Here is a 124,608-nt window from a genome sequence, read left to right as displayed (position 1 = left end):
GACTGTAGGTAGTAAGGACTACTCGGAATGTGCTCAAAGTCCCATGTAGGTGTAACCCCAGTCGCAAGTCAATTTCAGGGATGTAAAAAAAAATTGGATCATTCAAGGAGGTTGGGTTTTTTCCTCAGGCCCAGTATGTAGACATTGGGCCCTATTTTAAAGATCTGAAACGCAAGTATCTTTTGTGGGCGGATCCCGAGCGCTGTTGCTATTATATCGGGGGGATAAATTACTAAAATGGGTTGGTTTGAAGTAGCTTCATTATTCATAGGTGTGGTTTGGGCATAACGTGAAATAAACCAATCAGAGCGTCATCTCACATTCCCTTTAAGAGCAGGCACACTTGTTCCATGGCGGATTGCTATTATAACGGCGGATTTGCCAGGCGCACACCAGGAGCCGTTCACAGCCGAGGAGACCGGCGTTCTCGTCAGGGCTGTAAAAGACAGAGAAGTGATAATGTAAGGGGATGGGAGAAACCCACCCAAATTAGCTTTGGTTCAGGCGTATAATAATTTGGGTAATTGTGTAAGCTAGATTTATGTGTGAAGAGTGTGAAGCGGCTGGGATGAGAATCAGCGCCTCCAAATTCGAGGCCATGGTCCTCAGTCGGAAAAGGGTGGCTTGCCCACTTCAGGTTGGTGGATAGTTCCTGCCTCAAGTGGAGGAGTTTAAGTATCTTGGGGTCTTGTTCACAAGTGAGGGAAGGATGGAACGGGAGATTGACAGATGGATCGGTACAGCTTCTGCAGTAATACGGTCGTTGTACCGGTCTGTCGTGGTGAAGAAAGAGCTGACCCGCAAGACGAAGCTCTCGATTTACCGGTCAATCTACGTTCCTACTCTCACCTATGGTCATGAGCTTTGGGTCATGACCGAAAGGACAAGATCCCGGATACAGGTGGCCGAAATGAGCTTTCTCCGCAGGGTGGCTGGGCGACCCCTTAGAGATAGGGTGAGAAGCTCGGTCACTCGGGAGGAGCTCAGAGTAGAGCAGCTGCTCCTCCACATCGAGAGGGGTCAGCTGAGGTGGCTCGGGCATCTGTTCCGGATGCCTCCTGGACGCCTTCCCGGGAAGGTGTTCCGGGCGCGTCCCACCGGGAGGAGACCCCGGGGTAGACCTAGGACACGCTGGAGGGACTATGGCCCTGTCCCAAATGGCACACTCCGGACTTGTGGACTTCCTCAGAGTCCACACTTTGGTCACGTCATGTAGTGCAGACCTATAGGGCCCTTGGCACGAGTCCACGAGGGCGCATTGAGAGGTATTTTTGGGACAGACTCGATCGCCACGCCGGAAATAGGAAGACGGTCCGGTTGTTGTTTAAATATTATATTTCTACATTTACATATGACTCAGTAAAGCCCTGACATTCGGTTATATTTATTTAATAAATCATAATGCGATCGTAGCCTATTATTCAGTGCGCTATTTATGTTTATATTTATGTTTGAGACATCAACCACTGGTTGATGATCATAATGTTTGTATAAACTGTAGGTAATAACAAGTAAAATGTACACATAGGTCATAAAAACCATAATGATATTTACACTTAAATATTTTCTTCTCATCCATGTTAACGTGAGCGAAAGCTCCTCCCATTCGTTGTCTGATTGGCCTTTCGCAAATTGGCAAGGATTCCTGGGTAGTTAAAGGCCATGTCCACACGGACACGGGTATTTTTATAACCGGAGTTTTTCCTCTTGCGTTTTTGAAAAAAACTCCGTCTACATGAAAACGCAAAAACACGCTATCAAGCGCCGTCAAGAGCATTCCACACCAGGAGGCGGCGATATAACCCTAACCGTAAAGCCACGTTGGCCAATCAGAAGCCGTCAGCGGCGCACAATCTGATGTCAAACACAGCGGATAACGGCGCACACTTTGACGTCCAAGGCAAAAACTCCGGTTTTACTGTCTACACGACAACACTGCAACCGGCGTTTCTGAAAATCCTCACCCTGTCAGGGGTTTTCAAAAATGTTCGGTTTCAGTGACTTGATACTGCGTTTCCGTGTGGACGAACGGGCGAACCGCGTACAAAAAGTCACGGTTATAAAAATACCCGTGTTCGTGTGGACAAGGCCAAAGTGTGTGAAGCCTGCATCTATGCGGGCTTCGCGGAAGACCGCTTGAAGGGTACAAAGGGGGCGCTGCTGAGCACACTTCAGAGCGTTAAAATGATGAATGGGACGGTCTACGGACTCGTAGACTCAGCGAGCACGCGCAATTTAAGTCCACGAGACCGAAAGTCCACATCAAGTGTGCCATTTGGGACAGGGCCTATGTCTCCCGGCTGGCCTGGGAACGCCTCGGTGTCCCCCTGGAAGAGCTGTAGGAAGTGTCTAGGGAGAGGGAAGTCTGGGCATCTCTGCTTATACTGCTGCCCCCGCGACCCGGCCCCGGATAAGCGGAAGAAGATGGATGGATGGATGGATGGATGGAGATTTCTTTCACATCTTCATGGACACAACAATGATTTCCATTGTGTGTTAATACGTTTCTTTGTAATAATGTATGATTTGCAAAAATGAAAACTGCTGCGTCTGTTTAGATTAGAGAATCAACGTGTATGCGCGTTGTTCACACGCTACATTATGGCCAAGCATGCACCCTTAAAATAGCATATGACTAACGCGCAACGCGCCACTGTCTTTAGACTACGTTTTTCCTGGTCAGTGGCGGAATTGTTTTCTAAAACTGGAAAATAGCACCAGGGAAGTTTGTGCCGGAACACGCCTCCTCTTTTCGCTGAACCGTTTTAAAGAAATAAAAGTCATTATCAAAGTGATTATTTTGTGTCTGTGTATTAAAAATTTAAATAATTATATTAAATTTAACAAATTAATAAATAAAATCCACAATCTTTTTTATACCCCACACCCCAGTCCTGGCTTCAAAATCTTTTCCAAAATTAAATTAATATTAGCCTTCATATTTTAATTTGCTCCTTTTGCTTTCCTTTGGTCCAGTTTCAGTACCTGTGTTTATGCCATGTTCGTCCCAGTTGAAATGTCCCACTTCCGACCTCAGTGAGTCCCCTTCAATCACATGTCATGTTTACATGTTGACCACATGATGTTGCCATGACTCAACGAAAGCATTTTGTGTTAATTAAATGGCGTATAAAACAGAAGAAGAAAAAAACAGAAAATGCTGTTTTTTGCTTTGAATCAAGGTATCATTAAATAATCATTAAATAAATGTAATGTCTAATGTTAAAGTTCTTAACGTTTTTACGTTTGACATTGAAGTGATGTCAAATGATATGTCTCACTGAGGTGTGGGTTGACTGATCTGCCCCGAGTTCACAGGTCAGGGCTGGAATTTCCGAAACCTTTTTAACGCTATGTCTTTCTTAAGTTATACCTTAAGCTTTACCTTATCGTTAATACGTGTTTCCCGAAATGTTCTTAGTTAAGTATTCACCTTATTTTCCACGACAACAAGAGTGACGATTACGTTCGTTTTTTGTCATCTTACTTCCGGCTGAGAGGGACTTCCACTTCCGGCTGAGAGGGACCTAAGCTAGTTGCTAGCCGTAATCCTATAGCTGTAACGGTAGATGATAACAGAAAGAAAATATGTCAAGTATTATATGCTCAGTTAGGGGCTGCCATAACAATTGGATTAAGAGGAGAGAGAGCAATTGATCCAACGATGTTACAAACACAATGTGAAGCGGTTGGTGTGTTGTGGTGCACTTTACAATTTACACCCACCACCTAAAGACGAGAAGCACCCGAGGCAATGGCGGAAGGCGCTAAACTTGAAGTGCCCACCCAAACGCCCTTATGTGTGTTCGTACCATTTCATGGACGGGAAGCTAACTGACGAACACCCTTACCCCGAGAAATGGCTCGCTTACGATGTTCCTGTTAAGAACACCGGGTGCTGAACAGGTTGTCAGATTCAGGTAAGCTAATTTACCTAACTATGTGCTTGTTAGCCTAATGTTAGATTTGTGAAGTGCATTCTATGAATACATTTAAGATCAGTAATGAGCAGTTAACAAGATACAACGAATATTGCATGATTACTATTGCCAACCTATATATTTAATATTTATTATATGAAGTTTCATGTAACAAAGTTTGGGAGGAGTACGTTCAGGTAATCAACCAATCAGCACAAGAGGAAGCTGGTATAAATAAAGCCTTTCCTCACCTTCTGTCTCACGACAAGTCTCTCAGCATCCCTCCACCACCCCATCATCTCACACTCGGCTGGGTCTACCCCAGTATAAGGGGGAGTACTCTGGGTTCGGGCCAAATTCCGAGCTCGGAGCCCTCCCCTGGACAGCAAGCCAAATACGCATACATACTACATCAGATTCCATGTACGTGTGAACTCGTGAACTTTCTTTTACTTTGTGATATGAACCTAAGGGTCTGAAATAAAGAATGAATGAATTAATATTCATGATAGTACAAGATATTATGGTAGATTACAGTTTTACAATAGCTCACATTATTCCTGTAAATTACAGAGATTGCCGATGCTAGTAGGCCAGGTAGCTACATCTGTCATTCAGATATTGATATTGACATACATGGAGTTATTGATTGTGTGTATACTGTCTCATTTTTAATCTCTCTCTCACACACTGTTCTGTTTAAGTATATGGGATGATGTATTTTAAGTACTAAATGTTTATGAATATATTTTTTCCATGGATGCATCGATGAGCGTCAGTAATGCAGTGGACAACTGTGAGGATGATCACATCCACATGCCCCAGACCTGTGATACAGAAACACAATGGGAGGATCCACCTCTCTCTGACCACAACAACGCTTCAAAATCTCAACTCAACCTGAAGCCACCTACATCTGCCATTGTACATAACTCTGCTGAGAACGTGACATTGTCAGGGTTTGGGGTTGATGAGATGAAGCGAGGACTCAATTGCAGGAGAATGGGTTTTATTAATAATAAGAATAAACAAAACACAAACAAAAACTACCCCGAGGGGGAAAACAAGACAGACTTGACTCAACTTGACTTGACTTCGACAGCAGGGAAACACACGGTGTACATATGACAACGAAACAGCACAGGACTGAAAACACAAGGTTAAATAGCACAGGACTGAAAACACAAGATTAAATAGGAAGAACAAACAAAGGAGGTAACGAGAGAGGACAGGTGGAGCAAATAAATCAGGCAACGAGGGAGGACAGGTGGAGCAAATAAATCAATAATCAGGTAACAAGAGGGAAGGGGCTAGACAATTAACTGGAGAGCACATGGCACAAAAGAAACATACATGACAAGCCATGTGCTCACACCAAACACAACTAGAACACAAGCACATGGCCTGTAAAACAAATCACAAGCCATGTGCTCACACAAAACGTGACAACATGAAAGCACACAGCTAGTGTAAAACACAAGCTGCGTGCTACACAGTACAAGACATGAAAGCACATGAAACAAGGCATACAGACAAGACAACATAGGAGTGTCAGGGCTCTGTCACAAAACCAAGAAATAGACCAGACAGAAGTGACAGAACCCTGACAGTACCCCTCCTCTAAAGGGACGCCACCTGGCGTCCCTAACAAGGAACACCACAAAACAAGACAGGAACATGACAACTCAACAACAGATAACACAAGACGTGAAGGTCAACAGAGACAAAGTGGGGAAGTGGGGAGGGAGGGGAGCCAAGACAGAGCCTGCAAGACAGTCCAGGAAGTCTCTAGAAGGGACCAGGGAGGGTTGAGCCAGGGAGGCTCAGGCAGGGCTAGAGTCCTGGCAGAAGACCATGGCGGTGCCGGAGGGATGGACCAGACAGGCTCCGGCAGATCTGGAATCCTGGCTGGGGGCCAGGGCGGATCCGGCGCTTCAGGGGGCCAGGGCGGATCCGGCGCTTCAGGGGGCCAGGGCGGATCCGGCGCTTCAGGGGGCCAGGGCGGATCCGGCGCTTCAGGGGGCCAGGGCGGATCCGGCGCTTCAGGGGGCCAGGGCGGATCCGGCGCTTCAGGGGGCCAGGGCGGATCCGGCGCTTCAGGGGGCCTGGGCGGATCCGGCACTTTCGAAGACACAGGATCGGCTGAGCTGGTGTGAACAGTCTCCGGCTCGGCAGGCACGACATGAAGAGACTTAGTCTTGACAGACAACCCAAGCGGAGCCGGCAGGGCGAGGCGCTTGGGCGGCGCAGGCAGGGCGAGGCGCTTGGGCGGCGCAGGCAGGGCGAGGCGCTTGGGCGGCGCAGGCAGGGCGAGGCGCTTGGGCGGCGCAGGCAGGGCGAGGCGCTTGGGCGGCGCAGGCAGGGCGAGGCGCTTGGGCGGCGCAGGCAGGGCGAGGCGCTTGGGCGGCGCAGGCAGGGCGAGGCGCTTGGGCGGCGCAGGCAGGGCGAGGCGCTTGGGCGGCGCAGGCAGGGCGAGGCGCTTGGGCGGCGCAGGCAGGGCGAGGCGCTTGGGCGACGCAGGCAGGGCGAGGCGCTTGGGCGGCGCAGGCAGGGCGAGGCGCTTGGGCGGTGCAGGCTTTGGAAAAGACTCCGGGCTTTGTGGGACGCAGGAAGCCCTTCTCCGCCTCCTCCTCCGTCTCCGAAAGGGAAGCGGCGCAGCAGCCTCTTCGGCCACCACTGGGGGCGTGACAGGGAGAGCGGACGGCTCTGGGACCACAGGGCTTATGGCCACCGAAGTCGGGTCCTCCTGGACCACCAGACTTGGGACCACCGAAGTAGGGTCCTGCTGGAACACCGGACTAGGGACCACTGAAGTCGGGTCCTCCTGGACCAGTGGACCTGTGACCACTGAAGTCGGGTCCTCCTGGACCACTGGACCTGTGACCACTGAAGTCGGGTCCTCCTGGACCACCGGACTTGAGTAAGCAACAGGAGCCCTCCTCCTGCGCTTACGGGGGCGAGGTGATGTGGAGACAACCACCTCTGGGGAAACTGCAGCATCTTTAAACACACCTGGGTGGGTTGCAGCAATCACGGGCGTCTCAGGATAGGTGGTAGATGAGGTAGACCCGCTCTTCCTCCTCCCTCTCCCCGAAGGGGTCATCGGAGGACTGGGGACGTGGCAGTATGTGAGGTGAATGGGAGGTAGGCCAAGAGGTGGAAGGCCACCCTCCTCTCCACGGTTGTATACAAACCCCACAAACTGCCAGAAAGACAGTATCCCCAGCATTTCCATCTCCCAGGCGCGGACAGGCTCGTTCAGGCCGCTGTTAAAAATGTCTTTAAGCGCCGTGTTGTTAAAGTCGAGCCCCTCCGCAGTGATGACAAACTGGTGGGCAAACTCCTTCACTGTAGACTCCCCTTGACGAAGAGAAAAGAGCTTGCCATAGCGCTCCATCGTCTGACGAGTGGAGGGGCAAGGGCTGGGAGATGGAAACAAGAAGATGCCCATTCTCTGCTGAGTCCTCTGATGGCTGTTTCGTTCTGTCAGGGTTTGGGGTTGATGAGATGAAGCGAGGACTCAATTGCAGGAGAATGGGTTTTATTAATAATAAGAATAAACAAAACACAAACAAAAACTACCCCGAGGGGGAAAACAAGACAGACTTGACTCAACTTGACTTGACTTCGACAGCAGGGAAACACACGGTGTACATATGACAACGAAACAGCACAGGACTGAAAACACAAGGAGATTAAATAGGAAGAACAAACAAAGGAGGTAACGAGAGAGGACAGGTGGAGCAAATAAATCAGGCAACGAGGGAGGACAGGTGGAGCAAATAAATCAATAATCAGGTAACAAGAGGGAAGGGGCTAGACAATTAACTGGAGAGCACATGGCACAAAAGAAACATACATGACAAGCCATGTGCTCACACCAAACACAACTAGAACACAAGCACATGGCCTGTAAAACAAATCACAAGCCATGTGCTCACACAAAACGTGACAACATGAAAGCACACAGCTAGTGTAAAACACAAGCTGCGTGCTACACAGTACAAGACATGAAAGCACATGAAACAAGGCATACAGACAAGACAACATAGGAGTGTCAGGGCTCTGTCACAAAACCAAGAAATAGACCAGACAGAAGTGACAGAACCCTGACAGACATTGGATGTATTACATTCAGTTGCCGAGCACAATTATTTGGCTTATTAGTCTTGATTGTATTTGAATTTTCATTTTTGGGTGAACTAACCCTTTAAGAAAGTTCAGTGTTGATTCATTTTAATTGTAAGAATCATTAGTTCATAATTTAATTAATATATCTAAACAGCAGCTCTGGAGAAAACAGTAATGTCATCGTCCAGCTCAGCAGTTTTCATTTAATGGTGTTAATGCAGGCAGATTAATAATATTGTTGAAAAAGTGTCCCCAACTAAGTAAGCCAGAGGCAACAGTGGCAATGAACCCAAACTCCATCAGGTGACAGAATGGAGAAAAAGCCTTGGGATAAAACCAGGCTCAGTCAGGGCCAGTTCTCCTCTGGCCAACGAACGAACTGTGCATGATTATGATTCAGGCAGCATTACAGGTCAGAAGTCAGACCGGATCAGAACATCCAGAATATTGTCAGCAGAGAAACTCGAGATCCAAGTGCAAGTGAAGAAGAGTTTATTTACAGTGAGGAATATAAGCAAGGCAAATAGTCAAAGGTAGCAAGGCAATAGATGCAAATCCTTGAAGCACGATGATCACCGTAGACTTGCAGTAATCCACAACGAATTGAGGAATCCAAACTCACGGCCGGAACAGTAACATTGCTAGAGACACACTGGTGTGACTTGTAACTGGACAGGTACAAGACAACGATCTGACAACAAACTCAGCAAATGCTAGGCAGATATAGGAGTGGTAATAGTCTGCAGGTGAGCCAACCTGATTACCTAATCATCATCAAGGTTGCTAGGAAACCCAAACAAGCAATCAGACAGTTGACAACACTAGACAGACACACAGGCCCCGTTTACACGATGGGAAAACGCAGATATTTCTCTGCGTTTTGGCCTGTCATTTACACGAAAACGCCGTTTTTATCCCAGAAAACGATTATTTCTAAAAACTCCGGCCAAAGTGGAGATTTCTGAAAAGGCCGGTTATGTGTTGTCGTGTCAACTGGGAGAAACGGGGTTTTAGGTTCTCTCTTGTCGATTCTGAGGATTCTGATTGGCTTGCATGGCTTTATCCTTCTCCCTACACTGCCGCCCATAGGTTTGGTATAGTTATAAAGGTGCTCGACGGCGTATTTATGCGGGTTGTGTGCACGATGTTATTATTGAAAACGGAGGGGGGGAAATATTCGTTTCTCTAAATACCCGGCTATGTGTAAATGTGGCCACAGAGAAGAAAACACAGACCCATGAACCGTGACAAATATTTATCCAGTTCCATCTGCCGGTATGCAGATGGGTTTTTTGAGGATTAGTGCCGATGGCTGTTGAGTCGATGAGGCCTTCACAGGAGAGAGTCTGTATATATAGTGAGACTAGCATAGATGGCATTCTTCTTATGATGTAACAAGTACATCGGGTGTTATAGGAAGTTTTTTCCGGTTCTGGCTGACCTAGTTTGTGCATCAGAGAAGATCCTTTGAAAAAAATTTTTTTTTACATACAATGGTAACCAAAACCTGTTGGTACCCATCATTATTCAAAATATCTTCTTGTGTGTTTTCCTAAAGAAATTCAAAGAGATTCGGCAAACAGGTGGATTGAAATTTGTATAATTTTTTTTTTTTTTTAGCAGAAATAGCAGACTTGTTTAGCCTGACTTCGTCATACTCATATTCTAGGCAGAATGTGAGTCTGATACTGCTCCATAGGGCTTTGAGTATTAGGCGTGTATTAACCGAACCAGGGAAAAAAAATCTCTGCACTCAATTGGATAGACCTACAACCAATCAGAGCAACGCATAGTTGTCCACAGAGCTCAACTGCACGCACGCTGGAAGTAGTAGTAAATTAATGAGTGTAAACGATCTTTGCCGTTGTTGTAAAAATTATTTAAGAATTGCGGAGTACTTACAAGCACGAATAGCATTTTTGAGAGAAATACAAAAGGTGTATGTATACAAACAAGTTCTCCATTTAGGATTAGATCTCGACAATAAAGCAAATAAATCTTCTCGCATTTGTCGGCCCTGTCTCAACTTTATAACACGGTTGCAACCCGACTTGACTGATTTTAAAAAATGTAAAGACGACGAAAGAGACCAGGCTGAAGAAGCGTGTTCATCTGAGGCTTCAGAGAAAAGAGATCGTGAACCGATCCCTTCCATTGGTTTTGCGTCCCATCTTCTTAGCGACCATCGGAGCCAGCTGACAAATTAAACTTTTGCCAAATCCCGTAGGAAGGACGGCAAACACATCTTTCCGATCGACAAAAGCCTTGATTGCGGTTCTCTGTTCGTCTTTTAAAACGAATGCGCTGTCGATTTCTTTTATAACAGACGCGATAGCGGAATCTAAACATCTCAATTCTCCAGCTGCAGTCATCTTTGTTGAAAACCAATTCAACCCAACCGCTCTTTGATGACGTGGTGATTACGTAACCGCAGATCATCTGTCCATCATCGATTAAAGCCCGCCCTGGAAATTTGATTGGCTCTGCCTTCTGGGAGCCGAGCATAATTTCTCCTCAACGGATCGAGTCCAGACCGAACTTCCCGACCAAAAAATGTTGTGGGTGGGGTTCGGGCTGACACCCAGGCTAAGACTTGTTAGTTCCTCTTCAGTTTTACTGGTGTGGGTGGAAACAAATCATAAGTGAAACTAGCTCTGTTCCCCTTTTTAAATGTCATAAACTAATGTCTTAAACTTTATTAGATTTTGTAGAAAGTAGATATTAGACAGATATTATTTTAGTATTATTTTTTTAATAATTTTCACATTACTCTTGTTAATCATACAAACTAAGACCATTGGAACGCCTGTTGTTGTAAGCCCCTTTTCCTCTCTTTACAGAGTTTATACACTTTGTGAAACTGTTGTGAAATCATTGTAAGATCCTTTGTTAATGTATACAGAGGAAATGTCAAGCACAGATGTGTGGTGTAATTGTTTCTTTTATTCGTGTGATGCATTCGGCTGACTGCCGAAGTGACTGCTTCCCATTTTGGATTCTGTTTTAAATTTTATTTTGTGATTATAAACGGTGTTACAGTGATACACTTTTTTGCCTTTATATTTGGATAGCAGGCATTTATCATGAACAAGACCCTTGGACTCCGTCCATGGACAGCGATGGTAACCAATGGTCCCCTTCAACGGTATCATCATACTTTATCCAGGTGAGGATATTACATATAAACATTTAAGATTATTAGTTACTGTCGAAAGTGGAGTTCTGTTTTCCTTACAGTTTCTTTTCCTGCTCAAATGATAGTAAGAATGGGAAATTGGACGATGAGCCATATACTGATGTGCCATACGACTATGATGACTTCTATGCTGGGAATGTTGATTCATCTGCGTTTTCCTGTGTTTATGGAACACATGGAGCCAGCATTCTTCCAGTGTTATACTCCCTTTTGTTTGTGCTGGGCTTTCTGGGTAACACACTGGTGGTCTGGGTGGTCTTGATGGGAGTCAAACTGAGAAGCATGACTGACATCTGTCTCCTGAACCTGGCATTATCTAACCTGCTGCTGGTCTCCTCTCTTCCCTTCCTGGCACATTATGCCAGAGACCAGTGGATCTTTGGAGATGTTATGTGCGTTATGGTCCTCAGTGTCTACCACATTGGATTCTACAGTGGAATATTCTTCATTGTACTGATGAGTGTTGATCGATACTTAGCTGTAGTTCATGCTGTGTTTGCCTTGAGAGTCAGAACAAGGACATATGGGATCTTAGCCAGTTTGGCCATATGGATTGTTGCTGTTTCTGCATCCTTTCCTGAGTTGATGCACCTGAAAACCACAGGTTATAATGAACAAATTCATTGCACATCTTATCCAACAAATGATCCAAATTCTAACCTTTTTTTTAGGACTTTTGGTATCTTGAAAATGAATGTCATGGGTTTAATTCTCCCACTTATTGTGATTGGATTTTGTTACTCGATGATTCTGAAGAGACTCCTGACAGTTCACACTTCCAGGAGGCAGGCCATGCATCTAGTCATTGTGGTGATGGTGGTCTTCTTCTGCTGTTGGGCTCCATACAATGTCACAGCTTTTATAAAAGTCTTAGAGCTGAATGAACTCATAACTCAGTCTTGTGCCAACAGTAAGGCAATTAGACTAAGTCTTCAGATCACAGAAGTTTTGGCTTACTCGCACAGCTCCCTGAATCCCATTATCTATGCGTTTGTGAGAAAGAAATTTAGGAGGCACCTTTTCAGACTCCTGTACAGGACACCCTTCAGTAGACTGCAATTCATGAACCTTACACAGGCCACAGTTTATTCCCACAACACCAATGATGAGAAAAATAGTACAACAGTATAAATTGGATAAATACTGTCAAAAGGAAAGTTTATATATTGTAATTTTATATATAGGCCTATATACAGCATTGTAATTATATGTCATAGGTGAAGCCACACTATAGGACTGTGCATCAAATCTTCTGACACTGCCAGAATTTGATCGCAACGGTCATAAATCAGCTGTCAACGAACATGTCAAACAAGACTTCATCTTTTGGGTTAGAGAGTCAGAGGAAAATTTAAGGATTCTCAACATTTGTCTCCGACGGCCAAATTGTGGCCAAAATTGTACAGTGTGTAGATGAAGTAGATGTAGTGTTCATCTACCCAGCTGTAGATGAAGATCGGACCACATTACAGTATATGAGTAATCAATGCAGAAATGTATATACATATACTGTATATATATATATAATCTTAAGTTAACCCGACATGACAGTTCTATCACCATTTTACGCTCTCTCATGTTATTCCAAAATGTATGACTTTCTTTTTTGAGACACACACACACACACACACACACACACACACACACACACACACACACACACACACACACACACACACACACACACACACACACACGCACACACACGCAGACACACGCAAACACACAGACACTCACTGGAAGTCAATGGTAACTAAATCCTTTTACTAAAACCTTTTAGTTACCAAAGTATCTTCTGAAAAACCTTTTGGTTACCATAATTATTCAAAATATCATCTTTTGTGTTTTGCGGAAGAAAGGCAAACAGACTCGTAATGAATGGCATCATGGAATTTTTCTTTTACAAAAATAGCAGACTTTTTAGTTCCTCTTCAGTTTTTCTGGTATACTGTATATGAGCTGGTGGAAGCAAATAATATTGTTTTCTAAGTGAAAATTTAGCTCTGGTTTACTTCCTTTAAGTGTCATAAACTAATGTCTTAAACTTTATTTGATTTTGTAAAAAATATTTCTACATATACTTTTTACAAAATCTCTCTCCACACACACACACACACACACACACACACATACACACACACACACACACACACACACACACACACACACGCAAACGCACACACTGTAAAAGCTAGGAAGCTCTACACCAGACGAATCATCCTTTTACACCATGAGCAATAGACTTGACAATAGAAATATGCATCAGGCTGAAGGAAACTGAAATTCACAACTGTACTGTTTTTGTTTTTGTCTATTTAACTTAAATGAAATGCATGTGGTAACATCTACACTTTGTTGAAGTGAAAGCAATTGTGTAAGATTATTGAATATGTAACTAGATTCAACCAAACTGAAACATTTTACTGATTCAATATATATATATTGCTGCAAATTCAAATCACTTAGTAAGTTTGATATAATCTGTTTTTGTTTATATGATGAAACACTGTTTCCATCTTGATGTAAATATATTGTTATCTCAAATACAATTTTCACTTTGATGTAACTTCTTACCTGTCAGTTACTTTTTTATGCAACCTTTCATGTAACTTGTATGAGAATCCCTGTTGTATATACATATTATTTACATTAAATGTAAGCTGTAACAAGGAAGCAATTGCTCCATACATGTAAATCAAATAAAAAGAACAAGTGGAACAAAGGAATACAAGATTTTGTGAGTTTCTGAGATAACTTATTAAAACTGCATCGGCGTTGGCACATTGGGCAAATGAGAACAGCCGCCATTTATATCCAGATGATGCACTCTCAGTGCCACTACTGACCACTGCTTGCACATCCAATCTAAAACAGACAGTAACCTTAATGAATATAATATGGAAACATTACTGTCAGGATTCCTGAGTAAGTCCGAGACCCTTACATGTATGTATATTGTTTTGAGTTGTTTAATTCTGGTTTGACTTTGTTTTCTGCCTTGGTCTTTTTCTTTTGATTTCTTCTGTTATTTGTGTCTAGTATCTATCACCAGTTATTGGCTCACATTATTTCGAGTTTGATTACTGACTCGACTCACCAACATCACTCATTATGCCCACTCCAGAGGGAGAGTGGATTTGTTTTCCTCATGGTGGAGTTGTCTTCCTCTCATTGCTCTCCAGTGGTTTCCGTGGTTCATCACTGCTGGAAATCTTCATCTCGATGTACACTCACTCTTTGGTGTGGATGTTTTCTACCTGCTCCTTAATAGCAATTATTTTGATTATTTAATTGACTTATAAACATTTTTGGAATATTGTGCGTTTGGGTCCTTCTCTTTCTCATTGCATGACAATTATTATCCAACATTATGACATATGTAGGCTACAAAATCCTATCACCCCAATTAAATGAATACTTGTGAATTAGCTGATGTCTCAGAAGAATATCATCAGAAAAAACAAAAGTTGGTAACACTTTAATAACGTTCAGTTGTAAGTCATTTTTAAGTGGTTAGCTAACAATGAACTAATAATTTACAAAACATTCATAAATGATTAGCAAGTCATATACTGACATTTTATGTATGTTTTGTAAATTCTATTACAAGTCATTTACAGTACAAGAGATTAGTAATTGATTAACTAATTGTTTACAAAACATGACTATGCGTTTCATAAATGTTTAATAAATTATGTTATTTTTTTGTATATATGTAGCAATTAGAGGGTGCAGAAAGTGTACAAGCCTTGAATAGCCTACATGTACAGATCATTTGTAACAGGTAAGTAACAGTGTTCAACACAATGATGTGTAAACACAGGAAAACACATAAATAATTTACAAAACTTTCTGCATCCCCTAATCTAAAGTGTAAACTATCACTTGTAAATGTGTTACACATCATTCGTAGATATTATGCCTTATTGATTCTTGAAGTGGTAATCTACAAATGATGTGTAACACATTTACAAGTGATGAATAGTTCACACTTTAGAATAGGGGATGCAGAAAGTGTTGTAAATGATTTATTCATGCGTTTACACATCATCTATAACAGGTGTTGAACACTGTCAAGTCAAGTCAAGTCATCTTTATTTATATAGCGCTTTTTACAATACAGATTGTATCAAAGCAGCTTCACAGTGATAACATGAAAATAATACAAAAAATAATTTCATCATCATCCACCTTTAAGGCAGATCTATAATATTGTTGAATATTGAATGTCCCCAACTAAGCAAGCCAGAAGGTAAGGCAACAGCGGCAAGGAACCAAAACTCCATCAGGTGACAGAAGGGAGAAAAAAACCTTGGGAGAACCCAGGCTCAGTCGGGGGCCAGTTCTCCTCTGGCCAATGAGTGAACAGTGTATGAAGTTCAGAATGAATCAGAGTATTTGTCCAGTTCCGGTTGGTTGAAGTCAGAGTGGAGAGGAGGAGAGACTGGTTGACACTTCAGGTCAGCGGCGTCGTCGTCGTGTCCTGGCGCTGGTCCTTCATCAGATCTGGATACGGCCTGGTTCCAGTGGACAGCGGTAAACCTCGGGATAGACAGAGAGACTAATATTAGCGTAGACGCCGTCCTTCTTATGATGTACCAAGTACATCAGGATTACGGGAAGTGTTCCCGGTCCCGGCTGTTCTAAACTATGCAGCCTAATTATATAAGTCTATAATGTGTTATGTGTATGCTAGGCTGAAGAGATGTGTTTTTAGTCTAGATTTGAACTGACAGAGTGTGTCTGCTTCCCGGACAATGGTAGGAAGACTGTTCCAAAGTTTTGGTGCTAAATAGGAAAAGGATCTACCGCCAGCAGTCGATTTTGATATTCTAGGTATTATTAACTGACCGGAATTTTGAGATCGCAGTAGACGTGAAGGACTATAATGCGTTAAGAGCTCGCTCAAGTACTGCGGAGATAAACCATTTAGTGCTTTGTAAGTGATCAGCAATATTTTAAAATTTATCCGATGTTTAATAGGCAGCCAATGCAGTGTTGACAGAACAGGGCTAATATGGTCATACTTCCTGGTTCTAGTAAGAACTCGAGCTGCTGCGTTTTGAACTAGCTGTAGTTTGTTTATTAAGCGTGCAGGGCAACCACCCAGTAGAGCATTACAATAATCTAGCCTTGAGGTCATAAACGCATGAACTAATTGTTCTGCATTATTCATTGAGAGCATATGACGTAATTTAGATATATTTTTAAGATGGAAGAAAGCGGTTTTACAGATACTAGACACATGACTTTCAAATGAAAGATTGGTATCAAAGAGCACACCCAGGTTCCTAACCGACGACGAAGACTTAACAGAGCAGCCATCAAGTGTTAGACAGTACTCTAGGTTATTACGTGTGGAAGTTTTTTGTCCAATAATTAGAATCTCTGTTTTTTCTAAATTTAGTAGTAGGAAATTACTAGTCATCCAATTTTTTATATCGGCTATGCATTCCGTTAATTTTGTGAATTCGTAGGTTTCGTTAGGTTTTGAAGAAATATAGAGCTGAGTATCGTCGGCATAACAGTGAAAGCTAATTCCATGTTTCCTAATGATATCTCCTAATGGTAACATATACAGAGTGAACAGCAGCGGTCCTAGTACTGAGCCTTGTGGTACGCCATACTGAACTTGTGATTGATAAGACATCTCTTCATTTATTGCTACAAACTGATAACGGTCAGATAAGTATGATTTAAACCATGCTAGTGCAATTCCACTAATGCCAACATAATGTTCGAGTCTATTTAAAAGGATGTTGTGGTCAATGGTGTCAAATGCAGCACTAAGATCCAGTAATACTAATAGAGAGATACAACCACGATCGGATGATAAGAGCAAATCATTTGTGACTCTAACGAGAGCTGTCTCGGTACTATGGTACGGTCTAAATCCGGACTGGAAATCCTCGCAGATATCATTTCTTTCAAGAAAGGAACACAGTTGTGAGGATACTGCTTTTTCTAATATTTTTGACAGAAATGGCAGATTAGAGATCGGCCTGTAATTGACTAGCTTTGTAGGATCAAGTTGCTGTTTTTTAACAAGCGGTTTAATCATAGCTAGCTTAAAGGTTTTTGGTACGTATCCTAGAGACAAAGATGAATTAATGATATTAAGAAGAGGATCTATGACATCTGGAAGCATCTCTTTCAGCAGCTTAGTCGGTATAGGGTCTAACATGCACGTTGTCGATTTAGATGATTTGACGAGTTTGCAAAATTCTTCCTCTCCTATAGCAATGAATGAATCAAATTTTCCCTCAGGGAGACTACAATGCACTTCCTGATGCGATACTGTATTAGACGGTTGCATAGTTATAATTTTGTCCCTGATATTATCGATCTTATAAGTGAAGAAGTTCATAAAGTCATTACTGCTGTGTTGCATGGAAACTTCTGGGCTTGAAGCTTTCTTTTTCGTTAGTTTAGCCACTGTTTCAAATAAATACCTAGGATTATGTTTATTATCTTCTAATAGGGTTGAAAAATAAGCAGATCTAGCAGCTTTTAAAGCCTCTCTGTAAGCAATCGAGCTCTCCTTCCATGAAATCCTAAACACCTCTAGTTTTGTTTTCTTCCAGTTGCGCTCCATTTTTCTGGCTGCTCTCTTAAGGGCCTGAGTGTGCTCGTTGTGCCACGGCGTTGGACTATGTTCTTTAATCTTCTTTAAGCGCAGCGGAGCAACTGTGTCTAAAGTGCTGGAAAAGAGAGAGTTAAAAGTTTCTGTTGCAATATCAAGTTCTTCTAAGCTATCCGGGATGCTGAGATGATGAAACTGATTAGGAAGATTATTGATAAAGCAATCTTTAGTGGCAGAAGTGATCGGTCTAACATATTTATAACACGGAGTCGGCTTTGCAGCCTTGGCTAAATGTAATTTACACGAGACTAGATAGTGATCTGAGATGTCATCGCTCTGTTGCAGTATTTCAACGGCATCAATATCTATTCCATGTGATAGTATTAGATCTAAAGTATGATTACGACAATGAGTCGGTCCTGACACGTGTTGTCTAACTCCAATTGAGTTTATAATGTCTTTAAATGCCAATCCCAATGCATCTTTTTCATTATCTATGTGTATATTAAAGTCACCAACAATTAGTACTTTATCTGCAGCCAATACTAATTCTGATAGAAAGTCCGCAAATTCTTTGATAAAGTCTGTATGGTGCCCTGGTGGCCTGTATACAGTAGCCAGCAGAATTTTCAAACGTGATTTATCGTTTACACTAGATATTTTTACATTAAGCACCAACACTTCAAAAGAATTATATTTACAACTAGATTTCTTAGTGGTTTTGAAAATATTACTATAAATTACAGCAACACCTCCTCCTTTGCGTTTCAGACGAGGTTCATGTTTATAACCGTAATCTTGTGGGGTTGACTCATTTAAAGCAATGTAATCGTTTGGTTTTAGCCAGGTTTCTGTCAAACACAGCACATCTAGGTTATAATCTGTAATCATATCATTAACTATTAGCGCTTTTGAAGTAAGAGATCGAATATTCAGCAACCCAAGCTTTATCATTTGCTCATTTGTATTATATCTGTTTTTTATTTGTTGAACATCAATTAAATTTTTAACCTTAGATGGGTTTGAACGTATTTTGGATTTCCAAGTTCGGGGAACAGACACAGTCTCTATATGATGATATCTCGGTGAAAGAGGCTCTATGTGATGGGATTTATCTGACCTTGGTGACGTGAGGCCGCTAGCAGACGGTCGGTTAAGCCAGTCTGTCTGCTTCCTGACCTGAGGCCCAGATTGTCATGTTTTAGCTCTAAGACTATGAGCCAAATTACTAGAGAGAAGAGCAGCACCATCCCAGGAGGGATGAATACCATCTCTTTTCAACAGGTCAGGTTTGCCCCAAAAACTTTTCCAATTGTCTATGAACCCTATATTATTCTGCGGACACCACCCAGACAGCCAGCCATTGAGTGAACACAATCTACTAACTATCTCATCACTCCGGCGAACAGGAAGGGGGCCAGAGCAAATTACAGTGCTTGACATCGTACTTGCGAGTTCACACACCTCTTTAATATTAATTTTGGTGATCTCCGACTGGTGATCTCATACTGTAGTGTGTACTGCAATGTAAGTGCTGACTGGTGAGGGTATAGACAGCTGTCTTCTCTGAAATATATGGAGTCTTTAACCACTGTGCACCTGATGTGAGCAAAACATACAAACAAATGTAACATCATTTATTAGACATTTATGAAACGCATAGTCATGTTTTGTAAATGATTAGTTACAAAAATAATTAATATAATCTTATTAATCATTTATGAAAGCATAGTCATGTTTTGTAATCACTTGTAAATGACTTGTAACGGAATTTACAAAACATACATGGAGGTACCGGTCTGCTCATCTCAAACGATTGGAAATTTAATAATTTACCACCTCTGCGTAACAACAACTCATTTGAATCCCATTCTATTACCATCAATGGTCCTATTAAAAATGCATTGTGCAGTTATATATCGTCCCCCAGGTCAGCTTGGCAGTTTCTTAGAGGAGCTTGATGTGCTACTCTCATCCTTCCCAGAGGATGGCACTCCTCTCATAGTTCTTGGAGACTTCAACATCCACCTTGAAAAACCTCAAGCTGCTGATTTCCACACTCTGCTTGCCTCATTCGATCTCAAACGAGTATCGACTGCGGCTACTCATAAATCGGGTAACAAACTGGACCTTATTTACACACGCTACTGCTCCACTGACCATACTCTTGTCACTCCACTGCACACCTCAGATCACTTCCTCCTCACTCTCAACCTCAACCTGCCTCAGAACACAACACACACTCCTCCACAGGTCACCTTTCGGCATAACCTACGCTCACTCTCACCCTCTCGTCTATCTTCTTTGGTCTCGTCCACACTTCCTCCACCAGACCAGCTCTCAGCACTAGATACTAACAGTGCAACTGATACTATTTTCTCCACTCTAACATCCTGCTTGGACAACTTCTGCCCCCTTTCCTCCAGGCCAGCCCGCGCCACTCCCTCTGCCCCCTGGTTATCTATGGAGTCAAAATAGGGCCATATATATCTGCAAAATAAAACAATGTTTCGCAAAAAAAAAAAAATGTTTTGCAAAAAAAAAAAATGTTTTGCAAAAAAATAAAAAATGTTTTGCAAAAAAAAATTATGTTTTGCAAAAAAAAAAAATGTTTTGCAAATAAAAATAGAGTATTGAGAAAAAAAATGCTTTTTTGCAAGTAAAATAAAATAATTGCAAAAGAAAAGTTAACCACTGAGAGAAAAAATAAAGTTTAGCAAAGTAAAACTTCAGCAGCATTGACTGCAACACATATTTCCCTTTGCGCCGCTCCTTTAAATCCGCGTTTCTGTCATCCGTGCCTCTGCGGTGCACGCTTTCCTTTGCGCTTCCTTTTTCTTTGCGCCTCGCTTTGTGTCCCTGATTTGACGTGGGGGGTGGGGTCAAGAGGTTGGGGTGTGTACAAGGGACGAAGGCGCGTCCTTCTCGCCTACGTCATCAGCGCGAGCCCCAGACCGAGTGGATCGATCGAAATGGCGGAGCAGTAGTGATGGGATTTATGGCTCTTTGAGGGGATCCGTTCCTTTCAAAGAGCCGTTCAAAAGAACGGCTCTTTTTAAATATTTAGTCAGTTTTAAGAAGCCAGCTTGGGAGCATCTTAGTTTATCCTCACTGGGAGGAATGATGAGGTGAGATTTGTAGTCAAATAATTAAAACTCAGATATCACACAATAGTTGAATTATTCTGAAATATTGATTATTACCTCATTTGTCATGTGTGGACTATATTCCATTGCACAACATCCATCTGCTTAGGAAGTGACATCACTATTTTGGATTTACCTTTAGTACAAAGTGTGTGTATGTGTAAAGCTATGTTGACTTATGTTATTCATACAATACCTAACGTTACTCACAAATAAACATCAAAAACAAAGCCGGCTGCAATGAATTTCTGTGCAAAACAGCTTTTACTACAAACACTTCCACACAAGAACATTTTGATAAAAAACAAAAAATATTTAAAGTTTTAAATATATACTGTAGATGAAATTAGAATAAATAAAATGGAAATGTCTACATACAATCCACTATTACTACTGTAAACTTTCCAAATAGGACATCACCCGATGATCGATGATGTAACTTATATGGTTATGTATGATCAACTCTGGAAATATTCCTTCATTCAAAAAACGTAATTTGATTTAAGGATGGAGATTGCACAGGAAAGTAAAGTGAGTGAGTGAAAGCAATTGGGACATTGCTTAATTTGTATTATCTTATTGGTGTCGTGCTACAGACATAATTTAAATATTATGCAGGAAACAGAAATCCGATCAGTTATCCAGATACATTTGTTAATATGAACAAATGTAAACGCACGGTGTCCTGATTGGCTAATGATCCGATCTGCTTGATCAGATCATGGTGATCGCATGTTAATGCCAAGTGTAAACACAGCCTTTGTGTGCATCTGTGTGAAACACGCATAGGAAAAAAAGAACGACAAAGAACGGCTCCCCTCCAGCCGCGACTCGGCTCCCATCGTTCATGTTTATGAGCCGTTCAAAAGAATCGGTTCGTTCGCGAACGTCACAACTCTACGGAGCAGAGACATGCGGGTGATGGATCACAGGTATGTATTATTGATAGCTTTCTTATTATTATTATTAGACTCCTATATTATTAATAACAGATACTTCAGACCGGCTAGAGGGTGGTATTTAGCAGTATCTGTTATTAATAATATAGGAGTCTAATAATAATAAGAAGAAAGCTATCAATAATACATACCTGTGATCCATCACCCATCCGCCATTTCGATCGATCCACTCGGTCTGGGGCTCGCGCTGATGACGTAGGCGAGAAGGACGCGCCTTCGTCCCTTGTACACACCCCAACCTCTTGACCCCACCCCCCACGTCAAATCAGGGACACAAAGCGAGGCGCAAAGAAAAAAGGAAGCGCAAAGGAAAGCGTGCACCGCAGAGGCACGGATGACAGAAACGCGGATTTAAAGGAGCGGCGCAAAGGGAAATATGTGTTGCAGTCAATGCTGCTGAAGTTTTACTTTGCTAAACTTTATTTTTTCTCTCAGTGGTTAACTTTTCTTTTGCAATTATTTTATTTTACTTGCAAAAAAAACATTTTTTTTCCTCAATACTCTATTTTTTTTTGCAAAACATTTTTTTTTTTTGCAAAACATTTTTTTTTTTTTGCAAAACATTTTTTTTTTTTGCAAAACATTTTTTTTTTTTGCGAAACATTGTTTTATTTTGCAGATATATATGGCCCTATTTTGACTCCATAGTTATCTGATGTTCTTCGTGAACATCGTGCTAAACTCAGGGGTGCAGAGAGGAAGTGGCGCAAACCCAAAGATCACACTGACCTTGGTCTTTATCAATCCCTCCTCTCTTCCTTCTCTGCTAACATATCTACTGCTAAAATGACTTACTATCACAACAAAATTAACAATTCTTCTGACTCTCGCATGCTTTTCAAAACCTTCTCCTCCCTTCTTAACCCTCCTCCTCCTTCATCAACCCAAACAGCTGATGATTTTGCCACATTCTTCATAAACAAAACTACCGCCATCAGCGGCCAATTTACTAATCCACAAATTAACACACACAGTTTACCAGCTAACACACACATTCTACCCTCTTTCTCCTTGCTTTCAGAGACCGAAGTCTCTAAACTCCTCCTTTCCAATCGCCCTACTACCTGTCCGCTTGATCATATTCCCACTAACCTACTTCAAGCTATTTCTTCCTCTGTTATTCCCACACTCACACACATCATAAACACATCTCTTCACACTGGTACATTTCCCACAGCATTCAAGCAGGCTCGGGTAACCCCACTGCTTAAGAAACCCACTCTAAATCCAGCACATCTAGAGAATTACAGACCGGTATCCCTTCTTCCATTTTTTCGCAAAAACACTTGAATGAGTTGTTTTCAACCAGATCTCCTCCTTTCTTACGCAGAACAACCTCTTGGACAACAATCAGTCTGGCTTCAAAAGCGGACACTCAACTGAGACTGCTCTGCTCTCAGTAATTGAAGCTCTGAGATTGGCAAGGGCAGCTTCCAAGTCCTCAGTTCTCATCCTGCTGGATCTGTCAGCTGCCTTTGACACAGTTAACCACCAGATCCTCCTGTCAATCCTAAAGATGAAGGGCATCTCGGGAACTGCACTCCAGTGGTTCAAGTCTTATCTCTCGGGTAGGTCCTTTAGGGTGTCGTGGAGGGGTGAGGTGTCTAAGACCCAACATCTAGCCACTGATGTGCCTCAGGGCTCAGTGCTCGGACCACTTCTCTTCTCAATCTACATGACATCACTAGGATCTGTGATTCAGAAACACGGCTTTTCCTACCACTGCTACGCTGATGACACACAACTCTACCTCTCATTCCAACCGGATGATCTGACGGTAGCCGCTCGCATCTCAGCCTACCTGACAGACATTTCTGGCTGGATGAAGGACCACCACCTTCAACTAAACCTTGCGAAGACAGAGCTACTTGTAATCCCGGCTAACCCAGCACTTAATCACAACTTCACCATCCAGCTAGGCTCGTCATCCATAACTCCATCAAGATCAGCCAGGAACCTTGGAGTTGTAATTGATGACCAATTGAATTTCACAGACCACATCGCTAGCACTGCCCGGTCATGCAGATTTGCCTTGTACAACATCAGAAGGATCAGGCCCTTCCTATCAGAGCATGCTACACAACTCCTTGTTCAGGCGCTTGTTCTATCCAGACTGGACTATTGTAATGCTCTCCTGGCTGGTCTCCCAGCTTGCACTGTCAAACCTCTGCAACTGATCCAGAATGCTGCAGCCAGAGTGGTCTTCAACGAGCCGAAGAGAGCACACGTCACTCCTCTCCTCACGAAATTGCACTGGTTGCCGGTTGCCGCTCGCATCAAATTCAAGTCACTGACGTTTGCCTACAGAACAACCACTGGCACTGCTGCCCTGTACCTGAACTCATTAATTCAGACTTATGTGCCATCCAGAAACTTGCGCTCTGCAAGTGAGCGGCGTCTGGTGGTGCCATCTCAAAGAGGCACGAAATCTCTCTCTCGGACCTTTACCATGACTGTTCCCTGCTGGTGGAATGATCTGCCTAACTCAGCCAGAGCTGCTGAATCTGTAGCCATCTTTAAGAAACTGCTGAAGACGCATCTTTTTCGGCAGCACTTGAGCACTTGATCCAGTACTAATAACACTAACACTTTCTTATCTATTCAATAAAAAAATTGTACTGTGAAGGGTTATAGCACTTACATACTGTTGTCCTACTGCTAGTTTAATTGCTTCTATTGTTTCTCATTTGTAAGTCACTTTGGATAAAAGCGTCTGCTAAATGAATAAATGTAAATGTACATAAAATGTTAGTATATCACTTGCTAATCATTTATGAATGTTTTGTAAATGATTAGTTCAAATGACTTACAACTGAACGTTATTATAAAGTGTTACCCACGAAACACAGATTCGATGGCACAGGTATAGGTAAAGTGAATGACTCAGTTTATTAACAAGCAGGTGAAATAGATATTAAGGATTATATACACAACAACAACCAGAGCTGATGAAGAATGATGAAGCAAGTCCTGAGAGGTAAGTAGCACCACACACACACACATTTAAATCATTGTTGTACTGGATATGAACAATGTCTCTTATCGGTACAGTTAACCAGATGTTCTGGAAACAGGGATCCAGGAAGGAAGGAACACTGGCAACTGGACTAGTAGACTCAGGTAAGGAAGCATAGAAGTCCATGCAGTTGGAGTCGTAGACGATATAGGCCAAGCAGTCCTAAATAGAGACGAAACCAGACAATCTCTGGCTGAATCCACAATCACAATCAAGTCCACTAATACTTTTCACTTGAAGGAGTGAATGAAAAGGAATGAGCAAATACGGACAGCCGTTGAGCGTACATGGTTGTACACTCCCTAGTTTATCTTGATATCAGCATGTGCACATGGAGTAATGTACAACCTCCTGCTGGTCCTAGTCAAAAGCCTTCGCTGATATCAAGAGAAACTATATAGGTATGCACGATTTTGGGAAGAAATTTTAGATTTTTACAGTTAAAATTGCGATGGAGCAATGGAGCTCTGAAACTAACTAAAATAGAACTCACAAAAGGACATCTGCATACTTCTGAGTCTATGCGCAAGTTTAATTCTTATTCACTGTTATAATATTAGGTGAAAACTGGCAGAAGGGTAAGTTATTGAACTAATACTAATTTTCATGGTATCCCACAGGCAAAAAAAAAAGAAAAAGAAAAAAAGAATGTGGCAGCAACTAAAACTGAACAATAAAACCATAATCAGTTAAATCGTTAAGCATTAAAGGTTCATGACTGTAGGCTACATGACTTTGTGGCAGCAACTAAAATTGAACAATAAAACCATAATTCAATCAGTTAAATCGTTAAGCATAAAAGGTTCATGGCTGTAGGCTACATGACTTTTCAAAACATTTGACATATTAAATAAATATAATTAAGTGTCTATTTCAAATGTGCCGCAGCTGTTTCCATGTAGTATAATGCTCTTTTCACATAATTAAATTTTCTCTAATCCAATCTGTTACATTTTTAATTAAAGGTCCCATGACATGGGGTTATTTTATTATTTTATCATGTGTCCTGGGTTGCCCTTATAATAATGTTAGTATGTTTTTTAGATAAAAAATAGTCATAATTTAGAAATAAAAAGGCATTTTCCCAAGCCTGATTTTAGCCTCTGATTTGAACGCTCTGTTTGAAGGGGCGTGTCTGCTGTGAGATTCAGTGTAACCGCCCACTGCTGTGATTGGCTGACATCCTTGCATATGAAATAGCTACGTATTACATGTGAAACTCTCTCGAATACTTTTACTACAGCTTTTATGTTTTTAGTATTACAGCTATCGCGATTAACGAATCGTGATAAGTTTTTTAATGCATGAATTATGTTTTTGCATAAAAAATAAATGTTAGTCTTATTTTCTTGATTAACAGATTAACAAAAATCTTAGCAGATTTTATTTTGTTGCCTCAGGGCAACGCTATGCAGTATAGGTAGTAAATCACAGAGAAAAATGTAATATTGTCTCAACGTTTATTAGGAAAATCAAGAGATTTGAAAATGCCTTTTATTTAGAATTTACTAAATATAAGAAAAAGGGCTTTAAACATGTATTTTTCTGCCTCTCAAACCTCTTTCTGGGGTCCATTCTTCATCACTGTCACTTTCCTCAAGCTCACTGTACTCACTAATAAATCCATTGTTGGGTATGATTCTGACTGATCGCTCCTTTCTACCATAAAATCTCCCTGCATCCATTTTCCTGTAAAACATCAGTGCAGAAAAAGCAAAAACACTGATTTTGGCCTTCAAGAAAGACACATCTACCATTAGCATTGCTATTGCACTGAACACTAGCCTGTAAAAGTACAATTTAATTATTAGGGCCCAAGCCCTGAAAGGGCGAAGGCCCTATTGTTTTCCAAAGGATTATTATTAGGGCCCAAGCCTTGAAAAGGCGAAGGCCCTATTGTTTTTCTTCGGATTATTATTTATTATTATTATTATTATTATTATTTTACTACCTTTTGGGCACTTTTGGGGGCCTTAACGTGCTCAAAAACTCTTGAAACTTTGCACAAATGTCAGAACCTGCGGCCATCAGGGCCCGACTGAAGCTGGGACCCGGGCGTGGCAGGGGGGCTCGCCAGCGCCCCCTGGAATGGGATTCAAAAACATGTCCATATCTCAAACACGCTTGCATGTAATAATATGAAACTCGGTACACATATAGATCTCATCGGGCCGAACAACTTTCGTGCTCTAAGTTTTACGCCAGTCCAACAGGAAGTCGGTTATTATGGGCTGGATGGAAACGCATGTTCTGGCATTTGAACGCCCCCCCCCCCCTTTTCTGTGTGTGTTTGTAGGGGAGCAGAAAGACTCACACTGATACAAGCTCTAAAGCAGACTTCTTCTCGACAGTCAAAGCGGGGTTACGTTATTGCCCGTCGTGCACAGGAACCCGAAAGGCAACGGGGTGGCGGCTTTTTATATATATATATATATATATATATATAAATAAATATAGCTGCAAGCAGCGATGGAGGGCCCAAGCCGGTGGCAGCGCCAGCCCGGTGCCTTTAGTGTAACTAAAGGCACCAGGGTGGCGGTGCCACCGGCTTGGGCCCGTAATCGCTGCTTGCAGCTATATTTATTATTGTTCTTCAAGGGTTTGGGGGCTTTTGGGGCCCTTAACATACTCAAAAACTCTTGAAACTTTGCACAAATGTCAGAACCCGCGGCCATTAGAGCCGGACTGAAGCTGGTACCCGGGCGTGGCAGGGGGGCTCGACAGCGCCCCCTGGAACGGGGTCCGAAAACTTGGTCCATAAATCAAACACGCTTGCGTGGAATAATATGAAACTCGGTACACTTATAGATCTCATCGGTTCATATATCCTTCGTGCTCTGACTTTTTACCCCAGCCCAACAGGAAGTCAGCTATTTGGGGTAGTTAGAAAAACGCATTCAATGGAATTTAAAATACTCCTCCTAGACGATTCAAACAATCACCACGAAACTCGGTGTGCATGAACTCAAGACATTGAGGATGAAAACTTGCGAGGGGATTTTTGATATCTCGAACGGTTTGGCCGTGGTGAGGAAACGAATTTATGGCGAATATTGGAAACAGGAAGTGTGTTATAACATCCTCATACATTAATTGATCTTGATGAAACTTCAGCAGTGTGTTTGTTGTAAGAGGCCGATCACATGGATGTGACTATTGTGAGTCAAAGTTATAGCGCCACCAACTGGCAGCAGGAAGTGTGTCACTTTCAAAATGCTTTGAATTCACCCTCTTATTTGTACCCGATTTGCTTCAAACTTCATCTGTATAATGTAAACACACGACAGATGTAGACCTGTGAAAGGATTATTGATATCTTTAATACTGTCGCCATGGCAACGCTTTAAACTTTTATATTCTTTTTGGATGCATTTGAGGCTCTTAACATGCTTCAAATTGCATGAAACTCAACATGCATTTGACATTTATTGTGTAATAGACATGTGTGAAGTTTCAGAAACGGGCGTGGTAAGGGGCTCAGTAGCGCCACCTTTAGTCAAAAATGGGGTATTAGTTTTACCTACAGTAACCAAACTCGGTACGTATATTCTTCTCTTCGATCCGGACAACTTTCTAATTTACACTCATTAGCCCTGACCAACAGGAAGTCAGATATTTTTGTTTGAATGTGGACTTGTGGTGGATTTTCTCCCCCCCTCCCTCTGTTAGTGTGTTTGGGGTGTGAGGGATTTGTTAAAAAGATAGAGCCAATAAGTGGTATTATACTGCCCCCTGCTGTCTCTTCATCATACTACTCCCTAATATTGTTATATAATTCATATTTAGACTTTATAAAATCAGTATTTTAACATTTACAATGACATTTGATCAAAATTCATCTATTGTTGTATTACTATTGACAATTGTGTCACACTGAGAAATGGGAAGCCTGAAAGCGAAAGTATAACGGTGGCCACGCCCCCCCCCCCCCCCCCAAGTACAAATTCACTCATAACTCGAAAACGGAAAGTTGTTGCGCGCTCAAATTTTGATGGTAAGTTCCTCTCCAGGCTCTTGATCGAAATATATTGTCGCGGAGCTCGGGAACGCCCCCCCCCCCCCCCGGCGATCGCAAAATCACGAGACCTCCGACCTTTGACCGGCTGTAACTCCCGAACCAGACCACCAGACCACCCCGCCAAAAAATGTTTGCATTTGAACGGGAATAACTCCCGGCCCCAATCGCCCACCAACACTGGGATGGTCTCATTACACAGGGCACCTCGAGCACTATCTAAGCTCCGAGTTTCAGATTTTTTCGCTCTCTCGTTCCCAAAATATATGTGAGAAACCAAATTTCCATTCATTCATTCACTTCAACTGTAAGATGGAGGCTGTAATACCACTGTTGTCCACTAGAGAGAGCAGCAGGATTATATTTGTAATCTTTTTATCAGCTTTCAGCATTGGCTAACAAACAAATGCTTAAAGCTATATATTTGTTATTATGATGGACGTGTAATGTGTGTAAGCATGCATAATGGAGTTAACATGCAAAAACTGGTTTGCTTTGGTGCAAAATACTGGTAAACATCAAGACTTGTAAAATGAAAGTGAGTCAATAAGTGGTCTTCTACTGCCCTCTGCTGGACATTCTACTTATTAATAGTCTTTTCACATGTGCTTTTGCATTCATTTATTTAGACACTAAAAAAATCCCTTATATAACAATTACTATTATAACACAATCATATTTTGTCAGTTTATCACTTCATTTGTTCTGATGCTTCACATAATTACTAGCAACGTGGTAAATCATGGTTATTAAAGATAGAAACATGGAAAATCATAGTAAATAATGTAAATCATGCTAGAATCCTGGTAAATCATTCTAGAATGTGGTATATCATGGTAAATCATCCTATAACATGGTAAATCAAGGTGAATCATGCTAGAATAGGATGCTAAATTGCGGACGGATTTTTGATATCTCGCACGTTTTGGCCGTGGCGAGGAAACGAATTTATGAAATGATGAATTTACACCGGTACTTAAGAAAAGCTGGTACCGTTACCATTTAATTTTTTTAGTACCGAAATGGTACCGAAGTACCGGGTCTTTTGACAACACTAATATATATATATATATATAAAAAAATTTCTTATATGTGCCCTCAATGCGCACTTTTGCAAAACCCACACTGATGCAAGCTCTAAAGCAGACTTCTTCTCGACAGTCAAAGCGGAGTTACATTATTGCCCGTCGTGCACAGGAACCCTAAAGGCACCGGGGTGGCGGTTTATATATATATATATATATATATATATATATATATATATATATATAAATAAATATAGCTGCAAGCAGCGATGGAGGGCCCAAGCCGGTGGCACCGCCACCTTGGTGCCTTTAGTTGCAACTAAAGGCACCGGGGTGGCGGTGCCACCGGCTTGGGCCCGTAATCGCTGCTTGCAGCTATATTTATTTATATATATATATATATATATATATATATATAATTATTATTATTATTTTACCATATTGTGCACAAATAACATGTAATGATGTGTGATAACATCCAAACACATTGTCAGCAAAGACCTCATAAAAAGTACCCCTTATCGCATAACGATGCCCTGAGGCAACAAGAAGAAAAACTGAATTTAAACATGCTAAATTAAAAAAAAGTTAATGAAACTTGACAAACGGCTTCTCTACACCTTCATGCACATACATATATTTTTTATTTACAGTTCATGTCATTGTAAATAAGATTACTGAAGCAAATAATCTTACATTCTTCTCACACCATGTGCTCCTGTGACCACATGTCAGAAAAGGAAGTCCCGCCTTCAAATGATGCTTGATAGTGACTCCCACACCTTATTGGACCATTCTATAGCAATAATTTGACCATTTTGATTGGTTGCAATTATTTAAAGAAACATGTACTGGAAATTAAACTTAAAAACACTTTCCGTTGCCTGAGAGCAACGGGTTAACAGTAGAGGGTTAAGTATTTAGATCTATTCCCGTGATGAGCATTGAGCAAGCAGATGACAGTCTGTTGTTGATCGCGAGAATGAAAATCGTATCATTGCAACAAAGTTTCTGCACTCTCTCTAATGCTTTCCCCAATGCAAACACAATGATGTAAATACAGTAAGAGCTTCGGCTTTGTTGTGCAGTGTAACGTGCGTCATTGATTTCATAACGAGTTTGGCAAGTGTCCAGATAAACTGGCACTGTGTGGAAAGATTGTTCTTTGATCGCTTTCTGTATATAATTTATTCACAATTTAAAGGAGAACTCTGGGCAATTTTTAAGTTAATCTTGATCGTTATACCTTTGTGAGTACTGTCTATAGAAAAAAACTTGGTGCTTGCAACACGGAGCTGCTACCGCTAATACCCAGAGCTCCCACTCAGCTAAAACGGTAGTTATGGGGGCATATTCATAAAGAGTGTTTTTGTGCCTCTTAACAGACACAAAATGCAATTAAAATGTCTGTCCAACATGAACAGGGTCCTTACATGACAACAAGATGCATTTAGCAACTTAGCCATTGTTTAAATTCACCTAAATAGTGTTTTAGACGGCTAGCTGTAGTCTCGTGCTGAAGTCCCGTGGGAACTCCCGTTAGAAACGGGCTTGACTTACTCAACTTTCTCGGGTTCGACATACCTGCCATTCTGAAACGGAAAAACCCAGAGTTTCCCTCATTTCAGGGTTAACATATTCAGTTTTCACTTAACCTCGTTTCTGAAACAGGCCCCAGGTTTGTTGTGCCTTGTAGGCAAATACTTGTAGGGCTGCATAAAATAATAAAAACAGTAGCCTAATAATAATTTTTTACTTTACAAAAATAAAGGCAGCTTATAACACTAAATAGTTAAAAAGGAACACTTCAGTGCACTTGTAATGATGTCCACTCGAGGCAAGTTGAAGTGAGAACCCAAAAGTGCAGCTTTAATTTCAAAACATGATAAACATAACACAAAGGCATGGCATGGAACTCTAAGACACAACAGTGGTTACAGGAAACAATACTTGACAAGGACACATGGCAAACATGATGGCCGTTTCTCAATATGCGTTCTTGTCTGTACTTGTGTACTTGTCGACTTGTGAAACGTCATCAGTCGCTGCCCAAGTACTGTCCCAATTCAAAGTTCACATCCAGTTCAAATCCCCAGTGTGTTCTTGATCCGCCCCTTTTACCGAGGATGCATGTAGAGGTGACTTGTGCGGACTTGAGACTGACAGGTATCCCAGAATGCATCTCGCACCACCAGCAAGCATCAATGGCAGAGGAGAAAACCCACGTAATATCAAAATATTACTGTTATCATGTCACGAAATATTCAGTGAAGATAATCAATGTACACGTCGCCTGAACCGCATTTGTGTGGCCATTTAATGTGTTTAAGATTTTTTTTAAAGAAAAGAGGTAGAGTGTTGTTTTATACCATATTTCGTTTTATTGTTGGCTAAAAGATACATACAAATATAACCAGAGTATCCAGAGCGTGCTGAGTGACGCGATCAAGAACGCCGCTGTCTCATTTGCAGAATACCCGGACTTGCGTTCTCTCGTCCTCGGGAGTTCGTTCTCCTAAGTCGAACTTGGCAAGTCTGAACTACCAAGGACGCAAGTCCGAAGTTTGCGTATACTTGGCATTGAGAAATGGCCAAAGGCTTAAATACACAAGGACTAATGACTAGACAAGGGACACATGTGAACAATGAAACAATGAACCAATGACAACATGACATCAGACACAAGGGAACACATGGCAGGATCACATGACTATAACATGGAATCACATGACAACAGGAAAAATGACATGAGACATGACCAAAACAAGACATGACAGCACTAGAGAAAAATATATGGATTATCATATGTTAGTTCAAATTTTTCCATTTGTAATTACGTTATGAAATGAGATTGGAGTAAAACCATGAAGCCTAATGTTTGACTCAAACTCACAGCGTGTGCAGAGACCATTTACTGAAGCAATTGAGCCGCTCCAAACAATGAAACATTATTGTTACCACATTATAAATATCGAGCAGATATCCATGAACACAGTATTTAACAGTAAACACAGGCCTAAACACTATAATATTCACCATATTAGTGTAAACACTAGCCTTTTATATCATGCTGTGTTTTATTATCGAACATAAAAAACATCCTTGTGTTGAATTATATAAATTTAGCATTGAAAGGTTGCCTACCGGTCTAGTTCATATTTCAACATGTTTCTATTTCATACATTTGAGTCTGACACCAGTTTAACTACAATGTAAAGTTTATGCAACAATAACAAGTTTACTATTATGAGTGGGAATTTCTTACCTTAAAACATCTTTCTTATCTTCAAATCGCGTTCTTCTATGCTGAGGTAAATCCAAGGTAAACAGCACAGACCCAACGTGTCTTCCAAACTCGATGAGGACTTAAAGGGTTAGTTCACCCCAAAATGAAAATTCTGTCAGTAATTACTCACCCTCATGTTGTTCCAACCCTGTAAGACTTTCGTTCATTTTCGGAACACAAATTAAGATATTTTTGATGAAATCTGAGAGCTGGCTCACTCCTTCATAGGCTGCAAGGCAATTTCATCTGCCAGCCCAGTAAAGTTAGTAAAGACATCATTATAAAATAGTCCAAGTCCTTCACGTCTATTGCATTCTCAAAATTCCGGCCAGTTGATAGTAGCCTACCTAGAATATCAAAATCGGCTGCTTGCGTTAGATCTTTTTCCTATTTAGCACCAAAACTCTGGAACAGTCTTCCTAACATTGTCCGGGAAGCAGACACACTCTGTCAGTTTAAATCTAGACTAAAAACACATCTCTTTGACCTAGTGTGAAAGAATTAGTTAAGTGAGTGACAGTCGTGGCGTCCTATCAGGGGAGAGTAGCTATTTAACCCTCTGGGGTCTAAGGTGTTTTTGGGGTCCTTGAGATGTTTTGACATGCCCTGATACCGGTATTTGTATTTTTTTCAGTTGCTTATAAACATATTAATGTCAAAGGTGCAATTACACTCTATTTAGCACGAACATGGCTATCATAATATGTGAGCAACATGTATGTACAAGTTTGCATTTTTGAGAGAATATTATTTATGCATGGTTATTAAAAAAAAAATCAAACTTAAATTTTCTGATATAAGACCACATACGACCAACTTCACATATTCCCACAATACTTTGGACTAATGGATGTTATCGCCTAGAGTTTTTACTTCAAAATGATCTGAAAATCCTCCGGGCTAATAGTTCACATTAAACAATAGATTGATTTAAATTTTGTAAGACACTTTTTGTTTGGAAAGGCAATATGCAGGTGGGCGTGAATGATCCAACAAGGTCATGAATAATGTCCTAATTCACATCTGAGAAGACAAAGACCTGCTAATGCTGCATACTAAATGAAGTTCCTAAACGTAAGTTAGGGAGGAGTGAGCCAATCTAATCTTTCAATCATTGAGTACAGTATATAAGCAGCCGCTTACCTCTCCCTAGCATCAGCTGTTCCAGTATCCCTCCACCTCCCCAAGCTCCACCTTCATCTTAGGTACCTTGCCCCTTTTAATAATCATATCCTACATTTTAGCCACTGGGGGGGTATATCAGAGCTCGAGTTGAAGCTGCTTCATCGAGCCTCTCTCCAGTGGACAGCAAGCCAAATAAGTTTTAACTAATATCTTAAAGGGGTCATGACATGAGAAACCAAATTTGCCTTGATCTTTTAGTATATAAGAGGTCTTTGTACCATTAAAACATCCTGCAAGATTCATAGCTTAAGACTTCCTCCCCATTATAAACAAATCATTTATTTAATCAAGCTCTAAATACAGCTCGTTCTGGATTCATGGTAAGACGGTACGAAGTGACGTACCAGCGTTTGCATATGACCGCCTCCAGGCACAAGACAACTACGCTTTAAGCGCAAGACAACTACGCTCATTTCGTATCGTTGTCGCGCCCGCGTGCTGCGCGCCTCACAAGTGTTCAGTCGACGGACAGCGAGTGTGGGTCTGTGTACAGGGAAATTACGATGCCACGCAGATGTGCTGTTCCTGGCTGTGGACAAACAACATCTTTGAATACGCTGCGAAAGATCCAGTCGTCAGGGGAAAATGGATGCACTTTATTTTTTGCGGACGTCTCAGTCACGGCAGTGTTAGTTTAAGCGTTAGTTAATCCATTTGAAGGATGACTGTTTTGAGAACAAATCCCAAAATGATGCTGGCTTTGCCAGAAAACTGTTGCTCAAAGATAAGTCTGTGCCGACTATTCTGGGCTCAACAACGACGACGCAAACTGTAAGTAATGTGTTTAAAACTTTAAACTACTTTTTAAATACGCTGAATCCGCACAGGTTCTGGCTGGGGGCGTTAATAATTGATGCATAGGCACTAAAGTTAGCCAATCATAACAGTGGGCGTTAACACCGAACTCTTAAAGGGGAAACACCCCCAAAACAGACTGTTTGAATCAGAGGATGAGAAACAGGGTGGGAAAAGGTCATAAATCACTACATTTTAAAAGTTTTTTGTAAAAAAAACTATAGTAATACTATATTTGCACCTAAAGGAACATAATAATAAAATAAAAAAAAACATGTCATGACCCCTTTAAAGATTTTATGGGCAAACAAACTCATTAATGAGCCTTTCATTAACCTTAATGAATGGTCATGAGCCTTTTCATATATATATATATATATATTTTACTACAGAATTGGTTCAGAGTTGGAAAAATCTTGAAAAAAAGTGTATTTTTCCACAAACTGTGGAATTGTATAATTGTATAATATCCAAGGTAAACATTTCTAGTAATTGTGCAGTTAATTCTCATTTGTATTTTCAGAAAGTTTTGGAATATGTAGGCTATCCTCTCCCCAAATTTATCACTAATAAAACACAAAACTAATTTAAAGAGAAGGCTTATATTGACCTTTTAAGATTTTGTTTGCACCTTGTAAATTAGGTTTTGATGTGGCAGTAAAAACTTTATAATCTATCCAAAATGAAAAGTTATCTTTCATATTTCGTCTGTAACATATCGTCTTTTATAATATATATATTAGGGCATAAAATTTTATTTGCAGTTTAATATGTTGCTTATACAAAGACATTTTATTTCAACGTATTCAGTCGATTTTTACTCATCTCAGTAGGCAATATAGATAGTTTGCTAAAAGCTAAACTAAGGGTTAATTCATTCACACACAGACACGTGCGAGCTGTAGTAAACAACATCATGCATCTTTTGCCGTGCATTCATTCAAACACAGAAACGCGATTCAAATTGTAAAATTATTTTGCGGTTTACAGACACCATTTCATATCGCGATTAGAACAAAGCACTTACTGATCTGCAGCTGGATCCATTGTTAGGCTACTCCAGCACGTTTGAGGTAAAATTTCCAGGATTATCACAATATTTTATTCCTCACTACAGTGTGTTATCCAGCTGTTGTGGGCGTTGACTGGTTTGCATGTGTTGCTTCAGATCATCTGCGTTTGAATAGCGCGCGCTCTCCATGGGCGTGTCAAATTAGCAGAGTAATGAGCTGCCAGAACGATAATGAGAACGGCTGATCTCTCGCTCTTTTTATATAGATTACATAAACAGAGAATATTTGTTTTAGTTTTGAATTAGATAATTTAAAACTACACACTTAACTGATTATAGAGATATATAGCTCATTTCTGAGTGAATAGTATTCGCTGAGTTTTGTTTAAGTTTACAGACGTGCACTAGAAAAAAAGTTCACGGAGACGGAGAGGCAGAAAGCACACCCTGTTCACTTTCTTTATTTTACAAAAGCACAATTTACAATCGATTTTAAGTGAACCCATAAATAAGAAGACATTTAACAATTTCTTTTTTCATATTTCTTAAGCCTGTATGACAAAAAATGACGGGAGTATTTTAAGTCTATTTTGCTGCTATGTGAAAAAAAACAAGGCAAACGCGCCGGCGCGTTTTTGGTCCCCAGAGGGTTAATGCTGGTTGGCTGTACCCTGAGATGCGCCACGTCTTGTCCTCCCCCTCCTGTGTCATCCACTAGCACCTCAGGTATGTGCTGGTAGGGGTCGGTTTAAATTGTGTGTTTAGAACGCTACTGATGTCTTGTCTTCCCCGTGAATTGTAGCGTTTCCATCAGTAATTTCCCGATGGTGCATTTCATCAGCTCAGAGTAGGTGTCTGCCCAGCCTTCAGATATGTAAACTGTCTCTGTATTGAGTGGTGGGTTATGATGGCGTGCGGTATAGTGGGTCGCTATGTCACTGTTAATGTGTTGCTTCCTGTACCCCAGTTAATCAGTGGTTTTGATGATTGCTGTAAACAGTAGCCTGTGGGAATTATATGTGGGGTGATATCCTCTTTTGGTAAGTGTTATGTAAGTGGAAATAGTAGTGGAAAGAGCACTAGTAACATCTCGCTTCCTTTAAGGCATTCGTCAGATGTGGGTCTTCTCTCTCGTCCTCGGGAATGTTTTTCTGGTCTTTGGCGCGATTTCCTTACCGGGTGAGTTTCCTGGGTTGCTGAGCATTAACATTATTCAGGAGGTCTATAGGGAGTTGTTTAGTCAACATGGTCATAAGCTTTTTGACCTTCTCACAATGAAGGAGACTCCTGTATGGCTTTCTTCCCTACAGGATTGTAAGAAAACTGAAACTGATGCGTATGAGACCACGGAACGCCTGGCTAGAGTTGGGGGCCGAGAAACTGTGCGAATCTCTGTCGATTCATTGCGTTTTTTTGCCCGTTGCGTTTTCTTTACCGGTAGGCCCTCCACCTGTGTTGCTGTTTGAACCTTTGGGGAAAGAGAATTTGCTCTCTGCTGGCCTTTTGGCCTCTGTATCTCTTGTACCAATTGTCCAAGGGGTGGCCTTTGTACCTATAGTTAATGTAGGGGAACAGGACTCCTTAATGCAGCCTCATGTCGTGGTGGGTACATTGTGTAAAGTTGAGACTGTTTTACAGTCAGAGGGGCGTAATGTTGTTGTACCATCAGAGGAACAATTCTGTCACCAAGCCACTATTGCATTGCAGGCGGTCGAAGTGGATAGAATGGAGGAGGCAATCCAGAAGATGGATTTGTCTCAGTTGCCTCAGGACAAACAGTCTCAGGTTAAGTCCCTTTTGCATACATATTGATCTGTTTTTTTCAGCTCATGAGGGTGACTTTGGCTGTACTAAGCTCATTACCCATGAGATTCCTCTGCTCGATACTGAGCCAATACGGCAGAGGTATCAACGTTTGCCCCCTTCAGATTATGAGGCAGTTAAGCAGCATATTTACCAACTGCTGCAGAATCAGGTGATCAGAGAGAGCTCTAGTCCGTATGCCTCTCCGATTGTAGTTGTGAGGAAAAAGGATGGTCAGATTCGTCTTTGCATTGATTATAGGCAGTTGAATGGTAAGACACCGAAGGATGCTTTTCCTCTGCCCTGGATCGAGGAGTCCCTGGATGCCCTGTGTGGAGCCCAGTGGTCTTCCACATTGGACCTTGCCAGTGGCTATAACCAGGTTCCGGTGGCGGAGGGAGATAGGTGTAAGACCGCCTTTTGCACACCCTTCGGGTTAATTTAGTTTAACCCTCTAAGCGCCAAAGTCGCAAAATTGCAACAAGACGTCATACTTAATAAAACAGGCTGTAGATCCTAATATGGTGTAATATCTCATTTGTATTCCCTACCACTAGATGGCAGACATGTAATACTTTGATTCAAGACCAAAATTACATCATGTTCCTATTCAAAGTATTGGAGAAAACAGCAGAGCAAGTGAGCGAGTGAGCGCTCGTGTCATTGATGCGGAAGCAGTTCAGTTCAGAGCGTCTGAGTAAATTGTGAGATTTGTGAGAGAAAATCATCAAATGGCTAATAAAAACAAATGTTGCAAATGTTATTTGCCGATTCTGACTCTGAAGGGGAATATTTGCCTTTTGAAAATGACGATCGCGCTTCTCCCGGTACATCTTTGCCGCGAAATGGTGCAGCTCGCGCTTCTCCCGGTACATCTTTGCCGCGCAGTGATGCAGCTCGCGCTTCTCCCGGTACATCTTTGCCGCGCAGTGGTGCAGCTCGCGCTTCTCGCGCTTCTCCCGGTACATATTTGCCGCGCAATAGTGCAGATCGCGCTTCTCCGCAACTGGGTATGTTAGACGAGGTCAAAGTATTCATAGGACAGTTATGGGGCAACGTGGAGGCAGGGTGGGGAGTCGCAATGACAAAGACAGTAGTCCGAGCTGTGCGCACTCGGCGCGCGCGCGAGGCAGATCTGGCCGTGCCCGCGCTGCTCGTAGCAGGAGCAGAGGCGGTGTGGACACGGGGCAACTAAACAGGTCTTGTCTACTTGTGTTTGTGTGTCATATGAATAATATATATATGTAATATATATATATATATATATATATATATATATATATATATATATATATATATATATATATATATATATATATAATCAGAGTGCCTACTGTATGTAGTAAATGGAAAATCTCTACAGCAAAAGCCCAACCACTACATGCATTCGGTTTGTTTCTACCATTTATTAGTAATGATTTACACAGTTTGTTTACTACTTACTATTTACCTGAGCATTCAGTATTGTGCAATATACCATACAGAAGGTGAGGGACATTTTGGGGGGAAAGAAGTGCTGCATTTTATCATTAAACGTGACTTTTCATGAAATTTCAATAATCCAAGATGGCCGCCACCATATGACGTCTTAATATGCAAATTAGAAATTTAATCCCTACATAAACTTTGGGTCATCCTTTATATTTATCTAATTTACAGAAAGTCTCTATCTTTTATCACTTTTAAGATATAGCCTTTTGAAATTAAGATGTCAAAATCGAACGTTTTAGGAAAAAACCTCTGGCGCCTAAAGGGTTAATCGAATGCCCTTTGGGTTGTGCAATGCACCTAGTACCTTTCAACGCCTTATGCTACTCAGAACAGGAACTGCTGCAGTAACGCTATGCTGCAGAACTGCTCTGCCGGCCACTCTGGTAGAATTGTTAGGCAAGGGGAGGCCAGTAGAGGCAGTACAGAGCACAATCTCTGCTTTTTCTACAACCTCAAAAGTAGACTTACGACGGGCACAGGAACAAGATTCAGTCATTGATCCGGCTCTTTGTTTTTTTTTCTTCTAAAGTCTATCCAACTAAGGAACAACATCAGTCTATGTCCAAAAGATGTTTAGAATTGCTTCGTCAGTGCAGCCGGTTGTTCAAGAGAGACAGCTTGTTGTATCGTTACCTAAAACTACCTGATGGGGGAGAGGAGGTGGACCAGTTGGTGCTGCCAGAGGTTTTTCAGACAGAGGTTTTTCAGCTTTTTCATAGTGCTCATGGCCACCAAGGTAGGGAGCGTACCTATGAGCTCATACGCAGCCGGTGTTATTGGCCGGGGATGGAGGCTGATGTCCGGAAGCAATGCCAGGAGTGTAGTCAGTGTGCTATTGCAAAATCAAATCAGCCACCAGCCCGTGCTCCAATGGGACATTTGTTGGCATCAAGACCGAATCAGATCTTGGCGATTGATTCTACCACTTTGGAGCAGGCTAGTGATGAAAGAGAGCATGTCCTTGTTATTACGGATGTGTTCTCGAAATACACTCAGACTGTGCCCACACGGGTCCAGAAAGCAACTACGGTAGCTAACATTTTGGTCAATGAGTGGTTTTATAGGTTTGGTGTAACGGCGCAAATTCATTCAGACCAAGGTCGGAGTTTTGAGGGTGCAGTAGTCTCCCAGCTCTGCCAGTTGTATGAGGTTCAGAAGACTCGCACTGTCCCATATCACCGCCAGGAAAACGGGCAGTGTGAGCGCTTCAATTGAACCCTTCATGACTTACTTCATACACTGTCCTTAGAGCAGAAAAGGTCATGGACTTATAGCACAGGTATGTTTTGCATATAATACAACTCCTCATCAGACCACCGGTGAGTCACCATATTTTATGATGTTCGGGCAAGCCCCCAGACTTCCAGTTGATTTTCTGCTTTCAGCAGTGGATGAACCTGCCAGTGGACAGGTAAGAGACTGGGTGGTTGAGCATAGAGAAAGACTTAAAACAACCTATACGAGAGTAAGGGCTCGGCTGGATAGAGCTGCTGAGCTTCGTAAAAAGTGCCATGATCAGGTAGGAAGGTATTTTGCGTTGCAGGAAGGTCAAGAAGTTTATCTGCGGGACTATGGTTTCCGTGGTCGTCATAAAATACAAAATCATTGGTCCAGCATTGTTCGAAAAGTAGTTAGAGCTCCTAGGGGTGATGGTGGTGTATACATTATAGCATAGGTAGATAACCCTTCCTTGGTAAAAAAAAAAAACAGGTGCACAGGTCTCACTTAAAGGCAGTACCACACGTAGCATGCTCTGGCCACTTGGCTGATCCGGGTTAGGGTTGTCAGATGACAACTTGGATGAGTTTTTAGCCTCCCCAATGGTAGTGGAAGAGTGGGATGTAGCCCTTATAGATGTTACCCCTGCTGCCTTGAGTTCAGCTGAAGTAGATCTACCACTGGAGCCAGAGAGGTTTGTAGAAAGTCCTGTTGAGATGGGGATTGAATTGTTGATTGTTGAATTCAACATTGAATTGTTAAACAATCAACCATGTTGATTGTTAATCCCCCAATTCAAACAAGGGAGGGGTGTCGGCGTCAAACCACTCGGGCTACTGCTGGGAAACATTCTAACCCTTTCCATCAACCAAGGGCCACCACAATAATTAAAAATGTACATTTGGACAGAGGGCCTGTAAATGCTCCATTTCAACCTGGTCAGACCCAGGGTTGCTCTTTCTGTCCATGGTTGTAGATTGTATCATCGGGACGATGAAAGAAGAGCCAGGGGTAGAATGTAATGGGGTGACCCTCTTAGGTGGGTTTTTCCATTCTGTGTGGGTGGATGGAGCTGGGCGGAAGTTAAGCTCACGGCCCCTTTAAAAACGCTGAGATTTCCTTTCACTTCCGTTCTTCCCTCCGGCGTGGTATGCAGGCTGCGTTCTTTCATGTCGCGAGAGCTATCTATTATGGGTTAAACATTGAGCGCGTATTAAGTGCCTTAGACCTGCATAAGTTGGAAATTCCCTTTTTAACTCTTGGTGTTAGCCTGTGGACGTTCAACTACATTAACTTATTTCAAGGAATGTTACTGCATTGATATGTTACTGCATTGATAAGGTATGTTTTAATGATTACGCGTTTATATAGCGTGATCAAGGCAGTATTGGTGGTTTGTTCACTGTTCTTACCGATCTTACCGAGGGCCATTCAGTTGTGCTGCAGGCAAGTTTATATGGTATTTTGTAAGTTGTTTACCAACCAAAAATGTAATTTTAGATATAGTGTATGTTTGGTTAATGACCAAATTGGGTAATTATTTGATAGAAATCTGCCCGCTGTTGTTTTGCTCCTGTGTGGCTGCTCGTTACTGCAACCTTTTTTTTGGTTGATTTAATTGTATTTTCTTTAATTTGGTATCTTTTTGTTGCTTGTTAACTGTGTTCTTGAGTACGGTGGGTGGTTATTGCCACCCCTCGTATCTGTTGTCAATTCCTTTATAACCAACAAGGACTATTAGCTGCTGGGACTGGGAGGATTTACTTTACTTATTTGTATTGTGTTTGATTATTGTGTGGATTGTGGGTTTGGTAATACAATTGCATGAAGGTGTGAATTGAGGTTGTTTGAATTTAATTTATTTGGATTCTTTTCTTTTCTTTTTATTTTCTCATTCCCAAATGCTGACTTATCCCATGGGATATTGATATTGACTGTTCAAGATCCAATTTTACAGGGGACCACTGTATGACATTAGGATTCTTTTCCTTTTGTATGATTGTTGTATTTGTAACTTGTGCATTTTTTTCTAAAATTGTTTTTGTATAATTATACTTTTAGTCAAATAAAGACTGTACACATCTCTGCTTGTTCTTTCCATTTGTTTGGAAACCCTGTAGTTGGGAGTATTTACAAAACACATTCTACATCAGTGGCGCTATCCTCCGCCCACATGGGCACAGTAGTTGATGTTTATTTCTATATTCAGATGGATCAAAGGAACCTGAGAATGGAAGCTTTGATTTTGTTATTCCAGATTTTAATATATGTTAAGGAATGAACACCAGATCATTGTATATAGTTGAGATTTTAGTCTTAATAGCATTGTAGAACACAAATTAAAAAAAATATTATATATGTTCAGATAGTTTATCAACGTTGATAACATTCCAATCATCTCAAAACAAACTTGATATTCTCTATATGAAATATGAAACTATATTTAGACTACAGCTACATCTTCTGGGTGAAAAAGTTTTGAAGCAGGACATTTATAGAAGTATCTTTTAAACCTGTAAGTCAGCAACAATAATATTAGTATCATAATTGCCTGCATCAATGGGATGAAAGACATAAAGGACAACATAAAATACATAAAAAAGTGGGAACAATTGAAGAAACCGAGTCAGTTGAACATGCAATTTGTCACTGCCGTAATTATGAAACACATATGATAAAGTTAAAGGAAGAATTCAAGAAATATGAGGAGAGTGTTCTAAACCAAGAATTTATTTAATATTGAAGAAGAGAAGAATAAAAACTTTTTTGAAGGGGGTTTAATGCTGTGTTCGAAATCGCCTCCTATAGGCCTTCCTTTATTCGTTATTAGGCTATTCCCTACATTAGGCTCTCATTTACTACTTGAAGAAGTGAGTGAATTTGACACTGAGTGCGCTGGAAGGGCTGCCGCTTTTGTAGGCTGTTTGTGCTTGCTGTTTTAATAATTAATTGAAACGTAGCAAATTGGCAGCTCCAGTAGTAATAACAAGATATGTCCTGAACTTTGCTATGGGAAATATAATGTATAAACCGTAATTAAACAATTTAATAATCAATTTTTATCAATAATAAAAAAAAAAATTCATTCAATGCCACAAGAACAAGAGGTATTACATATTCACAATATCAGCTGTCAGGAAGAGAAAAAATTAATAAAATAAAATAATACAAAATAAAATTAAATGTTTTACATAAACTCCAGTGCTTTCAAAGCATTACATGTTTTCATTGCTTTTTTTTTATTTTGTTTGTTCCAAAAGATGTACATATAGTGTAAAGTCATTTATAAAATGTGTAAAATTTGGTTTACCTTGAGCCCACTTCATTTTATGCATATGGTATTTTCCTAATAAAACAAATAACTGTATAATATGTCATTCTTTATATTCCAAATTGTCATTCTAATTATAAAAAAAGCACATCAAAAACACACATTTCCATCATACACTTCAGTTTTCTATTAATAAAGGTTTCTAAATCTTTCCAAAATAATCTTGAGTAAATACAGTGAAAAAACAGATGCAAAATTGTTTCTTTTTCTAGTGCACAAAATTCACAAGTATATGAAATATTAAGTTTAAATCTTCCCAAAGCATGCTTAGCATGATAAATTCTGTGAAGTATTTTGTAAGACACTTCTTTAATTTTGTTATTGACACAAAACTTATTTGGCAATTTCCATGCTTTAACCCAAGATATAGCCTATCACAAAAAATAAAGACCAAAAGAATCTTGCTGCAGGAAAAGACACAGAACCAAGAGCCTTCCTTATAATCTTATTGCTACATTTTTGTTTTAAAACATCAACATTATTGATGAAAATTTTACCACAAAGATTCTCCATGTCGATTTCCACTGAATCAGCATTTTTTTCTTAGGAATCGCCTCAAGATTTAAGAACAATAGCAAACTCTCTTGGTTTAACTGGTAATTTAAATTTTTGTAGAAATTCAGTATATGATAACAAATATCCATTTGAATTAACCAATTGTCTCACTAGTATACTCCCTTCATTGAACCAAGTATGATAGAATAGTGATTTGTTTTTAAATAGTATATCTTTGATATTCCATATGAAATATTTGTGTGGTGAAAAAGTGGGCTTATATACCAATTTCCATGCTAGCAGGGCTTGTCTGTGAAAACTGGCCAATTTTACAGGAATTTTGTCTGCAGAAAAGTTACATTTCAACAAAAAATCTATGCCTCTAAGAGTAGCCTATTATAGTTTTATTATTTAGAGTATTAGTAGCCTATATAAAATACGTTCCAAAGACTTTCTCTATTCTTCAAAAACTCTATCAACCATTTAATTTTGAAAGTGTCATTAAGTGTAGGCTACTATAATAATTTAATAATCAACTAAAAAGGAATTTATACCTGTATGACGATTTCACGCTGGACCAGCTCGGTTTGGGAAATGGATGGATGATTGAGTTCGCTGCGGCGCCATCTCCTGGCGAGACGCGGGAATTCATATATTCTCTACTGTGGTCCACACTCAGTAGGTGGCAGTAATGCACCTTAAATCCTGGTTGCCACACTCTATGGCCACACTGATGAACAACCATCCGGGAACCTTTAGCGCGGGAGGGCGAAGGTTACAAACAATATGGCTGAATACATGCAGAAGGAGAAGAGTTTTGTTGCTTTTCGGCAAAATGGATGTTGCTGATTTTTTTAACACTTCACAGCTATTCCACAAATTAAAACATGACGAGATGGACTATAGCGGTGTTTGAGCAAGAAAGAACTTGCATTTAGTATTTGAAACAAGTAGAAATAACACCGCCTATCATCTGTTTGAGAGGGTTTGTGTGAATAAACTGAAGAGCAGCATGAACCGCAAGAAAGACAAGGGCTTTGAGAGCCCTCGACCATATAAACTATAAGTATCAAAATACACTCTTTCTCACCGCATGCATGGTTATGATTGCAGTTGTTTACATGTCAAATCAGGAGTATAAATAATCAACATCGTATCTTAAAAATAAATAATCAACATCTCAATCGCAGCGTGAATTTAATGCATTACTTTTTGTTTATCTCTTTACAACCCATCAGGTTGTCTGCATTAACAACATCAATTTTCAGAGGAAGTCTGTCATTGTGAGTAGTCATGTATATTTAATTTTGAATATTATGTGTGTATGAAGCAGAAAATGTTAAGTAGACAGACTAAAATGTTCAGATTAAAAATTGTGAAGATTGAGACAAGACCGTAAAAACCTTTACCTTTTAACATTATGAAAAACTAAACCATACATTATAATGAACAGTCAAATAATTAGATGTGTCATTAACCTTTAATTCAACGATTTAATGCAGATTTTTTTGTTTCATAAGCATATGAATTATTTTCTGCACTTTAATATGGATTTTTTTTTTTTTTTTTTTTTTGCTCTGAGTAGGGTTATGTGGAGCTGACCATCTTTCCAACAGTGATGAACCTGAACCGTATTAAACTGAACAGCAAACAGTGCCGTATCTACAGAGTGAGAGTGAATGATCTTGAGGCTCCATTCATTTACAATGACCCTACGCTGGAGGTCTGCCATCATGAATCCAAGCAGTAAGCTCAGATTTATTTATGAACTCTCTAATTAGATAACACGCACACACACACAATAAGTAATATGAAGTGAGAGGTGTCACCTACCTGCGGAAAGATGAATTTTGAATCTCACAAAAACTGTCGTAATATTTCATCCCTCCAACAACCCCCCCCCCCCCAAAAAAAAATAAATAAATCTATTTTAAGATAAAGCATATTTTTAGAGCAAAACTTGCTTTTCTTTATGTAAAATCGAATTTATTTTTCTAATTGTATTATTATCATTAAATTATCATTATCATTATCCTATTATCATTTACCTGAAAATTTCTGTCAGTATCTTAATTTCTCTAATAATGTATTGGTTTTCAAGTGTGTTCTTGTCTTCATCTTGGTGCGTGTTTTCCTCTGGTTAACAGGAGGAACCTGAACTATTTCTCCAGTGCTTACACAGCAGCGGTTAGTGCTGTGGATCCAGATGCTGGGAATGGGGAGCTTTCTATTAAAGTTCCTTCTGAGCTCTGGAAACAGGGAGATGGTGAGTAGATCAAGCAGTATGACATTTTCATTTAATTTTAATGTCTGTTCTTATGGCTTGAGTCTTTTGCAATCTGATGGTTTTAACAACTGAATGAAACCAATTAAATGGAAGCTTTGATCGATTATTTTTTTCATACTGTGGCGTACATTCGAGTGTAACTGATTATTGAAGAAGACAAAAATGTAGGTTGGGGACTTTCTATTTGTTGTTGATAATATTTTGAGATGTGGTGGTTGCACTCAAAAATGGAGAAACGTGTGTGTGAGCTTGTCGCCAGATAGACTTCTCTTGTTTTCACTGGACGGTTAAACAATTATGGTATTTTCATTTTCTATCGAAGTGCCGGAACTTTTGTCCCTTAATAATGTCTCAAGTAAAAGGTTATTTTTTATGATTGTTCATTTATAAGGCTTAGAATAATATCCTTAATAATAATCAGTTTGTCTCTGTGTTTGTGTGCAGAGATGAAAGTTATGAAGGTGTACATTGAATTCTCATTGGATCAACCGAAGGGAGGGTTGCATTTTGTAGTACCTGATGTGGAAGGAAGTATGGCAGAAAGAGCAGCCCATGTTTTCTCCTTCGGCAACCAGAATTCCTCACGGTAAGCTGCAGACATTCATATGCATGAAATGGAAGATCATTGTGATGGTAGTTATGGTTAAAGATTTTAGGCTACTTCCACATACATAGTGATTCAGAATTACTAAGATTACAATCCTGCATAGATTACATCCTCAGCATTATTATTGTGCTCTTTAGGAAGGCTCAAAGTTAAGTGTCCTAGTTATACTTGTGTAAGAAAGATTTAGATGAGAGTATCTTAATGGATATATATATATATATATCTATAAAAATTATATATACACACATACAGTGGGGAGAACAAGTATTTGATACACTGCCGATTTTGCAGGTTTTCCCACTTACAAAGTTGGGTGATATGGAGCAAAAAGTATATCTCAATATATTTAGCTATATCTCGATATCTTTACAGGAAAAATAACCCCCCCAAAAACTACTGCAAAAACAAATATGCCAAATACCACAAAGTCTTTTTTTTTATTTAAGTGCAAAGAGGTAGGCAGTTCATGAAGGAAAAAAGTGCTTCTGCGACATTTAAAAAAAAAATCCCTGTATACAAAAGTAATAATTTAACTGTAAAATAAAGGAAGAAATAATACATATTGCCTTTCCATTCAAAAATAAATCAACTCAAGGTAGGCAGTGCAGGGTTTTCCGCAGAAAATGTGTTAGTTAAGGTGGGGTTTGTCAGAAATGTTTTTTTTTCTCTGTACCTCCATGAAATACCTTCAAGTTAGCCTACGTCTCGCCACCATACACATCAGCATAAATGCTCCTGTTAAATTATTTGTTATTAAAGCATTAAAATTCACAAACCACTGTTAATTTAACATAAAAGCATATAATGGAGCCAGTTGTCCTTTTTTTTTTAGACGAGTTCTGTAGCCTCCGGGCTGGTTGCGGGCGCCGTGATGTTGAATGAGACAACACGCGAGGGGAGGGGGAACAAAAGCAAGGAGGCGGGGGCGAGGACAGCACAGAGAAGGCAAACAAGCAAAGTGGCGAAATCAGAATTAAATATAAACAATATATCGATATGTACGATATGTCAAAATCCATATCGTGTTTAAAAAATATCGAGATATATTTTAAATATCAAGTTATCGCCCACCACTAATAGGTACTCCTCAACTGTGAGAGACGGAATCTAAAACAAAAATCCAGAAAATCACATTGTATGATTTTTAAGTAATTCATTTGCATTTTATTGCATGACATAAGTATTTGATGAATCAGAAAAGCAGAAATTAATATTTGTTACAGAAACCTTTGTTTGCAATTACAGAGATCATACGTTTCCTGTAGTTCTTGACCAGGTTTTTCACACTGTAGCAGGGATTTTGGCCCACTCCTCCATACAGACCTTCTCCAGATCCTTCAGGTTTCGGGGCTGTCACTGGGCAATACGGACTTTCAGCTCTCTCCAAAGATTTTCTATTGGGTTCAGGTCTGGAGACTGGCTAGGCCACTCCAGGACCTTGAGATGCTTCTCACGGAGCCACTCCTTAGTTGCCCTGGCTGTGTGTTTCGGGTCGTTGTCATGCTAGAAGGCCCAGCCACGACCCATCTTCAATGCTCTTACTGAGGGAAGGAGGTTGTTGGCCAAGATCTCACGATACATGGCCCCATCCATCCTCCTCTCAATACGGTTCAGTCGTCCTGTCCCCTTTGCAGAAAAGCATCATCAAAGAATGATATTTCCACCTCCATGCTCCACGGTTGGGATGGTGTTCTTGGGGTTGTACTCATCCTTCTTCTTCCTCCAAACATGGCGAGTGGAGTTTAGACCAAAAAGCTCTATTTTTGTCTCATCAGACCTCATGACCTTCTCCCATTCCTCCTCTGGATCATCCAGATGGTCATTGGCAATGTCATTGTCTGGCTTCAGACGGGCCTGGGGTCTCATTTATAAAACTGTGCGTAGGATCCTTACTAAAAGTGTACGTGCGCCCGAAAGCCCAAAATGGCGTACGCAAAAAAATATTCAGACTTATAAAACCGTGCGTACGCCAAAAACTAATATGTAATATGATTATTCATCCACGTGATAACATGTTTAACGGTACAAGACATTAGGAAAATATGAAATACGGATGTGCCGTCACATTACATTAATAAAAATCATTTAGTAGCCTATCCTTGCCTTGTTTTTGAATAAATAAATCAAATAGTGTAAAATACATTTCAGAGAAAGTGTTTCTCAATCTTTTCCACTGACCAAATAGTATTTTTAATTGATTTATATTTTTAATGGAAACAGATCGACCTTGTTGTGCATTATATTTGCACAATCTGCTATTATCATAGGCAGCAATTATCTCTGTAGTTAAAACATTAAAACACAGCATGCCAAAGGAAAAGTGTTCAAAAGCATTGCATCCACGACAAATATGTATAGGCTATTTATATATATAGGCTATTTTAACTTTTCAGTAAATTTCATGTAGCTAGTTTAAGTGTTTAACTCCATTAATGAGAATGTCATATTTAATCTAAATGTAATATGACATAGTTTAGTAATCAGAAGTAAAACATAGTTTAAATCATTATTTTATTTAAACTGTAATTGTGAACATGCACTGTAGCCTATTTATGATTAGGACTCATAATGAAGATTTACAGTTTTACTTCATCTGCCGTTAGATATGCGTAAACGGCCCAACGCGCTCGCTGATATTTGCTTCAAGTGATAGGCTTGGTGAGTGAAATTATATTTGAATTATATTTCTGTATATGTATAATTTTATTTCGATTTTCTGTCTAAAAGTGACCAAAAAGACATTTAACTCCAGCTCACCATCAGTGTCGCCAATTCCCTTTGTCTCCAGAATGTGCGTACGTACCGCTCAAAGTTTGCTTAAAGGTGCGCACATTCTCCCGTCAAGTTAGTTTTTTATAGATCACAACCTTTGCGTGGGAACTGGCGTACGTACGTTTCCAGCCACGTTTTGTGCGTAAGCACGCTTTATAAATGAGACCCCTGGACATGCACTGGCTTGAGCAGGGGGACCTTGTGTGCGCTGCAGGATTTTAATTCATGACGGCGTATTGTGTAACTAATGGTTTTCTTTGAGACTGTGGTCCCAGCTCTCTTCAGGTCATTGACCAGGTCCTGCCGTGTAGTTCTGGGCTGATCCCTCACCTTCCTCATGATAATTGATGCCCCACGAGGTGAGATCTTGCATGGTGCCCCAGACCGAAGGAGATTGACCGTCATCTTGAACTTCTTCCATTTTCTAATAATTGCGCCAACAGTTGTTGCCCTCTCACCAAGCTGCTTGCCTATTGTCCTGTAGCCCATCCCAGCCTTGTGCAGGTCTACAATTTTATCCCTGATGTCCTTACACAGCTCTCTGCTCAGAGTGTGTGTGGACAGATGTCTTTTATACAGGTAACGAGTTCAAACAGGTTCAGTTAATACAGGTAATGAGTGGAGAACAGGAGGGCTTCTTAAAGAAAAACTAACAGGTCTGTGAGAGCCGGAATTCTTACTGGTTGGTAGGTGATCAAATGCTTATTTCATGCAATACAATGCAAATAAATTATTTAAAAATCATACAATGTGATTTTCTGGATTTTAGATTCCATCTCTCACAGTTGAAGAGTATCTATGATAAAAATTACAGATCTCTACATGCTTTGTAAGTGGGAAAACCTGCAAAATCGGCAGTGTATTAAATACTTGTTCTCCCCACTGTAGGTGCTCTTGTGCTCTAGATGTTGAAGCAGGGTGTAGAGCGCAATGGCATTTTCTGTTGACCTGTTTTCCCTATAAACAAATTCATACTGATCCAGTGTGGGTGGTATGGCGTTTTTGATGTGTTTGATTACTAATCTTTCCTGACATTTAGCCAGTATGGGTGTAAGCGCCACAGGCCTGTAATCATTTAGGCATGCTAATCTAGATGTTTTTGGCACTGGAACAATTGTGGCAGTTTTGAAGCATGCTGGGACCCAGGCTAAGGGAAGCGAGATGTTGTTGTGGTGAAGATTTCTGCCAGCTCTCCCGCACAATCCTTGAAGGTCCCATGGCATGGATTTTTTATTATTTTATATTGTATCCTGGGGTGCCCTTATAATGTTAGTATGTTTTATTTAGTTAAAAAATTGCCATAATTTAGAAATAAGTCATTTTTCCTAGCCTGATTTTAGCCTCTGATTTGAACGCTCTGTTTGAAGGGCGTGTCTGCTGTGAGACCTCAGTGTAAACACCCACTGTGATGGGCTGCATTAGCCAGCATTACAAGTGGAACTCTCGAAAACTTTTACTATTACAGCTATTATACATTTTTACTAGCTATCGAGATTAACGAATCGTGAGAAGTTTTTAAAGAATTTAGATCTATTCTCTTCACATAAAAGGTTGCAGTGATGAGCATTGAGCAGATGACAGTCTAATGATCGCGTGAATGAAGATCTTATCATTGCAACGCAGTTTCTGCACTCTTCACTAATGCTTTCACCAATGCAAACATGAGGTAAATACAGTAAGAGCTTCGTTGTGCAGCGTCATTGATTTCATAACGAGTTTTGGCAAGTGTCCAGATAAACTCGCGCTGTGTGATTGACAGCTTGGGCGATTGGAAAGGGATTGTTCTGTGATGGCTTGTATATATTTTAATCACAGTTTAAATAAGATTATTTTCATCCTACTAAGAGAAACTATGTGAAATTTATATTTTACTGATGCATAAACAGTATTGAATGATTTTGAGAGAAAGATTATCTGTCTGAACTTGAACAATTGCACATCAGAAATTCACATTACCCACTGATTCTTCAGAGGCTCGGATGAAGGAACTAAAATAAAATACTTTTGTGTTCATTTGTACATCCAAACACTGAGCAACTGCCATGCTTTGCTCGTTTGCAAGCCTGATGTCCTCGAGGAAAAAACAATATCGCGCTCGCGTTGCTCATTTTCTCATGGGCAGGACAAATTCTCTTTGCGGGCAAAGCAGAGAAAGGGGAGGTAACCTTTCCCCGTATGACGACATATAGGGAAGATTCCAGATTCGCCCGTCTGAGCTTTCATTTTCTCAAAAGCGGAGCAGGATTGGTTTACACCTATCAAAATGTATAGCCACTGGGGGACCATAGGCAGGCTAGGGGAACTCATATTAATGTTAAAAAACCTCATATTAAAGTTAAATTTTCATGCTATGGGACCTTTAAGCACCCTCACCAGTACTCCGTCCAGGCCAGCCGCTTTCCTAGGGTTGATGTTACGCAGACAGATTCTCACCTCATGTGTAGTCAGGACTGGGGCAGTGTCACTGGAGGGCATCAAAGGTTGTATCGGGTCATTGTTGTCCCTGTCGAAACGGGTATAGAACAGGTTTAAGTCCTCAGCTAAGGTGGCACAAATGTCCGCTGAGGGAGATGTTGTCGTCTTATAGTCCGTTATTGCCCTGATGCCCTCCCACACCTGCCGGGATTTGTGGAGTTTTTTTAAATGGGCTTCAATCCGCATTTTAGGTTCTAATTTGGCAGATTTAATTCCTCTCCTTAAAGCAGTCCTGGCTCTGCTGTAAGCGATCCTGTCCCAAGATCTATATGCTGCATCCCTTAGCCTTGAATCATTTTTGTGCCTTATGTGTTATCCATGGCTTTTGATTGGGAAACACACGTATTTTCTTCCAGCTTTTTACACTATCTACACAAAATTTCATGTAGTCCATAACTGAGGTAGTGTATTCATCCAGAGACTCCCGTGTTGGTGTCCCCCGACCTCTGAATACCTCCCAGTTTGTGGAGTTAAAGCAGTACTGGAGCTGAGGGATGGCCGCCTCAGGCCACAATCTTACCGTCTTGACCACAGGTGCAGCATTTTTAATTTTTGGTGTATACTGTGGATGTAGCAAGAGTGAGAGCTGGTCTGACACACCCAGGTGTGGGTAAACCTGGACTCTGTATGCATCTGCTACATTAGTATACACCTGATCCAACGTTTTGTCCCCTCTAGTTGCACACTTCACATTTCGATGGAGTTTGTAAAAGACAGTCTTTAAACCTGCATGATTAAAGTCTCCTGCTGCAATCAAAACACTAGCCGGATGTGCAACAAGGCTGTGGTTAATGTTGTCGTGCCAGCGCTAGCTTAGCATTAGCGTCTGGTGGAACGTACACTGCACAAATGTAAACAGCAGTAAACTCCCTCGGGAGGTAAAACGGTCTACATTTCAGCAGCATGAATTCCACATCAGGGTTTACAAAGTCTATCGACTACAGTGATGTTAGTGCACCAAGAATTGTTGATGTAAATGCATAGACCCCCTCCGGTTTTCTTACCCGAGTCTGCAGTCCTGTCGGCTCGATAGGCAGTACGTCCTGCCAGCTCAATGGCCTCATCCGGAATGGTGCTATCCAACCATATTTCGGTGAAAATCATTCTGCAGCAGTTGTATATGGTCCTCCTTGTTGCTATCTTGTACTTCATCCATCTTATTGCGGATCGACCTGGCATTAGAGAGGAAGATGGTAGGAAACGGGGGACTGGACGAGTTAGCCTTTAACCTGGCCATACACCCGCTCGCTTTCCTCTCTTCTGTCTCTGCTCACAGCGTCTTCTCCTCTGTCTCACTTCCGTGAGAGTCTCCGGTGATGATCTGACGAGCTCCGGAGGAATAAATGTCTCTGCTGGTAGATGGTGTATTCCAGAATTGAGTTCTAAAAGTTTGTCACGGCTGTACTGAAGTGAATCTACTTGATGACTGATACACAAAATAATACACAGTACCACCAAAAATGTATGTAAAAACTATACTAATTGTAGGAGCTCAAAGTCGGTGCAACTATGCGCACCGCCATCTTGAAAATGTGGCTTTGTTTGAATTTATTTTTGTTGGCAAAATAGAGTAAAAACAGGCAATATGGTATCTACAGTGTAAGTCACTTTAATATTAACTTTTTGTTTATTGAACAGTTGCATAAAATCAATATCACATTTGCAATTGTGTTATGTCGCTCTTCACGTGATTTTGTTCCTGGAAGAAAACAAGGGCACTCGGGCGCCGCATGATTAACATCGTGCAACATCAGCATCACACGTGCACACGGAACGCACATAATAATAATAATAATAATCCTCGTGAATTACGGCCGTTTCACACCGCAAGCGTGAGCGGCACGTATTTTTTCTGGCGTGCATTAACTCCGGGAGTGGGAGCGACGTCTGAGCAGCAGTGAAGGGTGGGTTTCGGTGACGAGTCTCTTTTTGCTGCGCTGCTCACGCTCGATTAAAGTGAAAGCACACTTTTGATGGACAAAATAAATATGATTTCACACAAAAGGTGCCCAAAACACACAGAATTTGCACGTCTAGTGTGTTTTAACAAGCACTGGAGTAGGCTATGTCAGAAAATAAAATGAAGACTCTTTTCTAGAAATATTTATAGAAATTTTACCCATTTAAACTTGTTTTTATTATTCAGTTTGGGTAAAAGTATATGGTGTTCTATAAAATAAAAAAATAGAAAATAACTCAATGAAAAATCGGAAATTGTATTCGGCCGAGAAAATTGTAATCAGTGCATCTCTAATATATTTCCTAATCTTCTTCACTAGGTTCTGGTTTCCATGTGTAGACTCATACTCTGAGCTGTGCACATGGAAGCTTGAGTTCACAGTGGATGCCTCCATGGTGGCAGTGTCCTGTGGGGATCTAGTGGAGACAGTCTACACCAACGATATGCGCAAGAAGACCTACCACTACATGTTGCCCATCCCCACTGCGGCCCCTAACATTTCCCTGGCTGTGGGGCCCTTCGAGATTCTAGTGGATCCCTACATGCATGAGGTGTGTGTGAGGAAATCTAATGTCATTTTTAGTTTTGAATCCATAGTTTAGAAAGGTAAGACTAAGGTAATTTTCAAAGATGTTTGTGGGCAGAGGATTACAGCTTTTCACCTGATCTGACTGAGTTGTCAACAATGTGGAAAGGTCTTCCAGTGGTTTTCCTTAAAAATAATACATAAAAGTAAAAAAAACAGGAATATTACTATTTGTTCCCCAAATGGCTCATGTATAATAATAATAACAATACTTATTATAATAATAATATAATAATAAAAGTAAAACATTTAAATAAATAAAAAATTTGTTTTATCAGGTCATTTTTATTTATTCTCCTATTATTTCTTTATGCAGGTTTAGGCATCCCGGTGTTATTTTAGTTTTTATTATAGTTTTATTCATATTTTCAATAGCTTTTATTTGTATATTTTTAGTTTCACTTTAATTTTTAGTCATTTCGTTAAGTGCTTTTCAGTGGTCATATTAACCGAATATTTTCCGTCATTGACTGATTATTTTTTTAGCAGTGACGGAAATATCTGAAGGCCATCCGTCATTTTTACAGATTACACTGAAGGTGATCTATTGTAACTTGTAACTGTAACCCACTCCTGTCCAGTTGATGGCAATTGCACATATTAATTGGCAATTAGCTTGTATTGTCTCGTCTTTGTCACTGCTGCATAGTGGCAAAAATGCTATACTGAGTTCATTGGGAGCTAGAGTTCACGTGGCTAAGGAGGGAAGGTGGCAAAATGTTCTGCAACATCTGTATATGATCGTATCGCCAACAGCAAATATGTCAGGATAATAGTTGATGAAACGACTAATATCACGGTTGAGAAAATGCTGATCACATGCCTGACTCTTCAGCAGAGAGAGGAGCCTGAAACTGTTCATTGTAAATCATGTAATACCCTCTGGCACTGCAGAATGCATCACAGAAAAAATAATGTGTGTTGTCAGGCCGTGGTGTAGCTATGGATCGGGTAGTTGGACTGGGAAGTGATGCAGCGAATGTGATGGTGGGTTGAAAGGCCGGAGTTTAGAATGACTGTCCCTACCTCATAAATATTCACTGTGGTGACCACAGAACGGCACTGGCTGCCCGTGATGCCTCCAATGCTGTGCGTGAAACAAGTGCATATTTCACCACTATTAATAACATATACACATATATATTACAAGAATTCCCCCATCCGAACAAACCGATTAAACAAACTCCAAAACGAAATGGAGGAACACGACATGTTGAGACGCAAAGTTTAATAAAAATTGCCTCTGCATCAGTCTCCCTTGATGCATTTGATTACGCACAGATGAGCACCCAGTTTTAGTCGATGCGGACCAGGAGGGAAGATTTGAGTTCAGACAGATAGGCCTACAGAGCATCGATTGAATTTAGTTAAGTTAATTTTTTTACATAATATTCTTATTGTAGTCGAAATGTTAATAACTGCCTGTTAAGGTAAAAAAGGTTGTGTTTAAATTTTGCCCGCTGTCAGTGTGAAAAAAAAAAAAACATTCGTCTGCTTCGTGTTCAACATGAAATTTCACTCGGTTTTTGTCATCTGTTCTTTTCATACATAAATAAATTGATAATCTAGCCTCTATGCTCGTCCTGTAAGTTCATGATTAAAATGTGAATGAAAACAAAAGCTAAAGAAGTCTTATTAAAATATGAAAATCAAAATGATGGGTAATAATAGATTATGACAGAATCTTTACGACCCTGTCCGTCAAAATTACGGACAATGATAAAGTCTGACGCGACCTCTGGTGCTTTTGTCATTTTATTAATGTTTTTATTTTTTTACATATTATATTCTATTTAGGTTTATTTTTTTCATTTCAGTTTAAGTTTTTATTTATTTCCAGTTAATACTTTTAAATAACTATTATTTCAGTTCATTGCCGAGGCACATTTCTAATTTTCATTTAACTAACTCCCAGTTAACGTTAGTAATATGCTCCTCATTTACTTTCTTTGCTATTGCTATATCTGACTGAACTACAAACTTTTCAGCCATGTCTGTGAAAAAGGGATGTGCGCTCCACAAGCTGGCGTGTCTGTGCCGCTGCTCAATCCACTCCGCGTTTCGCTTATAGCCATACATATTTAATTTGTTTAACATTCTATAAATTCGATACATTTACTTCATAGAAATACTTCTCTGATATATCCTTTCTGATCTTTGTTTGCTCTGTTGTCTCTGTTTCTTTGTCACAAGCTGTACTGTACATGCTGCATCATGGTATCGGTTGTTGGTATCGTAGCATTTTAATGAGTACAGGAGTGCAGTATCGGTTATTCACTATCATATAAACAAATGTTTTTAATCTTTTTTTTTTTTTTTTTACGACAATAACCCTGAGTAATACTACTACTTAAATAATATTTTGTGTTTTTTACAGTGTATTAGTAACACTGATTTGACTTGACTTGACTTGACACAACACATGATATGGGCAAAACAGGAGACAAAGTGCATTGCTCGTTATTAACATAGCATTAAATTACTTTTATTTAAAAATCTTTATATCTTCTGAGTGCTGTAATCCATCTCTACATTTTGTAGATTTTTATATAAGCACTACTATTAAGTTATTTAATATACACAATTTATTATGTAGTTTATGTATGTACACTATAAAAAGTTCCTTAAAATGGTTTCCTTTTGCAGTTGTCCACTAGATGGTGGTGTGATTTTATTTTTTATTTATAAATGTGATATGGACTGCCAGAATGTTTAATGTCCTAACTGTTGGTGAGTCACAGGTTAGATACATTAGATCCAGATTTCCCAGATCGAGAGAATTAGGTACATACGTATATAATGCTTATATATTATATGTAATAACCTTTCCAAATGTAAATGGTTTCCAATGCAATTATTGTTGCTTTCTTTATTCACTAAATTGTTCTAAATCAAATATGTTGTGCTTTCACAGGTGACTCATTTTTGCTTGCCTCAGCTTCTGCCCCTGCTGAAGCACACCATGTCCTACCTGCATGAGATTTTTGAGTTCTATGAGGAGATCCTCACCTGTCGCTACCCATATGCTTGCTTCAAGACCGTCTTTGTGGACGAGGCTTATGTGCAGGTCTCATCATATGCATCAATGAGTATTTTCAGGTATGTTGATAATGACTTTACAGGGTTTTTTCTGGGTCCAAAATGGTCTTCGGTGGTGGCGGACGAACATGGTCATCCACACAGGCAGTGGCGTATAAATCCAAAATAAATTCAAAGAAACAGTTTGTAATATTAACTAGGGATGGGCAAGAGTAGTCGTGCATGACAGTGACGATCGATCATGAAAACTGTACAAATTATATAGAAATTATATTTGTCTTTTTTTCTGATAGATTATTTCGGCATTTGGGGCGTTTCCTGAGGTCTGATTTGTTAGCGTTAGACAGCAAGCCTTCCAGACCGCCGAAATAAAGTGAGACTGGATTAGAAAGTGCGCTGCAGGGATGCCTGGAATCACTTTGATCATGAAATGCAGTTAAGTGCAAGATGTGCTGCGCCAATCTATCATGTACAGCACATTATAATGAGAACACGATTGTTATAAAATGTTGTAAATTCTCTGTTCTTTAGTTTTTCATAGGGCTGCATAACGATTAATCTCAACTAATCGTTTGCAGAATAAAAGTTTTTGTTTACATCATATATGTGTGTGTACTGTGTAAAATAATTATGTATTTATAAATACAAACACATGCATATATATATATATATTAAAAAAAGATTTACATGTTTATATACATTTTTATATTTAAATATAATTTATATGATATATAATTATAAATACTTTATATATAAATATATTTTTTTCTTAAAATTATACATGCATGTTTGTGTATTTGTATATACATAATTAATTATTATACACAGTACACACACACAAACAAAAACTTTTATTCTGCAACGATTAGTCGTGATTAATCGTTTTGCAGCCCTAGTTTTTCAGCGCGCGTCCACAAGAGTTACATATCAGACAAGCAGTCAAGTTCATGTGCGCATTGACGTCCTTGTGTGCAGAAGTTGTAAGATCACCTTTATATAGTCTATATCTGATTAATCTCAAATATAAGATGTGTTTGATTGAGTTTAATAACCAGCTAGCAAAACTCATTTTTCCGACCGTTCATTTACTCTTCAGTTTCAGCTCAAATGCAATGTCTGACATTATTGACTATGATTGGGTTATTTGAGATGGTCATATTCCTTTTTAGATAGGCTATTTCTTTTTCAAAATCATTGATGTTATTAATAATGCAGCAGTGTTAATTTATTTTGTTCTAATTTTTTAAGTAAACCTATGTTTTATTTTAAGTTTTACTTTTGTAATAATATTTTTGTTATGACTAAAACGTGCAGTGATGACGTTCTATCAATTAAAAAAAAAAGTGCAAGATGTGCAGCGCCAATGTACATGCCGCATATAGCATTATAATGTGAACAGGATTGTGATAGAATGTTGTAATTTCTGTGCTTTAGTTTCCCGTGTATCAGCGCGCTGTTAAGGGAAGAGCGCATCCAGAGTTTCCCTTTCAAACCATAGACTAAAAAACTAGCATGTTCAAGCTCAACATGTACATTCAGGTCCTTTTGTGCAATTACAGTTGTAATGTTATGTTCATGTTATGTATCTAGGATATTTGATTATTAATAATCTCATACGATGTGTCATAGAACAGGCTTCAGTTTACTGGAGATCATTTACTCTTCAGCTTTACTTCAAGCAACTATTTATTTTAGATGTTTCTTTTTCGATAAAATTGATGCATCATAATCTAGCAGTGTTATTTTTTCTAATCATACATTCATGTTTAAATTAAAGGACTAGTTCACTTTTAAAGTGAAAATTCTGTCATCATATACTCAAGTTGTTTCAAACCTGTATGAATTTCTTTCCTCTGCTGAACACAAAGGAAGATATTTAGAAGAATGTCAGTAACCAGACAGTTTTTGGTTCCCATTGACTTCCATAGTAGGAAAAAAATATACTATGGAAGTCAATGGGAACCAAAAACTGTCTGGTTACTGACATTCTTCTAAATATCTTCAGCAGAGGAAAGAAATTCATACAGGTTTGAAACAACTTAAGGGTGAGTATATGATAGAATTTTCATTTTAAAAGTGAACTAATCCTTTAAGAAATCTGTAAATCTATATAAAAAATCAATATATATTGACTGACTGACTGATTTGAAAAGTTAGTAATAAAATGATCAACAAAATAACACATTACACAGAAAATGTGTCCGGTTAATCAGATCATCGGGTGCACAGATCATTTGACATAGTATGAGATTGTTTTGTTCCGTCCAATGCTATGGTTATCACTGTCAATCGGATTCAATCGCACATTAATATACCGTTGTCAATCCAAAAACTTTGCAATGTGTTGTTAGCAGCATGAAAAATATGTATTACATGATAGACTGCAGAAAGCGAGCAAAGATCACTCATTATAATCACTGAAGCTGACAATTATTTCAGTTCAACGTTAGGTACACAAAGCTGCGCTCTTGCGGAAAGTCCCGTTATCAATTAAACTGTCTACGCTGTGCACGGAGTCTCTTATTGACATTATGTTATACTTTATATAGGATTATAATGAAAAGATTCGCAAGCGTGCAGAACTCGTGCTGAACAAAAACTCAGCCACTTGTTGAGCGGATTCTTACTAACTTAAACACAGTTCATCTGATTGTCCATTGTATTAACGCACTTAACAGACAACAGATGTCTGTGATTGGCTACAAATCTCAATGCTTCAAAAATGTTGTAATTGGAAACCTTTTACTTTCACAAAAAACATTATCTTACACAAACCCTCACGGGAGTGTGTTAAAGCATTTAAAAGCAGCCGGCTATCAGCGGGTACCGGTACTGCAGAACGGCAGGTAGCGTCACATTAAACTAGCACATAAATCTTTGGAGGGACAAAGATTCATTTTGGCGGCTGCAGAGATATTTTAAATGCAGGAAAAACCCTTGCATTAGAATTTTTTTTTTTGCGTGTGATTTTCAAAGGTTTTGTTAACAGAAATTACAATGTGATTTGATGCACTGTTTGATTTTGTGTCTGTTTTTATTTTGTTGTTCTCAGTACCAACCTCCTGCACAGTGGTATGATCATAGACCAGACACCGATGACCAGGCGCTTTCTGGCTTATGCTCTGGCACAGCAGTTTTTTGGTTGCTTCATCTCTAGGATGTCCTGGTAAGTTGGTAGGAATGGGGAAACCATAGTAGTTTAATGTTTGTTGCCAGCCACAAAACTGCATATTGCAGCATTTTTGTTATATAGAATATTATATACGTTTCATACATGAAGGTTGCAGGAAGGTACTTTGAGCTTGCAAGATATCCAGTATTTATTGAACCAGTAACTCCTGGTTACATGAAGCAATGTTTTTGTTTCAGTAAGCATTTGATTCTGCCAAGCCAGGTTTATTATTTCTCTCTTTGTAATGTTTGAATTAATTTATTTTATTTATTTATTTTAAATCCTTATGACAATGGGATTATTTGGCAGGATTTTCCTCGCATGGTTTTAATAAAGCCACTATGCCATTTTGTCACTCTCAAAATCAACAAGATGAACCAGATCTCTATTTCTTTTAAAAACTGCACCACACACATTATGATTTTGTTCTCATATATTATTTTCATTTTGGTGACTTAAAGGGATAGTTCACCCAAAAATGAAAATACTGTCATCATTTACTCTCAAGTTGTTCTAAACGTGTATGAATTTATTTCTTCTGCTGAACACAAAATTAGATATTTTGAAGAATATGGGTAACCAAACAGTTGATGTACCCCATTGATTTCCTTAGTTAGAAAAAAATATACATATATATACTATGGAAGTCAATGGGGTCCCATGAACTGTTTGGTTACCGGCATTTTTCAAAATATCATCTTTTGTGTTCAGTAGAAGAAAAAAATTCATACAGGTTTAAAACAACTTGAGGGTGAGTAAATGATGACATAATTGTAATTTTTGGGTGAACTATCCCTTTAAGGCAACAAATTGTCCTTTTAATTCCTTATAAAACCACTACTCACCGGGCAACTGGGGGATAACCAATCTTCATGCCAAAAGCAGTTTTATTTCACATTTGGTGCTTGTTGAATGTTAATTTTACCCATTACTGCACACCCCCCATTTTGGCAAGTGGGGCATAAATGACATGAAAAAGGTTGCTGTTCATACGTCATTCTGAATAGACACATAAACAACATTATATTTAGAAAGCCAACACTTGAGAATTTACAATTTAAGACTCAGAATTACTGTTATTAAAATGGAGATATAGAAGCTCAAACATAAAAATATATTTAAACATAATTTTTTTTTTTTAAATGTATACCAATATGATGTGGTATAACAACTTATAATCACAATTAAAGTGAAGCCATATGTGTGGTCATGCTTCATTTAAAATCTGAGGATGATATCTCTATGAATTTTATGAGACATTTCTAAGACCATGTGAGTTTTAGAGAAGGCTGATAAGATGCTAATAAAACATTTCATTGCCCTTTATACTTCCATTTGCATTCTAATGTCTGATGAAGATAACTGTTCCATTCATGTGTCTATTGTTCTCATGCGACAAACATTTTACACCTCTGCCGTGAATAAGAACTAATCTTCATTATTCTTTTATCATTATTCTTTTGTTTGTAATTAGCCATTATTAGCCTTTATTCTGGCATTAAGACTTTCCTATTCACATCGCTTTGATCCCACTATACATTAGTCCACTTATTATCTGAAGTCTTTCTAAACGCAATAAAAAAAAGTGTATTCTTGAAAAAATTAGTTTATGGTATAGAACAACTCCTGGCACGACAGGTACATTAGAGCGATAATAACACATAATACAATTTAAAAGATCAATATTACGCTTTTACTCAAAACTCATTTTAAACCACCAGAATTTTTGTCATATAATGATTTTGAAATGTTATGTTAGCCTTTTTATATGCAGCTAATTGCTACACCTGCTTAGCATTTTTGTAAACATCCATTATTGATATGAAAATACACCAAATCGCTTGGAAATCACACACAAACGATATACTATCGTAATCGTGTGTCTATTAGCTTCTTGTTTCACGTTTAGAAATGTTTCTTTGGGTTTGTTTTTCAATAGAATATGGTCAAGCAAGATGATTGACAGCTCTTGGCCGAAGAGCCATGAGTCATAACTGATGCAAACCCGGAACAGGAGAGACAGAGCTCGCTCTTTCAGCTCTTCAGGTTGCATAATTCAGTGGGAAAAGCATAGAAATTATATTCTGTGTGACGAAGTATTTTGCAAATATGTGCATTATTCGACTAAGAGCCCTAACAAACGCTGTCTAGTGCATCTATGCGAACACAAATAACACGGAGTAGACGTGACAGAATTCATATCCATGTTGTTATTCTATTCAAAATATCAAAAATTACAGATTGATTTTGCACTCCTGACATAAATTATGAAATACTATTTCTTCAAATTATGAAATCACTGCAACCTACTTTTATCATAAACAGTGGTCAAATATCGAAGCTGGAGTCTTATTTTTAATTATACGTAGTTTGTCCTGATCAAGTAAGAGTGTGATGTTTTAAAGTGCAATGAATGTTGAACAACAATAATCTGGGGCCGTAGGCGATCTTTGTCTTTTAAAGGGGTTTATTTTGATCCCTGGCTTTGTATTCAAACTCCACATGGTCTATGAACATTACCATTGTCCCTGAGCAAGACATTTAACCCAAAGGTTACTTGAGCCTGTAATGTGTACTATTGCTTTTAACAAATCTGACAAAATAGTTATATGTCAGACTTGTTTTGTTAAAAAAATATGTCAGGTCTTTGAGGTAGAAATTATCGTGAAGGAAGTATGATCATCACAGAGTCTCCTTTAGCCTGATTTCACTTTTCCTTTTCACTGTTCTAGTTTTGGACTACTTGTTTCTCTTTCATTGTTTCATTGTCAAGCTTGGTAGATCCCTCTCTGTTTTGCTGTTCTGCATCATAAAGACGGTTTCTCCCATCGTGCTGGCTTTCTAACTGAAGTACTCTTTGTGTGTATGTGTGTGTGTGTCCCCGAGAGAGTGTGAGGTCCATTTGGTCTGATGCTGTAGTTCTTTGTCCAAAGCTTTGATTACTACTTACAATAAACTCCCTTGTGTGGTAAGTGTCTAAAATCAAAATCAGATGTGGAGGTTTCTATAGCAGACTTTATTTATTTATTTATTGTTTTGAGCTTGTACAAGCCCCAGCTGGAGAACTGAAGTTGCTTTGAAATGGAGAACAGTTGCCTGCCTGCAATTATTGGTGTTGTTTGATGCTGTTTAACCCTGTAATTGAAGACCGTGTTGGGTTTAGAGTGAGCTGTCTTTAGCATTGCCAATGAAATCCATTCAAACACACTTGCTCATGTCTTTGCATTACCAGATCGTGAGCTCAGATTTGAAAACATTAAAAACAAAATATGGCCTCTGTGTAAACTAAATTTGTGCTGTAGGATGATGTCACAGCAATTTGCAAAGAAAGTGAAATATGTCTTGGATGATTTTATTATGTAGAATATACTGGTTTTTTGTTGTTGTTTTTAGGATATAGGGCATAGATTTAAATCAATATGATTTGATTTTTGGATTTTATTATTTTTTATCAAAAAAATATTTTATTTATCCTAGTGACAGTGGGATTATTAAGCTTTCCTTGAAAATGAGTGCCACAAGTTTAAATCTAGCCTTACATCTAATTCTTGAAGTGTCTATCCAATAAAGAGGTAAAAGGCCTGAATATGGAGTGTGCTACTTCATTGTAAATAAATAAAACAGTTTTTTTTCCCTCTTTTGCACCTCACTTATGAATGTAAGTACTACGTTAACGTTATGAATGCCCATACGGCTGTGTGCATTTTACTTTCGCTTTCAAATTAGCACTAATTCAGGAGCGTCAATATCTTGATTGGTGGGTTCATTATTATCCTTAATGAAAAACACAACAACAAAACAGTACAATGACAAACTCGCTTAAATAGGCGCTTTTACATTTCACTTTGAAACCACATCTTCCGCCATCGTCTTGTCAGTCAAGGGTGAGATGAAATCTGACTCCTGCGTCGCTCATGCTGATTTGAGCAGACACGTTCAGTTTTTAATTGTATTGTCTGTTCTCTAACTGAACTAAATTATTTTTCTTACTATAAAAAATCTAAATGAAGGTGTATTTTATATACAATGTGTATTTTGAATTGCAGGTCTGATGAGTGGGTTTTGAAGGGAATTTCAGGATACATTTATGGCCTCTACCTGAAGAAAACATTTGGAGTCAATGAGTATCGTCACTGGATTAAGGAGGTATAAAGTACAGTGGTCGTCAAAGGAGAGATAATGCCCAAACATCAACTTTTTAAATGCTGAACTGTTTGTCTGTTACTCTCTTAACCTTCAGGAACTGGACAAGATCGTGGAGTATGAGCTAAAGATGGGTGGAGTCCTGCTACATCCCACCTTCTCTGGAGGAAAAGAAAAAGACAAGTAATAACCGCATCTCTATCATTTTTAATAAATTATACACACTCATCCAAACTTGCACAAAATATGTTTTCACACAGAATGAGAAAGTCTTTTTTCCTTTCAGTCCAACACCCCACCTGCACTTTTCCATCAAACACCCCCACACATTGTCCTGGGAATATTACAAGATGTTCCAGTGCAAAGCCCACCTGGTCATGAGGCTCATCGAAAACCGAATTAGCATGGAGTTCATGTTGCAGGTATAGGAACTGAGAACTATAGAAACAAGAAAGGAAGTGGTATATTTAATGGTGGTTACATCTTGAATAGGTTCCTCTCAAATCCTCATTTTTAGACCACCCACACACATTGATTTGCAACTAATTCTTTATATAACATTTTCATTGTCCTTATGGTTGATTTAATAACTGTTCAGTCTAAGGTCTTCAAATCTCTCTTCAGGTGTTTAACAAGCTCTTGAGTCTGGCCAGCACAGCCTCATCCCAGAAATATCAGTCTCACATGTGGAGCCAGATGCTGGTATCCACCTCTGGATTCCTCAAATCCATTTCCAACGTCTCAGGGAAGGACATCGGACCCCTCATCAAACAGTGGGTGTATCCTTCAAATGCACAGCCTTGAAGTTATGTTTCTTGATTTCTTTTGTGGCTCCTAAGAATACTTGATTCTGATTGGTCAGTTGCTGCTTTCTGCCATCACATATCTGCCATTAAAACAGTTTTAGTTGTGCTATGTCTCCTTTAAGACTTGTCAGTAAATGACCACTGTTATGATTGGTTAACGTCAGAGAGGTGAATATGCTGTCTAAAGTGGATTCATCAAAACAAACGTTGATAAAGTTGAGTGCTCACAATAAATGTGAGTGCTGCACATTTCACTGTAAATGCATCAGTCAATATTTGTAAGCAGCATGCGCACACATTTACCTGTGGATCAAAAATAAGCAAATTTGCATTCTCATCAGAATATAAATTTAGCTCACTCGAAATGTGAGGTTTGTCATTTTATAAAACTTTGTAAAAACCTGTATTTGAACCGTAAAGTTGTTAAAAGTCAGAATTGCGGGATGTAAATTCCCAATTGTGAGAAATAATGTTAGAATTGTGAGATAAAAAGTTGAAATTACCTTTTTTATTTTTTATTCCATGGCTGAAACATGCTTCCATACCTGGCTCATTGATTGAGTTTTATCTGCTTTTATAGTGACGCGCTACTCACATCCACGAACAGCACAACATTTGGTGATCTTTCCTGGCAAATTCATCTCTGTGAAAACACAAATGTTTAATTTAAAATGTTGCTTTTATCTTAAAAAATGTTGAGCTCAAGTTCTTAAGTATTGTAGTGCTTTAATATATTATTGCCGTTGACTCATCAACCTCAGAGACCAGAGTGGGGTGGTAAAATTCTTTGGAAGTTTTGCCTTCAACAGGAAAAGAAATGTTTTGGAACTGGAGATCCGTCAGGACTACACTTCGTCTGGCACACAGAAATATGTGGTGAGTGACTGACTGCAGAGAGTGACTGGTGTGAGAGAATGTACAGATGGATAAATGAGAGTGTTTCATACAGGTAGTGAAAGCACAGAAATGGTCTTCTAAGTGGTCCAACAATGATCATGTGCATGCTTTTGATTTTCATCAGGGCCCTATTAAAGTGACAGTGCAGGAATTGGATGGGTCATTTAACCACACATTGCAGATAGAGGAGAACAGTCTCAAGCATGACATTCCCTGCCACTCCAAAAGCAGAAGGTAGGACTTGCTTCCAGAACAAAGATCATGCCTGAATCTAATCAGTGTATATGCCTGTATATAATAGCAGGTTATTAGTGTTGCATTTAAAATTCTTCCAAGTCCAGCCCTTTGAAATAGATATAGGTCATTATCTTAATTTTTATTTATTTATATATATATATTATATATCATCTTACATTCTCTCTCTGCCAGGAACAAGAAGAAGAAAATCCCTCTAATGAATGGAGAGGAAGTAGACATGGACTTGTCAGCCATGGAGTAAGCTGTTTTTATGCTTTATATTTACATCCCATGCAGATCAATGAATGTTCCAACATTTTAGTGGGCAACACTTAGGAATTTCAATTACATTGTATAGCTCGTTTCCACCGAGCAGTACAGTGCGATTCGGGACGCTAAACCCTGATCCGGCTTGCGTTTTCACCGCCAACAGTACCCTTACTTGATAGGCCAGGTGTAACGATCAACGTCATTCTCGCACTAAGAAGAAAGCAACACCATAAACAACAATGGAGGACATCAGATCTTGTTCTTGTTCACAAAAACACAGCTGAAAAAGCATGCGCAAGTAACGATTCTCTGTCAACCAATTTACGTTCTGCAATGAGTCTCCACCCTTTAGGTACTGGGCTACTGTGCTAGTACACATCCCAAAAAAGTGGTACACTTTGAGATTTTGGTACCATTCACAAGTATTGACAATGGGAATAGAAGTAATTGCGTACTGTACCGTACCGCTCGGTGGAAATGAGCCAGTAGTTAGATTTAGGGCTGCCCCCGACTAAAGATTTTTCTAGTGTACTAGTAGTTGAGTTAGGGTTGTTCATTTAAGCCATTAGTCGACTAAACGCCTTTAGAGAGAAATGCAGCTTTCATATGAATTGCATAATCAATTCTAATTAGTTCATATAAAAGTGGATATTTCAAGTTTCTATAGATATATTTCTCATGTCTGTGAGGCAAGTAGCCTATACGCTGAGTTTCGGTTCATTTTTGTGACGTGTTTCCAGTTCACGGAGACCTAGACGGCAGAAAGCGAATCTTGTTTGGTTTCTTTATTTTACAAAAGCACAACGTTTCGTTGTTATTGTGTGTCTACACAAATAAAAGTAAATCTCAGATAAGAGTATAACTCTTATCTGAGATGTATCAGAACTTATCTGATTCTACGACTAACTGACTAATACAATTTTGGTGGACTAAGTCTTCTCTTTTTGACTAACGTTTAGTCGACTATTAGGAGGCAGCCATAGTTAGATTAATGCCTTTCAACAAGATTATTTCTCGTTTGTTCACTTGTTATCTTTCCTTTTTTTTCTTATCTTTCTTTCTTAGTTTCTCTTCTTCTTGTATATTCTTTTCTCTCCTTAATGCTAAATCAGCATATAATTAAATGCTAAATTTTGCGTAGACAAACTGTTAAAATATAATTATAAATGTGAAATATAAGCATCGTTATCTTAAGTATAAAAATAATTATTCCTCAATAAACAGATTAAGACCAATTATATAATTCCAATAGAGAATTGCTGTACATAATAAGTAATAATGAATTAGCTCTTAATTTAACCCGCTAATGCCCACAACACTTGTGTCAGCAGTGGTGTGAAGTAATGAATTACAAATACTCACGTTACTGTAATTAAAGGGATAGTTCACCCAAAAAGGAAAAATATGTTGGTCCTTTTAGAACAATGTGCCTTTAAGTTTGTAAATGTAAATGTACTTTATTTATATAGCACCTTACATCGACCACTAGGTGAACCAAAGTGCTTTACAACAGATTAAACAACAATTTAAAACAACCACACACCAAAAACACAAGTACAAAAAAAAATGAAAAATAAAATAAAATAAATATATATATATATATATATATATATATAAACATGCCACCACACTACTAGGTACTAAAAGCCACTTTAAAAAGAAGTGTTTTAAGTCTTGATTTAACAAGGCCTAGATCAGTAACGATACGCATCTCACTGGGTTTAAATTTTAAATTGTTTAAAAGTTTAAATTGTTTCCTGTTCAATGGCATGGAATACAAATCTAGTTCATGTTAGCTCACTATCTTTGGCTATTTCATTGCTTTTGGTGAGATAAACTGTTTGAAATTATTAGTGATTCTCATGTCTTTATCACAAAACAATGAAACTGCCGCTATCTCTTTTTAACCCATCTCTGTGTGATTTGAACCCTCACATGAGTTTCTAAAGGTTTTTGTATTCTTTGCACTGTTCTGAACATCGCTATTTATGTGCAGCAATTGTATGTGCTCGCTCAGTGTTCATTAAGGCCTTACTACTGATTTTAAATCTATTTTTTTGTCATACATTGATATAAAATTGTGACTGGTGCATAATGAAAATAACTATCATCTTTCCTCTCTGTAATAGTCATTCCATGTTGTTTTGGAAGTAGATACATTTTATCACTGATAAGTGATGTATTTTCAAAAATTGTCAGTCAAAATTAAACCTGTTGCAGGATATAGATATTCTTTACGTTTATCACTGTAAAGCTGCTTTGAAACAATCTACATTGTTAAAAGTCTATATAAATGAAGATGACAAACAGGAAAAGTGAATTATGTAAGGGGTTAGAATCCCAGTACTCACTACTCATGCATACTTTTAAATAAGCTACTCTTTTATTCTTTCTCAAGTAGTTTTTTTTGGACAAGTACCGGTACTTGTTGTTCTACTTGCAATACATTTTTTTGGAAATGAATGATACTTTTACTCCAGTATATTTTTCAGTACTCTTTCCTCCCCTGGGGGTCAGATCTTTAAAAGCCATATCTGACTGTGATGTTAAATACAAACCACCATGGCTGATTTAAGTCATTTTAGACATTCAGACTCTGATGGTAAATAAACACTACCATGGCTTTTACATTTGTAATTATGTCTTATAATTATTGTCCTCTTTATATTTATATATATATATATATATATATATATATATATATATATATATATATATATATATATATATATATATATATATATATATATATATTATTATTAATATATATATATATATATATATATTTTTTTTTTTATTATTATTAAAGATTAAATTAAATGTAATATTCAACAATAATATTGATCTGCCTCCTTGACTCTATTATACAAGAACTGAACTTAGCTGGACGATGACATCCTGGTTTACTCCAGAGCGGTATATATAAATAACTAACTAAATAACTTTTTTTAAACAAAAATGAAACATCACTGAACTTACTTAAGCTGGACTGTGACGCTATTTTCTTCTGGAAACAAACTTTTTTGCATTATTCCATTATCTGCTTCGAAACAATCTGTATTGTTAAAAGCGCCATATAAATAAATGTGACTTGACTTGACAACATGACTGGTGAAACTTACATAGTTTTGAAAATTTTGCTGGAAGATAATATTCTTGCTTCAAAGCACAAAGATTTGTGATTTAGTAATTCATACATCTGACATTGATTGTCTGTGCGTAATAATATGGAGATGTGTGAGAGAGAGATTTGTGATGGCTAGTGTGTTCTCTCAGATGTCAGAGCAGGAAGGGCTGCCACTGGGAGCTGGAGAGATCAGCCTTTCTCAACAGCATAGGGTGAGGATGAGGAGAGAAGGTTACAACCACTGTACACAGCACTGGGAGCTCAGGCACTGGTTAAACAGGTTCAGATAGAATCTAACTTTGTATCCTTTTTTTATTTTAACCTCCATTTTTTCTAATAATATCCTTAGTCAGAAATTAGAATCCATGGCAATTCCAGGCTATAGGAAGGTCCTTCAGATTATTTTTAGTCCCAAGTCAAAGAGAGCTTGATTAATTTCAGCATCGTACCTGCAACAAACCATTTTCCTCTGTTTTGACGTCACAGTGCTGACTCTCCTCTGCTGTGGATCCGCATTGATCCAGACATGTCCATCCTGCGGAAGGTAGAGTTTGAACAGGCCGATTTCATGTGGCAGTACCAACTGCGGTTTGAGAGGGATGTAGTGGCCCAGGAGGAGGCTATTTCAGCGTTGGAAAAATTTTCCACTCCTGCATCACGACTTGCTCTTACGGATATCCTAGAACAAGACCAGTGCTTTTATAAAGTCCGCATGCAGGCCTGCTTCTGTCTTGCTAAGGTAAGACAAGTATTAAGCAACACAACCACTTACAACTGTGATGATGATAAACAATGTTTCTTTTGCATCTAATGAGCATATTAGACGGATTTCTGAAGGATCATGTGACGAAAATGCCCAAGTAATGACGGGAATAAATTATATAAAAAAATATATTAAAATAGGAAAGGTATTTAAATTGTAATAATATTTCACAGTATTACTGTATTTACTCTGTTTGATAAAATAAATGCAGCCTTGTTGAGCATAAGATACTTTTTACTGCTAAAAGCAGACTACAGCTGGCAAGTTATATGCCTAAATTATCGCAGAATAACGATGCGCAACATACCATACTTTGCTTGTACTGCGAGAGATGGTAACACTTTAGGGTCCAATTCTCACTATTAACTAGTTGCTTATTAGCATGCATATTACGGTAATAGGATATTGGCTGTTTATTAGTATTAGTATTACTTATAAAGCACATATTAATGCCTTATTTTGCATGACGGTATTCTACATCCCTTAATGATACCCAATTCCTACCCAATACCTAAACATAACACCTACCTTACTAACTATTAATAAGCAGTAATTAGGAGTTTACTGAGGCAAAAGTTGTAGTTAATAGTGCCACGAGTTTGTTTATAACTTTAACGTGACTAATTTAACATAAATGTGGCAATTAACCTGCTTACATTACTGTTAAGGTCAGTTAACACTATATAGTTTCCTTGTTGTGCAGTTTAATTCCCATGATGTTTGAAATTATAGATTTCATACAGTACCCATAACCATAAATTAACTGTTTACCTTTGTTAGATTGCTAATTCCATGATGAGCACCTGGAATGGGCCCCCAGCCATGAAGTCTATCTTTACACGCATGTTCTGCTGCAAAAGCTGCCCAAATATCGTCAAGACCAACAACTTCATTAATTTTCAAACCTACTTCCTGCAAAAGGTAACACCTGATTCTTGTCCTCAACCAAAGGTATCATAGAGAACAGTTGGTCCTTGCGAACCCAGTCATTCATGTCAGGGATGAAACATCACTGATGAAGATGAGGACGCTCTTCCACAGGAAGAATGCTAGAGGGTGGTTCCCACTGGTACTTCAGTGGCTGATAAATGTCTGTTTTTCTTCATTAGCAATTAGTGTTTACTTATTTTGTGCTAGATAATTATTGCAAACTCATTCCCTGCCATACAATTTACTAGGAGTGGGTTGAAAATATTGATTTCACATGAACTTGAACATCATACGAATGTCTCATGTAATCGCGCAATTAGTGTTTCTTTCAACCATGGAAAGGCATCAAAAAACAGCTTGCAAACAATGTCACGTAATATAACATTTACCTGTTATTTTACATTTGATTACGGTTTCTGAACCTGAAAATCTTGATACACTGTTTATTTAAATCGTATCTTTGTTCGGTTGTATATTTTGTGCGTTTCACTACTGTATACTATCGGATCAGTTTATTATTTTCAAATGTTATTACTGTCCTTTATTTGCATTTCTTAAGTTGTCACATTGCACCAATCACCATTTTTATTTTAACTTTACTAATATATACAACCACAATGGTGTGTTTACTACAGTATATGTGTGGTGATGACCCCTAATCCCATTGTCTCTTGCCCTTGGTACTTACCTGTTGTCATAGTTAGTCTTTTTTTGCAGTTTACAGTGTGGATGTTTTACGCTTTTTTGTGGTGTGTATTGAGCTGCAGTGCTGGTGAAACAATATTTCCCTCAGCTGTATACTGTATATTGCTAGAATGATGCTAAAGTAGACTTGACTATTCTTTTCTTGTAGACTATGCCTGTGGCCATGGCTCTGCTCAGAGATGTTCAGAACCTTTGTCCCAGAGAGGTCCTGAGTTTTATTCTGGACCTCATAAAGTACAATGACAACCGGAAGAACAAGGTAATGACAAGAAACAAGAAAAACAATTTGTAGAAAGCATATGTGTGAACGTATGTGAGCATTTTTGTGAAAGGTATAAGGCTAAATGCAAGTGTTCCAATTGAGCTAATGCTGAAAGCTCATTGCTTTTTTATAAATAGCTGTAATTATTGACATAAATTTCTTGTCAGCGGAAACATCACAGAACAGTTGTAATTATGTGTTTTTCTCACTGCAGTTTTCTGATAATTTCTATCGTGCTGAGCTGATTGATGCCCTGACAAATTCACTGACTCCTGCCATCAGCATTAATAATGAGGTGCGCACAGTGGACAACTTGAATGCAGATGTTCGCCTGATCTTGGAGGAAATCACACGCTACCTTAACATGGAAAAGCTGCTGCCAAGCTACCGTAACACCGTAACAGTCAGGTGTGTATTCCCTTCACATCACCTTGAGGGCCTAAGCGCAGGTTTCCAAACCCTGGGTTGTGACCCTCGGGTAGTTTGCGAGACTTAAAAAATGGGTCGCCAGGATGATTTACGGAAGATGGAGTTACATTAAAAATAAAATAAAAATACCCCCACAAAATTAATAAAAATATAGTCTATAGGCCTATTTAAAATGAATATATATGCAAAATATATTTGACTTAAATAATTAACATAACAAAAAAAAGTTGCTGCTAAGTTTGGTTTATTTTTGTGAGGCGCGGCGCTTTACAAACAAGTTGACGGAAAGGAAAATGAGACGACAAAAAGGGTATACTGATTGATTTATTTATTTTACTAAAGCACAGTGTTCTGTTTTATTGTGAGTGTACTAGTGCTGTCAATCGAATAAAAAAAGTAACTAGATTAATAATAAAAATATATATATGTGATTAATTGCGATTAAGATTTTTATACATTTTGCAATGTAATCATTTCACAGTTAATCTCCAAATGAATGTAGAGACAACTTAAAGACCAGCTTCTGATGTCTCGATGAAAATGTTTTTTCCCCCAATTTTAAACTTTAATTGTAGCCATTCAACATTATTGCGTATCAATGTAACGCTGGCCAATTTAGCATCCTCAATGTCTTGGCATCATAAGTATTATACTTACACAGAGTGAATTGCATGACCATATTACTTTTTGAAGTAACTAGTTAAGTTACACATTACTTTTAAATTACCCCTATTATGCATCAAAAGTAAAAAAAAAACTTTAATTTTCTCACTATCTCACTAACGTATCTTTCTATACATTGCACATCACCACATTGTTCAATTACTATCAAACGACACGCGTTTTGCGAATCCCACTTTGAACTCCGAGATTTGAGAAGCAGTCGTTTGTGGGTGTGTTAAGTTTTTTCCGGGTGGACAACTTACAACATAGGCGAGCATATGCAAATGTATCTTCTAGTGACGTATAACCGTAAAGCAGTAGGATTCTAAACAAAACGACTCGTAAAGACTCGACTTTTAGGAGAATTTAACTTTATTTATCGTGCACTTTCAACTTTAAAACTTTGCAGAACGTTTATATTCACAAATGGCTATATTACCCACTTGCAGTGTTGCTTGTTTGTTTGTTTTTTAAAAAGAAGAGAGTTCTAGTTTTGGTGAACTTTTGTCCCCTGAGTCCTATTCCTCTGCAATCCAGAATAGTAGCACAGCTGAAAGGTTTGATCTGCACCATCAACTGTACAGGCGTGAATTTGCATTTCCTTCAGCTTGAGGCTTATTCATTTCACTTATGGTGTGAAAGGGCCTTTACATTTGCCAAAACTAGAACTCTCCTCTTTTTTTTAAAACAAACAAGCAAAACTGCTTATACATAAATTGTATGTATAATTAGTATACATGACTAAAATTATATAATATACTATTACATATGACTACAGTCATTATTATGTGAATAAGTTCATTGCTATGAACCACTGTGGAACGTATTTACTAAGCTTAATCATTGTGTAAGCTTAGCTATAGATGAATCCCTCACCCCCACTTTGAACCAAAGACATTTTTTACCCCTTGACTTCTTATTTATTTTATTACTCAAAATCAACCACTGAGAATCTTACTGTTTCCCTATTTTGTAATTTATTTAATTAGATTTTTAAGCAATTTAAACTATAGATCAAATGGCAACAAAAGAAAAAAAACAGAGATAGAGAGACCTGAAACCTTAAAAAAAAAAAAAAAGACTAATCCTAATCCACACTTTCAGTGTTTCAGCCCTAATAATCTTTAGGAAAACAATACTTGTGATGTTTGTATGTTTGGCTGTATAATTGTTTATGTATGGCATGTAAGCTAACAGGTAATGCTAACCAGTTAAACCTGGAGCCTTTGGAAGTGACAAATGCAAAATAATCAAACTTATATTTCATTTTTTTTTTTTTTTTATAGCCACCCTTTGCCTAGATTTAATCTCTGCACTCTCTGGGCACTCTCTCAGCCACAATCTGGAGATGCAGAAGTTTTAATCTGTGCTGGCCAATTGTCCATTAAATAAACCATCAATAATCATTTGTAGGCACTTAAACAAAACTAAAGTATTTTAGCAGAAGCTTTTAGATATTGAGTCCAGACTTTTTCCACCTCCACTTATTTGCATCTGTATTTTTTTATTGTTATAATTCTGTACTGTAGTTGCTTACGGGCCATTCGCATGCTACAGAGGAACGGCCACATCCCCAGTGACCCCAGCCTGTTCAAGGCCTACGCTGAGTATGGCCACTTTGTGGATGTGAGGGTTGCAGCACTGGAGGCTGTAATAGACTATACAAGAGGTACACACTCTTTTGTTAAACCACTTATTCTCTTTCCATCCTTCTCTTTCCTTTTTCTTGTTATGAAAACTTGGGATCATTTAGTTGGTCTGGAATTACTTGGTCTTTTTTTAAGTCTGCATTGTGGAGGCTGTATAGCAACTGTTCTTCCCACATAGTAGGTCTCATTGTCAATTAAATTGAACCCAACTTCATTTTCATCAATACAGCAGTAAATATACCTTTGTCGAATACGAGGAACTATTAAAGCTTATACATGAAACCTTAAAAACATGTTTATTTCTCTTAGTTTTGTATAGTTAGTGACACATTGCCAGTTAAAGTTTCATGTGGAAAACGGTGTTGAAATGCCAACCACGATTGTTGTGGGCGAGTCTGTTCAAGGCTTTCCAGTAAAGCAATATAAATTAAAATAAATAAATATAAAAAATCAGTGATGAAAATATATATATTTTACATCTTTCTCAACTTACAAATTATTTATGCTGCACATTGGTGCTGGTTGAGGAGATTCCCCCTGCCATGTAAAGTGCTTTGAATGCCAAGGAAAGTGCTAAATAAATGTGACTAATTATTATTACATTGACAGAATCCTCGCATAAGAAAACAAGTCAATGTATCTCTTCAAATTATATTTAGAATCAACAACAAAAAAAGAGAAAAAAATTAATTATACAGAGGGCATAAACTCCCAGCCATAAAGAATGTAAACATACAAAAAACTAAAACAACATGCATACATTCTTATAACCAAAATGTATTTGCTTCAATTGGAGATGTATATTCAGTCCATTTGGACTAGTAATCCATCATTTTTGCTTTCTGAAATTGCACACACATTTTTTTTCTTTCTCAATGGTAAATATATATATTTTTTAACGTCAATCCAGTCCTGTATTAGTGGAGGGTTTGGTTTGTCAAGTCAAGCTTTTATTAAGATCCCTTTAGGGCAATTTGGTTGCAGCACAGGTAAACAGACAACTAACTGACACATACAATACATAATGATAGTAAATAACACATATTACAAATTACAAAAAATAAAAATATAAAAACCTTAATAAATACGTTTAAGACTTGTTTAATAGTCTAATTGCACTCGGAACAAAAGAGTATTTGTATCGATTTATTTAGCTTTCTTGCTTGATGCAAGAAGTATACTATACATGTATTTGCTTCTATTTTCCCAGGAGACCATTGAGACCTTGAGTACCTCAAACCTGAAATCAATTGAAGTGCCTAGTGCCATTTTCTAAAACATTGTGGATGTCTTCCCAAAATCTTTTTTGATATTAGGACAGTCCCAAAATATGTGGTAATGGTTAGCATCAAGAGAACCACATTGCCTACAACATCTTGAGTTACCTACAAAATGATCTGTTTTTTAGAGTAAAAAAAACTAAACAAATTCTGATAGTATTCCTCCAGCAAAATTTCCTCCAGACAACTTTAAAATATTCTTCTCCATTGGTTAAGCGTTGTAGGCCGAGATATTTTGATGATTGCATTATTGTTTGGATCTTCATTAGACAGCTCCAATTTCAACAACATTTTTATCAGAAAATTAAACAATCTATAGAAGTCCTTTGCATTTAATCCGAATTTTTCATTTTTTATTCATCACATTACAGTAGCCCTTGAGGCCCTTCTCCGACCATATTTATATAAAGACCATATATAGAGCTGAATATATTAGTTGTCAAGACTAATATTCCTCTTCCTATACTCTGAAGCATAAAATGAACATGAGCTTCATTAATTGAGCTCTGCTACTAGTTCTAGGTGGCCTGATTGTGTGGCCTGTGAAGAAGAGCTTTTATAGTTTGTCAACATCTTGTAAAACGTGCATTATATTTTATGTATATTGGCAGTTGATAGGAGTTCCAGTGAACTGCAGTGGCTTCTGGATCTGGTACAGAATGACCCAGTCCATTACATAAGGTCAGTAATGATTTCACTGAGGGTTTTTTTTTTTTAAGTATTTTGTATGCTTGTATGTATAAATGCAAACAATTTTTTAAACTTAATTCTAGTGATCCACTGATATCTGCCAAGCCAATAATTTTGAGATTAACCTTGTCAGTGGTTACACACATTTCAACTAATTTTCAATTATTTTTAGTGAATGTTTTGTAAACATTGTTTAATAAGTTATTTTTAATTGTAGCAATGTTATGTACATTTCATACTTTTTAAGTAGATTATATAAAATATATTTAAAAAGGAACTGTAAGAAGCAAGAGAGAGATTGGATCAGATATTACAGTTTATGTTGGATATTAATTTTAATTATTTATTAACTGCTGTATATTTCATTTAGATTTTTATAATTTTCTACCCTCTTTAGGCATGAGATTCTCAGCATGCTTGCCAAGAATCCACCTTTCACCAAAGCAGTGGATTCTTCGTTGTGTAACGAAGCTTTAGTGGACCAACTATGGAAGCTGATGAACTCAGGTAGAATACACACATTGACTTTTTTGTCTCGTAAAATGTAACATCTGGGACCAGTTGTTCAGAATTATCTAGATTTTGAAATCCCATGTTTTTCTATCCATCTTACTTTTGTGCCAGTTTTTCAAAGCAAAAAAGGATTATCACTCTGATCCAGATACACACTTTTTTCAGATTACCAAATCTGAATTACCAGTGCTCCAAATGGGGTTACATTTCACAATGTTGGCTACTAGCCTACTATGTAAAAACCAACAGGTAGAAGAGTAGTTAACAAAAACCTTCCATTTTCAATTTCCTTGAAACAATCAGACCCCTATGGGGGACACTTAAAGGTACATGGTGATGGGAGAAAAAAAATGAAATGGAAGAATTTTTTATAATAATAATAATACATTTTATTTATATAGCGCCTTTCCAGGGCTCATGGACGCTTTACAATGAACGAGCAACAATAATGGCAATGGACAATGATAACAAACAAAACAACAGTAGGTAGATGCGAGTAAAGTACAGTAAAGGAGAATGTGTAGACAGGGCAGCATATAGCAGAATACAATCTGACACAACAAAATGTAATAGAACTTAAGAATTGTCATCTTCTTCCCCTTATCCGGGGCCGGGTCGAGATTTAAAAGTGAGCAGGAGGATTTTCAATTTAATACGATAAGCCAGAATTGAAGAAGCCAGAAGATCATACAAAATTGGGGTGAAATGAGCAGAACGCTTGGTGTAGGTAAGAATTCTAGCAGGAGAGTTTTGAATTTATTGCAATCTGGAAATGGAGATAGCAGATAGACCAATGAAAATGTCATTACAGTAATCAAGACGTGATGTGACAAATGCATGGATGACAGTTTCAGCGTCTTTGATTCTGATGAAGGGAAGGAGCTGGGCGATGCGACGTAGATGAAAGAATGCTGATTTGGTGATAGAATTAATATGAGCCTGGAAAGAGAGAGTGGAGTCAAAGATTACACCAAGATTTGTAACAGTACTAGATGGTTTAATGTGAGGGCCAGCAATCTCACAGGGGACATTGGTAGGAGTGACACAGGTCCAGTAAAAATGATCTCAGTTTTATCCATGATAAGTTTTAGAAAATTTGAATGAAGCCAATCTTTTATTTCATGCACACAAGCAGAGATTGTGTCAGTTGTGACAGATAGAGCAGGTGTACAGATGGTATAATTGGATGTCATCAGGGTAAAAATGATAATTAAAACCATGCCGGTGAAAGATCTGACCAAGTGGTATTATGAAAATTATGAATAGTAATGCACCGAGAACTGATCCCTGGGGGACACCTTACTTCAGGGGGACAGTAGGTGAGCGAAAATCTTGTACTGAAATGTAGACGTAAAAGATATCCCAATCTTACTAAAAAGTTTTAAACAACACGTACTGCCAGCTTGATCCAAACCAAGATTGGATTTTATGATCTAATCCACTTTTATAATCCTTTTTTTCTTTTGAACAACCCATTTGCAAGATTTGATCCAATCCAATTGCCAAAATCCGATCAGATTACTTTTTATTGCAAAAGCATTCAAATACACACTGACTTTTCTACCTGTTGTTCTTTACATAGCTGACAGCCTACATTGTGTAATGTAACCCTATTTAAAACATTGATAATCTTAAAAAGTGTGTATCTGGATCAGGCTGATCCAATCTTATTTTGTTTTTAAAAACCGGCACAAAAGTAAGATGGATTGCCTGATCCTTGATAGCAAAACATGGGATTTTCAAATCTAGATAAATCTGATCCAGATTAAAAAATTTAAACAACTGGATTGAATTAATTTACCATTTAGGTTTTTGGCACAATGTTTAGTGAATATGTCCTGACATTTAGCAAACCCCTCTGCCAATAATAATTTAATATACTGATCTGTTATGCAACCCTCAATGTGGTTTGTTTTAAAAAGAACTCTTGAGTTTTTACATGTATTCATCCTCAGAACATATTTATGTGCAGATGATACATTTAAATTGAATGAAAGCAGCTATTCAATACTATTGAAACCACAGCACATTATGACTTGCTTTTGATTATTGGCGGTTCTTCTTAGGAACTGACATAAATCTTCTTCTGTTTTTTCTTGTTTTTTTTTTACAACCCTTGGCATTGGTTCTTAAACCAAAGTCTTTTAAAGAGCTGCTGCTGTAGTGAGCAGTTTCTTGGTTTATTTTCTGACAGGGAGGTCTTGTTCTGTTCTCATTGTGTTAAAACACACTTCTGTTCATTCAGGGTTTGTAGCCACTCTTGGCAGTACAAGTGCTGAGCCATTGCCAGCTCTGATGAAAGTCAGTTCTACACAAAAAAAAAAGTCTATAATTTTGTTTAACATGACTGATCCAAGAACAATCTAAGTATTTTCTCTAAAGTTGCTTCATCTCTTTCTTTTTTTCTTCTTTAATTTAAAAAACGGCTCATGAAAATTGTGCTAGAATAAAGCCATGAACTGCAGGTCCATATGATGATCTTTCTCTTTGTAGTCAGCCCTTGCTGTTGCATAAAGTTCTGTGCATTCTGTGCATGGAGAGATATCCCAAGATAAGGGACTTGACTAAATTTCCTCACACTTTGTGAATATGTACATTTCTTATTCCATGGCATTGCTGAATTCATGATTTTGATTGGTTGTGTTGATTAATTTTATATGACTGCAGGTTATGTAGTAGTTCTAGGTTTGTTGGTCACATTACAGTTCAATGCCATGTATTGTTTTTCTAAAATTGGAAGCAAGAAACTTAAAGAGGACCTATTATGCAAAAGTTACTTTTACATGGTGTTTGGACCTACATTTTTTGGCAGTGTGTAAAAACAACCACATTATAATGATATAAATCCACCCACTCCTTTTTTTAATCCCCATAAATCATGAGCAGAGTCTCAGAACAAGTCGTTTGCAGATTCTATAGAAAGTGACTTTAATTTGTACAAGGCCTGCCTTATTTGCATAGACCCACCCTGAGTGAGTTGTACACTGTCCGCCATTTTCTCCAGGCCGGAGCTGCTGTACTGACTAGAATGTCTCTTAGCAATTAGTCATTTTACACCAGACTGCTTTGTGAACGAGGGTCAATACAAATTAAGGGACAATAATAAAAAAACACAGGTTTTGCTAAAAAGTTCTAAAAAGTGGCCATTTTAACATGCTATAAAAATTATCTGTGGGGTATTTTGAGCTAAAACTTCACATACACACTCTGGGGACATAAGAGACCTATTTTACATCTTGTAAAATGGCCATAATAGGTCCCCTTTAATGAATAGGCTGCTATACTTAATCAGGGGCGTAAAGTAGATCTACACACCAGAACCGTTTAGCAACAAAAACCTGAAAGATGTCACTATATATATATATGCAAATAAACAGTACTTGATTCCAGATCACTGAATTATAGACTATTTTAATGTACACATCATGCTTGCTTTATTACGATAGGTTTGAGTTCGTTTTCACAAAATCAGAAGTCTGATAATCTTTGCTTTCAAATCTGGTTTGTTGAAATCTTCAAATGTCTTTGTATGTGTCTCAGGTACATGTCATGACTGGCGTTTGCGATGTGATGCCGTAAATCTGTACTACAATCTGTTTGGGCTGACCCGACCCTCCTGTCTGCCGTTGCCAGAGTTGGGTCTCGTGCTGAACCTGAAGGAGAAAAAAGCTGTTCTCAACCCCACCATCAAATCTGAACAGGGTGGCCCAGAGCTTACCCCAAGCATGACCTTCACCAGCACTGTAAACATCTCACTTAAATTCTTACATTTCTCTGTTACAATTGAATTTCCTTATGCTGTGATTGGTGAACTTTATCGCATCGTATCCACATCCTCCCCCACAGTCTGTGTTACCTGTGTTTTGATGCTTAATACAAGATATATAGAAAAACTGGCTGCAGGTTGAGAATAATTAAGATGAAAAACCTAAACTCATTCAGTGGTTAGGCATTTCGTTAAAAATAAACTTCAGCCATGCATTTCTAATAGTTTGATCTTTTGGACGGGTATGCAGTTAGGTGCCGTTTGTCTTCATCCAGGGACAGAACAAAGTCAGAGTCGGAACTTTATCCAGGGACAGAACAAAGACTGTTGTCTTGACAACAGTATGGGTCTTGCAGAGCTCGAACTTAGCACTGGTGCTCCCAAATTCATAAAGGTAGGAGCACCAGCAAAAATTTAGGAGCACCTCAACTATTTATATATATATACAATTTTATGTACAAGTTTGGGCACCCCTTTGAGGCTGCATGAGTTCACTTAAATTAAAAGTTGTTTAAAAATATATATTTTTGAAGCCTAATAAATGTTTTAAATATATATATAGCTTTCAATTAGACTGTACTGTTTAATGGCTATAATTAATCTTGTGACAATTGTGTACAAAACGTTCACCAATTACTACAGAGTATGTGCAATGCATATAGATTACATTTTTCAATATAAAAATATAATTTTAATTAACATTTTAATGTTAGAATAGGTGAGATTAAAAATGTGAGATTAATTAGTTATTTTTTTGTTGATTGACAGCACTAGAAAAAAAACGTATGCACAACTGCATTGTATCAAGTGATTATTAAAGGATGAAATTCCTTCCAGAAGCAGGACTGGACACCCCTGTCTTAGGTAGTTTAAAAGAAACATAAACCAGAATGCTTGAGGAATGTTAATACCCTTAAAAAAAAACCTGAGGTGCTTATTATTATTATTATTTTTCATTAATCATCCTCAGCTGAAGGAGGAGCATGTTGTCATGGAGCCAGCATTGAGTGGTGTGGCCATGGCCCCACAGGGTTTAAAGAGGAAGGCAGAGACTCCTTTAGGATCATCTCCTGAACCTGGACAAGTTATGCAAGAGGAGCCCAGTGCTAAAGCACCAGTGAAGAGCAAAGTGAGTAATCCGCAATAAATATGCTAATGTTACACAGTTACAATTAGATTCATGTTACCATACAAAAGAAACCCCTAAATATTTGAATTGTATATAGTTTCAAATGTTCTTAATATAACTGCTCACTCAGTCACTCTATGGCTTAAAAAAGAAAAACTGAAAATATATGGCTTATTTTATATATTTTGCACTGTAATATTTCTCAACTACTTTCTTCTCACCCAGGAGGAGGAAGATATTGATATGGACACAGTTCATGACAGCCAGGCATTCATCTACCACCATCTGAACATGTTGGAGAGACCTTCAACTCCAGGCATGACAGAAATACACTACACACTCAACACACATTTGTGGAAATAGCTATTAAGTTGAATAAGTCTAATCTTTAAATGTATCTCTGCCTATAGATATTAGCCCCTTTCAGACATTGTGATTATTGACATTATGGTGCTGATGTGATGTGTGAATGGTATCTTATGGGCCAAAAGATGGAATACTTTTGCCTGTGTGAAAAGCACATTTGCGTATTTTCTGGAAAATGCCGTCTGGTAATTTAGTTTTAATGTGTTTTATGTTGTTTCAACTTTTCTCTCACTATTTCATAGGGAAGGAACCATCTTCAGTAGAGCAAGCCATTCTGTCCATGCCAGGGACACCCATGCCCACACTGAGCAAAGAGAGCACATCTGCCAAATATGGAGATCACCACCACCACCATCATCATCATCATGAGCACAAGAAGAAGAAGAAAAAGCACAAACACAAACATAAACACAAACACAAGCATGAGAGTAAGGACAAAGATAAAGACCGAGATTCTCACGCTTTTAGTAACAGCCCTGCCAGTGGCCGCTCCATTCGTTCTCCATCTCTGTCTGACTGATAGTCCTAGTCCTGGCTAACAGTAAAATACACTTCTTCTTTTTTTTTTAAATACATTTTTGATAATTATTTTTTTACCCATTTTTCAGTGCTCTAAAGGCTGGATGGCCAATCACCCAACATGCAATAGGTCAATAGTTCATGCAAAAATGACAATTCTTTCATATAAATCAGAATGTTCATGTTGAGTTAACTAATCTCGGCTCGTTTCCCATCTCTGTAACAACCTAACATGCAGTACATGAGAAGGAAAAATTTGTTCTGCAGTGTCATCTGACCACACGTAAAGCTGACTGGTTTATGCCCTGTTAACCGCACACACACACAGATCCACTGACTCTCACCACCCAGGACCACTAGGGGTTAAATCCAGCCACTGTATCTCAAGATAAATGTCAACATTCTGAAAGTACTTTTATGAGGGAACATTTCTTTACCACTCTGTGGTCTCTATGGTTTACTTGAGGTGAGCAATCTTTTAAATAGGAAATATATTCATGGGTTATTTGAATACAGTAAATGTTAGTAGTACTTTTCACTGAACTTCCTGTTAATTGGAAAGTGTAATAATTAAAGCCATAAGTCATTTTTACCCGTTTTTATTTCATTATTTGTAGGAATTTTATAATTCAGTACTGCAATTACTAAGTTTATTTGTTCACTTGTTTCCTTTTTATATTGTATAAATCCATAAAGAGATTTTGTTGCATACGCTTTGTATCTTTGTGTGTTTTTTGGGCCACAAAAAAAAAAGTTCTTAAACTGGAATTCCATTTTGATAAATAGGTAAAAAATGTAATTGTCTTAATTATTTCTCAGGCATGTACATCTAGACATGTGGTGAGGAACTGTAAGCTTATTGATGCTTGGAGTACCCTGATATTAAGAACAAAATTAAAATTTAGCAAACCTTATTTTCCTAGTTAAAATGTTATATGTATTGATCAATATCTCCATAAACAAAATGTAGTTCATAATCAGTTTCCATTTTTTGATTCATTGTGGATTTTCACTGTGTTTTTCGAAACGTCAATCAGTATCCCAGATAATTACAAAATACACTTACAAAAAAAAAGTTCCATGTTCTGTTATGATTTACTTTCATGAGTGTTTAGGGGCCTACTGGTCACTATGATGTTGTTATTATTTTTTTTTTACTATTATTTTTCCTTCTAATGTTTCCAATCTTTTTAGACCCAACTACAAAAGAAGTTTTGCCCAAAAATAACTTTTTGTTGAATACAAATCCAAACAGATAACTAGAACTGCTACAGTTTGGGAACCAATAAGGGAATCTTAATGTTAGCCTACATTAATTGCATTTATTCGTGCTTTTTTTAAAGTCAAATGTCTGCTTGATATAAATGCTAAGTGTTGTGGGGGCTGTTAAAAGTCTCAGTGTAATTCGTCACAGGTTTGCCAGATGTGACGTTAGTTCATGTTTCCTTGTGTGTATTGGTTGAGGGTAAAGTAAACATGTGAATCTCACTCAGTGCTGCGGCGAGTCAGGGACCAGACACACATCAACCATGCTGCAACTGAAATGGGTACGGTACGTTTTTGTGTTCTCTTTATGAGTTAGCCTATATATTTAGCTGACTTTTCTATGTATAAATGTGATTAAATTATATGCCTTGACCAAAAGGTATTATAACGCCATTTTATTGCATAGAGGTATTTTCTTTTAACATCGCATGAAAACTTTTAAAAGGCAGTTTTTTTGGCAGCTGGAAATATAAATATATGTATTAGACTGCTTGGATTTGCTGTTTGGAAATCAAACTTATCTTTTTCGCAATGCAAGAAGTCAAGTAATAAAAATGCTATAACATTATGTCTTTATAACGTCCTATGTTGAAATGTGAAATTAACTGACGGGCGCTTTAAATTTGCATTATTTTACAACCTCTTCTACCTCATTCATAGTTTGAATGAGTGTGTTTTACTGCTCTATCTGTACGCAAGTATATTCTCCGTTAGGTCTTCTCTAACGGTGTGTTTGTACGCAGGTATTCTTCTCCGTCATATCTCTTCTCTCGCGGTGCACTGTGTGTGAGGCTTATGTGGTCAGGCGGTCCGACAAGGCAGGATCATCAGATGAGTCTTTCTCTGGATGTAGGTTTATACTTCTTCCGAATTTGTTTTATATATGCTAAATATATCTACTATATAATATAGGCCTATATAGATTTGATGGCTTTTATGCAGGAAATATCATGTTCTTAAAATATTGAACAATATATAGCCTTTTGAACCAAAAATCTTTCCATGGTCCTGAGGCTTGTGTTCTCCATTTTTATGATACAGATAACACTTTCTATATGTGAATTTGTTCCCCCATTTTTGTTAAATGTTTTTGATATATCATGATTCTCTCTAATATATAGTTGTTGTTGTTGTTGTTGTTTTCCAATTATTAGGCTACATTTATTTTAACAATTATATTAAAGGTGTTTAGCTTGTCCCTCAATGTAAGGTCATTTAGTTAGTACACGCAAGTATATAGGCCTATAGTACTTTGAACTACTTTCCCTTCCACTGAAATTTGGAAAAATCAAATGATGTCATATCATAAAGCAGTCATCACTTCTTAGGAAGGATAACAACTTGGAAAAATTAATTGTCTATATTTGACTAATTTTATATTTTAAATTTGATGTGGTCAGCCTCAATGCGTCCACTTTGTTGAGGAAAATATGAAAAACGTTAGTAGAAAAAAATCTTCTTTTTAAAAACCAAGTTCTTTATTTGATAAATCTTTTATGTAAGCTTATTTTTGCTCAGACGCACTGGCTGATTTTAAGTCAGAATGTCCACTCTGTAGGTACACTTTAAATATTGAAATACAATAAGTCTCTAACAATAAAGTCTGATATTATACAGAGATCATTCATACTATAGTGATGTTTAACACATGTTAAGGCTTAATATCAAGAAGTGTGCAAACTAAGTACTCCAAACAAAGTTTAATTATGATATTTATATCAGTAAGTCTCAAGTGTTATGTCAATAAATATGTTAATGGATTTTTAGTATGCTTCGAATGAAATAAATGTATTTTAAATACATTTTGGTATAGGTTTTGTTTCACTAGGGCTCACAGTGATTTTACTAATGTTAACAAATATAACATTTGATTGATATAGTGTATTAGTAAATGTTGGTGTTAATGTTGGTTGAGGAGATTTCCCCTTTCATATGTAAACCACTTTGAGTACCTGAAAAGCGCTATATAAATGTAACAAATTATTATTATTATTAACATTAACAAAGATTAATAAATGCCGTAGAAGTGCAGTTAACTCATAGTCCGAGGCAATGAATGAGTCAGCCTGATAAAAACACAAGCCACCAACAGCACGCAAAAAAACAATCATTATTTAGTCCAACTACATTCAGTTTGTGTATATTATTAGAAAAGCATGGATGAAAAGGAACAAAACTAAACATGAACAAACAGCTTCACTGCGAAGTGGCAGCCGTTTATAAACAAACTAAGCGTCAGAGTAAAGTCCAAGACGATCGATGCTATTGGGACATTTACAGAGAACTAAACGTAAAGAAAAACTTACAGAGACCTCTTTTAAATTGATAGAAATTCAAAATATAATCAACTGTAAATATGTGTTTGTAATATTTTGTAGACTGAACTGTAATTGGTTTCTTTCTTTCTTATAGTTGCGCCAACATTTGTAGTGCTAATCTCTGAAAAGGAATAAGAGAATAAAATAAGAGGAAAATAATAAAATAAGAGTTTTTTTTGTCATATGATGGCGTAATTTATGTCGTACAACTAAATGTGAAAGTCTCTTTAAGTAATGTTATGAACCTTATTTTTATCACAATTATATCTATCACAACTATTATGTAAACTCAGGAAATTCCTGAGGGAACCCAAAAAATTGACATCATGATTGATGTCGGCTCTGTTGATTACTTTTATTATTTAAGTCTCACACAAACTGTTGCATGCAGCAAAGTAGGCATCAACTGCTTTAAAATGATCTTTACACAGATTATTAACACTTTCCCTGCAAATTGCAAGTATTTCCTTGGAATATGCAAATTTAGTTACAAAGTTTAATGATTAAAAGATCACTAGTTAACGTACATTCAGATATTAGAAATGTTAGAAATGTACATTTACATTTGTTGATGTGTTAAATGCATACATGTAATAGCTTCGTGAGTCCAGCCCGTGTGATATTATAGAGGTTTCACTCAAGTTGGTTTTGCTGTGTATCTTGGAAAGCATCACTGTGTATTTGGTCTGTTTATGTACCAGGCCAATTCAACTGATGCCATTCTAAACATGTCAAGACTGTTTCTGTAGCCTAGCTTTTAGAATTGAATCAAGCTTGAACGAAAGGAAATCATTTGACCTTGCATTATCCAGTATTCAATGATTCATTGTTCATTATGCAATTTAACTTCAGAGCGTCATTTGTTTGTTTAAATGGTCCGCATTTTTTTTAATCAAGCCTTCATGTCAGTCAGTTCACGCAGGCTAGTAGTAATGAGCCAGGAACATTTAATGAAACAGCCACTTTCTGTTGCTCTTTCAGCTGGTGATCGAAAATTAAGGAAATATTTGCTTTGCTCTACCCTTAAGTCAATATTGAGATGTACAGAGAACATTTCAGCTCCTTGACCCATTTTTGAGATTTTACAGGTGGAAGTAATTGAACTGCATGTGCTTGTCTAGGTTACATTGGCTTCAAAGCAGAGCAGTCTTTGCACATTGCATGACAAACGTTTGATTTTGCCGGTGTGTGCTTTTAGATCTAAAAAGTTTCTCTAATCTTTGTTTTATCTTCTTTTTTTCTCTTTCTTGATCTTTATCCCCCCCAAGTTCTCTCTGACCATCCTCTTAACAGCCTATCAGGTTCCTGCAAAAGCAGGTGCTTTGAACTAGTGGAAGCAGAACCCCCAAACTGTCGCTGTGACAACTTGTGTAAAACATACAATATGTGTTGCTCAGACTTTGATGAGCACTGCCTGAAAACAGGTAAGCCCTATCTACATTTGTTTTTCTTTTGAGTTACGAGATAGACAGGGGGGTCCAAAGTCTGTGGGCCCTATCATACACCCGGCGCAATGCGGTGCCAGGGGTGGCGCAAGTGTTTTTGCTAGTTTCAGCCCGACGCAGTTATCATTTTCACGTCCTGCGCTATGTTGTTTAAATAGCAAATGCATTTGCGCCCATTTGTGCGCCCATGGGCTGCAGGTCTGAAAAGGAGGTGTTCGGGCACATTGTTGGCGCATTGCTATTTTGAAGCACTGAAATAGACTGAGCATTGACCAACAAAAACCTGGTCTAAAGTCAATTGCGCAGTATTTTTTTTGTTATTTAAAGAGTGCGTTAGTAATATGCGCCTAGCGGGTCGAACACGCGTACACTTTGTCCCGTAGATGGTCTGCTTGTGCGCTTTAACCTCATGCATGAGTAGATCCGTTTCCTCGCTAGATAAGTGTTTGGTTTTTCCGCTTGCAAATTCCGCCATGTAAATAGCGAATCCGCTATGGCACAAGCGCAACTGGCTTTTAAAGGGAATGGGAGATGAGACTCTGATTGGTTTATTGCACGTTACGACCAAAACACACCCATTACTCATTAAGAGAATAAGGACAACCCTTTTAGACCATTTTTCCCGTCGTTAAACTAGCAAAAGTGGATTCGGACAGTTCACTTGCACCGTGTGATTTAGACCTTGTGCTTAGATCGTTAAAATAGGGCCCTGAGGCTTTACGATGTGAAGGAAAAATTTTAAATTTTGCAATGTTAGGTCAATAATAAAGTAAGCACATTTTTGACATTGACAACTCGTTTAATTGCATCCATTGAAGCACACAATGCTATTTTGGAACATTCTCAAATCATGCTAGATAACATGGATTGATTCATCAGGTTTTGCACAAACTTTTGTCTACCAAATACTAAGAAGTTCTCAAATTAAAAGTAAAAAGTATTTTTTAAGATTGCATTTTGTTTAAAGTCAATTGCTTGTGCCAGGCTACTGTAACCGTTTTCTTTAGTTTTGCATTATGTTGATTTTGTCTACGAGAGATGTTTCATTATTTTGTGCCTTCAGCGGGGGGGTTTGAGTGCAGTAAAGAGCGCTGTGATGAAACTCGTAATGAACAGCATGCCTGTCACTGCTCAGAGGACTGCATGGCCAAAGGAGACTGCTGCTCCAACTACAGGTCTCTCTGCAAAGGTGGGAGGCTTTCGTGTATTTCATTAGATTCAGAAAGTTTAGTAAACCTGGTTTAAGGTGGAGGAGACAGACCACTCTTAGAAAATATTTTAATTTAAAAGTGCCTATCACGTATTGGCAAATACATTGCTGTACTTTTTGCTCCAGAACGCCCATCATGTATATTTTAGTCAATTCCCATCAAGCTCTTAGGCACAGCACTTGCGTAACTAGAAAGTAGGGTAACACTTTAAAATACTGTTCCTTCATTAATAAATAACTACACAGGAACAAATGAGTAACGCGTTAAGACTCCAGTAACTACTATTAATTAGCAAGAAACTCTAATTAACGAGTTAGTAAGTACAACGCTCAGTCGAATGTGGTAGTTCACTATTAGCTAATCAGTAACTATTATTTTTCATACCTTACTGAAGACTATGGAACTATATAGGTTCATAATTAACATGAATAACGCATAATGTATAATAAGGTAATGGTAACCCACTAGTAATGACTCAAGTATTACTATATCCTTCTAAAGGAACCACTCAAACTTTAGATCAGTATTCTAAACTGAAAAGCATGTTAACTCCCTAATATTGACTGAAGACATTGTAAGCTTTTGAGGTTTTTGTAAGGTTTTGGATAGTAATAACTCAAGTGTTAATACATCCTTCTAAAGGAACTACTAATTATTTGGATCGGTATTCTAAAGTGAAGATCATGGTAGCACACTAGTAATGACTAAAGTGTTACCAACTCCATCAGAAGGAATTACTATTCAAAATCTTACAACAATCTCAAAAGATTACAATGATTTCTGTAATTACGAGAGATATCGAGTTTTTCACTTTCGAATACTGATCTAAATAATTAGTAATTCCTTATGAAGGATTTGACAATAGTCATTACCATTACCTTATATTATACATTATGCATTGTTCATGTTAATTATGAACCTGTAAATAGTAGTTCAGTAGTCCTCTGGGAGGTATGAAAAAATAGTAGCTACTGATTAGCTAATAGTGAACTACCGCATTAAACTGAGTGCTATTACTTACTAATTTGTTTTCATTAATAATTGAACAGAATTCTAAAGTGTTACCGAAAGTAGCTGCCCGGGCGTTATTAAGATTTGCTCCAATAATGATTTGATATTTGTCAAACCAACTACAGTTAAAAAAGGTGGGGATGGGTGTATTTCAAGTGCAACTGTAAAGCAAGAGCACTATATTGCCTGGACATCAGACGTGTTTGCATATGTATGACTGTCACCTGGTGCATCACTGACTGACTTCCTCTCTCTGTTAGGTGATGTTCCCTGGTTACAGGACGAGTGTGAAGAGATTAAAAACCATGAGTGTCCTTCCGGGTGAGAAACGCAGTTGTGATTTCAGTGACAAACATCACACTCCCCATCCATACCCCCTTTCATATTCAACACTAGGTCAACAACACGCATATTTTCACAACTATGCTTTACATACTAGAAGAAAGGGAATTATTTATTTATTTAATGCTGTGACGTGCTGAATGACGGCAAACACAGTGGGGTTAAGAGATGGGTATTGGGTTTCTGTGTGACAACACCTATCCAGGAGGACTGCTGGGTGGATTGCATGACAATTCATGTTAATGCATGCACATTGAGTGTGAGATTTTGAGCCTAAACATATGCCTAAGGAAGGCTGTTCGAAAGAACATTTGAAAGAACATTCAAATAAAAGACCACTTGTCCACTAGAAATAAGGAAACAATTTAGCAACATATCCTAATTTAATTTTGTTTGTATTTGGTGTATTTATGCTTCTGCTCATCTAGGTTCGTTCGGCCCCCTGTCATCATGTTGTCTGTTGATGGCTTTCGTGCATCTTACATGAAAAGAGGAAGCACGGTGATCCCCAATATCGAGAAACTCAGTAAGAACTGTCTTTTCATTAAAATCAACAAACTGAATTTAAATTAATATTGACTAAGCTGTCAATCAGTTAAAAATTATGAAATGTATTACATAATATACAGATTAACTGATCAAATAAATCCCAATTAATTGTATATATTACAATTTAAAGGGCCCCTATTATGGATTTTTGAAAATGACCTGTCATGTAGTGTGTAACATAGCTCTAAGTGAATGAAAACATCCTGCAAAGTTTTAAATCTGAAAGTGCACCGTATATAAAGTTATTGTCTTTCAAAAGTAAGAGTCGACTCTTGAGTCAATGAAATTAATTGTTTTTCAAACGAGTCATAAGCCGCTACGTTGTGACGTCAAGATGAAACATTATTAGCATATTGCCCGCCCACTTATTGTGCGCGCAGACACCAGGGAAACTTAAACCTCAAACCAGCAGCTGATTCCTGTGGATACTGGATAGCATCATGTCGAGGAGACGCTGTGCTCTACAATGTGACGTAAAGCAAGTTTTTTTACACTGCCCAAAGACGAGCATGTGAAGAATCAGTGGTTAAACTTCATCTTTACCACAATACCACAGCAGTATAATCCTAAACTGTTGCTGTGTTCCCTTTATTTTACTGACGACTGCTTCTCAAATCTCGGAGTTCAATGCAGGATTCACAAACCGCTTGCTCTGGAAAGATGGTGTTCAAAATACTTAGTTTTGAGTTTTATATTGTGTAGGTCTCCTGCTTACTTGTCAACTCACATTATTACTGTCTTACTGAAATACTTCTGCTAATCAGTTGTGGGCCACTATTACCTAAAACTGTGTCTATTAATGCAGATTGTCTGTCGTTCTCACTACTTTGAGGAAAGATTAAGCATGGAGCAAGATTTGTTTTACCAATGTTTGTTACATCAGTCATTCACACTAGAGCTCGGCTAATGTATGCACTGTTATTGATACAGTTTCCACGTGTTCACCGCAATATATTAGAAAAATACTAAATTAAATAAATTTAGTACAAGTAAAATAATCGGTTGATGGACATGCACTTGTTAATGCTGATGGTGAGGAATTACAGTTGCAATATCTCACAATGTAACGTTTCCTCAAACTGAGTAGCTTTTCACTGAGAAACATCCTGCTCAAGTCGTCCTTGCGATGGAGGTTCGGTTTGAATGAATAGTTCTTCTAATGTATCATTGGACACATGCTCGCATTGATATAGAAAAATCTACGTCATTGTTCGTTACTGTGTTTAGTTTACGGTGTAGGAAGCCCCAGGACACGCAGAGCTGACGTTATGGCAATGGGAGTTTTTGTTTTCGACGCGTTGTACGTGGTAAACCAATCACAACAGACTGAGCTGTCTGGCCAATCAGAGCAGAGTAGCTCGTGGAAAGGAGGGATTTAGAGAGACTGATTCATCTAGCGAGTCGTTTGAGAATCATTGAAAATCTGGTGATGTGCAAATGTATATTATGAGAAAATTAAACAGTATTTTTACCTTTGATGCATGTAAACCTCTTGTAGGAGACTCCAAAACAACATTAGGAAATTTCAAAATAGCATAATAGGGGCCCTTTGAGAAAGGCCTCCAAAGGAAGATAATTAAAAAGGTAATATATTGCTTTTTCTTTATTTTATTTTCACATCTTTGAACTATAAACATCTATGCATCACAGGCCATTGCACAGGTCACTCTTTCTGCTTGAAACTGAGACCAAACATCAAGTGCCTGCAACATCAAGCTAAAGCATGTTATCCACAACAGATGGGGGCTCCCCAGATTTATATGGCACATAAAAAACTCACGAAAAAGGATCCTATGATCCCAAGGTCATATGTTCCCCAGCTTTATATGACACATAACTGTAAAAGAAAAAAGAAAAAACGTTTGTCATTTTAATGGTAAAACACTGGAAAAATACTACAGTAAAATCTGTTAATTGGTTCCCTTACTATATGGTGAAAAATTGTAATAGATCTTACGGGACAATTTACGTAATAAAATATTGTTAAATGTGCAGATTTGTTCGTAAGTAATCTTATAATCTACAGTGAAAAAAATTCCATGTGTGACATTACATTTTATGGTATTTTGTTTAAATTGTTGTTTCTCGTTAATTTTTTTTAATAATTCCATACATTAGGGTTTTATGGTATATCTTATGTTGTGTAAATAGTGTAATTACTGATAACATTTTATAATAAATATACAATAATAAAGTACTTATAAATCATTAACAAACTATTAGTTTATAGTTAATTAATAGTTAATATATTGTAGTCTACATTATTAATATATTAATAGACTGTATACAGTACAAATAGTAAGTTATTATTTGTCACTGTAAATAACTAACTATGAGTATAAATGAATAGTTTGATAATTTGGATGATAGTTTCATAATAAATGAATAGTCATTCAAACTATAAATGAATAGTTTGCAAATGATTTGTAAGCACTTTATTACCATATACTTATTATAACGTGTTATCAATAATGTTTATTGGATTACACTTGCTCTTCTGCAGCAGCAATAATCAATAACATGCTAAAACTATTTTGAATGTTGCCATGATTTAAATTAGTATATACCTCAGCTGGTGGAAAGGCTACTTGTGATGAACCCTAATTCATGTACAGTCATGTTCAGAATGAATGGCACCCCTGGCAAATATGATCAAAACTGGCTGTAAAAAAATAAATCTGCATTGTTTATCCTTTTGATCGTTCATTAAAAAAATTGGCAAAAATCTGACCTTTCATTGAAGTAAAATAATTGAAAGTGGGGGGGAAATCACATTATGAAATAAATGTTTTTCGCAATTTTTGGCACCCTTTTATTAAATACTTTTTGCAATCTCCTTTTGCCAAGATAACAGCTCTGAGTCTTCTCCTATAATGCTTGATGAGTTTGGAGAACAACTGACAAGATATCAGAGACTATTCCTCCATACAGAATCTCTCCAGATCCTTCAGATTCCCAGATCCATGTTTGTGCTTCTTCTCTTCAGTTCACTCCACTCATCAGGTCAGGGAACTGGGACGGTCATGTCAGAAGCTTCATTTTGTGCTCCGTAACAATTTTTTTTGTTGATTTTGATGTTTGTTTTGGATCGTTGTCCTGATGGAAGATCCAACCACGGCCCATTATAAGATTTCTAGCAGAAGGCGTCAGGTTTTGATTTTTTATCTGTTGATATTTGATAGAATCCACAATGCCATGTATCTGAACATGAAGTCCAGGACCTCCAGCAGAAAAATATGGCCACAACATTAAAGATCCAACGGTATATTAAATTGTACACATGGCGTACTTTATCCCATCTAGCGTGTTTGCTGCCAAAAAGCTTTTTTTTTTTAGTTTCATCTGACCACAGAACCTTGTGCCGTTTGAAGTTCCAGTCGTGTCTGACAGCTGAATTTGCTGGAGTTTGTTTTTGGGTGAGCGAAAAGGATTTTTCTTGAAACCCTCCCAAACAACATGTGGTGATGTAGGGGTTGTTTTTTTGTATAGGCTTTCTGACCCCAAGACTCAACTAATCTCTGCAATTCTCCATCTGTGATCCTTGAAGAATCTTTGGCCACTCAAACTTTCATCCTCGCCATCCATTAAGGCAATATAGACACACGTCCTCTTCCTGGCAGATTCGTAACATCTTTAGTTGATTGGAACTTCTTAATTATTGGCCTGATGGTCAAAATGGGGATTTTCAATTCTTTAGCTATTTTCTTACAGCCACTTTCTATTTTGTGATGCTCAACAATCTTTTGATGCACATCAGAACTATATTCTTTGGTTTTATTCATTGTGATGGATGATTAAGGGAATTTGGCCTTTGTGTTTCCTCATATTTAAACTTCTGTGAAACAAGAAGTCATGGCTGGACAATTTCATATTCCTAGTCACCCTGATGTGCTAAAAAAAGGTCAATATTAATGGGAATATACTTCAGAGACATTTTACCCGTAAACAATTCCAGGGGTACCAATAATTGTGGCTAACGTGTTTTGGAGATTTTTTTTTTTTTCATAATGTGATTTCCCCCCACTTTTAATTATTTTACTTCAATGAAAGGTTAGACTTTTGGCACTTTTTTTTAATGGAAGATCAAAAGGATAAACAATGCAGATTTATTTTTACAGCTAGTTTTGATCATATTTACCAAGTGTGCCATTAATTCTGACCATGGCTGTATTATTACAGAAAAAAAAGAATTGTATTACTGTAGATGGAATATTTTTTAATTTTTTTATTATTAACATTATAATTTACATCACTAAAATATACATCATGAAATACTATATACAGTTTTTTTTTACTGTTAATTCAGTACCATAAAATCTTAAATGTTTCTACAATTTTTTTTTTTAAGTGCTGGCAACAGCTGCCTATTTACTGTAAATTTTACAGGTTTATTTTTTACTGTATGGGAACCTGAAAAAAAAATATTCCAAGCTCTGTTTTTGCTTAATATGACATGGGTTATTGTGGGAACTTTTCAAAGGGGTTTTCTTTTCACCAGCACTGGTGTATATAACAGGCCTTGACTCGAGGGAACTAAACATATGGTTAGAGTATTAGAATCACAAAAGGTCATGGATTCTTTATGTAAGGGTTAGGGGTAGAAGTTTATAAAAAGTTAATTAAGTTAAAGTTGATAGGGCCCTGGGAGTGAGTCCTGGCCTTTTAAAAAGTTTACTTAATGTGCGTTAACTGACCTTTGAATGGGGAACATAGGACACTGGCAACAAGACACCCTTTCATGTGTTTAATATGTACCATATACTGTAAATCTGGGGAACATAGGACCCTGGGATATGCTCACAAATATTGTGCTATGAAACCACATAAATTGCTAAATTGCATAATTTTTTTTTGCTTTACCCTTTCTAAACTCTGTCAAGTCAGGTCAAATTTATTTGTATAGTGCTTTCACAATATATTGTTTCAAAGGAGATTTACTTACGTTTATATATATAATGTATATATTTGGATAAAATTGGATATATAGTCAAGTCACCTTTATTTATATAGTGCTTTATACCCCTAGTGAAAAATAAATTCATTTAGTTTATGCTAAGTATACTACAAATACATTTACATATTTATGCACTTAATATAAATACCTTGCAATTTGAATTTTAGTTTACTAAATTGCTATACTTAAAGTCTAAATTGGAACAATTCATTTTGTACTTAATGCACTTAAGTTATCCGGAAATAGTGCTGAGGTCCAACTAAAGATATACTCAAATATATTTGATTGTGCTAAAGTGGAACTATTGCAAGTATACTTTAGGTTCACTTTAAATATCGCTTGCATTTAAAGAGTGAAATTAGAGATCATACTATCATTTCTAATAGAGATATTAAAACACGTTTTACACTTTATATTAAGAAATGTGCAAAAAAGAAGTACTCAAAATAAAGTTTAATTATAATATTTATATCAGTAAGTCTCAAGCGATATGTCAATAAATATGTTAATAGATTTGTAATATACTTAGAATGAAATACATGTATTTTAAATACATTTTGGTATAGGTATATTTTTTTCCACTAGGGCAATACAGATTGTTTCAAAGAAGCTTTACAGTGATGACAGGAAAATTATTCAATGATGCAAACAGAGTTAATATAATAATATATAAAACAGTGATGTCATCATCTAGCTCATGGTCCAGTTAAATTCAGTTCGCATCCAATAGTGTCAGTATACGTATACGTCCAATTTTATATAGAGAGCTGCTCGATAATGTGGTTTACATTTTACTACGATACAAAAAAAATCACATTGTATATTTACTATTTGTTAAATAGTATATTGCTTTATGTGTGTACTGTATGTATGCTGGTAAGCTTTCTTCTGTTTGCTTGTGGAAGTAGCAAGTAAACTCTGTCTTTAGCAAACACAAAAGTGCCATCACGCAGCAGGGGTTTAAAATTAAACCCACAAATCGATTCTGAATTTGTGTGGTTTTGATTCAAAGAAACATTTGCTGACTTTTCCCCCACTTATCACTGGCCTGCAGCCTACAGCAATCCATTTTGCAGTTGAGCTTTTCTGAAGTAAAAACAGGCAAGACAATATAGAAAGTAAACACAGTCAACCTAGGACACATTCTTGTTCACAGAACATGTTCATGTATTCCATCTGGGCTAATAGACCTTAGGCAGGGTAGCACCATATTTCATTTCTGAAAACAAGCTTATCTCCAGAGAGAGAATTATAGTTTGTTCAATAGATTGTATACTGTTGTTTAACTACATGGCAATTGTTCAACGGATGAAACATCTGTCTAAAACTCTCAGCAGACACATACTCCACAAAACAGTTGTGAAAGATGTGAGCTCTGAAAATTACATTTAAACGAGGACCTTCATGTCAGTGTAAAGGCTGTCAGTCTATCCCTCACAACCTTAAAATCGCAATGTATATAATAAATTATATATATATATATAATGTATTGTACTTAATTCATGCCTTTGATTAACAGTCTTAAAAATTACTTGTCATTTCTCTTGTAGGATCATGTGGAACCCATGCACCATACATGAGACCTATATACCCCACCAAAACCTACCCGAATTTGTATACAATTGCAACGGTATGTATTCATTTTGTGTATCTTCTGTTACTTTTGCTCATAAGTTTGCAGAATCTACAAGTTTGCGTGGTTTGGGGAGGTGTGGTTAAGGGGTGGGGGCATGGTTGGGGAGTGAATGCATCAAAACATATTTGACAAATGCATTCACAACCTTGCAACTGTTATTGTTCTTTAATACATAAAGTAAAACATCCTTTCCATTCAACGTTTGGCCCGCAACAATAGAATAATATAAATAAATAAAATAGTTTAGCTTTTTACACCTTTTACATGACATTATTTCTTTTCATGGCCATAGGTTAAAAAAAAAAAAAAAATTCGCTACGCTATTTCAGTAAAAAAAAAAAAAACTATTTCAATCCTCCTGATGTTCTCTTGATGTTCTCTTTTTTTAAAAAAAAATTTTTAGGGCTGTTAGCTACTTACATCTTATCTCGCACTTGACCGTAAACTGAAGTGTCGAGTCACGCTGCTAAAATTCTGTGAACATGAAGTCCGCCTACTTTGATTTGATTGGTCATTTCAAATATTCTGACATTGACGAGCAGTGACAGACCAGTGAGGCTGAGATGAACACACACACACACACACACACACACACACACACACACACACACACACACACACACACACACACACACACACACACACAGGCCTCTGTTTTCTGACGTGCTCTCTGCTTGGAGCCGCTGCGAATTGAGGAACGTGCTGATTATAACAAGACGAGGCGAAGCCGGTTTCATATGTTTTGTATGCAAAGGCAAGCGCCAGTCAATTTAAAGTACACGCTTAATGGTCCCATGAAAAACAATGAAAACCGGACATTTTCATGAATTTATAAACCCTGTTGTCGACTGTAGACGCAGTGCTAGAGTATAAATATTATTAGCCTAAGTGTCGACTCGACTGTAGTGTTGACGCCCCAGGTAAACTTAAGTCAGGTATAGGGGAAAATCTACCACACATCTAAAACAGTTTGATTTTTAAAAAATTACTTTGTTTTTTCTTTGCTTTAGGGGCTTTATCCTGAGTCACATGGAATTGTGGGTAACTCCATACATGACCCTGGTTTTGATGCTAACTTTAACTTCCGTGGGAAAGAAAAACTCAACCATCGATGGTGGGGAGGACAACCTGTGAGTTGCTATTCCATTCCTGTTTTTTTTTAAAGGGATAGTTTATCCAAAAATAAAGTTCTGTCTTAATTTACTCACATTGTTCCATAAGAACCATAAAAATAATATATAGAATGTGTGCTCTATGTTCCAATTCTTTTAGAGCTATATGATAGCTTTGTGTGACAAGTTTTTCTTTACAAAGTGAGCTCCCCAACTACTGGCCTGGCACATATGATACAGCGTTTTTAGTTGTTTTCATGGATCTGTCTGAACGGGGATCTTAAAAGTGTGAAATTAATAGGCTTATATTTCCATGACATATAGCTCTATCCAGGAAAAATAGACCCTTATATCTATGACACACATGACAACCAGTGCTGTATGGTATCCTCGACCTCAAATCTGGCTTCACACAATATTTGATTTTGAATTTGAATATAGGCTACTTAAACTTTAACTATCAAAGGTTGATCCAGTCATGTACATACCTCACCGGCACAGTTTTATGAAACTGCAAGCAGTGGAATCATAAAGCATATTGTCAGTGAGCTTTTTAGATCTGTGATCATGTGCAAGCTATACATGAAAAGAAGAGAGACATCTCCAACACACATGTCAGCTATTAGCCCAACAGCTGGAATCAATTCTTAGTTTTCACTGAACTTTATTTCTTCTGGCTGTTCCTAGACCCCACTGACTGAGCTGTGACGGTAAATGAGGCCATCACAAATGGAACTTACATAGTCTCGTCACTGCGGTTTCAAAAGTTGTCTCATTTGTGAATTGTGATCCCTTAACTTTTTTTCTTTCTTTTTTTTTGTCCAAGTATCTATCAGGTTGTCTGATGTGTGAAATGAGAGAAATATTGTTCTTAGAAACATGAAAGGAAAAACTATTTTTTACACAGTAGTACAACATATGTTTTCTCTGATTTCTCAAATTTTTTTTTTTTTCAATTTCTAGATCTGGATAACAGCAGTGAAACAGGGAGTAAAGGCTGGTACATTTTTCTGGCCAGTGTAAGTCAACAGGATCCAAACTCAAATGGAAACAATGTATATTTAATCTTTATTCTGTAACATGGCTAATTAAATAACTTATTCCATACTCTGTTTGTTACGTACATGAGTGATACCTCAAATCATGTGGCTTGTTGAGGACAGGTGTGCAATCTCACAATTTTTAAACAGCAGAAAAAATTCCATACACAACACAATGAACATGATATTTATCATACCTAGGTACCATAATGTCATAGAGACTTAGGTCCTAGGTGGGCATGTTGTGGGCCAGTAAAACAAACATCAAACATCCCCTAGAAACCACAAAGCCATGGCATATAGATTTTTGCACAGGCAAGCACCACTCACATTTTCTTAAAAGGACATGAAAATTACAACTGAACTGCACAAGTGAGATTTCATATGACAGAGGAAATCACGTGTTTTTGTTCTATGTGCTCTCTGGCAAGTCCTTGGCTTTCCTAGGACTGTAACACAAAGGTCTCCTCATCTGCACTCACTGAGAGCTTTCAGACTGTGTTTTTTTCACTCAGGCATAGAAAGAGACAGCTTGAACTGTTTTGCCTGCAATTTGTGAAAAAAGGTCCTATATACTGAAATCAAGGCCCTGCATATAGATCAACTGCATACTGAAATAAGCAAATTGGAAGGGCAAAGTGCTTTTCAGAGCAACTTCCTTTGGCCTCAAAGCTGGAGGAAATTAAATCACGTATTCTTATCTAAGCCAGTAGGTTTAGGGAGCCCTAGCTTAGTGCATAATGTTGATACAACTGGACATGAGGTCAGGGTGAGTGGAGGTGGTAGTGGGGAAAGGGTTTCCTGTAGAGATTGATTGAAATCTTTCTTGCTCCCTTGACCCATGATACCCTACATAAACACTATGTGCTGTGCAGGTCTCAAACTCTCAGATGCAAAGGTTTGCCAAATTAACTGGCCAGCTGACAGCTCTTTGAGAAAATTTCAGCTATATATGCCTGAATATGGTGACTAAAGAAATTGAAATGGCCATTGTTGTGCATGTTCTGTATTTACGTTGTATTTATGTGTATGCACCAATTCTGATGCGTGGTATATTAACAGTGGCATTCCATTGGAAAGGAGAGTTCTGACTATGTTGCAATGGCTTCACCTTCCTGATGTAGAGAGGTCAGTGTGTATAATATATTGTAAACACCCCCCTAAATGCTTTGTGAACATTCATTTTTGGTTGAGCAGTCCATTTAAAATGTTCTTAATCTCTTCAAAACTCCCTCCAGCCTTACTCCACTAAGTTCAATACTCAGTATTTTAAAGTGAATGTTACATTGACATATTTCTCTTTGGGTTCACTATGTGGTTATCTTAACAAACACATTATTAGTTTGTAATTGCTTTAATGTCAGACTTTGCTGTATAGTAACTGTGGTATTGTAGATAGTACTATTTACTAGTAGTAGATTCTATTTGTTTGTTTTTAGGGTTTTTTTGGGGGGGGTAAAATGTGTCTGTTTTTGCAGGCCATATGTTTATGCAATGCATTCTGAACAGCTGGATTCCTATGGCCACAAACTAGGACCTCACAGCACTGAGGTAAGCAGACTGTACAGGAATCATTTAGTTCATGAAATCAGTTGGCTGACCTTGTCTCTCACACCGGCTTCAGTCACACACATTACTATCTAAACATATATGGTCATGTTGCAAATGTATCAGTAATGAAAACAAACTTCTCAGCCCAAATACAGACTCACATTCACTAACCATAGTGTGTAAATTCAAACTTGCCAGTAAATTTGAAATTTATTGATGTTTCACCTTGAGATTTATACAAATGTTGTTTCATCCTACAGCTTGACAGTGCTCTGAGGGAGATTGATAAGGTGATTGGCCAGCTGATGAATGGCCTGAAACAGATGAAACTGCACCGTTGTGTCAATATCATCTTGGTTGGAGACCATGGTACATTTAGAAGTCTTGGTTTAGGGTTTCTAGGGATGATGCCTTTTTTTTTTTTTTTTGCATAGCAATTATAAATGTCTTTTCTTCTTCAGGCATGGAGGAAGCTCATTGTGACCGCACAGAGTTCCTAAGCTCGTACATGTCCAACACAGATGACATCATCCTAATTCCTGGCTCTCTGGGAAGGATCAGAGCCCGAAATCCAAACAACTCTAAATGTTAGTTATTAAAAAGCAGGATAATTTTAGCTTGTCCTGGTCTAGTTGCATTAGAAATCAAAAAATATATATTTTTGTAAATATGTCCTTAGTGTCCGAACAAATTGGGTACAATCAGATCAAAACAGTCTTCCTTTTTTACACACTTTTACAAAATTCAACTTCAATATTTTTTCCCCTAATTCTTTCTCATAATTTATCAGCACAGTTATTAGTACATTATGTTTCCCTCATTTGTGTAATAGCTTACTGTGCCTAAATGATTCTTCTTTTTGGCTGATGTCACCTAGGCTGTGTGGGCTATTGGTTGGTGTTAATGAAATGTCACATTACAAGAGAAAATTGGATTGAGAGCATGTGACGTAGTGAGGAAACAAGAATAGAGTAGAATGCACTATTTCTAGGAATTATTTTTTGTTTTAAAAGCATCTGTCATCAAAATAATTACTTTTTTCTCTTTTTCTCTAGACGATGCAAAAGCAGTTGTAGCAAACCTTACAGTGAGTGACGTTCTTTAAAATTATTTATAATGATATATTTACTGTACCTTTACATCATATTAATATTTTACTAAGCCTTTTATAAGAAACTATAACATTTAAAAAAAAAGTGGGCCCAAAATGTGACACTTTGGTTGTCAAACATAGTAAGACTTGTCCATAGTTAATGTAATGACCTGTGGTTCATTTCCTACCGCATCTCTGTGAACTTGAGGGGAACTTACTTTATTCAACCACTAAAAAGTTGGTTAAAACTCTTTGTAAAAATGGCTCAGTAAAGTGAAGTTACCGTAGTTCTGAGGAAAGTCTAGTGTTATCTGTGTGACTTTAGTCTCCAGTAGTCTCTAAATACTTTTTGGGGTATTTTAAATTTAAATTTAAATACCATTAAAATTGATCATTTTAATGGTTTATTTTAAAATGTACTTTGAATGTTTCAGTACAGAATGCACTGTTCTACTTCACCAAACATGAAACTTGGTTCTCCTACAGTGTAAAAAGCCAGACCAGCACTTCAAACCATACTTGAAGCAGCACCTTCCCAAACGTTTGCACTATGCCAACAACCACAGAATCGAGGAGATTCACTTGATGGTTGAGAGGAAATGGCACATAGCACGGTAAGCCTTCTGACTGCAGTTTGTGAATGTTTCTTAAAACCTACAAAAAAAATCTTAAGGAGTACTTTGTCTTATTTTCCGATAAAAATATCCAATCATCTATAAAACTAGCTACATTTACTCGAGACGCAAAATTATGTTTGATAAAAATTTATAAATATACTAATGTTCATTGTTTATTCATGTCAGTTCATAATACATTCATTAATATCAATTTACACAACTTGAAATATTAATAACCTGGATCGATAAATACTATTGTTTGTTGTTAGTTCATGATGCCTAATGCATTAACCAATTGAGCCTTATTGTAAAGTGTTACTTTATTGTAAAGTCATTTTGGCTTATTTTAAACATTAACCTCACTTAATGTTCTTAGATGTATACTATAAAATAGGCTTAATTCAAGATATATTTTCTGAAAACAAGTATTAATATATTTCAATTGTGACTGTCATGTAGACACAGATATTTCACTTGTTGAAAACAAGACAAACATACTGATAAATTATTATTATTTTTTTGCAGTGTATTATGCTGCTCAGTTGAAGTAACTTTTTGGTTTTTACCTTTTCTGCAGATGCTTAAACCCACACTGTAATCCCTAGTATGATAATTTCCAAATTAAATGGAAAGCTGTGATCTCCAAAAAGAAAATCAATGAGGTCACTGAAATTAGCCAGTGGTTTACAACACATCCACCATAGATGGGGATGCAGAAAAAGAGAGGCTGGTCCAGAGACGGTTCCTCACGGCCGGGTTGGGACACCCTCCTTTGTTTGCTTTGGCTGACACTAGAGACCTAATGAAAGAAAGCTTTCAGGCATACTGGTAGAGATATAGTCCTGTCTAATCGGTGGCACCAGACTCATGAAGTGAACTACTTCATAGTTAGGGTAGTCTCACCTGGTCTGTAGGTCCTTGCATGAAGCAGACAGTTAAATCAACTACTCATGTTTTACGAAATGAAATTTATGAGCAGGTCTCTTGTTATTTGAAGATGCTGAATGCTTTTGGGGCTAAGACGTATTGCTGGCATCTCTGGATTTAATGTAGTATCTGCATTCCACTGATTTAAAGTGGACAGTTTACAGCACAGTGATGACTGAGGTTAAGTGTGCTTCAGATGAGCATTTGGCTCTGGGACACAGCTTCACTCAGCATGTTCAGTGACTTCTAAATACTGATTTATGCTAGGGAATTTAAACACTGGACTTGTACTGTACGTTCAGTATTTAGGCATGACATCTGCAACATTACTATGTGACTGACGTGTGTTTCTTTTTTCCTCTTTATTACTGACTATTTGCTTGTATGTTTAGAAACTATATTTATTTAGCTGAACATTTATTTCCTAAATACAAGTGTTTTAAATTATTATTAATTTGTAATGATTAAAAGAATTAGCCTACTCATGCTTACACAAAGTTAGTAATTAAAAATAAATAAATACTTAAACAGTTGTTTATAGGTGTTCACTGGCATTTATTTTCCTAATTGGTATCAAAATTAGCTTGAATAATTGTTGTATTTCACTGGTATTGGTCAGGGATACTGACAATACTAGCTCCTAGTACCCCATCGTGATGCATTGAGAATCGTTTTGTAACCGAATTGTTAACCTTTGAAACGTTATTAAAGCAAGCCAGTGAAGATCCACACATTTATTCTAATGGATAGCATGTAATCAAAATTGTGATTTGTGTGTGAGTGAGAGTGATCCATTTAACAAGAACCAAAATGTTGGACACGAATTGATTTTTTTGGATCACAAATTAAATTACTTTATTGTGACTGAAATTTTTCTATTGTCGAATCTATATTTTAAATGGTCAAATTTAAATGGTTCTGCAATGACCTACTGTTGTGTCTTGTCTGATTCAGAAAGTTCTATGAAACAAAACGGAATAATGGGAAATGTGGATTTGCTGGTGATCACGGATATGACAATAAGATCAACAGCATGCAGGTTTGTTGTTTGCATAATGGTTACAGTTGAAAGTGTTATGTTAAAGTGTTGTGGTACATTAGTTACTTATGTTGGCCTTTTCTTTCAGACCATTTTCCTAGGATATGGACCAGCTTTTAAATTCAAGACAAAAATCCCACCATTTGAGAATATTGAACTTTACAATGTCATGTGCGGTGAGGAAATTGCCTTTCATGTTTCATTCTCTAGGCTTGATCCTGACTACAACAATAATTTTGAGTTTCAATACAGAAGCACTGATCTCTATTCATAACATTTGCATAATGATCAAGGTTGCCAGGTCTGCATGACAAGGACAGGTAAATGTCCAACCAAAATTAGGCAAGCTCAAAATATATCCACTCCCAAAGTCAATACAAATATATTGAATAAGCATTTCCCGATATAAGCAGCATAAAAACTTTGAAAAGTTAACAATTTCCCCAAGTTCTTGCACTATTTTTCTATATTAATCAATGTACAGTACTAATGCATTAGTTGCTTTATAGTGAGTAAAGTCTGCGAGTGACCTCTTCTGTCTGGCATCAGATATCAGTTAGGATATAAGAATTGATTAAAAGTAGAATATTTAATATAAATTTTTAATTGAATTCATTCATAAATTCATTTCTATTTAGAAAATTAAAAATACAATATAAACAATTAAAAAAGAATACATTTAAATAAATAAATATTAAAAAAATACCCACAGCAAACATGTAAAGTTGCTCAATACCATAAAAACTGCATACTTGGCAACTCTAATAACACTTGATTGTTTAATGCTTTACAAGCACATCAGCACATCAGATCTTTTGCCTCCATGATCTTCCCAGATCTCCTTGGCTTGAAACCAGCCCCTAACAATGGTACTCATGGTAGCCTTAACCAGCTCCTAAGGACCCCTCAATACACACCCAGCATGCCTGAAGAAGTGTCCAAGCCAAACCCTGCAGGACTAGTCACAGCTGTTAATGATGATCTGGGCTGCACCTGTGAAGACAAGGTCAGCAATAGAGTACTTTCAGATCTTTATTAATCTTCTTAAACTTCTGTTAAGAAATGTTGATTCTAAACACTTAAAAGCTAGGTTATTATTGGTGTTTGCTGAGGCAAGCATCACTATTACTGTTGATTATAATTACCATGATATCGAACTTTGGTACATAATTTCACCCTATTGTGTTATTACTTTTCTAAGCAATTGTACTTTTTGTATCTGGCAAATAATAAAACAAGCAAGTTTTGTTCTGCTAGTATTAAAGCAACAACTCAGCAATGTGCTGGCAACAACCCAGAACATCACTGCACTCACATTGCAAGCATTTCTAAGAAACTATTAGAAATGATAGTTTAGAACATTTAGTTATTTCTGATTGTTTCTATTTTGTAATTATAGTTGAGTAGATTTAGTTCCTTCTGTTTGTTTCTATTTTAAAACGTACAGTTCAGGATTATTGTGCTACATTTTATGATTGTAATTTAATGAGTTAGATGACTAGATTGTAAAGCAGTCTTTACTGTTGCATTTCACATACTATCACAGTTTATTTTTATTTGCAGAAACCCACATAAAATCTTGTAAAGTGTTTTTGTGTGCATGTACCCATGCTTTTATCAGTTATCATTGTTGCATGCTTTAATGTCTGTAAGTTTTTTCCCTCGAGTCCTGCTCAGAAACGATAGTTGGCTGCAATTGCTTTTCTCTTGAACTGCCTAGATCAGGGGTTTTCATAGTTTCTTGAAGCCTCCCCAGCACTGCACATTTTGGATGTTTCTCTTATTGGACACACCAAACTCAGGTCATGGAGTACTCTGCTATTCAGCCGATGACTTAATTCACTTGTGTTATTGAAGGGAGAAATCTCTAGTGCTGTGGAGGCTCCAGTAATGGTTTGAAAACCCCTGGCCTAGATTATTTGGACATTTCCTTGTATTGGATCAAAGTGATTCATCCTCTTGCCTCTGAAAGTGCTTTTGCCTTCTGCTCAGATGTAGATCTCTTGCTGGAGATTTTCACCTTTAATCTTTTGCAGTTGCGTTCAAAAAATAGGGGGCAGAGGGCATTGAAAGTGACCCTTGTAAGAGGCTATAACCTGGAGTCACTGTGGCTCTGTCTGTTACAGAACAAAGTGGAAGAGCTCAATCATCGACTGAAAAAAGTTATTGATGGTAACTCCCTTCCCTTCTCTTTGGAATGCTTTAGTGATGCTGAACAGCTTTTTGGTGTACAGCTTACAGTTAGCTGCTATGGTTCATATTGAGCCGATCGAAAGGGAATAGCTGACCCAATTATACAACTCTGTCAGTATTTAGTCATTCTCATTTACTTTGCATGCTGTTTCCAAAAAACACTGAAGGAAAAACATTGTAGTACACACTCTTTCACACTTAATCTGTTTCATAAAATGTCACTACATATTGACCACAGGTTTAAAAAAACATGATGTATCAGGTAGTTGATATGACTTCTGTGGTATATTTGAAGTCTTCTGGAGTCGTTATATGTCTAAAATATAAGTGATTCACTGATAATTACATGTCATGCATTTAACAGACTTTTATTCAAAATGACTTGCAAGTATGCAATGGCTAAAGATCCTTTTTGGAGCCCCCATCAATTGAATTGCAGGGTTGCCAACTTTAGGACTTTGGCTGGAGTGTGACTCTGTAAAATGTCAGTGCGTGCGTGCGGAGAAAATTTATGGTAACCCTAATTTAAAAAATATCACTCCTTGTTTACTTAGTATAAACCCTGATTTATACACAAAAAATAATAATAATAATTGAATGGAAACGCTTTTTCAAAATGTAAAATTAATGTATTAATTGCACTATAAAAAAATAAAGATAGAGGTGATTAAATAACAAACATGTAAAACAACAACATCAAAACAAAAGGGACACATTATAGTTACTCCACCTCCCCAGAAAACCACAACACATAAGTTTCACACATTAGGCCTGTTTTGCCACAGTGGCAGTTTGGCCTCTTCACTACTGCAGGAGGTTCGTCGTTCATTGCGTCTGTCACGTGACAAATGAACGAAAGACTCGGAAGGTAAAGTAATTATTTATGTTCCCTGTAAATAATTTTTGACTGCATCGGGGAATTTGGATGTTAAAAGTATAACATTTAAAGCCCCTTAAATGAACTAAATGACTTGAAAAAAGATTTGTTCATTTTAATGAACGAGATCGAACAAGTGAGTCAGTCAAATGATCCGAACTTCCCATCACTAGTCAAGTGACACTCTGTTCCTGACGTCAGTCTTGTTTAGGCCAATAACTGAAAATGTTCGTTCGGCATCCACATTTGAGTGTGGCAGGCTCAACACAATCTGGGCAACCTTTGATAATTTGGGGAATTTTAAAATGCCACTTGCCCGATTTGCCAAAACGTAATTTGTACCATGAGCCTATTTTTATTGAGCAATTAACGTTAGCTAGCCCACGTACATAACGTACGTGAGACAACGTTTGCAACTATAGTTGAAGTCTGTACTCTCGACACACAGACAGATCAGGTAAGGCTACGTCTGTAGTGACAAGGCACACCATTTTATTATCTGCTTACCTTGATTGTCATCCAAACTTTCAAACGCGCATCAGTGGGCTCCGACTCCGAACCTATGCTCAGAACTTCTCACACGCAAGGCTTTCAGCGAATCAACGATCAGAGAATACTGCAGTGAGAACGTTGTAGGCAGATGTTACAGCTGTGGGCTCCTTTCCTGTCATTAATACGCTGTGGTCTAGTTTAGTCATCAACAGAAAATTAACGGATCGAGAGGGGAGAAAAATGGATTTTGGCGTGACATTTATTGCATGTGCGTGAGATTGATGCTGAAAGCGGGAGTGTCACGCCAGATGCGTGAGAGTTGGCAACCGTGTAATTGTGTAGAAAAGATAATGATATTGCAGAATGTTTCATTTTGTGTTCCACGGAAGAAAGAAAGTCATATGGAACAGTGATACAGTGAAAAGTCATATCCCTATCAGTCGGTCACTCTGACGTACGTTATCGTGACCGACGATAGAGGCCAATCTACTTCGAGTGAAACTAAACGAGCTAATGCACATTGGTGTGCAATCATTTGCATCAGCTGCTCAGCCACGGAGTGTTGGTATATAATGAGCTGCAGGTGCGATTGCACTTCAGCTTTTTGCTACGGAGCCGAGCACTTCGATGCTGTGTTTTCTACATACAGAGTGTTATCAAGACGAGCGAGCTCTCAACGGGATGTCGCATGTCGCAACTCGCCCGCCATCTCATCTTCTAGAGTCAGAAGCATCTGAGGTCGCTTCGCGCCTTGTATGTTCCCGGTGTGCTCAACCGTGTGGCCGACGAGCTATCACGAGCTGCCCTCCCGGGAGAATGGCGAATCCACCCCCAGGTGGTTCAGCTGATCTGGAGAGAGTTCAGGGAGGCTCAGGTAGACCTGTTTGCCTCCTCAGAAACCTCCCATTGCCAGCTGTTTTACTCCCTGACCGAGGGAACACGGACGCACTGGCACACAGCTGGCCCCGGGGACTCCGCAAATATGCGTTACTCCCAGTGAGCCTACTTGCACAGACCCTGTGCAAAGTCAGGGAGGACGAGGAGCAGGTCCTTCTAGTGGCTCTCTATTGGCTCACCCGGACCTGGTTTCCAGAATTCATGCTCCCAGAACTGTGCTCTGTCCTGTTCGCGCTCTGCGTCTCTACATGGACAGAACTCAAAGTCTCAGGATCTCAGACCAGCTCTTTGTCTGTTACGGAGGCCAGCAGAAGGGAAAGGCTGTCTCCAAGCAGAGGATGACCCACTGGATAGTGGCAAGGCGTGCCCTGACCGCTCAGGTTGCATGCTCACTCCACGAGAGGCATTGCATCCTCCTGGGCGCTGTCACATGGCTCCTCGCTAACAGATATCTGAAGAGCTGGGCGAAACCTAACACGTTCGCTAGATATTATAGTTTACATGTAGAGCCGATCTCCTCCTGTGTTTTAAGCATCCCTAAATCCCTAAATGGGTAGAAGCACTGAGAGGCCCGGCTCTGTCGGCTTGCTGCACCCTACTGTGCACCCTTATTGCTTAAAAAACTGTTGAGTCCTCCAACACCATCGGCCCGGACATGGCGGAGCGTCCGGCGCCAGGCTTTATCAGTTGAATCCTTGTGAACCGGGTCTAGGCTGGGTCCCATATGTGTGACCCTACGGGGATCCCATATGTGTATGTCTTCCACGGCTGCTCCTAAATGGAAGCCTAGCCCGTGTCTTTCCCTTGGGCTAAGTCACCCAGCATTTCATATGCAGTACAACCTTCGGGTTAGTTCATATGTATTTCGCCACATAACTTCTTCGGGGAAGATTGTGGGTTCCGCAGTGTTCTCCTTCCTAACAAGAAAGGGCACGCATTCCCAGTGTTATCCAATATTCTCACTGTATGGGTTATCACGGAACAACAGTGACAGATACACTCTGTGTAAGCCCTCTCCTATCGTCCTTCCAGGCAAGAAGAGGCAAGAGGCTCGCACATGGCTTTAGATGGGGTCAGCAGCTGTGGCGCTTTGGTAGATATTCCTATTCGTCGGTCATGACGTATGTCAGAATGACTGACTGATAGGGAACATCTCGGTTACATATGGTAACCCTCGTTCCCTGAAGGAGGGAACGGAGACATACGTCCCGTCACCACATCTGCTGTGACCCGCCGGGGCAGCCAGCTCATCGGCTCGGCTCCTCAGCAAAATACTGAAGTGCAATCACACCTTCTGCTCATTATATACCCACGCTGCATGGCTGAGCAGCTGATACAAATGATTGCACACCAATGTGCATTGGCTCGTTTAGTTTCACTCGAAATAGATTGGCCTCTATTCGTATTCGTCGGTCACAACATACGTCTCCGTTCCCTCCTTCGGGGAACGAGGGTTACTACCATACGTAACCGAGACGTCCCCAATAATTAACTATGTCCCCCCACAGTTTTATAATTAACCGAAGATATATTAATTTTTATCTTTATAACATAAAAGTTATTTAACGTTGTGTTTTACGAATCTCAGAACAGCTCGGTTCACAGTGGATGAATTCAGTTAACTGAATGTGCTGTGAGTTTAGCACGCATTTGGGAATGCAACGGGCACAGTTACAATTTATTTTCACATTCGCATAATTTCCAACATTTTTATAGGCAGATGATTACAGCATTTCACTAGATTTGTAATGAGACGCATTTGTAAACCTGTTTTCACAGAAGCTGCTAGTGACAGGAAAATGAGAACAAAGGAAACAGGAACTAGAATTAAACCAAAACAGAACATACACGTGACAATAACATGCTGGCAATTAATTGACAGTGTTTTTATTTTTGGGTGAACTAACCCTTGCCTGGCTTAAAAGGATTATTCAGCCAAAAACTTTTATTAATTTTAAGAACACAAATAAATTTGTAATAATGTAACATAATTTTGTCCCATTCACTGAAAGTCCATATACTTTCAAACTTCAAAATGTACATAAATACATTGTAATCCATATGAATCAAGCACTTTGATCCTGTTGATCCTGAAGTTTTCTGAACAGAAATTATCGCTTTTTGAAAATGTTTGGTTTTGTGGACTTTTAATTGCCTACTAATTGATGGAGTACTGTTTTGTTATTTATTTATTTATTTTTCATATTAAGAGATTATTCCTACTTTTGATTTTGTTTTTAATTTTTAGACAACAAGAATCTTCCTTATGGTCGTCCAGCGGTCATGTTCCGCACCAAATACTGCATCCTTCATCATAGTGACTACATTAGCGGCTACAGTGAAGCTTTGTCTATGCCTCTCTGGACATCTTATACTGTATCTAAGCAGGTACAATTGACAAAATTATGTTAGTTTGTTGTCAATTCACAAAAAAATTAAATAGGTACATTGTTGACTGTTGTATTAGAGTCTAAACTTGACTGTGTGGCTTTTCTGTTGCAGGTAGATTTCACCCCTCTGACTGAGGATCTGAGTAACTGTGTTCGGCCTGATATTAGAGTTCTTCCAGCCTACAGTCAGTCCTGCTCAAGCTACCGCGCAGATAAACAGATCTCCTACAGCTTTCTCTATCCACCTCGTAAGGCTTCCTTCTCTCTACAATGTACACCCTAGCCTCAGTAATGTCATATACTAAATCTAAGCCAATTCCAGAAACCAGCAAGGCAGAATTAGTACAGCATTGGGCTTAATCTTAATTGGGCTTCTGTCCTGAAAATCAAGTTTATAGGACCCAAAACTGTGTTAAAGGATCAAATTAAAATTGATATCTCAGTTGATAGAAATGAGTCAGAGCATATTTTTTAGTACACAGTTTTTTGTGTTTTTAGTTTTGTGCTTTCACACAAAATTGGTGTAAAAACTGCAAGAATTTTGACTTTATTATTCAATGTCTGTTAAAAAAATAAAATTATGATCTTATAATTGACAGAGATTTCCTCCACCCTGGAACCGAGATATGATGCTGTTCTCATTACCAATACTATACCAATGTATCCAGCATTCAAACGTAAGTGCTCCTTTAATGCTTGCATTGATTCCTCATTGAGTCAGCCAAGATTATATTTTCCACAATAATTTAAAGGTCTTAAAGTCTTAAAATCTTTTTTTTTTTGTGAGTGCATGTTATAGGTATCAATTCATCCTTGCATATGTTTGCATTTTTATTTATTTTTTGACCTTGTAATTAATCAAAGTGTCATGACTGGACCTTCTGGTGAAAATGAGTCTTGATCATATAATTAAAGAGCAAGGGGGAAACAGATTTGATGTGCTGTCTATATCTGAAAGTTTGATCTTGAATTGAGACTGAGCTCTCAGATTACTCAACATCTGTTTAAAAAATACCTAAAGTGACAAATATAAGCCTAAAGTTGGTGCAGGGTAGGAGGAGGGATGCCTGAGAAACACCATCAGAGAGAGGTAGGCTAAGTTACTGTTTATATACCCTTGTAACGTGATTGATGGGATTAAACGAACAAGCTCCTCATCTGAACATCTTTTAGTGTGCTTAAACCCTGCCTACATTTTTTCTTTTCCGATCATCTGTTTCACTGGGATGGATGTTACAATACGGAACAAAATATCTGTTGCTACTTCCACTTCATCAAGACTTAAACATTTGGGCAGATTTCATACCTTAGCTTTAAAAATAAGTCCTGTATTGATAGGTAGGAGGTATGAATTTAATGAACATTTTAAATTCAACTGATAGGCCCATGGGATGATAAACCATGGAGGCCCCTCAGAGGTAATATTAATAAAATTCAATTCACCCACTACACCCACAAATAAAATTAAATAATAATCAAAAAACAGGTGCTGTCATTTACTGCATTTTAAGAATGAATTAGTTAATATTTTTTTGTAAAAGCACTTGGTGCCAGATTTACTAACAGTGTGTGCCAGCGCAAACCCTCTTTTGGAAATAAAAACTACTGACAGGGTTCACAAAAGACTTGCAGTGAAATATTTTCTGATGAAAAGGCATAGACAGTCATTTTTTAAGGATTTAAGGATTTTCCTCTTTCAGATTCAAACTTTATAGGAGGAGAGTATTTAAATAAATCCTGCAACGTGATTTACTACGGTATGCAGTAGTCAATTTACTGGTATTTGCTGCATTATTTAACAGCCCAAAAAACATAATGGTCTTGACCCATTTTTGAATGGCTGCAATAGTTGCTGCTAAGTGGAGGCACTGCAGAGAGCATGTGGTAGAAGGGAGAGAATTTTCTCCACTCAGGGTAATTATTGTGAAATGCCAGTTCAGACGTTATCCGAACATATTGGTTTGCTGTCCCTGTGTTGTTCGTAGATTCCATGGACCTGATTGTCATTGGCTCTACTTGTTTGCGACCAAACACATATATGAGCAGGCTCTGTCTGTATTCTTTAATTTGCACATTTTAAAAGATCACCCGCAGAACTTTTCACTCCCATCTGCACTTTTCATATCACAAGAATGTAAACAAGCAGTTTTAGTCTTATTGTTTATGATAAAGTGTTTACAAATATTATTGAGCCACAAATCTGAAGAAACATTACCCTCATTTTATGTTTACTATAAGGTTACCTGGGATAGTTTGTATCTTTTAGGAAATCACAAGTTTTACTTAACCAGTATGGCCACCAGGAAACCCCCAAAAAAGGTGAAAATGAAATTAAGTGTTTTTGTGTGTGTGTGCATGAATTAATTTGTACATCTGTCTGTGAATTAGAAGCATGTGTTTGTGGCCTGTAGTAGCACTTTGAAAACAAGCCACCTAAGAGCCACCACCTCAGCAGGAACTGTGCACACCAATGCATCCCCTCATAGGAAATTAGTCCCCACAAAGACACCCAAACAAAATGCTTACTCAAATATTCACAGAAAACATAATTTAGATGTAAATAAAATTTCCTTTATACTAGTTTAGGTTTACAAACAGACTCCCCACATGTAATCGGCCTCTCTGGAATCTGTAAATGTGTATTCAGAGGGTTTGGCAGCAGAAGTGAAAGGAGAGTGCAGTGATGAATGCTGTGTCTGCTTTAGATTAGCTGTGCTGGGCTCAGGCAGTTAACTGAACTGCCACCCACAGAGGGACACAACCCATTCCATAGCTTACAGCAGAATGTGTTCTCTGTCGTTTTTCAAAACATCTCTCTCACTACTCTGTACTAAACTTAAAGAGCTGTTTCTAAAGTGTTTAACTCATTCAAATTGTTTTGTTGGTATAAATGAATGTATTTGTCATGCAAGTGTTTGTAGTAATCGCTCAAAGACAATGGAGCATCCAAAAACAAAAACTTTATTTCTAATTGAACCATAAACACCCAGGTGATTGCAGGAGTAATAATCATAGAACACGACTCAAAACAATGGGCCTCATTCACCAATATCTTCCTAAGAATTTTCTTAACTTTGTACTTAAAGGATAATTCCGGTATTTAACACCTTGAGTCTATATTTTAGTTTGTTTTGGATGAACAAGAGTGGTGGACAACATTTTTTTGACAATGGTTCCTCTCTCGAGTTTTTGACTATAAAAGAATTGGCCATGGACCCATTTAACATTGGAGTCAATGGGCATGTCCGAAAATGTCATTAAAACAACCTTTAACATTAGTTTTCAAAACTGTGCAACTCACCGAGTGATTAGTGATGTTAGTTGATGTTCCAGAAACAAAGTGTTGCGAAATACAGTTTCTGTCGTGTTTTATTCGTCATTTTGTAAAATCCCATTGAATTCTGTTGAAGGACTGAGTGCTCGAAAATGACGAATAAAACACGACAGAAACTGTATTTCGCAACACTTTTTGTTTCTGGAACATCAACTAACATCACTAATCACTCGGTGAGTTGCACAGTTTTGTAAACGAACATTATTGGCTGTTTTAGTGACATTTTCGGACATGCCCATTGACTCCAATGTTAAATGGGTCCATGGCCAATTCTTATATAGTCAAAAACTCGAGAGAGAAACCATTGTCAAAAAAATGTTGTCCACCACTCTTGTTCATCCAAAACAAACTACAATATAGACTCAAGGTGTTAAATACCGGAATTATCCTTTAATAAACTTCCTAAGAAAATCTACGTCGGATTCATGACATGTTCTTAAACAACAGAATTGTTCGCACCTGTGTTCTTAGGATTGATGAATTCCACGTAAATTGCAGTGTTAGTGTTTCTTTGCATACTATGATTTTTTTTCAACAAATGATCAGAAATACATTATAGTAAAATACTGTCAAGTCAAGTCATCTTCATTTATATAGCGCTTTTAACAATATATATTGTTTCAAAGCGGCTTTACAGAGATAAACGTATAATTTAAGGTAACGGATTGTTTTGGCTTTATAGCGGTTCTTGAATAATGTTATTTTCCAGCTAAAGTTAGTTTTGATTGATTCACTTCCGTCGAAAGGATAATTTGTTATTAAATTAGGGGCCGCTAAGACGACACCGTTCTCTCCTAACAGACTTTCAACGTGAACCTGTGATAAACACTGATGGCGCTCACGTGTGCATCAAGAATTAATTATATAGTTATGTGCGTTTGAATATATGTGCGCATGTTTGTAATTCTCTACAAACCAAGCCTTAAACTACTTGTCCTGCCTATAAATTTGATACAGAATTTTGTTTTATTTTATCACCACACTATCAGTGTAAACGACTGTAGAATTAAATAAAATGCAGTAACCAATTATTTGGAGCAAACTGTCATCACTCAAATGTGCGTAAGAGTGCTCTTGAGTGTGCGAACAAATCCAAGATAAGAAAATATTAGTGAATGTCAGAATCTTCGTAAAAAGTGCCTAAGTGGGGTTTAAGAACACATTTCTACTTAAGAACGGTTGGTGAATGAAGCCCAATGACAATAACCAACCAACTAAGACTGCAAACTGAATACACATGACAAACAAGGGAACTAGACCAGACACAGGATAACATAATGGGTAACAATAGAAGCAAATGGGGACATAATCAGAAACCAAGGAAGCCAAACTAAATAGAACGAATGAACAGGTAAAAACATAAACGGAACATAGCCATGACATAACACCCCCTCCCGAAAGCTGGCGAACCAATGACAGACAGGACACCTGTGGAGCAGGCAGAGGAAGATCCTATGGTGGAGCTGACTGAGGGAGGAGCTAGGGTGGAGTTTTGCTGATGATCCGGGCCAAACCTGGGGCAGAAATGGTCTTATGATTGGGAGATATCAGGATCTGTGGCTCTACCAGTCGAGAAAATCTAATGGCCCACTTGTATCACATGTGCCTTGATAACCCATCACATTACAGCCTTGATGCAAAATTGTCCATGATTTCTCTTATAAAACACATTTTTTAATTGTAATTTCTAAAATAGATAAATCCAAAACAAATATTTAAGGGCAAATTGTCCCATTAAAGCAGTCTATTCAGTGTAGTGAAACCTCTTCTCCATTGACATCTATCTATAAAAATGGTCTCCTTTCTCCTTTGCCTCTGGTCTCCTTTCCAATTATTTTGCTAACCTTGGAGGTGTGCCTTAAAGCAGCTTAGCCTGGTGACCGACTGACAGAGCCGGAAGAGGCCAAAAGGACGACTGTCCAGGGCAACACTGAAGGTCTGAAAGTCCAAGGCAGAGCTGCCGGCTTGCGGGCCGAGGTGGAGTCGGTGCTTGGCAGACTGAGGTGACGACGGAGGAAAGGAGTAACCTGGTGGAGCCAATGGTGCAAAGGGCTGAGGAGCAGCCTGAGGCCCTGAAGTTTGCAATATAACCAGAAAAACGAGGGACCAAGGTGGAGCCGGAGGATCAAATGAGCCCGGTGGAGCCACAGGGATGATGGATCAGGGTAGAGCTGAAGGAACGCAGGGCCAAGACGGAGCCAACAGGCCGAGGTGAAGACATTAGCCTGGAAGCTCTGCTTCTGGCTCGGGAATAGTCTGAGCAGTAGGCGATGATTCTTAGGCTGACCTGGCAGTAAGATCTGGTCTTGGGACGGATATTGTGGCCAGATCCGGTGACTGGCTCTGGCTTGGGCTCTAGTTCCGTGGTGGGCATGGGCTTCATCACTGGGCCCATAGCAGGTGCGGGGCTGAAGGGGTCCTCCTCCTCTGCCGCACATATGGTGGATGAGGATCCAATCATTGTATGTGCGTACATAAGATGGTATTTTTACCAGCTGAGAACTTGTGAAGAACTTTAAGATTATAAACAACTAAAGATCTGCTGCAGGGTAATGCCTGTACCAAACTGTAATGGGTAAAGACGTTCATATGATGAGAAAACCTGTCCTTTTTAGGGTTACATCTTATGACATTGTATGTGACTGTAAGGTGTAACATGAGGACTGAGTGTATACACTTGTGTCATGGTTTGAATAATTCTCTCTCTCTCTCTCTCTCTCTCTCTCTCTCTCTCTCTCTCTCTGTTTGGCTGTTTCAGGTGTTTGGGGTTATTTCCAGAAATCACTTGTGAAACGTTATGCTAGTGAGAGAAATGGAGTGAATGTGGTCGTTGGGCCCATTTTCGACTATGACTACAATGGTCTTAGAGATTCAGCAGAGACAATAAAACAGTAAGTTATCTTCACAGTCTTATACTTTTCACATATACAGTACATTCATTAATTTAGTCATGGAACAGTGAGAGAGGACTCAAGCACAGAATGAGTTTTAAACAGTTTATTGAGACACACAGCAGAGAGGACAAGAGATTGTAGGAGAGGAGGTTAACATAATCTAATAGAAGGCAAGGAACGAAGCACAAAGACCAACTTGACTTGACTTTGGCTTGACCCACAGGAAACGTAGACAGGAACAACATACAACGAAATCCACAACTGGAACGAAAGCTAATGAGGCAATAAGTAACACAGTCACAACACACTCAATTACAACAATCTGGCAAAACATCTGTAAGAGAAAACACAATAAATAGGGAGCAGAGATCATGAGGAATAGGTGAGCACACTCAGAACAATGAAGACTTAAGGCTTAAACAAGGGGGCGTGGTAACAGGAAACATGGAGGCTGGAGGAGAGGAGCACATGGCCAACACAAACAGACTGAGCCATGTGCTCAAGCTCAAAACAAACATGGATACATTAAACCAAGATAAGACAGACAGATGGGAACCCTGACAAATTCAGGTATAAAAAGGTAAAACAGCTGATTTTTGTTATATACAAATTAAACTAAGATAAATCTTATCACCTTATCATAAATCACCTTTAATGTAAAAACCTACAGTATGCAGTGCCACTGAAATCCAAAGTAACATTCCAGAGAAAAAGAAAAGAGAGAAAAAAAACCCTGCATGAGTGTGATAATTGGGTTTGTGACTGTGTTTTTATTAGCTAAATTAGCTAATTGAATAAGCTAATCATTAAGTTCATGTGAAACAGTAGGCTACACACCACAGAGCTTATGAAGCATCAATATGATCTCATTGTTGAAAGGTATCGGCTACAAAAAAACACATTTCCAAGGCGATATAGTTCTGAAATGATTTATCTTGGTTTAATTTTTTCCATCATAAAAAAACAGGGGTGTGTAGACATACTGTATGCATACATTATGATTTTACTAGTTATACCAAAAAATGACCAGTAGTTGACTGGTCTGTGGGTCAGTTTATCTTGTGTAAATGACTCCACATGCAGCAGCATCAGCGGTGTTTGCTCTTTCTGGCAAAAGCAATTCTGTGTTGACAGACAGTATGTGAGTGGAAATAATGTCTGTGCATTTGAGATGATGTAGGTTGACAAATTAAAGTATGCATATCTCCATTACCAGATTCATAATGCAACTGAAGTTATTTGATCCATGACTAGTTGACACAAAACTAGCATTTTACAAGCCCTAATATGTACATAATTTAATTTTATATAATCCTTCAGTCTGAGAATGTAACTCTTTCTTTGTTTACAGATATGTCAGTGGCTCTGTGCAAATCCCAACTCATTACTACATTGTTGTTACAAGTTGTCTGGATTACACACAGACTCCTGACTCCTGTGCTGGCCCTCTAAGTGCATTCTCTTTCATCCTTCCACACCGATCAGATAATGATGAGACCTGTAATGTAAGTCTTCTCCTCTCCTTGTCTCTTCCTGCCTTTTTTTACCAGACATTTACAGTAACATTACTTACATTGGTAGGACAGGAGCGCCAAAATCATACTTTTAAAAATTGTGAATGTGTGAAGTGTGAATGTGCATACCCCTCAACATACAGTATGTGTAGTTGCGGTCCTGATATTAGTCATGTATAAACATGGATAAAATCATGTAAAGTTTTTTTCCACCTAGAAAAGTAATCCCTTCACAACAATGATGTAGGCAGCTTTATAGCTCAACATGTTTATTGAGTTCATGTAAGTGCTTAAAAATACAAGCTGTCTGTTTACATTGCTTCCATTATAATTATACTTTCTAAATGTGTTTCTAATTACTTAAAAGTATTGCCCGTAGTACACAACAGCAAGTCACAGATGTGATACAAAAAAAAAGGTGAAATTCATTTTGACAACCAACCCCCCCAAAAAAAAATCTTAATATTTACATATTCATCTAAATGTCGCTCTCAGCAGTGTTGACAGCATCAGGATGTTCGCTGCACACGTATTTCGGTTTCACTTTATTTTGATGGTCCCTTTAACACATTCTGTTGACTAGGTAACATTGCACCTACATGTCATAAGAGTATTAGTTGAGTATTAGTAAACGTATAGGTTTAGGGTTAGATTAAGTTGACATGTAGTTGCAAAGTTACTTAGTCAGTAGAATGTCTGTCGGGGGAGCATCACAATAAAGAGTTAGCAGATATTAAGCTGACAGTCTACTAATACTCTAATGACTGCTAGTTGACATGAAGTTGCAAAGTTATGACTTATAGTCATAGTTCAAATGGGACCACCAAAATAATGTGTTCCCAGTATTTTACTTCTAAGCAAAGAACTAAAAAGAACTTTGCTGTGAGTATATTGGTGCCTTAAATCACGTTATTGTACATCAGGTGTGCACGAGTAAAATCAACGAGCTCGTTTGTTGCTTGCAGTTTACTTAACGGCCACCAGTGTCGGTAATAACTAGGGTTTCTGAATTATATAGCTTAATTATATAGTTTTTCCTTTATGTTTTTCGCATGCAAACAACGTTGTCAAAATTATCTCTGTTCCCACAGATCCGCAAAAACAAATAAAAAAGCTGTTTTATGCTTGCAAAGAACACGTAATATGCATGCGTGCATAACATCATCGTTTTCACAAATTCATGTTTTTTAGTCTACATGTATAATGTCTACACAATACATGTAGACGTCTACTCAACTGTATCATTTTCAAAAACGTGCACTTAGAACCCGTTTTCAAACGTTCTCTTTTTTCAGTCCACCAAAACGCTATAGTCGTGTGAATTAATGGCCAAAAGTTTTTAGTTGAAAACGGGTGTCGTGTAAATGGCCCCTCACCGTTTTCAACTAAAAACTAAGGAGTCTATAATTGAAGTCAGAGGCAAAAAACAGCATTAAACACACCTCTTGTCACACAGAGATCAGAAGACGACTCAAAGTGGGTGGAGGAACTAATGAAGACACACACAGCGCGCATACGGGACGTAGAGTTACTCACAGGACTAGACTTTTACCGTCGCACCAGCAGAACCTATGAGGAGATTCTCTCTCTAAAAGTGTACTTACACACATACGAGAGTGAGATCTAAACCACTGCATTAGCATTCCCTACATCTTAACTGTCAGGATGCAGAAGTAAGGTGTATATTTTTATAGAATCTATCATATTTATTTTTGGTTGCACTTTATTTTAAGGTGTCCATGTTGCAGTATAGTTATACATTTAAGTACTGAGTAGTTATAATTATCTACATGTACTTAGTATAGGGTTAGGAATAGGGGTTGGTTTAGGGTTAGTTGCATGTAAGTACGCACAATTTATAGTAATTACAATAGTAACTACATATAACATGTAACAAGGACACTGTAAAATAAAGTGTTACCTAATTGTTTTATTTCTAGTCCTTAAGTGTATGTTTTACGTTCTTCTACTTTATGACTGTAAATTATACCCATGAGTAAACTTTTTTTGTTTATGAATTTTGTAATACTGTATAAATGTGTTGACTGGTGGTGTTTATGTGCTCAAAGTAACAAATTTTCTAATTTCTGTAAAAAAAAAAATCTGTTTTAACATTTTCAAAATGTTTTGTTTTTTATTTTAGGCCATTAAATATTTTAGCCCATAACTCGTTTTAAAGAGAATAGCTCCGACTGGTGGTTATATGGCAGTTTGCAGGTTATTGTCCAATAAGAGATCACTTCTTGTAAATGTTACTTTTGTTGTTCACAATGTTTTATTTTATGGATCATCAATAAACATACAACAGCCTTGTGTTAAGTGTTTGTCTCTTTCATCCAGAGTTCATTACATTCAAAGTTATTTTGGTTAGAAAAACATTAAAATAATGAACGAGGCAACGATGGAAGGCTCGTCTGAGGACGACCTAGAGGGAGATGAAGGCAGGCAGGAGTATTTACTTAGAATCCTCTTGAATAAACATGGGCAGAAAGTACAAGAATCCAATGCAGGGGCTGAAGAGGATACAGATGCACAGTAGACTTGATTTATTGGACAACAATGTCCAATAAATCTCTAAATGGAAAAAAAAGTATAAATATAAACAAGTAAAAATAGTTTTTCAAAAAAAAACTTCAATAACAAGTGTACAACCGATGTACGCTCAACGGCTGTTCGAATTCGATCTCTCCTTTCCATTCAATACAGTGAACAGTATTAGTGGACTAACGTAGGGAATAGTGAATTAGGGTTTAGGGAGCTATTTCGGATTCAGCCATTGTCTTTAATTAGCAAACTCAGGAAGAACATTCACAATCATGTAGTCTCAGCCTCAGACGTCACACCCACGGAACGTTGGCTAAACATCTGATGCATATGGTACACTTAACTGGAAACACTTCAGGAATGTCGAAGTCGTCATTTGATTGGTTGAATTTTATCGGATTTCCGGGGGGCGCGAGTGTCGCGTTTATTTTCGGTCCGCCGGGAAACAAAGTGCAGATGTGTGATTGCGGAAGAAAAACTGTTGTTTAAATGAGTGACAATGAGCATTGATCAAGATCAGCTAAACGTAGGATTCTCAAAAGTATGCGAAGACTTGTTGTACGCCGCTCTGTTGTTGTGGGGACATTTCCACGCCCCGAAACGTGACCCTGAACGAAACGAACTGTAATTGGTTGTTTGACATGTCGGTCAAACGGTCTTATGGGCGGGCCTTGGCCAAAGAAAGCTGCTATGAATTCCAGACCTTCAGCCGT

The 124,608-nt window shown here is 38.0% G+C and overlaps 3 protein-coding genes across 6 annotated transcripts; all 3 read left to right on the top strand.

Moving 5' to 3' along the window:
* Nucleotides 1-11,014: 11,014 nt before the first annotated feature.
* LOC307005782 (C-C chemokine receptor type 5-like) lies at nt 11,015-13,958 on the top strand. The gene is made up of 2 exons (XM_079626236.1): nt 11,015-11,217; nt 11,313-13,958. The coding sequence occupies exons 1-2, from the start codon at nt 11,135-11,137 to the stop codon at nt 12,376-12,378; spliced, it is 1,149 nt and encodes a 382-aa protein (XP_079482362.1). The 5' UTR covers nt 11,015-11,134; the 3' UTR covers nt 12,379-13,958.
* Nucleotides 13,959-45,485: 31,527 nt separating this feature from the next.
* taf2 (TAF2 RNA polymerase II, TATA box binding protein (TBP)-associated factor) lies at nt 45,486-85,360 on the top strand. 2 transcript variants are annotated; one of them, XM_079625825.1, is made up of 27 exons: nt 45,486-45,670; nt 45,837-45,890; nt 46,193-46,353; nt 46,755-46,873; nt 47,339-47,480; nt 55,028-55,259; nt 58,209-58,393; nt 61,386-61,499; nt 65,552-65,651; nt 65,746-65,831; nt 65,935-66,070; nt 66,273-66,427; nt 67,216-67,330; nt 67,476-67,585; nt 67,781-67,846; nt 71,135-71,197; nt 71,472-71,724; nt 72,529-72,669; nt 73,532-73,642; nt 73,860-74,053; nt 76,267-76,406; nt 78,278-78,347; nt 78,754-78,863; nt 82,410-82,612; nt 83,606-83,764; nt 83,990-84,080; nt 84,373-85,360. In XM_079625825.1, the coding sequence occupies exons 1-27, from the start codon at nt 45,620-45,622 to the stop codon at nt 84,648-84,650; spliced, it is 3,639 nt and encodes a 1,212-aa protein (XP_079481951.1). In that variant the 5' UTR covers nt 45,486-45,619; the 3' UTR covers nt 84,651-85,360. The 2 variants fall into 2 exon arrangements, with proteins under 2 accessions (XP_079481951.1, XP_079481952.1); XM_079625826.1 differs by lacking the exon at nt 71,135-71,197.
* A 746-nt stretch (nt 85,361-86,106) lies between these two features.
* enpp2 (ectonucleotide pyrophosphatase/phosphodiesterase 2) lies at nt 86,107-123,664 on the top strand. 3 transcript variants are annotated; one of them, XM_079624610.1, is made up of 25 exons: nt 86,107-86,196; nt 86,659-86,764; nt 89,502-89,657; nt 90,742-90,867; nt 92,161-92,221; nt 92,671-92,768; nt 99,296-99,375; nt 100,392-100,511; nt 101,457-101,512; nt 102,596-102,661; nt 103,012-103,084; nt 103,345-103,453; nt 103,546-103,671; nt 104,140-104,171; nt 104,664-104,791; nt 106,676-106,760; nt 106,849-106,936; nt 107,597-107,766; nt 108,797-108,932; nt 113,468-113,607; nt 113,722-113,857; nt 114,209-114,286; nt 119,702-119,834; nt 121,189-121,342; nt 122,808-123,664. In XM_079624610.1, the coding sequence occupies exons 1-25, from the start codon at nt 86,179-86,181 to the stop codon at nt 122,976-122,978; spliced, it is 2,646 nt and encodes an 881-aa protein (XP_079480736.1). In that variant the 5' UTR covers nt 86,107-86,178; the 3' UTR covers nt 122,979-123,664. The 3 variants fall into 3 exon arrangements, with proteins under 3 accessions (XP_079480736.1, XP_079480738.1, XP_079480737.1); XM_079624612.1 differs by having other exon boundaries at nt 86,125-86,196; nt 108,887-108,932; XM_079624611.1 differs by having other exon boundaries at nt 86,169-86,201.
* Nucleotides 123,665-124,608: the final 944 nt, after the last annotated feature.

The sequence above is a fragment of the Phoxinus phoxinus genome, assembly GCF_949152265.1.
Source record: "Phoxinus phoxinus genome assembly, chromosome: 10".
Lineage (NCBI taxonomy): Eukaryota > Metazoa > Chordata > Actinopteri > Cypriniformes > Leuciscidae > Phoxinus > Phoxinus phoxinus.
Note: the sequence above shows the minus strand (reverse complement) of the source record. Positions and strands in the feature narration are given on the sequence as shown.

Excerpts from the sequence above, each read along its gene's own strand:
- LOC307005782 (XM_079626236.1), top strand. The coding sequence starts at position 11,135 with ATGAACAAGACCCTTGGACTCCGTCCATGGACAGCGATGGTAACCAAT. Across the intron at positions 11,218-11,312 it reads TATCATCATACTTTATCCAG|TAAGAATGGGAAATTGGACG; the intron begins GTGAGGATATTA and ends CTCAAATGATAG.
- taf2 (XM_079625825.1), top strand. The coding sequence starts at position 45,620 with ATGAACCGCAAGAAAGACAAGGGCTTTGAGAGCCCTCGACCATATAAA. Across the intron at positions 55,260-58,208 it reads TGGATCCCTACATGCATGAG|GTGACTCATTTTTGCTTGCC; the intron begins GTGTGTGTGAGG and ends GTGCTTTCACAG. Across the intron at positions 65,652-65,745 it reads ATCGTCACTGGATTAAGGAG|GAACTGGACAAGATCGTGGA; the intron begins GTATAAAGTACA and ends CTTAACCTTCAG.
- enpp2 (XM_079624610.1), top strand. Across the intron at positions 103,672-104,139 it reads AAATCCAAACAACTCTAAAT|ACGATGCAAAAGCAGTTGTA; the intron begins GTTAGTTATTAA and ends CTTTTTCTCTAG. Across the intron at positions 106,761-106,848 it reads ATAAGATCAACAGCATGCAG|ACCATTTTCCTAGGATATGG; the intron begins GTTTGTTGTTTG and ends CTTTTCTTTCAG.